The 136,424-nt window shown below is 37.6% G+C and overlaps 18 protein-coding genes and 3 long non-coding RNA genes across 29 annotated transcripts in view; 14 read left to right on the plus strand and 7 right to left on the minus strand.

Annotated features, from left to right (window-relative positions):
* Positions 1-3,581: 3,581 nt before the first annotated feature.
* LOC111798066 lies at positions 3,582-9,654 on the minus strand. Of its 3 annotated transcripts, XR_002815650.1 has the most exons (7): positions 9,542-9,654; positions 9,015-9,288; positions 8,393-8,611; positions 7,643-7,783; positions 7,430-7,523; positions 3,889-3,983; positions 3,582-3,790 (listed from the first exon to the last, which is right to left on the minus strand). It is a non-coding gene; the product is annotated as an uncharacterized LOC111798066 (long non-coding RNA). The 3 variants fall into 3 exon arrangements; XR_002815649.1 differs by having other exon boundaries at positions 3,582-3,983; positions 8,393-8,544; XR_002815648.1 differs by having other exon boundaries at positions 3,582-3,983.
* LOC111798064 (transcription factor WER-like) lies at positions 8,609-9,812 on the plus strand. Its single transcript, XM_023681018.1, has 3 exons — positions 8,609-8,762; positions 8,968-9,097; positions 9,204-9,812. The coding sequence occupies exons 1-3, from the start codon at positions 8,633-8,635 to the stop codon at positions 9,658-9,660; spliced, it is 717 nt and encodes a 238-aa protein (XP_023536786.1). The 5' UTR covers positions 8,609-8,632; the 3' UTR covers positions 9,661-9,812.
* Positions 9,674-12,101, minus strand: LOC111798065. The gene is made up of 3 exons (XM_023681020.1): positions 11,506-12,101; positions 11,330-11,381; positions 9,674-10,132 (listed from the first exon to the last, which is right to left on the minus strand). The coding sequence occupies exons 1-3, from the start codon at positions 11,665-11,667 to the stop codon at positions 10,041-10,043; spliced, it is 306 nt and encodes a 101-aa protein (XP_023536788.1). The 5' UTR covers positions 11,668-12,101; the 3' UTR covers positions 9,674-10,040.
* A 4,630-nt stretch (positions 12,102-16,731) lies between these two features.
* LOC111799215 (probable serine/threonine-protein kinase PIX7) lies at positions 16,732-27,946 on the minus strand. The gene is made up of 6 exons (XM_023682667.1): positions 27,696-27,946; positions 25,780-26,102; positions 24,330-24,465; positions 18,491-18,624; positions 18,203-18,326; positions 16,732-17,478 (listed from the first exon to the last, which is right to left on the minus strand). Exons 1-6 carry the CDS (start codon positions 27,823-27,825, stop codon positions 17,021-17,023), a joined length of 1,305 nt encoding a protein of 434 aa, XP_023538435.1. The 5' UTR covers positions 27,826-27,946; the 3' UTR covers positions 16,732-17,020.
* A 2,955-nt stretch (positions 27,947-30,901) lies between these two features.
* Positions 30,902-34,344, plus strand: LOC111798649. Of its 2 annotated transcripts, XM_023681927.1 has the most exons (6): positions 30,902-31,066; positions 31,168-31,522; positions 31,734-31,890; positions 33,402-33,616; positions 33,709-33,882; positions 33,974-34,344. In XM_023681927.1, the coding sequence occupies exons 2-6, from the start codon at positions 31,307-31,309 to the stop codon at positions 34,058-34,060; spliced, it is 849 nt and encodes a 282-aa protein (XP_023537695.1). In that variant the 5' UTR covers positions 30,902-31,066; positions 31,168-31,306; the 3' UTR covers positions 34,061-34,344. The 2 variants fall into 2 exon arrangements, with proteins under 2 accessions (XP_023537695.1, XP_023537696.1); XM_023681928.1 differs by having other exon boundaries at positions 30,903-31,522; positions 33,405-33,616.
* A 4,227-nt stretch (positions 34,345-38,571) lies between these two features.
* LOC111798902 lies at positions 38,572-39,990 on the plus strand. The gene is made up of 2 exons (XR_002815738.1): positions 38,572-38,843; positions 39,814-39,990. It is a non-coding gene; the product is annotated as an uncharacterized LOC111798902 (long non-coding RNA).
* Positions 39,991-44,903: 4,913 nt separating this feature from the next.
* On the plus strand, positions 44,904-49,115 carry LOC111798892 (zinc finger BED domain-containing protein DAYSLEEPER-like). 2 transcript variants are annotated; one of them, XM_023682240.1, is made up of 2 exons: positions 44,904-45,149; positions 46,839-49,115. In XM_023682240.1, the coding sequence occupies exon 2, from the start codon at positions 46,863-46,865 to the stop codon at positions 48,894-48,896; it is 2,034 nt and encodes a 677-aa protein (XP_023538008.1). In that variant the 5' UTR covers positions 44,904-45,149; positions 46,839-46,862; the 3' UTR covers positions 48,897-49,115. The 2 variants fall into 2 exon arrangements, with proteins under 2 accessions (XP_023538008.1, XP_023538007.1); XM_023682239.1 differs by having other exon boundaries at positions 46,842-49,115.
* A 1,581-nt stretch (positions 49,116-50,696) lies between these two features.
* On the plus strand, positions 50,697-57,935 carry LOC111798044 (nucleotide-sugar uncharacterized transporter 3-like). Its single transcript, XM_023680997.1, has 10 exons — positions 50,697-50,899; positions 54,121-54,197; positions 54,819-54,980; positions 55,064-55,197; positions 55,751-55,881; positions 55,964-56,008; positions 56,094-56,191; positions 56,290-56,397; positions 57,381-57,437; positions 57,535-57,935. The coding sequence occupies exons 1-10, from the start codon at positions 50,773-50,775 to the stop codon at positions 57,607-57,609; spliced, it is 1,014 nt and encodes a 337-aa protein (XP_023536765.1). The 5' UTR covers positions 50,697-50,772; the 3' UTR covers positions 57,610-57,935.
* Positions 57,936-58,838: 903 nt separating this feature from the next.
* On the plus strand, positions 58,839-62,234 carry LOC111798120. 2 transcript variants are annotated; one of them, XM_023681098.1, is made up of 8 exons: positions 58,839-58,991; positions 60,227-60,298; positions 60,409-60,532; positions 60,660-60,773; positions 60,913-61,111; positions 61,214-61,259; positions 61,375-61,450; positions 61,559-62,234. In XM_023681098.1, exons 2-8 carry the CDS (start codon positions 60,242-60,244, stop codon positions 61,840-61,842), a joined length of 900 nt encoding a protein of 299 aa, XP_023536866.1. In that variant the 5' UTR covers positions 58,839-58,991; positions 60,227-60,241; the 3' UTR covers positions 61,843-62,234. The 2 variants fall into 2 exon arrangements, with proteins under 2 accessions (XP_023536866.1, XP_023536865.1); XM_023681097.1 differs by having other exon boundaries at positions 58,839-58,986.
* Positions 62,235-63,766: 1,532 nt separating this feature from the next.
* Positions 63,767-69,505, plus strand: LOC111799315 (monogalactosyldiacylglycerol synthase 2, chloroplastic-like). Its single transcript, XM_023682828.1, has 8 exons — positions 63,767-64,423; positions 65,706-65,878; positions 67,335-67,496; positions 67,568-67,709; positions 67,811-68,035; positions 68,117-68,179; positions 68,894-68,968; positions 69,054-69,505. The coding sequence occupies exons 1-8, from the start codon at positions 64,160-64,162 to the stop codon at positions 69,312-69,314; spliced, it is 1,365 nt and encodes a 454-aa protein (XP_023538596.1). The 5' UTR covers positions 63,767-64,159; the 3' UTR covers positions 69,315-69,505.
* Positions 69,506-70,188: 683 nt separating this feature from the next.
* Positions 70,189-72,328, plus strand: LOC111797974 (actin-related protein 2/3 complex subunit 3). The gene is made up of 5 exons (XM_023680897.1): positions 70,189-70,360; positions 70,597-70,656; positions 70,780-70,888; positions 70,980-71,249; positions 71,945-72,328. Exons 2-5 carry the CDS (start codon positions 70,654-70,656, stop codon positions 72,085-72,087), a joined length of 525 nt encoding a protein of 174 aa, XP_023536665.1. The 5' UTR covers positions 70,189-70,360; positions 70,597-70,653; the 3' UTR covers positions 72,088-72,328.
* Positions 72,329-73,356: 1,028 nt separating this feature from the next.
* LOC111798437 (translocase of chloroplast 90, chloroplastic-like) lies at positions 73,357-79,122 on the plus strand. Its single transcript, XM_023681582.1, has 3 exons — positions 73,357-73,631; positions 75,442-75,582; positions 76,529-79,122. The coding sequence occupies exons 2-3, from the start codon at positions 75,447-75,449 to the stop codon at positions 78,766-78,768; spliced, it is 2,376 nt and encodes a 791-aa protein (XP_023537350.1). The 5' UTR covers positions 73,357-73,631; positions 75,442-75,446; the 3' UTR covers positions 78,769-79,122.
* LOC111798439 (synaptotagmin-5-like) lies at positions 79,119-87,356 on the minus strand. Of its 2 annotated transcripts, none has more exons than XM_023681584.1 (12): positions 86,912-87,356; positions 86,732-86,782; positions 85,330-85,450; positions 85,125-85,249; positions 83,942-84,043; positions 83,799-83,873; positions 83,649-83,728; positions 83,401-83,551; positions 83,089-83,319; positions 80,038-80,334; positions 79,835-79,948; positions 79,119-79,446 (listed from the first exon to the last, which is right to left on the minus strand). In XM_023681584.1, the coding sequence occupies exons 1-12, from the start codon at positions 87,095-87,097 to the stop codon at positions 79,300-79,302; spliced, it is 1,680 nt and encodes a 559-aa protein (XP_023537352.1). In that variant the 5' UTR covers positions 87,098-87,356; the 3' UTR covers positions 79,119-79,299. The 2 variants fall into 2 exon arrangements, with proteins under 2 accessions (XP_023537352.1, XP_023537351.1); XM_023681583.1 differs by having other exon boundaries at positions 86,888-87,356.
* Positions 87,357-89,472: 2,116 nt separating this feature from the next.
* Positions 89,473-94,192, plus strand: LOC111798047 (putative chloride channel-like protein CLC-g). Its single transcript, XM_023681000.1, has 7 exons — positions 89,473-89,810; positions 89,887-90,087; positions 90,826-91,003; positions 91,875-92,137; positions 92,278-92,547; positions 92,631-93,765; positions 93,929-94,192. The coding sequence occupies exons 1-7, from the start codon at positions 89,668-89,670 to the stop codon at positions 94,061-94,063; spliced, it is 2,325 nt and encodes a 774-aa protein (XP_023536768.1). The 5' UTR covers positions 89,473-89,667; the 3' UTR covers positions 94,064-94,192.
* Positions 94,193-95,045: 853 nt separating this feature from the next.
* Positions 95,046-100,047, plus strand: LOC111798049 (arogenate dehydrogenase 1, chloroplastic-like). Its single transcript, XM_023681001.1, has 3 exons — positions 95,046-96,340; positions 97,290-98,274; positions 99,166-100,047. The coding sequence occupies exons 1-2, from the start codon at positions 95,250-95,252 to the stop codon at positions 98,242-98,244; spliced, it is 2,046 nt and encodes a 681-aa protein (XP_023536769.1). The 5' UTR covers positions 95,046-95,249; the 3' UTR covers positions 98,245-98,274; positions 99,166-100,047.
* Positions 100,048-100,527: 480 nt separating this feature from the next.
* Positions 100,528-113,601, plus strand: LOC111798527. Its single transcript, XR_002815713.1, has 4 exons — positions 100,528-101,008; positions 101,141-101,241; positions 113,019-113,056; positions 113,156-113,601. It is a non-coding gene; the product is annotated as an uncharacterized LOC111798527 (long non-coding RNA).
* Positions 103,010-108,723, minus strand: LOC111798526 (heparanase-like protein 3). Of its 2 annotated transcripts, none has more exons than XM_023681743.1 (9): positions 108,077-108,723; positions 107,757-107,793; positions 107,373-107,556; positions 107,141-107,289; positions 104,287-104,517; positions 104,015-104,204; positions 103,802-103,927; positions 103,565-103,664; positions 103,010-103,471 (listed from the first exon to the last, which is right to left on the minus strand). In XM_023681743.1, the coding sequence occupies exons 1-9, from the start codon at positions 108,320-108,322 to the stop codon at positions 103,094-103,096; spliced, it is 1,641 nt and encodes a 546-aa protein (XP_023537511.1). In that variant the 5' UTR covers positions 108,323-108,723; the 3' UTR covers positions 103,010-103,093. The 2 variants fall into 2 exon arrangements, with proteins under 2 accessions (XP_023537511.1, XP_023537510.1); XM_023681742.1 differs by lacking the exons at positions 107,141-107,289; positions 107,373-107,556; positions 107,757-107,793; positions 108,077-108,723 and adding exons at positions 105,206-105,354; positions 105,438-105,621; positions 105,822-105,858; positions 106,142-106,788.
* A 4,711-nt stretch (positions 113,602-118,312) lies between the features above and the next one.
* On the plus strand, positions 118,313-120,827 carry LOC111799230 (triphosphate tunel metalloenzyme 3). 2 transcript variants are annotated; one of them, XM_023682690.1, is made up of 2 exons: positions 118,313-119,188; positions 120,594-120,827. In XM_023682690.1, the coding sequence occupies exon 1, from the start codon at positions 118,592-118,594 to the stop codon at positions 119,186-119,188; it is 597 nt and encodes a 198-aa protein (XP_023538458.1). In that variant the 5' UTR covers positions 118,313-118,591; the 3' UTR covers positions 120,594-120,827. The 2 variants fall into 2 exon arrangements, with proteins under 2 accessions (XP_023538458.1, XP_023538457.1); XM_023682689.1 differs by having other exon boundaries at positions 118,317-119,195.
* Positions 120,828-122,166: 1,339 nt separating this feature from the next.
* On the minus strand, positions 122,167-124,688 carry LOC111798086 (prostatic spermine-binding protein-like). Its single transcript, XM_023681046.1, has 3 exons — positions 124,338-124,688; positions 122,890-122,948; positions 122,167-122,809 (listed from the first exon to the last, which is right to left on the minus strand). Exons 1-3 carry the CDS (start codon positions 124,467-124,469, stop codon positions 122,317-122,319), a joined length of 684 nt encoding a protein of 227 aa, XP_023536814.1. The 5' UTR covers positions 124,470-124,688; the 3' UTR covers positions 122,167-122,316.
* A 1,129-nt stretch (positions 124,689-125,817) lies between these two features.
* On the plus strand, positions 125,818-132,802 carry LOC111798669 (protein S-acyltransferase 24-like). Its single transcript, XM_023681961.1, has 13 exons — positions 125,818-126,338; positions 126,888-127,028; positions 127,564-127,676; positions 128,023-128,102; positions 128,237-128,400; positions 129,783-129,921; positions 130,011-130,110; positions 130,232-130,289; positions 130,498-130,575; positions 130,693-130,791; positions 131,490-131,568; positions 131,659-131,807; positions 131,928-132,802. The coding sequence occupies exons 1-13, from the start codon at positions 126,063-126,065 to the stop codon at positions 132,354-132,356; spliced, it is 1,905 nt and encodes a 634-aa protein (XP_023537729.1). The 5' UTR covers positions 125,818-126,062; the 3' UTR covers positions 132,357-132,802.
* Positions 132,803-133,382: 580 nt separating this feature from the next.
* LOC111798672 (NEDD8 ultimate buster 1) overlaps positions 133,383-136,424 on the minus strand; it is a 5,140-nt gene continuing 2,098 nt past the window's right edge. Inside the window, exons 4-11 of the mRNA XM_023681964.1 lie at positions 136,023-136,058; positions 135,457-135,644; positions 135,282-135,384; positions 134,927-135,108; positions 134,761-134,838; positions 134,193-134,295; positions 134,018-134,111; positions 133,383-133,915 (exon numbers count right to left, since the gene is read on the minus strand). Coding sequence (XP_023537732.1) covers positions 133,551-133,915; positions 134,018-134,111; positions 134,193-134,295; positions 134,761-134,838; positions 134,927-135,108; positions 135,282-135,384; positions 135,457-135,644; positions 136,023-136,058 — 1,149 coding nt within the window. The 3' untranslated portion in view covers positions 133,383-133,550. The remainder of the gene's footprint in view (positions 133,916-134,017; positions 134,112-134,192; positions 134,296-134,760; positions 134,839-134,926; positions 135,109-135,281; positions 135,385-135,456; positions 135,645-136,022; positions 136,059-136,424) is intronic.

Genomic DNA, 136,424 nt, shown 5'->3' on the forward strand with positions numbered 1-136,424 from the left:
ATCAAAGAAAGCTCCAAGACCTTCGTTCCTATTATTAAAAAATTTAAAAAATTAGGAGTATTTTTTTTAGGGCAATTTATTATTTATTTATTTATTTATGATAATAATTTTTTTACACTAAAACCTCATAAAATTTTGGTAGGTGAAATGACACGTAGCACAATAGGTCAAGCGAGTAGAAACTTTCTCTACTCGCGCGAGTACCGTTTATCCTTTTGGCTATTTCAATTACTTTTTTGGCATTAAACAAGCGTGTAAGAATCGGATGCTAAAATAAGGCAACAGGCTTTTTCACCATCTCATCATCTCGCGTATCATACCGTGATACGATGATTTTATCATATCGTCAATATATCGCGAGAAAAACAGCCATGTGTCTATTCCGCATGACACTTATATTTTAAACGGTTCTAATCAGACCATTTCGTATTTATCTAGAATGACGGGAGAGTGTGATTGTCTACATTCGTGTCTATTTTAACACAGTGAGACTTACCTAATCAATTAAAATAATAAATTATTTATCTACTAAATTAATCAAAATAATCTAATATTTTATTCCGTTCAACAATGTCGAGAGTGAAGATTAAATCGTGACGTTTAATTATAGCTTATTTTGAACATTAGATATCGTAGCTAAGCTAATAATGGGTGATCCACATGTGTATTTATTTTATTTTATTTTTTTCTAATAATTAAAAGAAAAAATTGATCTCAATTATTAATAACTTTCGTCCTGGAAGAAATTCAAAATTTTAATTTATTGTTGAATGGTTAAATATTATAAGATTTTCAAATAAAAAAGGTAAAAAAAAATAATAATAAAATAAGAAAAGGGTTTAATTTAAAAAAACTAAAAATTATGAAACCGGTAATTATAAAATTTACTTTTAAAGTTAAAAAAAAAAAAGAAATATAGAAAATAAATAAGATCTAAAAATAAAAAGGATTGAAATTAAAATTTAAAATTTAAAGAAATAAAGAGGAATATAAAAAAAGAAAAAAAAAGCCATTAAATAATACTTTTTTGTTTCCATTTATTAACATTGAATGAATAGTAAAAATGACATTTTTTTTTAATAATTAGATTATTATTATTATTATTATCATTTTTTAATGACTATAAATTTACAAATGAGGTAAAAAAAAAGTGAATCTTTGTCAGAGTGGGTCCCAATAAATATTAATAATTTTTTAATTTAAAAATTTCTTTTAATAATTTGAAAAGAATGATTCTTATTTTAGCCATAAAAAAAATATAAAATTCTAAATAGGCCCCAAATCCAGATTCATAATTAATTACACTTTTTGTTGAATACAACTAATTAATTAAATTATGGTAATTAGTAGATACAATTAATTATTTCCAAATATAATTTTTTTTAAATAAATGATAATTAATAGGTTAAAAAAATTGCTAATAAATTTGCACTTTTATAATTTTTTTTAAAATAAAAATAAAAAAAGGGAGGGACATGGAATGTTTTTAATTTTGCATTATTATTTAAAAAAAAAAAAAAAAAAATCTTTTAAAAGTTTCTAGGATGTTTCCACGTGTCATTATTTGTCTATTCTTTTTTTTTATATAATATATATATTTTTAATAATATATATTTTAATCAATCAAATGTCATAATAATATTAATATATTCAATTTCAAATGTCAACAACTTAATAGTATAATCTATTAGATAAGATTGTCAAAAATAATAAAATAAAATAAAGATAAGAGAAAGAGATAATTTAATAAAATTTTTATTTTTTTAATTTATTTCTTATTTTAGTGTTTAAATCATACTTTAATTTTAAAAATATTTGTGTCATTGTCCAACTTCCAACATATGTTATGTTCATATATATATATATATATATATATATATATATATAATTTTAAAATAAGTTAAATTACAAATTTAGTTTATAAATAAAAAAAATTTAATTCACAAAATTTCAAAATTACAAATTTTGTCTATTAATTTTTTTTAAATTCTCGATTCTATTAAAATTTTTAAATTTTGCAGACTTCTTAAATATTTTTAAAAATTTAAGGACCAAATAGGCATAAATCTCGAAGTTTAGAGATTAAATCTCTAATTTAAACTTTAAAATATATGTTATAATTTATAAAAATCATGCAACCACACGTGTAGTTCTATGAGCATTACGACAGGCTAGTAGTAGTGACTCGAACAACTTTAAATCTTCATTTTTTATTTTCCAACTCTACTCGGGTCTATATGACTAGATAACTTGAACAATTTTGGATCTTCGTTTTCTATTTTTCAACTCTACTTGTGTTCATATGACTAGATAACTCGAACAACTTGGGTTACTGCGATGTCACATTGGTTGGGGAGGAGAACAAAACACCCTTATAAGTGTGTGGAAACCTTCCCCTAACAAACGAGTTTTAAAGCCTCGAGAGGAAGCCCGAAAGGGAAAGTCCAAATAGGACAATATCTGCTAGCAGTGGATCTAAGCCGTTACAAATGGTATCAGAGTCAGACACCGGATTATGTACTAACGAAGAGGCTGTTCCCCAAAGGGGGTAGACACGAGACAGTGTACCTGTAAGGACGCTGGCCCCAAAGAGGGGTGGATTTGACGGGGTCCCACATCGATTAGAGAAAGGAAAGAGTGTTAGCGAGGACGCTGCCAGACACCGGACTATGTGTCAGCGAGGAGGCTGTTTTCCAAAGGGGGTAGACACGAGACGGTGTGTCAGTAAGGACGCTGGCCCCAAAGGGGGGTAGATTTGACAGGGTCCCACGTCGATTAGAGAAAGGAAAGAGTGCCAGCAAAGACGCTAGTCGGGGAAGAGAAAAAGTCAATTTGGTTTGGCTCCATGGTTCACAGTCAAATACCTAGACAAAAAAAATATTCTATAGGAGCGCACGTGTGAGTGGACATGATACATTTAAGGCCAATCAAATGTATTGACCCAATGAAGAGAGCCCCAAGACCCACTCTTGTGATTTTTAATTCTTTTAATTTTATTTCTTTTTAAAGTATAAATTATTTCATAAGAATTACCCATTTAATTTCTTATCATATATGGGATCTTATAAATGGCAACTTTATAAATTATATTTCACATAATCTATTATATCTTCTTCCTTTCAAATATTTTTTATATTATATGCTTTTTCTATTTACTTTAATTTTTTTTTTATAAACAATCCTCAACTGCTACTACTAGATCTCACGTCATTCGTAAATGATGCTGATACCAATATCTATACAATCAGGAACGTATTTCCAAGATGAAATGATAAATTTCATCGTAAACTCCTATAAACATAAAGAACTAAAACGTCCCGTAATTCTGATGCAAAGATTATGGCATTGACATCATAATTACCTTTATGGTCGGAGTTAGGAAGTTGATTAAGACTTTTGATCCTCGCTATATAAACATAGAAAAAAAAATGATTTGCTTAGATAATAAGCAAAGTGGGTGGGGTTTGTGACTTTCATGACATGTTTTGTCCCTTTTCATTTATTTAAAATAATCAACTTACTCTTAATTTAGTGCATAATCCTTGAGGTTAAAAAAGGAAAAAATAAAAATAAAAACAAAGTGATGGAAAAGGACACTTTGAAAAGTCCATCTTGGATTATATCATTCACACATACAAGGTTCTTTCTTTCTTTCTATTCTTTCTACTTATCCCTTTCTCGTTTGATTTTGTGCCATCCATATAAGAAGAAGATAAAGACTATGGAACGAGAGAACCTAGGGTGTTACTTGAGGAGTCGAGGTATTGGATAATGAATTTCTTGTCTTGTCCTGAAATGAGAGGGAAGGTCGACTTGACTTGAGTCGTGTACTGTTTGAAAGAGAGTAAAACGACCTGAAAGTCCAAGAGCTAATCGAGAATCACCTACTTGATTGATAGATATAACTTTTTATAGCTGCTTTATCTGGGTGAAGTCGTGCAAATATGCTCTTCAACTTCGAATAAGGGTTGAGGATGAAGTTTCTATTTGTAGAGAAAGAAAATAGTTAGATCAGTGTACGAATTTTAATGGTAAAGACGTAATTCCATACGGCTAAACTCTTAATTTGATTGACTATTGAAACCAATATTTGATGAGCTATAACATTTCTTCAACGAGTTAGATCACACCAACTATATATATATATTTTATGTATATTCAACTAGACAGACTAATACATCACTCACATATTTACGAATAATCCTGTAACAACCCAAATCCAACGCTAACAAACATTGTCTTCTTTGAGCCTTCCCTTTCAAGCTTTCCCTCAAGATTTTTAAAACGTGTCTACTAGGGAGAGATTTCCATATCATTATAAATAATGATTCCGTTCCTCTTTTCAACCGATGTGAGATCTCACAATTCACCCCCCCTTCGAGACCCAGCGTCCTCGCTAGCACTCGTTCTTCTCTCCAATCGATATAAGATCTCACAATCCACCCTCCCTTCGAGACCCAGCATCCTCGCTGACACTCGTTTTGGTGTACCCAAAGAGGACAGTATCTGCTAGTGGTGGACTTGAACCGTTACAAATGGTACAGAGCCAATCGCAGGACGATGCAAAGTACTAGTCGAAGTAGGGCTAGACCTTTTCCATAGTAGACGCGTTTTAAAACCTTTAGGGCTAGACCTTTTCCATAGTAGACACGTTTTAAAACCTTGAGAAAAAACCTAATGAGAACCGGCTTGAACTGTTACAAATTCAACCAAACTTAAACTACTAGGTAGATATGTCACTATGACAATGTCAGTATGATTATGATGCATAGAGATGGAAGGGTATAGTCAATAATATAGCATAAAGAGAGCAAACTGTGTGTGCCTTTCAAAGAGTTCAAATATTCCCAAGAAAAGAAAAAGAAAAAGAAACAGCAAACAGAAACAAAATGAGGAATCAGAGGGGGGGCTGTTTTGAAGGGTTTGATTTGAGAATGATTGCAATTTTTGGGTTCCAACTTTAACAGAGAGGGAATCTCAGCTTAGAAAAATAAAGATGGGTATGTGATTGTGGAATTAGTGGGAAAAAGTGGAAGGGAATCACAGCCTCTAAGAGGCCCAAATGTGTCAAATCCTTTCATTTCTATGCTTTGGAATTTGTGCTCTTATTGGGTAAAAGCTGCCCTCTGTTTCTTTTTGTTGGTGTTCAGTTCTAGGAACAGTAAAAAAACCTTCATTTTTACCCCACTGGTAATTTTCTATGGACTCTCTTAATGTTTGGGTGTTTTCTAAAAGGTTTCAATGAAGTTCTTAAGTAAATTAACAAAACCTTTCATGTAACATTTTTTTAGTCCAATACTTTAAAAAGTTGTAAGTTTTATCTAAATATATACCTTTTTAATTCATATTCTAATGTTTTGTTATACAAGAATAAAATGGAATGTTTTTTCTTTCTCTTTTTTTTTTTTTTTCTAACTGGAACATACCTAAACAGACAAATGTACATCTTTGACGACTACTACTACGACGAAAAAAAAAAAAAAGCAAAAACAAAAACAAACAGAGGAATGTTGTACAAGTTTTTTAAAATAACATTATTAAGTATAATTTAAAAGTAATAAAAATGATAATATTCAAACATATGGAATAACAAATACAATATTTAGATAATTATATCAATTTAAACTCTTAAATTTTAAAAATATATTAATTTACAACCTGCTATAATTTCATTAATTAAACTCTGAAGACACTGTCAACTTTTTCAACTTAGAACCAACACAAATGCAATTTATTAAAAGATTGTATTAATTATAGAAATTCTTCAATAATTGGTAGTTAAAAAGATTAAAATTTCTTAGCTTACGCTCTACAAATGATCTAGTGATAACAAGGTTATTTATACTAGTTAAGTTACATGTTCTCGATCATCTCGATCAAGAGAGTTTTGTATCTTTGACCAAAAAATCAAAAGTTAAAATACTCCTAACCATGGTTTTAAACCTAAAATAAATAAATAACTAAATATACAAACAAATAAAAAAATAAAAGCAAATGCAACTAAAAAACCTTGGCTCAGATTTTAAGAACGTATTGAAGTTAAAAAAAGAAAGTCATTCTATTTTATCTTTATACTTTCGATTTAGTAATTATACTACGAATATATCAAAAAATAAAAAAAATAAAAAAATAACATTTTAACACAAAAAAAAGGGAAAGCAAAAAAGATAATAATGTTACTGAGCTTAATTTCTAAAATTAGAAAACTAAAAACATAGTTAAACAGAAAAGCCCCAAGAAAACATAGTTATTAAGCTTAATTGTTTTTTTTTGTTTTTTTTTTTGTTTTTTTGTTTTTTTTTTTTTGCAATCTAAATTATGGAATCCATGAAGGAGGTTCCGTCCAAGGCATGATGAAATCCTATCCCAACAAACACTATTTCTTTGATTTAGAGAACTGTTGGGCAGAGGGAGGTACAAAACATAGTGGGAAAGGAAAAGAATGGGTAGCTATCTCATAGCAGAAAAGGAAAAAAATGAGTTATAATTGAGCAATATTTCTGTGGCAGCAGAACACCCAATTCACATTTATAATTGGTTTTCGAACGAACTTTTAATTTTGTGTCTAATAGAGTTTGTGATATATTCGACATTTTTTAAATTAACCAATCGTTTATATATAAATTTGTACGTTTAAGTTTTTATTATGTACAATTTAATTTTATGTCTAATAGATCGGTTGGTTTTAAAGAATATTGATTATGTTAGGAACCTTACCCAACAAGATTGAAAGTTTAGGGTATTAAATGGTTTTTAAAGTCATGTAATAGCCTAAACCCACCACTAGCACATATTGTCTTCTTTTGACTTTCTCTTCAAGGTATTTAAAATGCGTCTACTATGGAAAAGTTTCCACACTCTTATAGAGAATACTTTGTTCCACCTCTCCAATCGATGTGGGATCTCACAGTTTACTCCCCTTCGAGGTCCAGTATCCTTGCTAGCACTCGTTCCCTTCTCCACTCGATGTGGGATCTCATAATCCACCCCTCTTCAGGACCCAACGTCTTTGCTGGCACAACGCCTAATGTCTGGCTCTGATACCATTTGTAACAGCCTAAACCCACCGCTAGCCGATATTGTCCTCTTTGGACTTTCCCTTTTGGGCGTCCCCTCAAGGTTTTTGAAATGCGTCGGCTAGGGAGAGGTTTCCACACCTTTATAAAAAATGCTTCATTCCCATTCCCCTCCCCATCCGACGTGAGATCTCAATTAGAGATTTATACAATAGTTTTTAAAGTTAAAAGGACTCCATTCTGCAGCTCACACCAAATGTTAACGTATAAAATTAAAAGTACCATAAAATGTTGAATATTTGTTTTTTACGAAGAGATGAAGAAACAAGAACAATCACAAAAACCAAACCCGACCCTCTTATGATATGCCTACTCAGTTCAGAAACAAGAGTTTGTAAGGAGTGTGCGTGTACCTGATGGAGAAGCAGGCGGGCAGATGCAAAATGGAAAAATCATAGTGATGAGGGAAGAACAGTATCTGAATGAATATGGAATCTTTACGAGCGCCTGCAAGTAGAAAAATGGATAGAGAAATGGCAGAAAAATGTGAGCAATCATATCAATCTCTTCTGTCTCAGTAACAATGCCAATGAACACTTCAATTATTTTTCTTTTCAAATTTGTACCTCAAAAAGATGACCCAATTGGCTGGTTCCTTCTCTAGCAAAAGCTGCATTGTTTTTCTTTGAGTGGCTCCTCACGAAAGCTTGTTAAATACTTAAGCTTCCAACAGATAGTAGGTAGTACCTTCCTTCACATGACCCTCCCTTCACATGACCCACAATAAAAGTGAAAGGGTCCGAAAGTTTCATTGTCGTCATTGTTATTGTGAGATCCCACATCAGTTGGAGAGTAAAACGAAACATTCTTTATAAGGGTATGGAAACCTCTTGCTAGCACACGCGCTTTTAAAATCTTAAGGGAAAGCCTGAAAGGGAAAGTTCAAAGAGGACAATATCTAATAGCGGTGGACTTGGGCAATCAGAGCCAGACACGGGCGATGTGCCAGCGAAGAGGCTAAGCCCCGAAAGGGGAGTGGACACGAGGCGGTGTGCCAGCAAAGACACTGGGCCCTGAAGGGGGTGGATTGGGGGGAGGGTCCCACATTGATTGGAGAAGGGAATGAGTGGCCCTAAAGGGGGTGGATTATGAGATCCCATGTCGGTTGGGGAGGAGAACGAAACATTCTTTATAAGGGTATGGAAACCTCTCCCAAGCAAACGCGTTTTAAAAAACCTTGAGGGGAAACTAGAAAGAAAAAACCCAAATAAGACTCTATTAGCGGTGGGCTGAACTTCTGTCTTTTTGAAACTATGTAAAATTATTATTTTAGCAACTAGGCTCAATAATAATATACGAAGAAGAGATAGAAATACCTGTCTTGATTGAGAAGCAGGCAGATTTGCTTTTAGCAAACCAGGGCCCTCACGTCAATCCACCAGCTCAAATAACGTAATGATGATGCATGCATGACCCAACAATGCAACATCCTGCGAGTAATATGTGACAGTGCTGGGTGCCCATTTTGCTGTCATATATATAGAAATCTAATCATATGAGTTATCATTACAACCTGTAAGTGTATTGTCACCAACCTGAAAGAGGAAAAAAGAGTGATGGAGGAAAGTAAAGCGACGAAGCAACAGGCAAAGAAAAATTTATGGAAATCAGAAGAAGATTTGATCCTCAGAAACTATGTGGAAACTCATGGTGAAGGGAATTGGGCAACTGTCTCCCAGGAATCAGGTAAAAGAAAAATTACCTCAAAACTATCTATTATCGATCGAGATCAAATACGCACACAGACATTTCTACATCGGCTCTTATTCATCTTTCACATAACTCTAACACAGACAGTGAGACAAAGATGTCCGGTTTNTTTTTTTTTTTTTTTTTTTTTTTTCCATTTATGTGGTGCATGTGTGTATGTGTTCCTAACCTGGTCTCTCAGGTTTGATGCGAGGTGGGAAAAGCTGCAGACTAAGATGGAAGAATTACCTCCGTCCCAATATAAAGCGCGGGGGCATGTCCAAAGAGGAAGAGGATCTAATTATCCGTATGCATAAACTTTTAGGCAACAGGTCGGTTTGTATCGAATTAATCTCCGAAGCTTAATCAATACTTATAGTAAAAAGAGTAAACTGACTGAATGTTTGGATATTTTGATGGTTAAACTTCTTCGATCAGATGGTCACTGATTGCTGGTCGGCTTCCTGGTCGAACTGATAATGAGGTTAAGAACTACTGGAATACCCATTTGAACAAGAATGGCCTGCAAGATAAAAGAAAAGTTAATGAATCAAGCAGCTGCAAGAAAAAGGATGAGGACGACGGGAATAATAAGAAGCAGAAGAAAGTTATCAACCAGACTAGCTATCCTCAACCGCAAATGTGCAGTGACAATTGGGCAAAGCAGGCACATGATATACAGAGAAGGAACCAGGAAGAGAACAGAGAAGTTACAGATCTTTGGAATATGGATGACATAACAAGTTCTCATTACAATATAAACTGTCCAATGGTACCTGCAAATAACGCGACTTTTAACTTCGACGATGAGCCTTACTTTAACCACCTTGATCCCTTCTTCCTGATTGAAGCATTTGGATGCAGTAGTGTTGATGCATCACTAGAGAACATGTGACTTGTAATTCTTTAGGTTTTGAGAAACCCCATGTTCAGGTAGGCTTTTATTGTCAAAATCCTTATTCTTTTTCACCCAGTAAGATGGCAAATTGTGCCATTGGACTACCAGTGCTTGTTAATCAAGAAGAAATGGAATGAATATCACTACAAGACTTCATCTTGTTGAACGCAATATGTCCCATCATCCAGTGGTAATGAGGATGGGGTACCAGGAGGGATGTTAGCAGCAACATTCTCCCCTGCACACGCACAATAAAGCTTCTGCATCCCTGATGGCAGCGTCAAGGTCAATGTGACCATTCAACTCATTGATAAACTTCAAGAGCGTGTCGAAGTCCATCTGCTCCTCCATTATTTTGTTATGGTAGCGCTTCAAGATCACAACACAAATGTATAGATGCAGGTGCTCAGACAGATAATGAGTCCACAACACCTCCCATAGATGCATAACCTTTCCGTATTCGAATTCTCTGTACGTGAATGAAGAAATCAGCCAAGTAATTAATAGAAAGAACACGTGAGAAACTAATTCACTATAAAAAATGTGCTTTGGCATAAAACGACATACATGACGATTAAAATGATAATAAACATCAGCATATAGGAGAACTCAAAAGAAATTTCAGATGTTTAAAATTGGCCTACCATACAAAGCGGTGGCACAAAGTGGGGGTGGCTTGGCCCTTCTATAGGAGGGAAGCCAGCTTAATTACAAGTAGAGAGCTACCCCTAATTATCAATTGTAAATGTTAATTCTCAAATAACTAACAACATAGTAATCCCACGGCAAATAAGTAACCTAAGTTGTGTATACAAAAGGATATAGTTGCAGCATGCATTCTTCAATAGCCCGCAGGAGCCCATCAGGAGCATGATATTCAGTTAAATTTGATACATTGAATGTCTTTGAGATGCAATGTTCATTGGTAGTTTAATCAAGTAAGAATTAGGCCTCAACCATTTCCATTCTATGAATTGCCTATAGAATGTTTCCAACCGATGGATACATTCAAGTACTTTTAACTAAGGTCTAGAGATCAATCTCTTATTACAAGTGTCATTCTGCTCTTCGGGCAAATATTGTCAAATTCCTCAAATGAAGATATAGAGAATAGGGAAGAAGTTTTTGTCCCAAAATGTAGCCAAACTTGGTTTCCCAAGTACTAGTGGGACAATCTTCTAACTACACTATTCTGTTAGGGATCACGGATCTCCAGAATGGTATGATATTGTCCACTTTGAGCATAAGCTCTCATGGCTTTGCTTGGGCTTCCCCAAAAGGCCTCACTCCAATGAAGATAGTATTCTTTGATTATAAATCCATGATCATTCCTTAAACTAGCCGATGTGGGACTTTCATCCAACATATTCAATCACAACTATTACCTTGCCCTATAGCCATGTAAATGATAACTATAATCTTGGCTATTATGAGTTTCTTCGATGTCAAATTTCCTAGGGCATCTGACTAGTATACCTACACATCCATCTCAAGAACATCACATATAATTTGTTGTTTTCCAGATGGTGATAATTTGTTGCTGGAGTATGGCGACGGATAGACCTCACTTCAGTGATTGACACTGCTCTAATGGCGTATAGATTTCTATCTACATTTAAGAAATGCACAGACAAGAAATTCATAGAAAGAAGAGAATGGAAACTACCTCTCTCCGATAATTTCGCATTTGAGTTTTGTCCTTCGTAAGGAATCCATGTCTACAATCAAAAACAACAACACCGATTTCGCGTCAACACAAGAAACATCTCCAGTGATGCATGAATCTCAAAATACAGATTTCTCATTCCAAATAAACAAGAAATCCTGATTAATGGTGCTTACAATGAACAGAGACGATTCTCGCTTGATCAACCTCAATCTTCCACGAATCCTTTCAGACGCAAACTGCGTAGGCTGAATCGTTACATTTTCTTTCGAATAAACAATCTCAGCACCTTCCGGTTGCCTCGATGAGCTTCCTCGACCGCTATCGGTGCGCATCATGCCTGCAGAACTCTAAACAAAATGAAAAACAGAAATAAGATGATTTGGAAGATTTTCTAGTATAATGAGTACTTCATCTTCGGTTGCGCATGGTTTCTCCGCCCTTTCCCGCGCACACTATCTCACTCTCTCCTACACAACCCTCGCAGTTACAATGTGATTAACATCTCAAAATCGTTGAAATGAACAAAAAAAATTATAGTTCTACAATTTTTGAACATCTGTTCCCACTCATACTTTTCTTATTTCAATCCCAAGATGATACTTAGTGGCCCAATGAACTTCGTATCGTGATCACGTTCGGCCGTTGATGGATCGAATCTTCTTGTTCTTACATCATCGCCATTAGTTCTTCTATTTTCAATCAACTTTCTCGTTGGATTCGATGGTTCAATTCTTCACTTCGAAGATAGTAATGGAGAGGACAATTTTGGTCAAACATTCTCATTTGATTAGGAAATGGGAAGAACAAAACATGTTTGCCATGAGTGGAGCATGCGCATGCTCTCTCATAATAACTATTATGACATTGATTTTCGACCGAGTTGAACTAAATAAAAGTAAATTATACACGAAAGTAAGACGGTTCTTAATCTAAAACGAATCGAAACGAGAGCAAAAAAGAAAAAAGTTATCAGGATTGAAGTTTCGAGTTAATTATCTCTTTAAATTGGAGCTGAACGTTGATTAAACAGACAAGGTTTAGGGTACGAGAGAATGTATAATAGCTCAAACTCACCGTTAATAGATATTGTCAGCTTTGATCCATTACGCATCATTGTCAACCTCACGGTTTAAAAATGTGTCTGTTAGGGAGAGGTTTCCACATCTTTATAAGAAATGCTTCGTCCCCTTCCCCAGCGAACGTGAGATCTCACATTTCACCCCTGGAGGGCAGTGTCCTTGCTATCTGACTCTGATTCCATTTAACATATGTTACGTATCGCCACAAGACTCACGATTTTAAAACGCGTCTGTTAGGGAGAGGTTTCCACGTGCTTGTAAGAAATGCTCTATTCCCCTCTCCAACCAATGTGGGATCTCACATTTCACCTCCCGGGGGCAGTGTCCTTGTAGATGGACTCTGATTCCAATTAACATCTGTTACGTATCGCCACAAGACTCATGATTTTAAAACGCGTCTATTAGGGAGAGGTTTCTACGTGCTTGTAAGAAGTGCTCTATTCCTCTCTCCAGCCAATGTGAGATCTCACATTTCACCCCCCGAGGGGCAATGTCCTTGGAGACTGGCTCTGATTCCATTTAACATCAGTTACGTATCGCCACAAGACTCACGATTTTAAAACGCGTCTGTAAGGGAGAGATTTCCACGTGCTTGTAAGAAATGCTCTATTCCCCTCTCCAATTGACGTGGGATCTCACATTTCACCCCTGGGAGGCAGTGTCCTTGTTGACTGGCTCTAATTCCATTTAACATCTGTTACGTATTGCCACAAGACTCACGATTTTAAAACACGTCTGTTCGAGAGAGGTTTCCACGTGTTTGTAAGAAATGTTCTATTCCCTTCTCCAACCAATGTGGGATCTCACATTTCACCCCCTGGGAGGCAGTGTCCTTAGTGACGGGATCTGATTCCATTTAACATATGTACGTATCACCACAAGACTCACGATTTTAAAACGCGTCTGCTAGGGAGAGGTTTTCACATCTTTATAAGAAATGTTTCGTTCCCCTCTCCAGCAAACGTGAGATCTCATATTTCACCCCCTTGGGGTAGTGTCCTTGCTTGCCCGGCTCTAATTCCATTTAACATCTGTTACGTATCGCCACAAGACTCATGATTTTAAAATGCGTCTGTTAGGGAGAGGTGTTCACGTGCTTGTAAGAAATGCTTTATTCCCCTCTCCAACCGATGTGGGATCTCACCGAATGTGTCTCGATCGTGGCATGCAAAAGTTATCGACTCAAATCATGAAAAGGGTATTTTTGTAATTTCGATAAAAAAGAAAAGAAATAAAAGGTACATGGAATGATAGGGCAAACCCTAGGACAATGTCTCCTTAGTGCATGGCCAAAGGTTGGCCTTGTCTTTATAGCATGGGCCTTCATCTCCATACCCTTTCATTTCTTTTTTCTTTCTTTACCATGAAGTTGTCTTCTTCAAGGGCAACATTTCAATCTTTTTACAAGGCTACAATATAGGGGACAACCCAAAACACGATAAACCAGACTTGGTCGGTTCGGTCAACTTTCGTCACCATAACGTTTCAAAATATTGATCAGAACTCAGTTTTTCGAGCTAGGGTTTCACATTGTCCGGTCATTAATTCAATACTATATGGTTTTTCCTTCTTAATTTCTGCTCTAGTACTATTTCTCGTATATATTGAATGAGTCTAACACGAGAAATTAGGTTTAAATTTCTAATGATTCTAGCTTGAGTTCTCGACTGATTCAGCTTAAGTCTGATATACTTGGACCCTTTTCAACCATTTTCAACACTTCGTGTGATATCCCACATTGGTTGGGGAGGAGAACGAAACACCCTTTATAAGGGTGTGAAAACCTTTCTCTAGTAGACGCGTTTTAAAGCCTTGAGGGGAAGCCCGAAAGGGAAAGTCCAAAGAAGACAATATCTACTAGTGGTGGGCTTGGGCTTGGGCTTGGGCGGTAACACTTCGTGAGACATTTTTATACTATTGGAAGCATTTAAGGTTAGTATGACTACTTTTTAGCTAATTTAAATTATTTAGAACAAGAATCAAGCCGTGAGGAGTCTTCTAGACGTTTTAGTTTCATTTTGATATCAAATTTGATCAAATTTTCATCGACGTTACTAATAAGAATCAAAAGTGACGATGATTTGTTTAAAGAATATAATTGAAGAGCATGGGTCAATTAAATAACTCTATTTAGTATATAGTTTAGTGGAAAATAAAAACTTTGCAAAAATTTCAAAAGTGTGACAAAATTAAAACCATACTTTATATGATTATTTTTATACCTAATTATTGGATATAATATAAAGTTAAATTTGTGACCCATTTCATTTATATTTGTCGGTAAATTTGAAGGAAAAAATGTTCCAAAGAGATAAGCTCTTTAAATCATTGCAATAAAAACACATTAAATGATGGGCTCTAAGCTCTTTTTCTTTTTCTTTTAATTATGAATTTAAATATATGTCAGAAAAATTTTCAAAATTTTTATTAGGTTAGTTTTAACGATAACAATCGGTTCTGTTCAAAATAAAGTTTGATTAAGGCACACGATCGATGATTGAATAAATTATTCCAAACCCAGAAATTTAAACAGAATTCTAACTTTAGAGTCGTTTAAAAAAACGTACATAATGAGTTTCGTTTGAACTAAAAAACCCTATTGAGTAAGGATCGGGGATGAATAAATTGAAGAATAATATTCCTAAATGTTGTGCAAAATTAAGTTTGATTAATGCACGAGATCGAAGATTGAATAAATCTTCCAAACTCAGAAATTTGAACAAAAATCTAACTTTTGAGTCGTTTTATTAAAAACCGTGAATAATCGGGGTCGTACTAAATATATGTTTATATAAGTGTAAGAAATTGAACTAAAAAACCCTATTGAGTAAGGGTCGGGAACGACAACACCTCGATGCGCTGTACCATCGTCATCTGTAACCCTAATTTAACCAAAACATAAAACCGAAAATATCGAAATTATATATATATATATATATATATATATATATATATATATATATATATATATATATATATATATATATATATATATATATAAAAAGTGCATAAATGAGGGAATGAAAAGAGATGGTGGGAAGGCAAAGGGGTCCCAAAGCCTGCAAGCTTGAGAACCAAAAAGAAACTCTACTTTGTGTGTTTTGAAACATGGAGGGATCCTCATTTCCACTCTCTTTTTGGGTACTTATAAATGGAGAAATTTAGCAACGGAATTAAGAACGAGAGTGATTAAGAGCGATGTTGGTTCAGTTTGATTTGAAGACCGAGCGAGCGGTATTTTGTAAGGAAATTAAGAAGGAAGTTAAAGATTTATAGAGAGTAATTACGAGCGATGTTGGTGCAGTTCAATCTGAAGTCCGAGTTTTGTTTTATTTGAAAATTCTGCCTCGGATTGAGCCGCGCCAATATCACTTCGTTCTTTCGGTTTGAGTCTTTTCTTTGTTTTGGTTTGTAGGGTTTTTATCGTTTGATCTTTTTTCAATCGTGCGTGCATGTTTCAATATACGTAAGGTTGCATCATTTTTAAGTTAAAATGTTCTACCTCTCCCCCTAACTAAACTCTCATGTTCAAAGACAAAACGATAATTTATGATGATTTAACAATTTAGTTATCTTAATAGTAAAGACGGACATTTAATTTACATTCATGAAAGTTTAGAGGTAAAAAATGATTTTTAATTAATTTTGGTTCTCTATGTTGCGTGGCCGATCTTGACGTTAATATTTTTGCAAAGAGAAGCGTGGCTTTCAGGTTATGATCTCTGACATTGATATTTTTGCAGAGAGAAGCGTGGCTTTCGGGTTGTGACACAAGGCACTTGGGGAGAGTAAAATCATTTGAAGGGTTGAAACCCTTGCCCGATAATGATAGAAAAATAAAAATTTTATTTTAACCAAGCATAGATAGAGATATCCATGTCGGGTTGGAATCGGGGACAATAATGGAAAATGTAGTCTCGTCTCCAGTCCCGTTTAGCTAGGAGAGAAACCTCTTTTCACTCCCTCCTTCATTCTCTATTTAAATAAGGATTTTTCACTCGATAAATAAACGAACATCTTATTAGAAAAGATTTATATAAAATATACAACTCGACCCAAATAATTGAATTCTCCAAATTCTAGTAAGAGCTATATCAAAATTCAACTTTATTTTTCTTATATCTATCAATATCAGTTAACGGTCAACTCGAGCTCACCTTGCCTATTCTCACTAAACAATCGTGTACTTGTGACATTTGATTGTTTTAGTACCGTAAAGGATATTAAATTCGAAGTAAATGATACCATGACTTGAACGTATTCTCTCTAAGTAAAGTTGTTTGAACGAACGTTAAATACGAAAAGTAACGACGCAATGGATAATATCAGAAATTGCAGATGCTAGCCAGCAATATAAACGTACACAACAATCACAAACACAATGGCCAATAATTCCAAACTCAGAGCAACTGACATTCTTGAGGTACCACAAGGCTGCAAATGAAGATCTTAAGATTGCATCTATGACAGCACAGAACAACAAAAAAGAGAGCCATACATAGAAATTCAAATGTTCCAAATTCATGGTCAGAAGAAGAAGAAGCTTTTCGTGTACCTTTCCTCTTCCGTCCGTTGCTCTCTCTGGCTCTGAGGAGTTACAGCCTACCGTTCATCGACGACGATGAACGATTCCGACGTTCATAGGAGAGGTTCTAATGTTTCTTGACTGAGTGTATGTTAGCTGGTGCAGTCCATCTGATTTCTTCTTTCGTCGACCTTGCTGAGACAAGCGCGAATGATAGGCTAAGATGGCGAGGTCGTTAAGGTCCTGTAACGGAATGAGAAACTTGACAACTTCATCCATGGTGGGACGAGATTTTGGATCCCTACTGATGCAGTGAGAAGCTAGTTTAGAGATTTTCTGAACCCCCTGGATGGAGTAGTTGAGCTCCAAGCGAGGGTCCACTATGTGGTAAAGCTTCCTTTTGTCTTCTAAATATGGCCTAGCCCATGACACTAGATTCTGCTCACCACTGGGACGTTTCTTGTCCATCGACCTCCTCCCAGTTAAAATCTCGAGTAGGACGACGCCAAAGCTATAGACATCACTCTTTGACGTCAAATGTCCTAAAAATGGTCAGGAGCCAAAGAAATACAGATTGTTAAATACCAATCCTTCCCGTATAAGTTCAATTATGTGCAGAATCAAAACACTCAAAAGTATAATGTAGGTGTAACGACCTAGATCCACTGCTAGCAGATATTATCTTCTTTGGGCTTTCCCTTTCGGGCTTTCCCTCCAGGCTTTAAAACGCATCTACTAGGGGAATGTTTCCACACCCTTATAAAGGGTGGTTTGTTCTCCTCCCCAACCAATGTGGAACATCACAATCCACCCCCCTTTAGGGTCCAGCGTCCTTACTGGCACATCGTCTCGTGTCTACCCCAATATGGGACATCACAATAGGAGTATGTTTATATTGTTTTCATGAGTTTGCATGCACCTCGACTATTCTAATGAGACAGTCGTCTCACTCTACTATATTTGGTTGTCAAGTTAACTCATAAAATGTTAAATCCGAGGTAGGTAGGTACATACCTTAACCCATTTGATAACCATTTGGTTTCTGAAAATGGTGTTATTTTGCTCATCTTTTTCGCAAAAACATTTTAATTCTTAGCCAAATTTCAAAAACAAAAACAATTTTTTTTAGTTTTCAAAGTTTGGCTTCGTTTTTAAAAACATTTACAAACTAGATAACAAAACGAAGAAAAGTCATAGGTGTAGCCAAAAACGAAAAATCAAATGGTTATTAAACATGGCATTTAATTTTTAATTAGATTTCCTCACCAGTCATTAGATATTCTGGTGCAGCATAGCCATATGTTCCAACTACTCTAGTGGAAACGTGTGTTTTGTCTCCCTGAGGCCCAGCCTTTGCCAAGCCAAAATCCGAAAGCTTTGCATTGTACTCCTACAAGAGTTCATCATAAGATGTATTAAGCAACTAATCGAAAAAATTTAACTTGAAACGGTTAAAATTACTTTTATCGTGTTCAAAATCACTTCCAAACATGTATTTAATCATTCAAAATAATATTACAAAATTGCTTCGAAACATGCCAATAAATCACATACCGTATCAAGCAATATGTTTGATGTCTTGAAATCTCTATATATAACAGGTTCTGGACCATTGTGGAGGAAGGCCAAGCCTTTGGCCGCAGCAAGTGCAATTTTAATCCTGTTTGACCATGGAAGAGGTATAGTCCCTTCAAAAAAACATTTGAACACTATCAGAAATTTCGCTATGAACAAACATAGTATCACGACATTCTACACGATCCAATCATGCAACTATGTAAATAATCTCTGCACATATTTAACTATAAGTGTTTATTACTATTCAAAATGTAGTAATAGTACCATAAACCATCCCTTCTTTATGGGCAAAGGCTATGTTTTAGAGCTCTTTTCGCATAGCTATAAGCACTTTGACTCAAAGCCATTGTGCCTGAAAGTGATTTATAAGTACTTTTCGAAAAAGTCAAAGGCACTCATAAGCGTATTTTGAGAAGAGATCTAGAGGTCGTTTTAAACACCTTTAGAGCATAGAACTAAATATCAAAGATATTTATCGGTAAGCATTTATTTTAGTGAAGTGCTTGTATTTTTCCTAAAATCACTTATATTGAAGGGCCTGTGAAACATAAAACGAGTATGAAATTTTGCTAACTAACAACTAAAAGCAGCAACAAATGCAGAACCACAAAATTACTCGCCTCTTTATGTAAAATACATAATTACCCACAATTACTCCCTCGTGTCAAATATCTTAGTTTCTCGTGGCTAGTGTTTTTTAAAGCTGAAAGCGCACACAAGTGTTGAGGCCTGCGCCTCAAGTGTGTTTCATCAACGGAGCCTCGACTTTTAAATCAAGGTACAGGGTTGTGCCTGGCACAGCTCTGGTTGTAACAGCCCAAGCCCACCACTAGCAAATATTGTCCTCTTTGGGCTTTCCCTTTCGGGCTTTCTCTTTCCGGCATCCCCTCAAGGTTTTTAAAATACGTCTGCTAGGGAGAGGTTTCCACACCCTTATAAAGAGTGTTTCGTTCTCCTCCCCAACCGATGTGGGATCTCACAATCCACCCCCCTTCGTGGCCCAGCGTCCTCGCTGGCACTCATTGCTTTCTCCAATCGATGTGGGACCCCCACCAAATCCACCCTCTTTCGGGGCCCAGCGTCCTTGCTGGCACATCACCTCATGTCCACCCCTCTTCAGGGCTCAACCTCCTTGCTAGCACATCGCCTGGTGTCTGGCTCTTATACTATTTATAAGAGTCCAATCCCACCGCTAGCAGATATTGTCCTCTTTAGGCATTCCCCTTTCGAGCTTCCCCTCAAAGTTTTTAAAACGCATCTGCTCCTTATAAAGGGTGTTTTGTTCTCCTCCCTGACCGACGTGGGATCTCATACCGGTGATGGATTCCCATCCTACTCTAATCACGATAACAGAAGAAAAACTAAAAAAACAAAATAAGGATGACAAAGTTGAAATGGTAGCTAAATTCCACAATCTTCTCACAAAAGCAATAAATTTGGTAAGATTGTGATTGCTCTCCTACAAAACGAAAAAGCCGCTAAAGAAGAATGAACAGGAGAAAAGATGAAATGAAGATAAAAGTTTTTTGCAATTTCTCAAAAAAAGTAATTTAGTAAAATATTGTTATTGTTCCAATAGAAAGGTGCAGACAACATCTTCATATGTCATAATTATAAGCTTAAAAGTAGAATGGCTGGCCTGTAAAAAGCAGTGATGCTAGAGGACAAAAGAAAGAAAAAAGGCTAAGCAAGAGGATCCCACTTACTTCTGAAAAGATGGTTTTCAAGACTACCACGCGTCATGAACTCATATACAAGAAGCCTTTGATCATCTTCAATACAGTATCCAATAAGCTTAACAAGATTGGGATGGTGAAGCTGTCCAAGGAAGCTAACCTCAGCCTGCAATGCATTAAGGGAGATTTCAGCTATTAAATACCAATCCATCTACATATTCATTACTAACACTAACAAATCCTCAACTAATCAAACTTTCCCATTTTTATCTTCAAACTATCTCTAATCCCTGCCATCAAATCCTCCTCTCTTTTTTTTCCTTTCTTTTTATTTACGAGTGTCCAAGCAAACTTACATGTACCACGACTGTTCTTACCGAACAACCACCTTGTTAGGAATCACGAACCTCCACAATGGTATGATATTGTCCATTTTGAGCATAAGCTTTCATGGCTTTGCCCAAAAGGCCTCATACTAATGGAGATGCATTCCTTACTTATAAACCTTGCCATCAAATCCTCTTCTCTTTTTTTCCTTTTTTTTTTTTTTTTTCTCAGTATCCAAGTCAACTTGCATGCACCACGACTGTTCTTACCACAACCACCTTGTTAGGAATCACAGACCTCCACAATGGTATGATATTGTTCACTTTGAGCATAAGCTCTCATAGCTTTGCTTTTGGTTTCCCCANACAATCCACCCCCCTTCGTGGCCCAGCGTCCTCGCTGGCACTCATTGNAATGGAGATGTATTCCTTACTTATAAACTCATGATCATCTCCTCCCAACAATCCTCAACACACCTGACCGTACTATATTTGATTGCCAAGGTAACTCATAGGATGCTAAATCATAGACGGAAAGCCATCATGACTCAAACTCATTCCATTTAAGCAGTTTATTATTTAAATGGCCCTCATTGATTAAAGGGTCAACCTATGGTGGCTCCTTTCTTAATCTTTTCAATGCAATATTTCCTAGTAATCAAATGTGATTAAAGTAGTAAGAACTAAAGTTAAATCATACAAAATGCCTTTAATGCTAAAGTTTATTTTAATTAGATCACAATNTTTCTCCAATCGATGTGGGACCCCCACCAAATCCACCCTCTTTCGGGGCCCAGCGTCCTTGCTGGCACATCACCTCATGTCCACCCCTCTTCAGGGCTCAACCTCCTTGCTAGCACATCGCCTGGTGTCTGGCTCTTATACTATTTATAAGAGTCCAATCCCACCGCTAGCAGATATTGTCCTCTTTAGGCATTCCCCTTTCGAGCTTCCCCTCAAAGTTTTTAAAACGCATCTGCTCCTTATAAAGGGTGTTTTGTTCTCCTCCCTGACCGACGTGGGATCTCATACCGGTGATGGATTCCCATCCTACTCTAATCACGATAACAGAAGAAAAACTAAAAAAACAAAATAAGGATGACAAAGTTGAAATGGTAGCTAAATTCCACAATCTTCTCACAAAAGCAATAAATTTGGTAAGATTGTGATTGCTCTCCTACAAAACGAAAAAGCCGCTAAAGAAGAATGAACAGGAGAAAAGATGAAATGAAGATAAAAGTTTTTTGCAATTTCTCAAAAAAAGTAATTTAGTAAAATATTGTTATTGTTCCAATAGAAAGGTGCAGACAACATCTTCATATGTCATAATTATAAGCTTAAAAGTAGAATGGCTGGCCTGTAAAAAGCAGTGATGCTAGAGGACAAAAGAAAGAAAAAAGGCTAAGCAAGAGGATCCCACTTACTTCTGAAAAGATGGTTTTCAAGACTACCACGCGTCATGAACTCATATACAAGAAGCCTTTGATCATCTTCAATACAGTATCCAATAAGCTTAACAAGATTGGGATGGTGAAGCTGTCCAAGGAAGCTAACCTCAGCCTGCAATGCATTAAGGGAGATTTCAGCTATTAAATACCAATCCATCTACATATTCATTACTAACACTAACAAATCCTCAACTAATCAAACTTTCCCATTTTTATCTTCAAACTATCTCTAATCCCTGCCATCAAATCCTCCTCTCTTTTTTTTCCTTTCTTTTTATTTACGAGTGTCCAAGCAAACTTACATGTACCACGACTGTTCTTACCGAACAACCACCTTGTTAGGAATCACGAACCTCCACAATGGTATGATATTGTCCATTTTGAGCATAAGCTTTCATGGCTTTGCCCAAAAGGCCTCATACTAATGGAGATGCATTCCTTACTTATAAACCTTGCCATCAAATCCTCTTCTCTTTTTTTCCTTTTTTTTTTTTTTTTTCTCAGTATCCAAGTCAACTTGCATGCACCACGACTGTTCTTACCACAACCACCTTGTTAGGAATCACAGACCTCCACAATGGTATGATATTGTTCACTTTGAGCATAAGCTCTCATAGCTTTGCTTTTGGTTTCCCCAACAGGCCTCATACCAATGGAGATGTATTCCTTACTTATAAACTCATGATCATCTCCTCCCAACAATCCTCAACACACCTGACCGTACTATATTTGATTGCCAAGGTAACTCATAGGATGCTAAATCATAGACGGAAAGCCATCATGACTCAAACTCATTCCATTTAAGCAGTTTATTATTTAAATGGCCCTCATTGATTAAAGGGTCAACCTATGGTGGCTCCTTTCTTAATCTTTTCAATGCAATATTTCCTAGTAATCAAATGTGATTAAAGTAGTAAGAACTAAAGTTAAATCATACAAAATGCCTTTAATGCTAAAGTTTATTTTAATTAGATCACAATCATCTCTTTATTTCCTCATCATTTCAAAAGCTTGATTTTAATACTTAGCTTTTAAGCCGTCTAAAACAAACCCATCGTTGGTTCTCCATTCAAATAAAAGTGAGGCTAAGGATTTGAGAGAGTAAAGAAAAGAGAACCGTCGGTGGCAAATATTTTATCTACTCTCTCTCACAATCAACCGACAATAAATATGGCTATGGCTTAAAAAGCAAGAAGAATGATCACAATTAATTCTAAAGTGTCATCAAAAGGAAAAGATGATAATGGCACTGTGAACGAATGTCGACATTATGAGAGAAATCTTAAAACGATAAGGTATGATAAAAATCCATATAGTTCAGAGCATTCTATATGATTTAACCTAAAATCAAAATTTCTAATGTAATCGAAAGAAGATTTAGAGAAAAATAACATCAAAATTCATAGAGAAAAGTTGAAATTCGAACCTCCCATTCTCTGTGGCCTTGAAGACCATCCGGCTTCAAGCTTTTCACAGCGACAGTGATTCCTGATCCAGGTTTGGCCGGCGCTGTGCCATTCTCTTCGATCCATCCTTTGAAGACGAATCCAAACCCTCCTTCTCCAAGTATGCTATCCGGCCGGAAATTTCCGGTCGCCGATCTTAGTTCCTGAAATGAAAATTTCAGTAACTGCCGCTTGTTTTTGTCCGCGGAGGACGGCGGCGGCGGAGCATTGTCGAACGATAGCCGAGCTTCGGCCGGAGGGCAGAAATCTCGGTTGCTAGCGTTTAGGTACCGCGTCTCGGTAGCTGCAACCGCCAAGAATAAGTAATTAAAATGTTATTTTGAATTTTTTTTAATATTTAAAATAACAAATTAATTATTGAAAAATAAAATAGTAAAATTATTCCATAAATCATAAATTTATTATATTTTTAATTTTTTATTAATAAACTTTAAAATAATTTCTTGAAATAATTTTTATTCGTTAATGAAACCATTCGATTGTAATACTTTACCTTATATCTTGGTTGATTAGCCAACCCGAGCTGACCCACTATTAAGAGACTGAGATTGACTCTAACAGCTTAAGCTTACCGCAAACTGATAATGTCTTGTTACGTATCACCACGTAAGGTTGTAAATAGAAAACGTGAATTAAGAGACTGAGACTGACTCTAACAGCTTGAGCCTACCGCAAACTGATATTGTTTNGAGAAAAGATGAAATGAAGATAAAAGTTTTTTGCAATTTCTCAAAAAAAGTAATTTAGTAAAATATTGTTATTGTTCCAATAGAAAGGTGCAGACAACATCTTCATATGTCATAATTATAAGCTTAAAAGTAGAATGGCTGGCCTGTAAAAAGCAGTGATGCTAGAGGACAAAAGAAAGAAAAAAGGCTAAGCAAGAGGATCCCACTTACTTCTGAAAAGATGGTTTTCAAGACTACCACGCGTCATGAACTCATATACAAGAAGCCTTTGATCATCTTCAATACAGTATCCAATAAGCTTAACAAGATTGGGATGGTGAAGCTGTCCAAGGAAGCTAACCTCAGCCTGCAATGCATTAAGGGAGATTTCAGCTATTAAATACCAATCCATCTACATATTCATTACTAACACTAACAAATCCTCAACTAATCAAACTTTCCCATTTTTATCTTCAAACTATCTCTAATCCCTGCCATCAAATCCTCCTCTCTTTTTTTTCCTTTCTTTTTATTTACGAGTGTCCAAGCAAACTTACATGTACCACGACTGTTCTTACCGAACAACCACCTTGTTAGGAATCACGAACCTCCACAATGGTATGATATTGTCCATTTTGAGCATAAGCTTTCATGGCTTTGCCCAAAAGGCCTCATACTAATGGAGATGCATTCCTTACTTATAAACCTTGCCATCAAATCCTCTTCTCTTTTTTTCCTTTTTTTTTTTTTTTTTCTCAGTATCCAAGTCAACTTGCATGCACCACGACTGTTCTTACCACAACCACCTTGTTAGGAATCACAGACCTCCACAATGGTATGATATTGTTCACTTTGAGCATAAGCTCTCATAGCTTTGCTTTTGGTTTCCCCAACAGGCCTCATACCAATGGAGATGTATTCCTTACTTATAAACTCATGATCATCTCCTCCCAACAATCCTCAACACACCTGACCGTACTATATTTGATTGCCAAGGTAACTCATAGGATGCTAAATCATAGACGGAAAGCCATCATGACTCAAACTCATTCCATTTAAGCAGTTTATTATTTAAATGGCCCTCATTGATTAAAGGGTCAACCTATGGTGGCTCCTTTCTTAATCTTTTCAATGCAATATTTCCTAGTAATCAAATGTGATTAAAGTAGTAAGAACTAAAGTTAAATCATACAAAATGCCTTTAATGCTAAAGTTTATTTTAATTAGATCACAATCATCTCTTTATTTCCTCATCATTTCAAAAGCTTGATTTTAATACTTAGCTTTTAAGCCGTCTAAAACAAACCCATCGTTGGTTCTCCATTCAAATAAAAGTGAGGCTAAGGATTTGAGAGAGTAAAGAAAAGAGAACCGTCGGTGGCAAATATTTTATCTACTCTCTCTCACAATCAACCGACAATAAATATGGCTATGGCTTAAAAAGCAAGAAGAATGATCACAATTAATTCTAAAGTGTCATCAAAAGGAAAAGATGATAATGGCACTGTGAACGAATGTCGACATTATGAGAGAAATCTTAAAACGATAAGGTATGATAAAAATCCATATAGTTCAGAGCATTCTATATGATTTAACCTAAAATCAAAATTTCTAATGTAATCGAAAGAAGATTTAGAGAAAAATAACATCAAAATTCATAGAGAAAAGTTGAAATTCGAACCTCCCATTCTCTGTGGCCTTGAAGACCATCCGGCTTCAAGCTTTTCACAGCGACAGTGATTCCTGATCCAGGTTTGGCCGGCGCTGTGCCATTCTCTTCGATCCATCCTTTGAAGACGAATCCAAACCCTCCTTCTCCAAGTATGCTATCCGGCCGGAAATTTCCGGTCGCCGATCTTAGTTCCTGAAATGAAAATTTCAGTAACTGCCGCTTGTTTTTGTCCGCGGAGGACGGCGGCGGCGGAGCATTGTCGAACGATAGCCGAGCTTCGGCCGGAGGGCAGAAATCTCGGTTGCTAGCGTTTAGGTACCGCGTCTCGGTAGCTGCAACCGCCAAGAATAAGTAATTAAAATGTTATTTTGAATTTTTTTTAATATTTAAAATAACAAATTAATTATTGAAAAATAAAATAGTAAAATTATTCCATAAATCATAAATTTATTATATTTTTAATTTTTTATTAATAAACTTTAAAATAATTTCTTGAAATAATTTTTATTCGTTAATGAAACCATTCGATTGTAATACTTTACCTTATATCTTGGTTGATTAGCCAACCCGAGCTGACCCACTATTAAGAGACTGAGATTGACTCTAACAGCTTAAGCTTACCGCAAACTGATAATGTCTTGTTACGTATCACCACGTAAGGTTGTAAATAGAAAACGTGAATTAAGAGACTGAGACTGACTCTAACAGCTTGAGCCTACCGCAAACTGATATTGTTTTATTACGTATCACCGTTAAGCTCACGTAAGGTTGTAAATGGAAAACGTGAGACTAACGGTAATACAGCAACGGACTATATTACGTATCACCGTTAAGCTCACGTAAGGTTGTAAATGGAAAACGTGAGACTAACGGTAATACAGCAACGGACTAAAACAGACAATATCTAGTAGCAGTGAATTTAGTTACTACAGTAACAATTTAAATATTGCCCAAAATATTGTTCACTTTGAGCATAAGCTCTCGTAGGTTTGCTTTGGATTTCCCCAAAATGTCTGATTATAAACTCATGAACATTCCCTAAATTAGCCGATGTGGGACTTTCATCATCCAACACCTCCCCTCGAACAAAATACGCCTCCCCTTAATCGAGGTTCGACTCCTTTAGAGTCTTAGTCATTTTTTACTATGCCTTCGAGGAGAGTTGACTCATTTTCTTCTGGAGTCATTTATTCGACATTTGAGGATTTATCAATCTATTGGCACGACTAAGTTTATGACATGACTTCTGATACCATGTTAAATGAACATGACTCTCTACACTGGTATGATATTGTCTACTTTGAGCATAAGTTCTCATGGTTTTGCTTTGTGCTCCCCAAAGGCCTCATACAATACAGATAATATTCTTTGATAATAAACATAGGAACTAAATTAGCATATGTGTCACTTTCATCCATAGACAAATTCAACCAATCAAACACTCGAGGAAAAAACACAAAATTTAACATTAAAAAATAAATAAATAAACACTTAAATTCAGTCAAAACGACGACGTAAGAGCAAGAACACAGCTTCAAAGAGTTTCAGAATGTTGCAGTCATTTTCTCTCACTAAAACAGAGAGAAAAAAAAAAACCAAAAACAGAGAGAGAGAGAGAGAGGTAAAAAAAATCATTAAGTTCCAAAGTTTTGCAGCTTTTACTCAGAAATTCCCAGAAACAGTAAGAACAAAATTTACTGTTCTTTCACTGTTCTTCACTGTTCTTCACCAGATTTTAACAGAATTTACAGAGAAAAAAACCGTACTCTGTTTTCTGTCACCATAACAGAGCATCAAAAAAAGCTTTAAAAAAAAAATAAAAAAATCCCAAATTCAAAAACCCATTTTTGATCATGATTTAATAACCAAACCCAGATGATTAAAATAAAAAAAAATAAAAAAAAAATAGAATTTTCAGAGAGTACCTGAATCGTAAAGCAGAGTAACACGAGGAATGGAGTTGGGGGAGTGTTTGGAAGAGGGGGAAGATTTGGAGGCGTCCGAAACGGTGCGTTTAAGGACAGCCCAGCAGCCACACTTCTCGTGTTCCTCCATTGATGATGAAGTAGATATTTATGAGGTTTTTTGTTGCAGAGCTTTCATGGAGGGAGGCTATGGCGGAAGAGGAGAGAGAAAGTGAGAGGGGAATGAAAAGAAGAGAGAGAAATTTTGATGATTTTTTTTTTTTTTTTTTACCCTGTTTTTTGTTGTTGGTGATTGCAGGCATCATCATCACCATCACAATCATACAGTTCTTTGTACAAAAATAACTTTTTTGGCCACCATCTCTTTTGGGAGATGGATGGGAACTCCACTCTTTCTCTCTCTTCTTTCAACTAGTGTGAGAAAGAACCTCGAGGGGTCGTAGAAGAGAAAGAACCATCCGAGCATCATTCTTGACATGGTATCAAAGCTTCTCAAATCACAGGGCTCAACTCTGGACAGGCAGTGGAAACTATCTAGCTGGAGTATGGTAGGGGCAGAGGAAATTTCCGGTGGAACGGTGAAATGCGTAGAGATCGGAAAGAATACCAACGACGAAACAACTCTGCTCGGCCAACACTGATACTGAGAGACGAAAGGTAAAATGTTTCCTCGAGAATTAGACACATAGTTTATTACATTCAATCTAATATATTATACACGAAATTATAAAAAAATAGCAAATATTTACCTAAAATTTATTATTGGGTTAAAAATTTACTAAAATATTTGATCCCAAATTAAATTAGTGATGATCTAAAACGAGAAAGTCAAACATTGGATTGTGTGTTAGTAGTACGTCCAACCTCACATTGGTTAGAAAGGGGAATAAAACATTCTTAAAAAGTGTGTCGTGTCTAGTAAACATGTTTTATAACGGTGACAGCAGACAATATTTACTAGTAGTGGACATGTTTGAAAAACAACATTTTACTTGTCATCCAATATTTTAAATATATTTTTAATGGTATTTTTAAAATATATTATAAAAAGTCAGAGTTGATATTATAATTTTCTAAATAATATAAGATATTTTTCTAAATGATAGGAATGTCTTTTATTATTAATTCATCTAAGGTGGATAGAGCGTATATATATATATATATATATAACCATTCAAACTTTACAAATTTAGGTAATAGTATCTTGATAAAAGAGCTGACGAAGGGGATGAGCCAAATAGGGAGTCTACTGGACGAGGTTCAACTAGCGAAGACTCTTGAAACAGTTGGAGTTATGAGTCCCCAAGTGAGCGTATTATGGAGAACCGTCAAGCACATCCGGCACAGATCATGGGGATCTCGTTGTTGCATAGCTCAGGTCGAAGTAACGCCCCATCAGATGTTCAACAAGCAGTTTCACGATCGAGCATGAGTGCCCGAAAGTTGTCATTGTATATTCCCGCGGGTCGGAAGACAACAGGGGAAAGAGAAGGACATTGAGTAGTGAATTCCCCATACATCTCGAGGCGTCTATCAAAAAGATACTCTGAAGGCTTCGGGATCGAGGTGTATATATATATATATACTAATAATCGAGATTTCTTCATTTAAGGTATCACTCATACTCAACGACGTTTAGAGTTGCAACCTCGAGCTTTGAGAAATGAACCTTCGTTTGTAGAAAAGAATATCTTCATGTGTTTCCAAATGGATTCGATACACTCGAGCCTAATCATAGTTAGGTCACTGATAACGATAAAAGGGCTAGCAACCAACTCGAAAAAATAGATTGAATTAAGTCGATGAACTCCGTTCGAGTTTCTAACCCTACATGAATAATTCAGGTAGCGTAGCATCGAATATAGCTAATAATCGAGCGGAATTCTTCTCTTTACTCGATGAAAAAGCCCTAAATAATGGACCATTGCTACAACATCATCATAGTTGAGAGCATGTAAATTCTAGTAAGGGGCTATTGGTGGATGGGACAATTGCCCTAAAAGAATGCATTTTGATTGATGTATAGTTGCTTGTTGACTATGCCATCCACCACCTTAATTCCAGAGGAATAACCGATTGAGTGGGCTATCCACACTTCCCGAACCAATTAAAAAATATATTTTTGTTAATAGAATCGATCCTAAAATAATTTGATACTGTGAATTTTAGAGTAAAAGATCACGATCGTCAGGATCATCAGGATCATCACGATACCCTGAAATAATTTAAAACAATCATCACAATCATCACAATCACCTTAAAATAATTCAACAGAGCCGGACTTTCCTCAAAACTTACATTTCTGTCATCACGATATGTTCTTAGGGTATCGTAGTTTGACGTGCATATCCCAATAGGTAACGGAGGCGTGCAAAGGTTTCCTCGAGCCAAACGGAGATTGACCCTCGAGTGCAAAGGCAGAAGGGAGTTTGACTGCAAGACCCACCTGTCGAGTAGGGACGAAAGTCGGCCTTAGTGATCCGACGGTGCCGAGTAAAAGGGTCGTCGCTCAACGGATAAAAGTTAGTCTAGGGATAACAGGCTAATCTTCCCCAAGAGATAACATACAGAAATAACATTTGTAAATGTACTAGGAGCGTTCGTGAGTCAGCTTAATTGTTTGGGTCGTGAATTCTCTTAGCCCAAACAACTCTTATTAAATAATGAACTCAACTCAACCCAACCTGGTTGGGTCGGATTGGGTTGTTCAGGTCATTTATTCAAAATTTTGTTTTTAATAAAAATTAACGTTATATTTATTTATTTTCAAATATTTAATCAAAATTTATTAATTATCCTCCAAATAATTAAAAATAATTTTGGAAAGTTGTTGGAGAATAAATAATAATTAAATAGTCATGAAATTAAATAAATAAATAAATAATAAATAAATAAATAAATATATATATTTTATAAATAACAACTCAAATTTGGGTTGGGCCTAAATCATTGTGGGCCCATTCCTTTAAGGCCCAAATCAAAAGGCATAGACCATTTAATAATATTAAAAAATGACCTAATTAAAAAAGTAATAGAATTTACTTATAATTAATTAAATCAATTTATATTTATTTCGTGACAGAGAATAACTAGCGTTTCAGATCCGTAAGGTAATAGCCATTACCAACAGCGTTTAACCAATAAAGGGACAACACGTGTCAACCACGGGGAATTTTTCAAAACCTTCTTCTTTGTTCTTCATACGACGTGTCGTCTTTATGATTGTTCGTTCTTTCAATCTCATCTTTGAGAATATGCAGACGACGATCGCACTCTTCGTAGCCATGAACGAAGATGAGCCGAAGTCTCAGAGCTTCAGATGCTAAGAATTTCTCTGTTTCCTGATTTTCCTTCCATCTGAAATCCCTAGGGTTTGAGTTTCTTGTAATTTTGTTTATAGTTGATGAAATCGGGAGGAGTTTGACCTATTTCGATCATTTTCTCTGCGTCTAACCTAATTTGTTTGTGGTAGATATTTTTGGTTGACTTGGAATTGTTGAAGATGTTTTGGTTTCGATCCGGTGGATTTGCTGCATGAATTGGACGACGGAAGGTTTGAGTGCGGATCGAGCGCTTAGAGAGTAGAGGAAGCTGAGCAGCGGCGCTGAAACATGTCTGCCATAGTGTGCGGGAAGAGATCCTTATTTGAAGACCTACCTACACCTCCCGTCTCTAAGAGAATTCGTTGTTCGTCTTCTTCGCCTGTGAGGTTTTCGCCTCCGAGGTCATCGAATCAGTCTGCTTTTCCGTTTCCTCCGACGTCGTCTTCGCAATCGGCTCATTTAGTCGATTATCTTAGCGCAATTTTTCCTGATATGGATAAGCAGGTCGGTTTGGATATGCACCTCTTTTTTTCTAATGAAAAATTATATTTCGAAATGTTTTAAGCATTCACGAACATTACGTTATCAATCATTGAAATATGAACCACTGGTGTTGTTGTTGCCTCTTGAGGACATTTCTGATGAAAAAACTTTTGCATTTTGAATTCAAGGATTGCTTGAATACGTACTGATTGCTTTGAAATTGATATTCTAGCTTCTAGAGAGAGCACTTGAAGAATGTGGTGATGATCTAGACTTGGCCATCAGAAGTTTGAACCAGCTTCATTTAGGATATAATGACAGAAATTTGGGAAGCTCTTCAAACACCTCCGATGTTGCTTTGGAAGCAAATATTCAACCTCAATCCCAAGGTTTGTATTTAATATCTATTGAACTTAATAATCATTATATTCTCGATGCTTTGAAATTTCTTTATGGGGAATATTTTCAATTGGAAGTCTGTAATTGCATGAGAGAAGATTTGAAGATGAACATTTTGAAATTCTTGACATAGTTGGAAGTGTTATACTTTCTTGATAAGCCGGTTGTTCATATGGACTATGTATTACTCATACGAAAGGGATCATAGGGATTCATTGTGTTAAATCATAACACAATAGGGATTCATTGTGTTAAATCATAACACAATAGGGATTCATAGGGATTCATTGTGTTAGATCATAACACAATAGAGATTCACTGTGTTAAATCATAACTCATACGAAAGGAATCATAGGGATTCGTTGTGTTAAATCATAACACAATAGGGATTCATAGGGATTCATTGTGTTAGATCATAACACAATAGGGATTCATTGTGTTAAATCATAACTCATACGAAAGGAATCATAGGGATTCATTATGTTAGATCATAACACAATAGGGATTCATTGTGCTAAATCATAGCACAATAGGGATTCATAGGGATTCATTGTGTTAAATCATAACACAATAGGGATTCATAGGGATTCATTGTGTTAGATCATAACACAATAGGGATTCATTGTGTTAAATCATAACTCATACGAAAGGAATCATAGGGATTCGTTGTGTTAAATCATAACACAATAGGGATTCATTGTGTTAAATCATAACTCATACGAAAGGAATCATAGGGATTCATTGTGTTAAATCATAACACAATAGGCTACTTAGGAGCCAGCTTTTATATCAAATTTATTTGCACAGGCCATACATAAATTGTACAAATTGAAGCTTTTCAATTCTATGCTCCATTAAGTTCAAACTTATTGAAACTGTGAACTATCTTTAAATTGTGCATTTTGTTTCTGTTTTATATTTCTCAGTACTTCTGACGTCAGTTTTATACTTCTTAATCAACTTGATCTGGATTACGAGTACTCGTTGGAACCAAATTGATGAATTACTAGTAGTGAATGGCCGTGCAAAATGAGTGATCTTGTACTTTATCATCTGAATATCCATGACACTAGGCAAGTGATGCATCAGAGAGTGCCTTAGATCGACCTTGGAGATGGCATGCAAGGCTTTCTCAATGCTGTACATTCCTTTGTTGATCTTTTAATTCCTTATTTAACGAGTAGAGAAGGTTTCTTTTTTGTGAGATACTGGCATATTCACTACATTTACGACATACTCGTTAGCTTAACCGTTTTCTTGGCTGCATATTATGTACACAACGAGACACCTTCGATATAGTCTGCTGATATTTTCTGCTCCTCAAATTGCAATCTCCAATACATTCTACATATTATTAATAACAACAGTTCGAATTGTTTCCTTTACAAGAAAAAGTGGCAACACTTTGAATTGTACTTATAACTTTCATCTTTTGACTTCGGTGCTCTTAGATCCAGTTGTTAGTAGCATCATATGTCTTATCTTTTTGTGTAAAATGAAGCAGAAACGCAAGGAGAAGCTGCAATTGCTGAGGAGGCAACAGCTTCTGAGAATCTTCCCACAAATGGGGCAGAATGGGTGGAACTCTTCGTGAGAGAAATGACAAGTGCCTCGAATATGGACGATGCACGAAGTCGTGCTTCAAGAGTTCTCGAGGTTCTGGAAAAATCCATCTGTGCCCGTGCAAATGCAGAGGCAGCAAATAATTTTCAGCAGGTTTCGAAACGTTTACAATTTCTACTAGTTTATTCGTGCCACAATTTTTTGAGGCTGTTACCCTGATTCTTATTTCATTCGTCCAATTTTAGGAAAACAAGATGCTTAGGGAACAAGTGGAAGCACTTATTCAGGAGAACACAATTCTCAAACGAGCTGTCTCGATTCAGCACGAACGTCAGAAAGAATACGAAGGCAGGAACCAGGAGTTACAACATCTTAAGGAATTAGTCGCTCAATATCAGGAACAGTTGAAAACCCTGGAGGTTGGTTCCATAAATGCTCATAGATCTTGCTTCACGACACATACTTCTTATAGTCTGATATCTCTTGCACCTTTTTATGGATTATTACTAGGTGAACAACTATGCACTTACAATGCATCTCAAGCAAGCTCAACAAAGCAGCTCCATTCCAGGGCGTTTCCACCCTGACGTTTTCTAATTAGGAACCGCCACATCGTAACTCCGGTAAACTCGACACTCCGATGACTTCTGCCCTATCGAAAACAGTAAGACGTTCATCCCGAAGGTTCCTCTTTATGTTATCTATAACGTATAAAAGGGTCTAGGCATCTACTTTTCCATCCATCAGCACAGGGATTCATTCCTTTTCTTTCTTTTTGTTATGAATTGATTCTCATGGATATTTATTTGTGTTTTCATTACCTGATTATAATTCGAAGCTGATCTGAATACAGAGAATGGAAATTTCTACTACTTTTTACATATTCTTGTCTAAATAATTTCTACTTTTCGGATGCCCAACCAACCATAGTCCCACTGATGAGTGATTTTCATAAAGCATTTGATTGATCTTTATACCATGCTTCATCAATGGGTTTTTTTGCCTCTTTAACTGTATACAGTGCAAACTTGGGATTCATGTTTGTAAAAGAAATTCTCTTCTGGAAAAAAGCTTTGCAGCGCAGCACCGTGAACTCGGCGAGCGCGGTATGGCTCGACTTTCTGTTTGCTTTAAAATTGCCAGATAAATAACTTAAATATTTAGGTTGGAAGTATAGTTTTGGCCATTGTATTTCGTGAATTATTCCTACTTCAGAGCTTAAAATTTAGGCTAGAAATACTCTTTTGATAGATAAGAATCTTATCGAAGTGTTTTTTTTTTTTTTTTTTTTTTTTTTTTTTTTTNTTTTTTTTTTTTTTTTTTTTTTTTTTTTTTTTTTTTTTTTTTTTTTTTTTTTTTTTTTTTTTGAAGAATGGGGAAGAAAGGGAGAAAGAAAAAAAAAATTCTTTAGGCTAAATATAAAAATTATCTTTTAATTTTGTTTTCAAAAGGTATATATATATATATATATTAATTTAGGTTCACAATTACACACCTTCAAGAAAATTATATGCACAAATAGTAAAAATTTCATTCGAGCATATTTTAATAAAAAATATTCATATTATTGTTTGCTAGATTAACGGTTCGATATTTGTGTTGAGTTAAGTGATCGTGACGTGAGAAGGTTAAGGTTAATGATATTGAAATAATAGGGTAGTGTAAACTAATATAGTACATCTAAAATTAAATATATTGATTTATTCCTTATTATTATGCATCGGTGACCTTATATTTTATTTTAAGTTGACTTACGTCATCATTTGTTAGTCTAATCAATTTGTCACATCAATGTTAGTTGATGACAGTAAAGTCGGCTTTATATTATACTAAAAAAAGTATTAAAATTGATAAATTAAAACATTTTAGTGACAAATTGCACTAAATAATCACTATTTACAACTTTCACTAACCACTTTTGTTTTAAAAAAAATAAAAATGATGATAAATAAATAAATAAAATAAAATAAAACTTCAATGGAATTAAAAAGGAGCCCAAATATGTGTGGCCAGAGAATGAGAATGTTGTGAAAATGGGCCCATAAATTGGGGTATGAAGGTGTGGCCCATGGACTTGGATTATTAAATATTAAATTCCATCCACAGCCAAAAATAAATAAATATTAAAAAAGAAAATAAGTAAAATATATTTTTGTATTTTAAATTTAAATTTCAATTAAGGCTTTAAGACTGACTCCATTGGCTAGATCGACCAACTTGACCACGGGATCGACCAATTTAAACGAGGTAAATTTCAAAGGGTCAGCCAACTTGAACATGGGACAACCAATTCGGCAATGAAATCGACCCCAAGAGGTCGACTATCTTGACCTACTCGAACATGACCAACTTGTCCATGAGGTCGACCAACTTGGACCAACTTAGACATGAGGTAAATTTCAAACGGTCAGACAACTTGAATATGGGACAACCAACTCAACAATGAAATCGACCCCAAGAGGTCGACTACCTTGACCTACTCGAACATGAGGTCGATCCCAAAGGGTCAGCCAACTCGACCATAAACCCTAGCCAGCTCACGAACATGACATCGACCCCATTAAAGTATAGGAAATAGAAAATAAAATCTCAATCGAATAAATAAATAAATAAATAAATAAAACAAGAATAAAACGTTACTCCCAAAAACAATTCCATGAAGAAAATCCAAATGGCCGTCCACGTCAAATGATTATTATATTTGAGGTGGGCCCCACCGATAAGAATATAATCCAAAATTTTATATAAATTCAATATTTTTCCAAAATTACCGGAATTTATTTAAAATTTAATTTCTCAAATCAAATTATTATTATTATTTAAAAAAAAAAAAAAACAAAAAACAAAAAAACTATCTTAAATAATTAATATTATGTCATTTAATTAATAATTAACATGTGGATTAGTAGGGAGCCGACAGAGATTAGCCGCCTCCAATTTAAAAGAAGGTGGGACCCATTGAGCAATAGGGAAAGATAAAGAGGGTACAATTCCATGTTATTGTACCTTATTTTTTCCCACATGGGCCAAAACATCATCAATTAAACAATTAAATCATGTTTCCACAAATATTGATTCTAACTAGTACGAGCACAGTTCATTGGTTAAGATGATGCTAGTACGAGCACAGTTCACAGTTCATTGGTTAAGTCGGAGCACAGTTCACAGTTCACAGTTCATTGGTTAGTACGAGCACAACACAGTTCATTGGTTAAGTCGGAGCACAGTTCACAGTTCATTGGTTAAGTCGGAGCACAGTTTACAGTTCACTGGTTAGTACGAGCACAACACAGTTCATTGGTTAAGTCGGAGTACAGTTCACAGTTCATTGGTTAAGTCGGAGCACAGTTTACAGTTCACTGGTTAGTACGAGCACAACACAGTTCATTGGTTAAGTCGGAGCACAGTTCACAGTTCATTGGTTAAGTCGGAGCACAGTTTACAGTTCACTGGTTAGTACGAGCACAACACAGTTCATTGGTTAAGTCGGAGTACAGTTCACAGTTCATTGGTTAAGTCGGAGCACAGTTTACAGTTCACTGGTTAGTACGAGCACAACACAGTTCATTGGTTAAGTCGGAGCACAGTTCACAGTTCATTGGTTAGTACGAGCACAACACAGTTCATTGGTTAAGTCGGAGCACAGTTCACAGTTCATTGGTTAGTACAAGCACAACACAATTCATTTGTATGTCTTTCCAGAGGTCTTGATGTTGTTCACGTGGTTGACTCTGCAAGTTAAAACGACTATAACCCAAACGTAGGTTTCATAAATTCAAACTTTTCAGTTACAAGTCGGGTCATCCATTCTCGAGGTAGCTGAATTTCCTCTTAAAGAGTTCACTCGATCAACCAATTAGCATAGATCTAACAATCACGATACTCGAAACCACATGTCTTGTTTATTTATTGCTTGTACCTTTATAGCTTTACATAGACAAAGTGCTTTAAAGTTGGACCCAACTATTAAGTGGGCTGTTATCAAATAAGAAACTGTTTTACAATTATTCTTCGCTTCGTCTCGATCTATATCTATTTTGTAGTAAACGAAATTAGGTTATCGATAGCTCTATAATAATTCACGAGAGATATCAAAACGATCACGAAATCGAGTGGATCATATTTCGTGTTGTTTTGCATTCAAATTTAAAAGGATTTGGATCCATGATAGCTAAAAGGAATATTTTTCATACACAAAAATGACATTAAAATAAAAGATGAGATTTGAGGATCACATGTTCCCATGTGGGCAAAAAGATGAGATTTTTCTTTTTCTTTCTTATTTTCTTTTATTTTTAATACTTTGAAAGCGTTATCTATTATGTGAGTTCCCGTATCCGTTGGAAAGAATAATGAAACATTACTTATAAGGGTGTGGAATTCTCTTCCAAATAGATGTATTTCAAAAATCGTGAGATTGACGACGATACGTAACATGCCAAAACATACAATATTTGCTAGCGGTGGGCTTGAGCTATTACAAATGGTATCAGAGCTAGATACCAAACGGTATACCAACGAGGACGCTGAGCCCCCAAGGGGGTAGAGATTCCACATCAGCTGGAGAGGAGAACAAAGCATTCCTTATAAGAGTGTGAAAACCTCCACCTAAGAGTGGAAACCTCCCCCTAACAGACGCATTTCAAAAACTGTGAATCCAATGACGATACGTAACAGGGCAAAGCGGACAATATCTTCTAGCTGTAGGCTTTGGCTATTACAAATGGTATAGAGCCAGACACAAAGCGGTGTGCTAGCAAGAACATTGAGCTCCCAAATATGGTGTATTGTGAGATCCCACATCAGTCAGAGAGGACGACCATACGTATAAAAACAAAGAGACAACAAACTTCATTAGCGTGAAGTTTACAAATTTAACCAAAAGTATACCCACAACAGTTTATACTCAAAATAGACAATATCATACCATCATTAAGATATACAGATAGTTTAGTATATAGTTTAACCAGTTAACCATTCTCGAGCTACGAAACTGAATACCTCAAAGACGTATTAAACGACATCGTAAAGGAACACGAACCGAACTCGTATTACATTTAAAATCTCTTACACACCTCCTCCTCCTCCTCCTCTCTATAAAGTGGTCCTTATGGGATAGAGTTTCTATGGCTTTTTTTTACCCATTCTTTCATCATCATCATCTTCATCCTCTCTCTCTCTCTTTGTAGAGAGAGAAGAGGAGAGAGAAGAGGAGAGAGAGAGAGAAGTGGAAGTGTTGTAAGTTCAGGTCGAAGCCATGCTTTTCCACAGCTTTCTTGAACTTTCTTCTCTCAATCATTTGCATGCAAATCTCTCTTAGAAAGTTGAAGAAAGCTGTGGGAGAAGATGGCATTTTTAGGCCTTTTCATACCCTTTCTTGGTAAGTTTGATAGCCATTTGGTTTTGTTTTGGGTTATGGGGATGGATTTGTATGTGTTCATCAATGAATCGAGATACCCATTTGCTAAAAGTGATGGAAAATTCAAGAATCTCGTCGAATTCATGAATTCATCTAGTTTTGTGGGCTGATTCGATTGGTTTTGATAACAATACAGGTCGATTTAGTTCAGTTTTCTAGTTAAATTTCTTTTTCTTGTTTGATTTTAGGGCTAAAATCAAACTGACCCGATCCGTTTTTTTATGGGTATGAGTCGATTTGATTGGTTTTGTGAGATCTCACGTCGGTTTGAGGAGGGAACGAAGTATTCTTATAAGGGTGTAGATTCGTTTTAAAACCCATTAGCCAAAATGTGATAGAAAATTGGAAAACCTTATCAAACTCATGAATTCTTCTTGTTTTGTGAGCCGATTCGATTGGTTTCGATAACAATTCAGGTCGATCTAGTTCAATTTTCTAGACAAATTTTCTTTCCTCGTTTAATTTTAAGCCTAAAATCAAACCGAGTTGATCCATTTTTTGATGGGTATGAGTCGATTTTAAGAGATCTAGAAGGGAACAAAGCATCATTTTTAGAAGGGTATGAAAATCCTCGTTTTAAAACCCATTAGCCAAAAGTGATAGGAAATTCAAAACTCTTATCAAACTCATGAATTCTTCTCGTTTTGTGAGCCGATTCGATTGATCTTGATAACAATACAGGTCGATCTAGTTCAGTTTTCTAGACAATTTTCCTTTCCTCCTTTAATTTTAAGCCTAAAATCAAACCGACCCGATCCATTCCTTATAGGTGGGAGTCAATTTGATTGGTTGTGTGAGATCTCATTGGAGAAGTAAACAAAACATTTTTTAGAAGGGTGTAGAAACCTCTCCGTAATAGACTCGTTATAGGTTTGGTCGCAATGAACCTAAACAGACAATATCTACTAACAATGGGCTTGAACTGTTGTAGGTTTGGTCGATCAAGAGCGGACCAAGGTGTCTTTAAAATTTGAATGGCGAGGTTGTTCTCTTCCCTTCATTACATTACCCTATTGGTTGGTATTTGTTTGGATGCAGATTTCCATGTCCTACATTTCTGTGAAAAAGGTTAAAATTTGACCCAATTTTTACATCATTTTTTTAACCACTCTCTATCTTACTGACTTCATCTCTCTCTTGTTCAAATCAAAGCCTTAAATGCTAAAAATTAAAAAAAAAAAAAAATAATAATAATAAAAAATTGTCACTGTCTCTGAAATTGCATTTATGACCTGTTTTAAATAATTCCAAGCTTTGTATATTGCACAGAGAATGTAAAATTTAAAGGCTGCAGCATTTATTTATTAACTTTTTCTTAATTTAATTTAATTTATTGAAACTAAAAGTTAAAATTATTTCAAAAATATTCTTTAATAATTCAATTCAATTTAATATTTGATTTGAATTTAATATATATATATATATATATATACATATATATTATATATAAAATAATTTTTCTATCACCGTAAAAATCATACTGAAGTATCAAATTGAGTATAGTTAAGCAGTAAAATATATATTCTCGGTCAATGTAGCAGTAAAAATCATATTTTAGTGTCAAATTGAGTATAGTTAAGCAGTAAAATACATATGTTCTCACGTCAACGTAGCAGTAAAAATCTTATTGAAGTGTCAAATTGAGTATAATTAAGCGATAAAATATATATATATTCTCCGTCAGCGTAGCAGTAAAAGTCATACTGAAATGTCAAATGGAGTATAGTTAAGCGGTAAAGTATATATATTCTCTGTCAATGCAGTAGTAAAAATCATACTGAAGTGTCAAATTGAGTATAATTAAGCGGTAAAATACATATATTCTTCGTCAACGTAACAGTAAAAATCATACTGAAGTGTCAAATTGAATATAGTTAAGCGGTAAAATACATATATTCTCTATATAGTAAAAATCATACTGAGGTGTCAAATTGAGTATAATTAAGCGATAAAGTACATTATTCTCCATCAACGTAGTAGTAAAAATTATACTGAGGTGACAAATTGAGTATAGTTAAGCGGTAAAATACATATATTCTCCAACGCCAACGTAGTAGTAAAACTCATACTGAACTGTCAAATGGAGTATAATTAAGCAATAAAATATATATTTCTCCGTCGATGTAGTAGTAAAAAATCATACTGAAGTGTCAAATTGAGTATAATTAGGCGGTAAAATACATATATTTTCCATCAAGTAAAAATCAAATTGAATTGTCAAATTGAGTATAATTAAGCAATAAAATACATATATTTTCCATCAATGTAGCAGTAAAAATCATATTGAAGTGTCAAATTGAGTATAATTAAGCGGTAAAATACATATATTCTCTGTCAAGTAAAAATCATGCTAAAGTGTTAAATTGAGTATAATTAAGCGGTAAAATACATATTTTCTCGGTCTAAGTAAAAATCACAAATGAATTGTCAAATTGAGTATAATTAAGCGGTAAAATACATATATTCTTCGTCAACGTAGCAGTAAAAATCATACTAAGGTGTCAAAAAGACATATATTCTCCACATAGTAGTAAAAATCATACTTAAGTGGTAAAATACATATATTCTCTGTCAATATAGCAGTAAAAATCAAATTGAAGTGTTAAATGGAGTATAGTTAAGCGGTAAAATACATATATTCTTTGTCAATGTAATAGTAAAAATCAAATTGAAGTGTTAAATTGAGTATAGTTAAACCATAAAATACATATATTCTTTGTCAATGTAGCAGTAAAAATCATACTGAAGTGTTAAATTGAGTATAATTAAGCGGTAAAATACATATATTCTTTGTCAATGTAATTAAGCGGTAAAATACATATATTCTTTGTCAATGTGGTAAAAATCATACTGAAGTGTTAAATTGAGTGTAGTTAAGAGGTAAATTACATGTATTCTCGACCAAGAGACCAAAGATTCAAATTCTCTTATTGCAAGCATTATTGAACTATGTATGTATGGAATAATTTTCTCCGTCAACCTAGCAGTAAAAATCATATTGAAGTGTCAAATTGAGTATAGCTAAGTGGTAATTTATATATACTCTCGACTAAGAGGTCAATAATTTGAATTCTCTCGACCCAAAATTATACATAAGTGTCAAATTGAGTGTAGCTAAACAGTAATTTGCACGCACTCTCGATCCAGAGGTTTCGAGTATAAATACGTGTATATAATTTTTACCCTCGATTAGGGTTTCGAGTACAAAAATTAAATTTTTATTCTTTTTAATAATGGAAGTGGTAGGTAGAGAGACAATTTTGGAAAATAACTTTTCAAATAATTGTGTATAATTCCTAAGATGATTGAGCAATGTATGTGGGGCGAAGCGAAAGATTAAGCATGCATTCATTTTTCATCTACAAAATTGGATGGGCTTTGTTCAACTATTATGTTATGTGTTACAAGCTGATTTTATTGAGTGAATACCATTTTGAGCTTCAGAAGTGAATATTTGCAGAAATCTCGATTAAATCAGTACCATTAACTTCTTTACTCGGGAGACTATAAATACCCACAAATGATTATGTAAAAGGCAGATTGTGAATCAATCAAATTGAGATATCAAACCATTAGAAATTCGAGCATCATTTTTGTCATTTCTAATTTTGATGCAATTTTTGTGATAGATTGCATTTGAGTTATTCAATCCAGTTTGGATTCGATTGTGAAGTGACTCAATTTAGAACAATGTTCCAAATCTTGGTTCTATATATTTTATCTGAGTTAATCTAATTCTAGCCTTATCTTGATCTGCATTTTGTACGAAGAGGTGTTAATTTCTTTGATGCAAGGGTTCTTGTTTCAACAAAAGCTTGGATCCTAGCCTTATCTTGATCTGCATTTCGTACAGAGAGGTGTTAATTTCTTTGATTCAAGGGTTTTTGTTTCAACAAAAAGCTTGGATCGTTGGGCTAAGGATTAGAGTTGTCTCATCACACGATTTCACTGAGAACTATGAATCATTTTTTTGAATTAGCTCACCCTGTTCGTCATAAATGATTTGCTTGCGCTGTTAATGACTTAGCTCAATTTTTTTATTGCTAAATGTCACCGACGTAAATGCTAAACTATTGACCTTACTTGTTTGGATATAAAATTTTCAACGAGATCTTTCAATATCGAATATGCTTGAAATTTAAACATTTTCACTGATTAAGACGTTATATATTTGTCTGAAAAATGGTTTGATTTCTCACTTACTAGCCAATTCGAACCCAATTCAAAAGATAAAACACTTATAACAACTTCAAAACCTCGACGGTTCGATCTTGACTTACGTAATCGTTAAACGAAATGAAAGGAGACAAAATGGTATAGTAAGTTCATACCCATACGACATATGATTCGGTCCGTCAACAATCAGTCCTAACATTCAAGAACAATTCAATAGATAAGACGTTTATTATCATTTCAAAATTAGTCCATGGTTCGGTTTACCATTCACAAGCCAATTTAAACTTAATTCAGCTTATAAAAACAGTTATAGTAACCTCAAAACGTCGACGGATTGATCCGACTCCAAAAGAAGAATGAAAGAGACAAATTGGTGGAAGTTAAAAACTTTAAATCACCCATCCTTCTCTAGTACCTTTTACCCATGTGTTGAGCTGCAACAATTGCATAGTCAAGTCGCTATTAGTACTTGTAATGCCCTATGTGTCTTCATTCATCTTATGAGAAAGTTCGGAAATTTGTTGGCAAACTCTCGTTGGAAAACCCGATTCAAATTTCTAAGCTTTTGACCGAAAAAATATACCTAAACCCGTTAAATTTTGTTTGAGCTAGCGGGTATGCTCTTAATGTCATAAATAAGCATATATTTTCTCATTTGAAAGTAGAAAACAAAAAGACCCGACATGACTATACTATCCACTCGTCACTTTTAAGACGGAAGACTATTATTCCCACAAACCAACACGGGTTCTTTTAGTTTGTTTGTCTTCGCTTAAGAGGTCACTCAACACATCATTGTTATACGCTAAACACGTTTAGCTTTGAAGTTTCTAGAATTTGGCGATTGAAAACGAACGCGCACTAGCTTGTTGGTATATCATCAGGATCACTTCCATTTGAATGTGTTATCCGTTCATTCATGTACAGATATCACAATGGTTATGTATTTTAACCCGACTAAAAATAACATTTTCTTAATAAATTTGGACGGTTTGGATCAGTCCAATTAAATATAAGGGAACCCATGAACCAACCCAACTCGTTAAAATGACATTCATTTAAATCTAACCTAACTCAATCAAAATCTCAAACTGGCTCTGTTTTGGGCTTCCCTCGTCCCAATGGAGATAGTATTGATCAGGTTCCCTAAATTAGTGGTCGTGGGACTTTCATCATCCCACACCTCCCCTGAATCGAGACTCGACTTCTTTTCTTTTGGAGTCCTTTGTTCGACATTTGAGAATTTACCAATCTATCTGGGCTTCCCTCGTCCCAATGGAGATAGTATTGATCAGGTTGCCTAAATTAGTGGTCGTGGGACTTTCATCATCCCACACCTCCCCTTAATCGAGACTCGGCTTCTTTTCTTTTGGAGTCCTTTGTTCGACATTTGAGAATTTACCAATCTATCTATTGGCATGACTAAGTTTAGGGCATGACTCTATACCATGTTAGATGAACACGACTCTCCATAATAGTATGATATTGTCCACTTTGAGCATAAGCTCTCGTGTCTTTGCTTTGGGCTTCCCAAAAAGGCTTCATACAATGGAGATATTATTATTTGATTATAAACCCATGATCATTCCCTAAATTAGTCGATGTGAGACTTTCATCATCCAACACTTACAATGTCGAGAAGTGAGTTATGGATATTGTTTCTACGTTTTTTTATTACTTGATATTTTCCAATTATTTTAATTATTATATTAGGTAAGTTTTTTATTAGCCAATTTTTTTCCCACTTAAAATAAAAATAAAAATAAATAATGGATTAAATTGAAAAAGAAATTAAAACATATATTTAGCAAAATAATAATAATAATGGTAATATTAATAATTAAAAAAGACAATATTGGACCCAAAAGAAAGAGTCCAATGCGCTTCTGAATTTCGATTTCCAATTCCTTATCCCTTCTCCCTCTCGGTCCACTTCGCTCAAAGCCCAATTTCTCTCTCTCTCTCTCTCTCCCCTTCTCTCTCCTGTAAAACCCTAGATCTGAATCCATCGCCGGCTCTGCTGCTCCGTCGCCGGCCTTCCGACGCTCATTCAACACCTCCTCGTCTTCCTTCTCTCCCTCGGAATTTCGGGTAAGTTTGCTTCTCTCTTTCTCGCTTCATTTCTCGGAAGTTTCGTTCGTGAGGTTCAGGATGAATCGTGCGGTGTTTTCCTTGTTTTCTTCGCCTTCCGTTATGTAGGTGGAACTGTAATTTATATTGTTGATGCTGTTTCTCCTTTGTGTTTGTGAACATTGGGTGGTTTGGCATTGATTTTGGGTTTTGCTTGTTGTTTCGTTACGGATTCATTCGTTTGAATTCTGGAAGGCTCGGCCGATTGTATGTTTGGGAGTGATTTTATCGTTTTCTTTTTCCTTTCGATTCTATGGATTTTCCTTTGATCTGGGCTGTTTGTTGGAAATTCTGTGAAGCCCAAAGCTTGATCGAACCAAACCCTAGATCATAATTTGAATTGCCCTTTAGCCCGTGGAAGAAACTCTTAGAACCCACAAGAATAAAAATAACAGATTATCCTTTTTGACTTGGTTGAACACATCTGGGCTCCAGGTGGGCTGGTGGTGGAGTTTCGAGTGGCGCTTGATTTGAAATTATAAAAAAGAAAAAAATGGTTCTCGTTCTTATCAGCTATATATAAAGTGGCCCCGTTAGGCCTTTTTTCTTGCGAAAACTGACATGCCATCTTCAATGGGCCCCGGATCTACTTGTACGGCCCATGTAAAAATAAATCAAAGTTTCTTACAAATTGGAAAATATCCATTTTCTTCTTCTTTGAACTGAAAAAATGGCTGATTTCATTATATTAATACGAAGCCTGCCTTTGCGTCAGTATCATCGTTGTCTTTTGGCTCCTAAATTTAGTGGAGGCAATGTTTATGGATATCATTTTCTTAGTGCAACCGTGCAGACCTTTCATAATGGGGTTTATCTATTTCGTCTTAGTTTTCTTATAGAAAATTTAAAATGAGGAAATTTTGGAAAAAGGAGACGTATCCAAAGTCCAAAACAACCTTGATGAATCTATGTAGTCTGTTTTAATCTGATGCTGATTTATAAGCTTATGCTACATGCCGTACAAGTTCTTTATTTGGCTTAGACATCAACTAGAGAAATTTGTTTGAGTTTGTTTTATAGGAAACTGTTTCTTTCTAGTTCCTTTGCTCGAAATCTGTGAGACGATGTTTTGTTTTGTTATGCGTGTTGGCTTTCTAGTTGATATCGATCATTGTTGTACTTGTACGTAGCTTCATTATGCTGGTAGATGTATGATTTTTTTTTTTTCTTTAGGTGTGATATGAATCTCTGTGGAAAAGCATGAGTTCATATACATTATAATGTAATTAAGTGAAAATTTTCTTGAAAATAATTCAAGTTGAGTTCTAACTTCTTTCTGTGTATTATGTGCAAGAAAGCCTACTTTGGTTTCAATTTCTTTTCATTTATAAATCATAACCTATGGCATGTTGTTCATACATGTAAAGTTATATAACGTTTCTTTCATGTAATTTTAAGTGACCATAGGGCCAATACTTGACTGTTAACCGGGTACTTTGTAACATCTTGCAATTGACTATAAGGTCAGGCTATGTAATAACTTGTTTGTGTAATCTTGAGACTTAAAAGCTTTCATCCTTTGTTACCTCTGCTTTCCTGGCTGTTTGTTCATCCCCCGGTATTAATTCTTTCCTGTGATCTACAATTTAACTTTATACGCTGAACTGGCATATCCTTTACTATGTCTAAAGCTAGATGGTTACTCTGTAGCAGGAATTCTGTCTCCCAGTTCTAATGGATACGCCTCATGAAATGATGTTAACTCCCTATGTGGAAAAGACACCAAACTCTGATGAATATGGTGCACTGACCTCCACAGAAACGCAGCCTAGCAAAAGGAGGAAAAAGAAGTCCATTGTCTGGGAGCACTTCACCATCGAAACTGTAAGTGCTGGATGTAGAAGGGCATATTGTAAGCAATGCAAGCAGAGTTTTGCTTATAGTACAGGCTCAAAAGTAGCCGGTACCAGCCACCTTAAGCGGCATATTGCCAAGGGAATATGTGCTGCACTTCTACGCAATCAGGACAAAAGTCATTTAACACCATCTACCCCTGCTTCCAAAGGAAGTGATCCACCAAAACGACGTTATAGAAGCCCCAACTCATCAGTCATCATGTTCGATCAGGATCGTTGTTGCCATGAATTCACTCGGATGGTAATAATGCATGATTACCAACCCCACATGGTTGAAAATGCTGGATTTGTATCTTTTGTACAGAATATTCAACCACGATTTAATGTGATGGATTTCGACCATTTCCAAGGGGATTGTATTGGAACCTACCTATCAGAAAAGCAAAATGTCATCAAAGTCATTGAGAGTATTCCAGGACGTGTTTGTCTTTCACTGGACATGTGGACATCGAGTAAAACCGTTGGTTATGCTGTAATAACAGGTCATTTTGTCGATAGCGATTGGAAGTTGCACAGGCGGATTCTCAGTGTGGTTATGGAACCCTATCCTGATTCTGATACAGCCCTTTGTCATGCAGTTTCAGAATGCCTTTCTGATTGGAATTTGGAAGGTAAGCTGTTCTCTATCACCTTTAATCACCCTGTCACTGAGTCTGCACTTGGAAATTTGAGGCCCTTGCTTGCTATCAAAAACTCCCTGATCCTGAATGGCCAATTTTTGGTTAGTAATTGCATAGCACGTACATTAAGCAGTATCGCAAGAGACGTGTTAGCTGCTGGAGCAGATATCGTTAAGAAAATCCGTGATTGCGTAAAGTATGTCAAGTTGTCCGAGTCGAATGAGGCAAAGTTTCTTGAACTCAAAGAACAGCTCCAGGTCCCAACCGAGAGAAGCCTATGTCTGGACGACCTAACGCAATGGAACACAACGTATCTAATGCTGATTGCTGCATTCGAGTTGAAAGAAGTGTTTTCGTGCTTGGATAGTTCCGATCCTGATTACACCGAAGTGCCCACAAGGGACGATTGGAGGCAAGTTGAGACTCTTTGCACATGTTTGAAAGTTCTCTTTGATGCTGCAAATATTCTCAGCGTCATAAACAACCCATCCGTGATTACCTTTTTTCACGAAGTATGGAGGATTCACTTGGAGCTAGCCCGTGCACTCACTAGCGAAGATCCATTCACTTGCAGCCTCTCTCAAATGATGCAAGAAAAGATCGACAAATATTGGAAGGACTGTGGCCTGATTTTGGCTGCTGCTGTAGTTATGGATCCAAGGTTCAAGATGAAACTCGTCGAGTTTAGTTTCAATAAACTTTATGGCGAAGAAGCTCCTGCTTATATTAAGATCGTCGATGATGGGATCCGTGAACTCTTCCAGGAGTACATCACACTTCCTTTACCTCTAACGCCGACGTACGCCGACGAAGGAAATGGAGGAAGCTACATGAAGTCAGAAGGACCCCAGACTGGAAGTCTCCTGTCAGACAACGGACTCACAGATTTTGATGTCTACATTATGGAGACTTCAAGCCAACAAATGAAATCCGAACTCGATCAGTATCTCGCTGAATCTCTGCTGCCCCGTGTGCAGGACTTCGACTTATTAGGCTGGTGGAAGCAAAACAAGATGAAGTATCCAACTCTTTCATCAATGGCTCGAGATATTTTATCAATACCAGTCTGTACTCTTCCTCCTGATTCCATATTCGATATGGAGATTCAGGAGATGGATCCATATCGGAGTTCGATGCGACCAGCTACGGTCGAAGCAATTATATGTACACGGGACTGGATCCAATGTGGATTTACAGAAGTTTCTAATGCACTTGTAAAATTGGAATATTAGAGGCTAGTCCTTTCTTAGTGTCCTCGATGTATTTTTTTTAGGCTATGGAATCATATATATCCTTTAGAAGAATCTCTTAATCGCCATTAACATAGCTTCTGTACTCTAGTTTCCTCTACAGGTTGAAGAGAGAGATTGGAATCAGATCTTAGCTGCTATCTGATGCAGAATGGGTAAATTTCTTCTGCTCAATCGAATATTCTCTTGATATTCTTTCCATCACCTGTTCATTGCTGTATCAATATCTTAATAAATAGTGATCCTATCAAGGTCATGGAAAGGACTTTCATGTTATTTATGTCGTAAACTAATTTTAAACGCCCATAAATTCTTTGGAGTTCGTATCCATAAAAATGATTCTGTGTGTAGACTTCTTTAACGAGATTTAGACGGTAGACTTCTTTAATGAGATTTAGGCTCTTTGTTTGAAAATTATACGTGCATTCAAATAATTGCATGAGACTGTCCTTTGGCCCATAGGTCTTGACAGAAGATTAGAATTCTAGCTCTTAAGATTAGATTTTAGCTCTTCTAGAGTGGTATCTCACTGATGGCTCGGGCCCTCTGGAAGGGTGCCTTTTTCGCCCTCCACCTAAGCTGCGCAGGAAAGGCCCAAAGCCAAATACTCGGGACAGTGAAGCTTCATAGGGTCTTTTTGTCTAAGTGCTCACTTCATAGTGTCTTTAATCTCAGGAAACAGTGACTCTTAGCCCAAAGTCAATCCTAGGGACAGTGAAGCTTCATAGGGTCTTTCTGTCCAGGTGCTCACTTCATAGGATCTTTAATCTCAGGGAACAGTGACTCTTAGGGAACAGTGAAGCTTCATAGGATCTTTTTGTCCAGGTGCAGGGAACAGTGAAGCTTCATAGGGTCTTTTTGTCCAGGTGCAGGGAACAGTGAAGCTTCATAGGATCTTTCTGTCCAGGGAACAGTGAAGCTTCATAGGGTCTTTCTGTTCCGGTGCAGGGAACAGTGAAGCTTCAGAGGGTTTTTCTGTTCAGGTGTAGGTAGTCTGCATCTTCACAGACGACATGTCTATTTTGCCTTCTTCGCCTTCCACTTAAGCTGCGCAGGAAAGACCCAAACCAATCCCAGGGACTAGTGAAGCTTCATAAGGTCTTTCTGTCAAGGTGCAGGTAGTCCGCATCTTCACAGACATATCTATTTCACCGAGCCTCTCTCTGAGACCGTATTCAGATCGTCACGCCTTTCATGTGGGTCGAACATTCAAATAATTTGCACGCATGAATCGTCTTTAAAAGCCAGCTTAAAAGCTTGTTTTAGGAAAATTTGAAAAAAAAATAATTAAATTATGTGTTTTTATAATATATTTATAGACAATAAAAACGATTATTAATTAATTTATTAATATGTTTATTGTTAAACATTTTTTTTATAATTACTATTACAATATCATATAATTTATAATAAGAGTTTATAATTTAAAATATCATATTTATTAAGGTGTTTATCTTCTCAAAATAATTTAAATTAACAAAAATTTTAATATTTAAATNAAAAAAAAAAAAAAAAAAAAAAAAAAAAAAAAAAAAAAAAAAAAACAATTTTAAAAAATAAGAGTACGAAAAGCATATTCAGCTAATTTAATAAATTGGAAAATATAAAATAAACCAAAATAAATATAAATTTAAAATTGTTAAAAAAACGAACCACAGCTCCACAGCCCCACGAATGCCCGAGCCAAATTGGGACAAGTTATGGTGGGGCCCACGCCTACAAACCTCGCCACGTGTACCCTACTGGTGCATTTTCTGACTCCGCCAGTTTTTTCTTATTCTCTCCTCTGTTTAACGCTTTAAAGACGCTATTTCAGTGAGATGCAAGGAAGAACGTGAGAGCTTCAAGGCTTGAAGCTATGGCGTCCGGTAGAACTGAGATAGGTCTCCCAGTGCTGCAGAAGGATGGAGGAGATCATGGGAGAAAAGGATCCGCCATGACTAAACGAGGAGCTTATGCAGCCATTTCTTACATGGCTTCCGCTGGTTCGTTTTTCACTTTTCTTCTCTCGATCATGTAGTTCTTCGTTGTTTTTCGTTGATTTCTGGATTTTCTTACTTTTTCTGTCGAAATTTATCTTTGCTTATGCGTTTATTATATACTGTGTGTTCTTTTGCATGAAGAATGGAAATCCGCTTGAGATTTTTGTTCTGTTGTTGTACTACTGCCACTGCTACTTGTTTGTTTCTTTTTCTCTTTTGGATGCTTCCAAATTCCTTTGGAGGAAGAAATGAAGAACAGAAAGAAAGAAATCGGCGTCTGTTTTAACCTTGTGTAGTTCGGTTTCTTAGATTGTTTGTTTGATTTTTGAAGAATATTATTGAACAAATCTTTGCTTCAGTTCATGAGAGTAATAATACAGAGTTTTGTTATTTTACCATTCTCACTGGTAAAGTTGTGAATCATGAATGATTATGTTGGGAATTGGGAAGAGGATGACTTTCAATGGGATGTACTTACCGCTAGAATGACGTTCTCCCTCTTATCACACTATGTTTTTGTCTTTTTGAATACGGGTGGACCCCATGTATTTTTTAAAAGGATGCAAGCGAGTAGTACGGAGGGATATTGTGAGATCTCACATCGGTTGGAGAGGAGAACGAAACATTTTTTATACGGGTGTGGAAACCTCTCCGTAACATACGCGTTTTAAAATTTTTGAGAGGAAGCCTAATAAGGAAAGCCCAAAAGAGGACAATATTTATTAGCGGTGGGCTTAGACGGTTACAAATGGTATCAGAGTCAGACACTGGGTTGTGAGATCCCACATTGGTTGGAGAGGGGAACGAAGCATTCTTTATATGGGTGTGGAAACATCTCCCTAACAGACGCGTTTTAAAAACCTTGAGGGGAAGCCTGAAAGAGGAAGCCTAATAAGGAAAGCCCAAAAGATTACAATATTTATTAGCAGTGGGCTTAGACTGTTATNAAGTTTCCAGAAAAAGGCAAGTTCCTTTCCTCTCTTTTTTACACGTCATGATTAAATTAGCTAGAAATTATTATTGTGCATAAGTTTATAACATATGCTTAGATTTTTCATGTGGGTAGTTGTTATATGTTACTAATGATTATAGGTATGATTACACGACCGTAATTTAGTTCTTAGAACGTTTAAGAATTATGAAATATTGTATTTGGAATCGTGGAGAATATCGAAAGTGTAATAGCCCAAGCCCATCGCTAGTAGATATTGTTCTCTTTGAGATTTCCCTTTTGGGCTTCCCCTCAAGGTTTTTAAAACNGTTTTAAAAACCTTGAGGGGAAGCTTGAAAGGGAAAGCCTAAAGAGCACAATATCTGCTAGCGGTGGGCTTAGACTGTTACAAATGGTATCTGAGCTAGACACTGGGCGGTGTGCTAGTGAGGACGTTGGGCCTCGAAGGGGTGGATTGTGGGATCCCACATCGGTTGGAGTAGGGAACGAAGCATTCTTTATATGAGTGTGGAAACCTCTCTCTAACAGACGTGTTTTAAAAACTTTGACGGGAAGCCCGAGGGAAAGCCCAAAGAGGACAATATCTGCTAGTAGTGGGATTGAACCGTTATAAATACAAAAGATGTTGAGAAGATACGAGGATTTGAAACTACAACCTCAAGAGAAATAATACACGTCAGTTACCGCTAAGTTATACTCAGTGACGTGAACGTGTCATTTTGACAATATAAATGGAAGGAGTATCCACACTCGAGTAGTAGTACTTGAAATTTTTCGGGGTTATGAGACTTATGGTGGGGGAGAAAGGGCAAATTATTTAAGATTATCTTCATTTAGTTTGACGACTTTTAGTGGTGAAAGACTTTTAAAGTGCCTACAAAAGCCTAGGGAATAAAGTTGTGTATAATGTACTTCTAGGCTCACTATGTGCATATGATGGGACGATAGAAGAAAGTGAGTGAGCAAGTGGTGGGTCTTTAGAGAAGAAAAGAGGGAGAGAGTGCATGGTGGGTCTTGGAAGATGAAAGGAATGTTTAGTGGAATACGAATGAGATAGAATCTCTAATGTTAGTGAAATGACAAGCTTGAATAATGGTGGAGGGTGCCTACTCCACGCTTAAAAAGGTTCAAAGTTTCCAGAAAAAGGCAAGTTCCTTTCCTCTCTTTTTTACACGTCATGATTAAATTAGCTAGAAATTATTATTGTGCATAAGTTTATAACATATGCTTAGATTTTTCATGTGGGTAGTTGTTATATGTTACTAATGATTATAGGTATGATTACACGACCGTAATTTAGTTCTTAGAACGTTTAAGAATTATGAAATATTGTATTTGGAATCGTGGAGAATATCGAAAGTGTAATAGCCCAAGCCCATCGCTAGTAGATATTGTTCTCTTTGAGATTTCCCTTTTGGGCTTCCCCTCAAGGTTTTTAAAACATAGGGAGAGGTTTTCACACCCTTATAAAGAATGTTTTGTTCCGCTCTCCAGTCGATGTGGGATCTCACAATTCACACCCCTTCGGGGCCCAATGTCCTCGCTGACATTCGTTCCCCTCTCCAATTGATGTGGGATCTCACAATCCACTCCCCTTCGGGACCCAACGAGCTGACACTCGTTCCCCTCATCAGATGTGGGATCTCACAATCCACCTCTCTTCGGGACCTAGTGAGCTGGCACACGTTCCCCTCTCCAATCAATGTGGGATCTCACAAAAACGATGTTTCCAAGGATTGACTTAATAGAATTATTGTTTTTGAAAATCGTTTTTGAGTACAAGCTAGCCAAATGCAAATTCAGCTCACTCATTTGATATTGTTGGATATTGAGCAACCCCCTTAATCTTCCAAGTCTTCCTGTCATTCCCTGTTTATATCCAAGTGAAGTCTAAATTAGCTAATGGATTGATGGTTTAAGTGATCTTATTCTTTCTAGTAATTACAATTAGCTAATGGTTGATTAATGCACTTTTCAAGGGATAAGAATTGTGTTTGGGCACTGTTCTTAGAGTTGGATGTTGCGGTGTTGGAGTAACAATACCTATATGTTAAGTATAGATAAGATAATCATTGCTTGGCTTCTTTCAATGGACTAATAATTATTATCACTATGTTCTTGAGTAATTATTTTTTACTTTACTTTTTAGAGATTAATAGTTTCAACACTGGTTTTAGTGCATATTGAAATTTCTGGCTGCTTCAATTATTGACTTGATAAACTTGTTTGTATTTAGTTTTACTATGATATTGTGTTGTCGTCCCTTCTGCAGTTCTGTTGCTAATGTTCAACAAAGCAGCTCTTTCTTCTTACAACTTTCCATGTGCCAATGTCATCACTCTTTTCCAGGTAAACGATTTGTTGAATTGTCTCGATATTTGCTTTACGACGGTAGTCTGTTTATTATCTTTTATATATGTTATGAGACCAACAAAGAAAAGAAATGGCATGATAATTTGTATATACCAATGGAGGAATGAATAAAAAATGTGGAAAACGAGGCCCGGGATGTAGTGTAACATGGTAGCGCATTTGTCTTGGGTACAAAATGTCTCGCTCGTCTCTTGATGGTTCGTACCGATGAACCAATCAATGAGATAATGATGGATACCTACTTTAGGACTACTCTCTCGTCTCGGATTCCTTTGAAGAAAGGAGTACTATGGTACTTCGTGACTTGGTAGTGAGGATATCAACGTTAGACAAGCAAAATCGATTCTCACAATAACTTCCACAACTTCTCATCATTCACACCCGCTTTATCTCGTTCTAAGTTAAGCTAGCGATTAAAATGACCATTTAACTAATAAAGAGTTTAGTGTGGGTTCAAGACATGGTGGCCCTTAACTAGGATTTAATATCGTATAAGTTACCTTGGCAACCAAATGTAGTAAGGTTAGGTGGTTGTCCAATGAAATTAGACGAGTTGTGCTTAAGCTGGCCTAGACACTCACAATTTGTTCTTTTCAGATTATGTGTTCGTGCACGCTTCTTTACGTATTGCATCGCCGGAGGATTATCTCTTTTACAGTGGTTGAATCTCAAAGCATCGGTGCTGGAAAGTCGATCCTTGTACCTTATAAGACTTTGGTTCAAACACTTCCCCTCTCCATATCATATTTGCTTTACATGGTATGTATCTTATGGTATAATATATTTCATTTTGTTTATTGAAACCTTTGTAAAATCTGCTAACAAGATTTTCCCTGATAAAGCTTGTGACTATGGAATCTGTTCGTGGGATCAACGTTCCCATGTATACAACATTGAGGAGGACTACCGTCGCATTTACGATGGTTGCCGAGTACTTGTTGACCAGGCAGCGTCATTCGCTTTTTGTTGTTGGCAGGTAGGCAAGCATGTTGTATAGATTTGCCCTTCTAATTGTATTCGACTCTTTTAACAATTTTTTCCTTTCATCATTGATATCGTGCTCTATAGTGACAAATTGTAACAGCCCAAGCTCACATCGATTGGAGAGGGGAACGAGCGTTAGCGAGAACACTTGGCCCAAAAGGGGGTGGATTGTGAGATCCCACATCAGTTAGAGAGGGAAATGAAACATTCTTGATAAGGGTGTGGAAACCTCTTCCTAGTAGACGCGTTTTAAAACCGTGAGGCCGATGGCGATACGTAACGGACAATATCTGCTAGCGGTTGGGCTGTTATAAAAATTTTGACATATAAGGGTCTTACCATGATGCCTGTTTCTATCACTCTATAAGCGGAAAATAAAATGGTTCCTTCCCTTCTTTTAAATATTTTAGATGTTTTAGTTAGAATCTTTAATAAACAAGACAGTGGCATGGCTGTGAACTCAATCTTTTCTCATTCATTAGTTTTGTATATGCATATTTGCAATGCTAATTCATTCCTACTTGATAATTCCAAGGATTCATCAGTGTGGGGATGATTATACTTGGTGCAGTAGTGGCTGGAGCCAGGGATTTGTCATTTGACGCCTACTCCTATGCTGTGGTCTGCATTGCAAATATATGTACCGCTATATATCTTGCTTCTATTGCTCGTATCGGTAATAACAGTTCTGCTTTGTGCTCGCTTATCTAACGTTGACGTCGTGGCACGTTTTGTATGACCCTTTTAAGTACTTCCAGGGAAATCCAGTGGTCTAAATACCTTTGGCCTTATGTGGTGCAATGGTTAGAGGACTTCCTCTCAATGTTTTGAAGCTTTTGGATTCAACTTATCTGAACTGACCATAAAATGGTTTTCTTATATTTGTAGGAGTAGTATGTGGACCTCTTTTGCTATTCTGGATATCAATCAGGGGAGACATTGAAACGACGTTAAATTTTCGGTACCTGTCGTCCTTTGGCTTCCAGGTATCTGTTCCTATTGTGTTGCTGAATTAGTCATGCTTTAATCCAGGCTCAGTTTAAATCGACAGTTCTTAGTTTCTTGCCTTTATTCGTACTTGCAGACTGTGATGCTTCTCTCTTGTATAATGGCTTTCTTGATCAACTACTTTGTATTTCTGAACACCACTCTCAATTCAGCATTGACACAAACAGTCTGCGGTAATTTGAAGGTGAGTAGTGCTTAGTTCCTCCTACATTGGCTTATGCTATATAGAACATGAAATCTTCCTCAGACATGGTCTCTTCAAGGGCATGGCACGAGTTTTGGAGGATTCCGTTCTCACAGGAGGAAATGGTTCCTTTCCACGTGAGAGATCATGACCTCCATAAGTAGGTGACTGTCATTGTGAGATCTCACATCGATTGGAGAGAGGAACGGAACATTCCTTGTAAGAGTGTGGAAATCTCTCCCCAACAGACGTGTTTTAAAATCTTGAGAGGAAGCCCAAAAGGGAAAACCCAAAGATGACAATATCTACTAGCAGTGAGCTTGGGCTGTTACAAATAGTATCAGAGATAGACACTGAGTGGTGTGCCAACGAGGACGCTGGGCCCCCAAGGAAGGTGGATTGTGAGATCCCACATTGGTTGGAGAGGGGACCGAAACATTCCTTATAAGGGTGTGGAAACCTCTCCCTAACAGACGTGCTTAGGGGAAGCCCAGAAGAGGACAATATCTGTTAGCGGTGGTCTTGGACTGTTACAAATGATATTAGAGGCAGACATTGAGCGGTGTGCCAGTGAGGATGTTGGGCCCTCAAAGGGGGTGGATTGTGAGATCCCACATCGGTTAGAGAGGGGAACGAAACATTCCATATAAGGGTGTGTAAACCTCTCCCTAACAGACGCTTTTTAAAACCTTGAGGGGAAGCCCATAAGGGAAGCCCAGAGAGGACAATATCTACTAGTGGTGGGTTTGGGCTGTTACATCCATAGTTTGACTTTTCATTCCCCTTAAACTCTTTCTTATTCACGAGGCCCTTATTTGACCACTGGACCAAACCACGATGGTTAAGAATTATCGATATGGGAGTACTAGTTCGAAAACTCTAGCTTGGTCCAAACTATTTGTCTAGATGATATTGTAGCCTTTACTATGTGAAGACATCTAGACCAATGTTTGTTTTCCTGACTTTTGAATGCTCTACAATAGGACGTTTTCAGCATCGGGCTCGGCTGGTTTCTGTTCGGTGGCCTTCCCTTCGATTTCGTAAGCATAATCCGCCCTCTTTACCTTGAAGCTTCGATACAATTTCGTTTTGTTTTACCTTGTTAACTTGTTAGGCTTTCTTTTGGTGTTTTTTTAGTTTAATGTTCTTGGGCAGTCGCTTGGCTTTCTGGGATCTTGCTTATATGCCTATTGCAAGCTTCATGGGAAATAGGATCAAGATGGGGCTGTCCTCCATAGTAAGTTAATATTGTGCTGACTATTGCTTAACTTGTCAGCTGCCAAATTTTGATGAAATCTCTTCATGTTCTTATGAAAAGAGAGAACAAAAGGGGAAAAAATGCTGTTGAATCACATTTTTGTGCATGAAAACATCATATTTCTTATCTATCTAAGTTTCGAGTGAGTCTCTCTCTCCCTCGTGCTTTCACGAGCACACACTAAGGACCTGTTTGGAATAACTTTAGTGTAAAACGTTTCGTGGAACACTTCGAAAATCATTCCACATAATTATTCGAGTCAAGTTGTGAGCTTCTTTAAGATGTTGATTGTGAATAATTATTAAGTTGTGAGCTTCTTTAAGATGTTGATTGTGAATAATTATTCTTAGGTTTAAAAACTGTTATAGTTTCGGTACTTTCGGCTTTGATTTGTTTTGTGCTTTCAGAACTTCCATTTGAGTCCCTACACTTTTAATCTTAGTTCATTTTAGTCCTCGAAACTTTCATTCGAACCGTCTATTTTAAAATTATGATCTAAAGAAATGAGATAAAATGAAAATGAAGACCAAAATGATCGTTTTTAAAAGTGCCGGCTAACATGAACCAAAGTTGCAAGTACATCGAAAAACTTGGAATAATGAAAAATGACAAAGTTTTTTAATTGATTCGATAAAAATACAAAATTTTTAGAAATTTTAATAATAGCATTGAAATAAAAAAAATATATTAAAAAAAATACTTTTAGCACTTTTTTTTTTTTTAAATTTTCAATAATATTCTTAAAATAATAATAAAAAAAGTCTGTAAATACTTTTGAATTTTTAATTTTTTTATTAATACTCTAAAATTGTTGAAAAAAATTTTAAAATATTTTTATGATTATTATCATTTTTTTTAATATTCATAAATTTTCAAAAGTAACGTTAGTAATTTGATTTTTAACTATTTTGACGACTTTATATGTATGAGTTGAATTTCCATGTATTTTTTTATTTTTTTAAAAAAGTTTTAAAATATTAATAAAATTTTTAAAAATTAAATGTATTTTTTAAAGATCAAAAGATCATTTTTGAACAAATTATTAATAATGATCATCAAAACTTTTCAACTAAATTAATAAAATTATTTTTAAATTTTCAAAATAAATAAATAAATAAATACATACATATATATATATATATATATATATATTTGAGAGATATATAACAAAAACGGAGTGCAAATGGCGCGGAGAACTTTGCTTTCCGAATCTCACCCACCGGCCTCCACCGCTTCTCTCTCTGGAAACCACTCTCTGTTTCTCTTCAGGCATCAGGCGGTGACGGACAGTTCACAGTAGACCTGCGATTGTCTCGCCGCCTTTTCGTTCGGTATTGTATCACTTCTTTTACCTTTCTTTTAATTTCAATGTCTTTGTCTTGTGGTATATTTATTGTTGGGAAAATAGCTGAATGTTCCAGTAATTTGTTTTTGTATTTTGAAATGGGAGAATCCGACGCTGTTCATTGCCCATCGAACGTTCTGCCATTGCATTTTTCATCTGTATTTGCAAATAAGCAAAAGGGTTTAGAGGGAAAAGTTTTGAACTATGGATACCCATCTGACGAAGATTTGAAAATTATTGAAAATCAAAAGTTGTGAAATTAGTGAAATCAGAAGAGTTCGATACTTATTTGTGAAATTAGTTTATGTGTGCTCGGAGCTGACCTGAACAATCACCGATGGTGTAATTTGCAAACTAGTCATTGTTGAGGATGGTTGGGAGGGAATCCACATCGGCTAATTAGGGGGATAATCATGGGTTTATAATTATGAGTAAGGAAAACATCTCTTCTATTGGTATGAGGCCTTTTAGAGAAACCAAGAGCAAAACCATGAGAGCTTATGCTCAAAGTGGACAATATCATACCATTGTGGAGGTTCGTGGTTCTTAACATGGTATTAGAGCCATGCCTTTAACTTAGTCATGTCAATAAAATCTTCAAATGTTGAACAAAGAAGTTGTAAGCCTCGAATGTGTAGTAAAAAAATGACTCAAGAGTCGAACAAATGGTGTATTTTGTTTGAGGGCTTTAGAGAAAGGAGTCAAGCTTTGATTAAGCGGAGGCTGTTTGAGGGCTCCATGGGCTTCAGGGGAGACTCTATGATGTACTTTGTTCAAGGGGACGATTGTTGAGAGTTGTTGGGAGGGAGTCTTGGCTAATTAAGGGGATGATCATGGGTTTATAAGTAAGGAATACATCTCCATTAGTATGAGGCCTTTTAAGGAAACCAAAAGCAAAGCCATGAGAGCTTATGCTCAAAGTGGACAATATCATACCATTGTAGAGGTTCGTGGTTCCTAACTGTCATCCCACTTATATCTGGCTTATCCCCATGACACTTATACTTTGTTCACATGGTAGAAAGGATTGTTTCGTGTCAATGTTAATGTTATTTGAAAAATTCTGTTCTTATTTATTATTTTTCCTGAGAACTCATTCCTTGAAATGTGAAGAAAGTCGGAATTTATATTTTTCTGATGACATAGTTTGCCTATGGAAGGATTTTCCATTGCTGTACCCATTTTTTTTCTACTATGCATTCATGTAATGCTTTTTTCTCACTCAGATAATTGTGGATGCAATGGATCTTTCTCCATTCAGGCTTGATATCGATGAGCTGATCAATGAATATGCTGAGGTAGCTCTTAAGTACTTTGAAGTTATGTAGATTTCCTGTTTGTGCTAACTTGCATATTGAAAAGATGTTAGTTTTTTAAATGTATAACCCCTGAGAAGTTTGGTTTACAGGGCGGGTTTACATCTTTTGCGGATATGAAGAAAGTATGGATTGGAAGGAAATTCACTTACATATTTGAGGCTGCTCCTTTGAACTTGGCGTTCTTTATGCAATCAATGTATGCCCAAACAATCGGTAGGCTCTGGCGTAATAAGTTCGGTCATCTATACATTAATTTGTTGGCCATTGACGATTTCTTCTAAATTATGATGAACAAAGCTCTTTACTTCAAAGATTATGGTACTAATACTTCGTTTTGCAGGTCACATGGTCAGTACCGCTTCTTTATCACACAGACTAGGTGGCCTTTATTGCCTTTACAGCCTTTATGAGACACAACCCTTTAAACCCTCTTACAAAATCTACCTGTCTATTGGTATGATTTCTCAAAGTTCTTTGATAATTATCTATAGATATATGTAAGTTTTTCCTAGCTCTTTGTTTGGGTGGACGTCTCTTGATTTCATGTTTACCTTTTCTTCTTTGGTTATTTTACGACGCTTCCACGTTTATAGGAGAGTTAAAGAAACTGAAGGAACTTATTGTCGAGGCAAAAGAAAAGAACGTAAAAGTGGCGTCTGCTGTGGTGAAAAGAATGTTAGAAAAGAACATGTTCCTCTTTGGATCTGTAGACATGAATGAGAGCTCTGCCTTGGAAACAGTGAATCAACTAACAGAATTACAAAATGCCCGCATTCAAGTTGCCTATGATAAGTACGTTCGAGACACAGACGATTATCCTTTTTGTTCTAGATTTATACTGTTCATGCCATGATATCTTTACAGCAACCTTGATTTTTACTTTTGGATGTCTAGGCTGTTTGCTGATACCCCAATAGAAGATCATATCCATATGAACTTGGTAAGTGAAAAATACCAAAACTTACCCGATTCGCCTTGTTTCTGATCCATTATACTCCAATACCTGTTTAACTAGCATTATGAACTCTTCCATGTTATTATCAACTATTTATCAGGGGATGGAAGCTGGTTTGAATATATTGAAAAAGATGTCATCAGATTATTCAGAGGCAAAGAAAGTTGCATTATATGGTAACTTCTTTCATCCCAATCATATTTGATCTCTCTATTCTCTCATGATTTTTGTTTCTTACTAAACTTTATGCCCATGTTTCTCTATGTTCGTCTTGGTACCAAAAGAAGCGAGCGAGATCGTGGATGTCCAGGACATAAAGCACATATCAGAGGATGAGGGATTGATTGGAGATACAGTTGAAAAGATTGCGGAGGACTGGAACGTTCAACGAGGAGCCTTTTACGAACAAGTTGGACATGACCAACAGCTTGCTCTAGTCGAGGCACACGAAGAGCAAGAACATCACGCCGATGAAAATTTTGATATGGAACTTGAAAGAATGCTCACTGATGTTCAACAAGGTACAGAGTCCTCTCTAATTCTAACTCTGAAAGATGGGGGTTCTTGAATTGCCATATCATTCCATTGCCTGATCTTCTATAAACAGCTTTATGACGTTTAACTAGCTGAAAGAGAGATCCTTAAACCTGATTCATACCCAAAATCCAACCCCATGTAGTGTAAATAGCAACGTTCTAAACCCTTTATGTTCAATATGATCAATAGCTTTCCTTAGAAAATGTTGTCACTTGCTCGGGCAAGCTTTCCTTATTGATGGCTCCTATAACATCTTCGGGACGAGGGTTGAAAAGGTCTCATGTTTATTATTAGAGATGTTCATTCTACTTGTGGAAACCTACCTCGAACAAGGTAGGAAATCTCTGTTTAAGTAGAAAATGTGGAGAATGAGATGAAAGGTTTCTCTCGACAATTAGAGTTGAAAATGTTTCATGTTTATTATTAGAGATGTTCATTTTACCTATGGATACCTGCCTCGAATGAGGTAGGAAATCACTGGTTAAATGCAAAATGTGAAAGGATGTGATGCTAGATAAGTAGGACGGAGATTATATTTCTTGACCTTGCTTCGACCTCATCCAAATCTCGAGGCAGGAAATCTCTATAGAATGTGATGAAAAGTTTCTCGTGACAATTAGGGTTGAAAAGTTTCATGTTTTTATTACTAGAGATGCTCATTTTACCTGCCTCGAAAGAGGTATGAATTCTCTATTTGAGTGGAAAATGTGGAGGATGTGATGAAAGGTTTCTCTCCTAGCTAAGTCGGGTTGGGAACAGAGATTATATTCCCTGACCCTACCTCACTACGCCCTACCTTACTTTATATATATTATATTATATTTTCACTTTCGAAATATCATTAGATTTATTTAATATCTATACATCAAACCACCTCATAGGTTAAATAATTAGGAGACACAATTGAATAAAATGAGCTATCATGTTGGTCTCACAATGCCACTTGCTCATAACATCATTTTCTTTATTAACCTCACATAAAGTTTTATTGGGACCCATATTGTATCAATCATTTGTAAATTTTGCTAATGTACCCTCGTATTTTTGTTATATTTTCTTTTGACCCCTTTGGGTCCCCACCGATACTATTACAATTAGTTTACACGATATCAATTATTGGCAACTTTTGCTGTTATGTCCTTGTATTTTTATTATATTTCTTGTTGATCCTTCTCATATTTAATATATATTTTTATAATTATTTTAATAATATAAAAAGGAATATTCTTAAAAATCACTATTAAATCTTGACAAATGCATTAAAAAATACTTCGTGTTAACCAATAAATTATCAATTTTTTAATAATAATTAGCCCCCATGTTCTTATTTTTTAATAATAAAAAAGGTTGGATTTATTAAAATTATCAATTTTTTCAAATTTTTGAATTATACTTTCATTCATTTATTAATATAATCGATGCACATTAACTCGACGTTCTTATTTCTTTTTCATTAATTTGGTTAACCATATAAAATTTAACGAAAAATTAAAAAAAAAACCATGTTAAAAAAATAAATAAAAGTTGTATCCAAAATTATGTAGTGGTATATTTTGTAATTCTTAAAAAATTTAGGGTATATTTCAAAAGTTTATAGTATTTTTTTAAATAAATTATTGCCTGCCTCATAAAAAAATTAAGTATTTTTTTTTTTAGTTTAAGAATGTTATTGAAATTTTTAAAAGTTCAATCATATTTGATACCATACATACTCATCATCTTGACACGTTCATGTCAAGCATTAAGAAATTCATGCTTTATTTATATTTTTCGTTCGTTTTGGAGTTTGGTCGAAGATTAGGGAGATTATCTTTTGATTTCACTAACCGAACATATAACTCGTGCTTGCATGCTAACTTGCTTCGGCTCGACGAGCCTCTAATACTAGGCCAAGGTTGTGTGTGTGTATATATATATAACAACTAAAAAGAATATCCAAAACCCAAGGAGGAGGATGCCAAATGCGGTGTGATAAAAATGGCGCCGGATTCAAGTTACCGTTCATGAAGCAGAAGAAGATTCGGATCTTCCTCAACGAACATTCTCATTCTTAAAGCAAAATAGGAATCTCATGTGCATATTTCAACGGCGCCATTCTCTGCCAACTCACACAACTTCATTTCCTTCTCAACACCCACTAATCAAAATTCCCTCTCAACCGATCCCTCTTTTTCTCTCTAATTTCCCTCGATTTACAGCGTTTAATTTCAGGGTCTTGCGCGCAATACCCTCTCCTCCATCATTCTCTTCCCCTTTTCCCGCCTTCTCCGCCATTCACAGCGGCCGGAGTTAAGTGGGTCTCGTTTTGATTTCTCTGATACTGTTTATTTTTTGGTGGATTGTTGGTTATGTCTGTCGCTACGCCCAGGTCTGTTACAGAGAAGGTGTTTCAGAGGGTGGGAGGGCATTATCAAAGTAGTACTCATAGGATCTGTGGGAATGAGTTTAAAGAGGAGGATTATGATGACGATGGGACTTTGGAAATGGTTCAGATTGGAGCCGAGAGGACCAAGAATGTTCTTATTTTGATGAGTGATACAGGCGGTGGCCATAGAGCCTCTGCGGAGGCCATTCGAGATGCGTTTCGGATTGAATTTGGCGATGAGTATCAGGTGAGTTCTACGATTTTTCTTTTCTGGGTTTTGAGTTTTTTTTTTCTTATTTACATGTTGATTCATGTTCTTTTGTTACTTAAATGATTTTCTCTTCTGGGTTTTGAGATTTTTGCTACTTACATTTTGTTTCATGTTCTTTTGTGATCTTCGTCTCTGTTTAATCGTGCGATTTGTTGGTTATTTGCTGAAATTCTTGTGGATTTTTCTTGTTTATCAAGTTACTTGAATGATTTTCTCTTCTGGGTTTTGAGTTTCTTTTTTCATGATTTACGTTTTGCTTCATGCGTTGAGGATTGTTCGAGGACTCTAGAGAAGGAGTCGAGACTCGATGAAGGGGAAGCTGTTCGAGGGCTCCATAGGTCCTCTATAGGGTACTTTGTTCGAGGGGAGGGTAGTTGAGGATTGTTGGGAGGGAGTCCTACATTGGCTAATTTAGGGAATGATCATGGGTTTATAAGTAAGGAATACATCTCCATTGGTATGAGGCCTCTTGGGGAAGTTCAAAGCAAAGCCACGAGAGCTTATTCTCAAAGTGGACAATATCATACCATTATGGAGGTCGTGATTCTTAACATGGTATCAGAGCCATGTCCTTAGCCATGTCAATAGAATCCTCAAATGTCGAACAAAGAAGTTGGGACCCTCAAATATATAGTCAAAAGTGACTCAAGCGTCGAACAAAGGGTGTACTATGTTCGAGGACTCCAGAGAAGGAGTCGAGCCTCAATTAAGGGGAGGCTCTATGAGGCACTTTGTTCGAGGGGAGGATTGTTAGAAGGGAGTCGTCCCACGTTGGCTAATTAAGTAGCTGGTCATGTGTTTATAAGTAAGGAATATGTTCTCATTGCTATGAGGCCTTTTCGCAAAACCATGAGAGTTTTTTTCAGCCTCGTTTCCTAACATCATGTTTGTTTGTTCTTGTGGAGAGTCGTGATTCCTAACATCATGTTCGTTCAGCCTCGTTTAACCATCGTTTAATCATGAGATTTGTTGATTATTTGCTGAAAATCTTGCTGAAAACGATCAGATTCGGCTTGTAATTTACCTCTCTGTTTCTCTTTTAGCCTCTCCTTTACGTGGAAGTCTTGTAAACGTGCCATTTTTATGCTTGTTCTTAGAGATCTTTGTGTATGCGTAAAGATCTTGCAATCTTAGGCTTCTATCTGTCAAAATTTGTTGTGTGAATCTTCTTGTAAGCGATTTCTTGCTTAACATTGTGTACAAGCCATCTATATTGTAAGAGAAGAATGCTAGCTCAAATCTCTTGTCCATTTTCCAGATATTCGTAAAGGATGTTTGGAAAGAGTATACGGGTTGGCCTTTGAATGACATGGAGAGATCTTACAAGTTCATGGTAAAGCATGTTCAGCTATGGAAGGTTGCATTTCATAGTACCTCTCCTCGGTGGATTCATTCAGTCTATCTTGCTGCCATTGCCGCTTACTATGCAAAGTATATATAACAATCTTTTCAATATGTTCTTAGCTCAATACTCTCTGTTGTTAGTTATTATCATATGTGAATGTCCAAGGGAGCCCTGGGTTGCCTCAGGATTGCATTTGTTTTCGGGGAACTAAAAGCAAAGTCATGAGAGATTATGCTCAAAGTGGACGATATCATACCATTGCGAAGAGTCGTGGATTCTAATAAGATATTAGAGTCATGCTCTTAACTTAGCCATGTCAATAGAAACCTTAAGTGTCGATTAAAGAAGTTGTGAGCCTCGAAGGTGTAGTCAAAAGTGATTGAAGTGTCGAACAAAGAGTACTTTGTTTGAGGACTCCAGAGAAAGGAGTCGAGCCTCGATTGAGGGGAGGTTGTTCGAGGGCTCCATGGGCCTCAGGGGAGGCTCTATGGTGTACCTTGTTCCAGGGGAGGATTGTTGAGGATATTGAAAGGAATAGTCTCACATTGGCTAATTAAGAGGATGATCATGAGTTTGTTAGTAAGGAATACATCTCCATTGGTACGAGGCCTTTTGGGGAAACCAAAAGCAAAGCCATGAGAGCTTATGCTCAAAGTGGATAGTATCATACCATTGTGGAGAGTCGTGGTTTCTAATATGGTATTAGAGTCATGCCCTTGACCTAGTCATGTCAATAGAAACTTCAAGTGTTGACTAAAGAAGTTGTGAGCCTCGAAGGTTTAGTCAAAAGTGACTGAAGTGTCGAACAAAGAGTGTACTTTGTTTGAGGGCTCCAGAGAAAGGAGTCGAGCCTCGATTAAGGGGAGGTTGCTCGAGGGCTTCATAGGCCTCAAGGGAGGCTCTATGTTGAACTTTGTTCGTGGGGAGAATTGTTGAGGATTATTGAGAAAAGTAGTCCCACATTGGTTAAGGAATGCATTTCCATTGGTACGAGGCTTTTTGGGAAACAAAAAAGCAAAGCCATAAGAGCTTATGCTCAAAGTGACATTATCATACCATTATTGAGAGTCGTGGTTTCTAATATGGTATCAGAGTCATGCCTTTAACTTAGTCATATTATTGAATCCTCAAGTGTCAAACAAAAAAGTTGTGAGCCTCGAAGGTGTAGTCAAAAGTGACTCAAGTGTCGAACAAAAGGTGTACTTTGTTCTAGGACTCCAGAGAAAGACTCGAGCCTCGTTTAAGGGGAGGTTGTTCGAGGACTCCATAGGTCTCAGGAGAGGCTTTATGGTGTACTTTGTTCGTGGAGAGAATTGTTGAGGATTATTGAAAGAAGTAGTTCAACATTGGCTAAGTAAGAAATACACCTCCATTGGTATGAAACCTTTTGGGGAAAACCAAAAGCAAAGTCACGAGAGCTTATGCTCAAAGTAGACGATATCATACAATTGTAGAGAGTCGTGGTTTCTAATAAAGGATAAAAAGAAATACCCAAACGTTCTTACATCGTTCGTTGTTTTTCGTTGTTTTTCTTGTTTGAAGGGAGGTGGAGGCTGGTCTAATGGAGTACAAGCCAGATATTATCATCAGTGTTCATCCACTAATGCAACACATTCCTTTATGGGTTCTAAAATGGCAAGGCCTTCAAAAAAAAGTGGTGTTTGTCACAGTCATAACAGACTTAAACACCTGCCATCCAACATGGTCAGTTTACTTATTCTCTGCTGATCTTTTAGCTTCTATCTTATCTAACATTACAAACACTATAAATCCAGGTTTCATCCCGGCGTAAACCGATGCTACTGCCCATCAGAGGCAGTAGCCAAGAGAGCCTTGCTCGACGACATCGAAGAGTCTCGAGTACGTGTCTACGGCCTACCTATCAGGCCATCCTTCGCTCGAGCAGTACTCCAGAAGGTAGATCTTTACATTTTAGTACATCACAACCATGTAATTATGTTTGAAGGAGGTCTGATTGTGTTCGTGGCGGTTTTCGATGCGATTTCTCGCCCACATAGGATGAACTAAGGGAAGAACTTGAAATGGATCCAGAGTTACCAGCAGTGCTGCTAATGGGAGGAGGTGAAGGGATGGGTCCTGTAAAGAAAACAGCAAAAGCTCTTGCAGAGTCCCTTTATGATAAGGACAACGAGAAGGCTATTGGGCAAATTGTTATTATTTGTGGAAGAAACCAAACTTTGGCCTCTTCTCTTGAAGCCTTTGAATGGAAGATCCCTGTTAAGGTCAGTTGTAGCCATTCTTGTAGGGCTTTAAAGATTTGCTTATTGGCATTCATTTCAGCTTCTTTTCTTCCTGTTTTGCAGGTGAGAGGCTTTGAAAAACAGATGGAGAAATGGATGGGTGCTTGTGACTGTATTATAACAAAAGTATGTCTTTGCTGCATTTCTTGATATTCCCTCATAAATCTTTTGTTTAGGATAAAATGCCAAATACGATAACATGATTCAGGATTTTACTATCGTTGGATACTGTTTACTGATATTAGGCGGTGCAGTTAGATACTGGTTAGTGCTATCATGTAGTGCAGTTAGATACTGGTTAGTGATATCAAGGAGTGCAGTTAGATACTGTCTAGTGATATCAAGCAGTGTACTTAGATACTATTTAGTGATATCAGGCGGTGCAGTTAGATACTGTCTAGTGATATCTGGCGGTGCAGTTAGATACTGTCTAGTGATATCTGGCGGTGCAGTTAGATAATGTCTAGTGATATCAGGCGGTGAAGTTAGATACTGTCTAGTGATATCTGGCGGTGAAGTTAGGTACTGTCTAGTGATATCTGGCGGTGAAGTTAGGTACTGTCTAGTGATATCTGGCGGTGTAGTTAGATACTGTCTAGTGATATCTGGCGGTGTAGTTAGATATTGTCTAGTGATACCAGGCAGTGAAGTTAGATATTGTTTAGTGATATTAAGTGTTGCAGTTAGATATTGTTTAGTGATATCAGGCGGTGCAGTTAGATATTGTTTAGTGATATCAGGCCGTATGAAGATGTCTATAAACAAAACTTGATATTGAACCATAGTGATGGATGAACCATTGAAATACTTGATCATGTTAAACTAAACTTTTGTTCACAGGCCGGTCCCGGTACAATTGCAGAAGCTTTGATTCGAGGGCTTCCGATCATTCTAAACGATTATATTCCCGGACAAGTAAGTGCCGAAACTCGACATTTGCATCGAGCTTTAGACTAGAGTTTTCATAACGAACTCATTAAAAAAAACCTTGTCCCCATAGGAAAAAGGGAATGTTCCATATGTGGTTGACAATGGAGCTGGAGTGTTCACTAGAAGTCCTAAAGAAACAGCCGCCATTGTTGCACAATGGTTCAGCACAAAAACAGAAGAACTTCACACAATGTCACAAAATGCTCTCAAACTAGCACAACCTGAGGCCGTTTTCGACATTGTCAGGGACATTCACGAGCTCGCTTGCCAACGAGGTCCAATGGCAAACATCCCGTACATGTTAACCTCGTCGTTTACAGACCTAATTTAAATGGTTTCGTCGTCAACGTATCCACCATTGTCAAAGTTTATTATCCTAGAATTGCCATGTACAGTTAGCCTCCTTATATATATTGTGCCAATTTGTTTAATGGACGCTACAATGATTTCCAACTTGTAAAAGAAAAAAATGAAAGAAAGTTTATTTAGGGCAATGTGAAAGTTGTTCATGTTTCCAATGTTCTTGGATAGTCTATGAGAAATTTTGATGCCTTAAGTTCGTGACGTGTTTGGAGTAGTACTGAGCTGAAACTAGAATTGGTCGTGTAACGCTCACGATATTTATTGTGCTTAGCTGCTTTAATCATAGTGTTCGGGGCTGCACATGGGGTGTTTCCCCTTTCAATAGGTGACATGTACAAAAACAATTATGCTTAGGCTTATAGCATGTTGGTCAGTTTTGACAGTGTTCGGGGCTACACATGGGGTCTTTCCCCTTTCAACAGGCGACTTGTACGACTAAAAACAGTTATGCTTGGATTTAGAGCATGTCGGTCTGTTTTGTTTTGAGTTGAAGGTAAGAATTCTTTCTTCAATAAATGTTCGGACCTCGAGTCTTTCCTCGAGAGAAAGATTTAGGGTTATTTCTTAAATTATTTTCGATAATTTTTATAAATAATTCACGAGTGGAAATAGTTTTTAAAAATTAATTTACTAAAATATAAATAATTAGAAGTTAAAAAATAACAATAATTGAAAATTATTATATTTTTTCCAAAGAAAAAAAAAAGTTTCTAATTTGCAAACCGGCCCTTTTTCTATCTATGTTTGCTTGAGGAGTCTATTTTTATATTTTTCAGAAAACGCCCCTACTTTTCTTATTTTTTACGAAACGTCCCCTAAATTTTAACATTATTTCCTTTTCACCCCTCCTTCTCGCAAATATTGACAGAGTAGAATGGAAAGAAGAAGACGGTGACGGAAATACCAGAGACGAAAACCTTTTCTCCGATCCCCCACCGTTAGGTTCAGCGCTGCCTCTGAAATTCCCGGCGGCCATTCCGTCTCCGATCCGCTCATTGGAACATAAACTCTCCGGTAAGTCTCATCGGATCCTAATTAGTCGATTTACAGTTGCAAAGTGAGAGCCGATCGAATTGCGATTTCGAATTCTATTGGAAATTCTGTCCTCTGGCTTTGAATGAATCAGAATTCGTTTGATTTGATTGATATTTATAGTTCATTGCTAAATTACCTGTTGGAACTCGAATTGTTCTTTAGACGTTAAAGAGATCGATCCGCTTACTTTACTTCTTTTCCTGCGATCTTCGCAGTTGGGAAGAACTCGGAGTTCGGATTGAAGGTTAAGACGTTGAATATTGAGATAAATTATGGTGAGGTTTCAATTGTTAAAAGCTTTAACTCACGATGTAGTTGTAGCATGGGAAGTGTTAAGATTGAGAAGGCCATTAGGAGGAAACTTGTTTGTATTTTTGATCCCATTGATTTCATGTTAGGTTCACCACTCTAGCTTTGTAGATGAGGAAGGAATAAGCAAGGCTTGTGGATGCCCTTTACTTCCTTTGAAAAGTCATATAAAGGGTCCTGCTCCAGTTTCAGATCAAGGTTTACACGAACTCAATGGATTATTTTGTTTGTTTCATCTCGTCTTCCTATATGTTTCGTACTGAAATTCATCTTGGTTGGAAATTCACAGATAAGACTGATATTGTTGATGAAGCAATTACATTCTTTCGTGCCAATGTTTTCTTTAGAAATTTTGACATCAAGAGTCCTGCTGATAAGCTTCTCATCTATTTGACATTCTACATCAATGTGGCTTTGAAGAGGCTTGAAGGTTGCAGAACTTTGGCTGTGGGAACTAAGGCAATAATTAACTTGGGGTTGGAGAATGTTCCCGTGCCTGGAGAGTTGGGCTTTCCCTTTCCTGGACTCTTCCCTATCCCTCAATCTAATGAGGAAGCAGGTGAAGCTCGATTTTAGTTTTTGCTTAACTGCTCGATATCTGTAATGCTTTTATTTGTCAACTAGAAATGCTTACATATGAAGAATCTTCACTTCCCAATGGTCGCCACTAGCTCTGATTGATTGATTGTGAGATCCCACGTTGGTTGGAGAGGGGAACGAAACATTCCTTATAAGGGTGTGGAAACCTCTCCCTAGTAGACGCGTTTTAAAATCTTATGGGGAAGCCTGGAAGGGAAATTCCAAAGAAGACAATATCTGCTAGCAGTGGGCTTAGGCTGTTACAAATGGTATTAGAGCCAGATATCGGGCAGTGTGTTAGCGAGGAAGATGGGCCTCCAAGGGGGTGGATTGTGAGATCCAGTATTGGTTAGAGAGGAGAATGAAACATTCCTTATAATAGTGTAGAAGTCTCTCCCTAATAGATGTGTTTTAAAACCTTGAGGGGAAGCCCGTAAAGGAAAGTCCAAAGAGGACAATATCTGGACAATATCTGGTAGCGATGAGTTTAGGTTGTTACATTGATGCATTCAGATTAGGCACTTTGCTCCTTTTTCTGCATTTAGACGTTTTTCCAATTCTGTTGATGGAGATATTATGAGTTAATTTTGTGTGAAAAAAAGCCAGTAAACTCCTGTTCCTTGTCTTAAGATCAGCAATTTCATAAGCTTCAAATATGGCTACCTTTATATGCAGATCTATTCAGGAATTATTTGAGGCAAATAAGAGAAGAAACAAGTGGGAGACTCTTGAGTGTTGCGTATAGAGCCAATGGGACTCCAAATAAATGGTGGCTAGCATTTGCAAAGAGGAAGTTTATGAACATCATCATTCCTTGACCAATTTGCTTCCAAGATTATTGATGTGAACGTTAATGCACCGCATGGACTTCTATGATCATGTGGTTTCTTCTGCCCCTTCAGGAGTTTGTTTGTAATGTACTGAATCTGAATGTTATATTAGTTTATGCCAATGCATGTCAGTATAGATTCTGTCATTTCATACGTTTTGTACATTAATTACACCACTCCATCTTGTTTAGAAGGAAAAGCTCATTTCCATGGTTCTCATTGAATTCAATACCCTGTTTCTTACTCAATTCTTTGCTGGTGATTTGTTCGATTTCATCTAAGCCCTTAGCTGTCAGATCACAGGCACAGAGTCCAACTGTAATAACCTAGGCCCACCGTTAGTAGATATTGTATGAAACATTCTTTATAAGGGTGTGAGAACCTGTCCCTAGCGGATGCTCGAGAGAAAGCTCAAAAGAGAAAACCTAAAGAAGACAGTATCTACTAGCGGTGAGCTTGTGTTGTTACATCAACCATCATTAGGTCGATGGTTGTGTTTAAGCCATCTGTTTCTGATATGTAATAGTTTTGTTCTTTAGAACTCATACACAATAGAACAACTTATCGAGCCGATGTTGTTCAAGTAAGACCGTATTTAAAAGCTTTGTTAATATTATAGTTTATCTCTACGAGTATTCTCAGCAAGAAATGTAATTTTTGTCAAATCAACACAGGAATGTTTTTTGGTTTGATCTTACGCCCTAACTTATCCTCTATGGACGAACCTTATGGAGGAACCCTTGTATTTTCAAAACATTAGATTCTCACACTACTCAAACAGACATTCTCGCTTCCAGGTCCACCACTGCTCACACAAGTGCTTTCCTCTTAGACCACCATTGCTCACACAAGTGCTTTCCTCTTAGACGTAACGCTCTCGTCACTTAATTAAACCTCACTCTTAAAGTTCAACCAAACCTACTTTCCAACTTTTAAAATATTTATATATTTCAAGTTTACTAAATTTCTCATTTCATATTTAGAAAATCTTAATAANTTTTTTTTTTTTTTTTTTTTTTTTTTTGTCACAAGTGAGAAATGGATGCAATTATGGCATTGACCTCTCTCCTTCCTCCACGCGTCCATTCCTTACCCTTTCGCAAATCTATCAGATACAGCCAGAATCATTTCAGTAACATGCACTCTTACCCTCTAGTCCGTTAGATCCATAAACTATCTAAATTATCATGGTCCTTACCGTAGCTAATTATTTACCACGTTGTTCTCTCTTGTGCTTCGGGTTTCATTTCAGTTTCCAAAGTGTATTTCTGTCTTATCCCTTTTCTCCCGCCTTAGCCATCGATTTTTTTTTGCTTGTCATCGTTCTCACCGTACAACTCAATCGCCATCGGATGTATTCGGCCGGAGATTTGATGGTAGGTTTCCGGTGGGGAGTTCTGTAATTGGGATGAGACTGTAATCTTGGTACAATTTTCGCCTTGGTTCTTGGAGAAGTGGAGCTGATGCTATCTCTTCGTCGAGGATTTGTTTGATTGAGTTCGGGTTGACTTCTGGGAGGTTTGTTATTTGAGGTGAGAATTTATCTCTTCCTTTAACCACGTAGCTGAATTTTTGTTCTCGTTTTCGTTTCCATGCGTTCAATGGAGAATTTTTCTGGGTGGTTTGAATTTAATCTAGTGGAAGTGGATTTAGGTTGCTTTTTAGGTGATGGTTTATGGTGTTGTATGAGCTTGGAAGCGCCAATAGAGGGTGGAGAAAGATTATCGAATGAGGATTTGTAGTGATGGTTTTAGAATTGCATGCATATGGGAAAATGCCGAGTTGTCTCCGCTGAGTTTTTCTTGGTGTCGTCTTGCCTAATGATGTCTTGGATTAGTATGTTGGATTTTGCTTGATAGATCACAAGATTTTTAGGATTGAAGTTGAGGATGTATGTGAGGGGAAAATGTTTGTCTATTGGAGGGAAGCGAATATGATATGTATTCGGTCGGATTGACTATGGATTCGAGCCATAGCACACGGTTTCATAAAACCGTACGATTTTCCCGATCTAAATAAAGCAGGTTTTACATGAAGAAGATTTGGCTCAGCATGTTCTATTCGATACGGGTAGGAAAAGAACCCAACTCGGTATTATTAAAAAAATAGAGAAATCTCTTTGGACTGGATTTTCTTTAGTGTGTTTAGTAGATCTTGTGAACTCTGTCGTTCATTTCGTAGTAGTCGTAGAATATTTTGTTTTGATGATTTCTATGGGAAATTGGAAGCTATGAAAGATGGTGGATGTAGTTTTGAACTTGATCGAAGAAAATATTTATGAAGTTCCGGGCCTTTGCGAAGGACTTGATATTAATTCAAGGTGAATAGACTTTTGAAGTGGGTTGAAGGAAACCTATAGGTTCCACCACTGTGAAGAACAAATAGGAATTAAGGGGAGGTAGTTGGAGGAGTTAATGGGAACTTTTGTTACTGGGGATGAGGTGGGACAATAATCTTTATGTGTCCAATATTTGGTGTAGAGGACTTTTGTTGGGACTACATGGTAGTCATTACTGGGGAAACGTTCGAAGTGGTATATAGTCCACGGAACTATAGCTATGATTATTTTTTCATCTTCTGATTACATGGTCTCTTGTTTTCTGGTAGATGAAGGGGAAATGTTGCAAAATTTCTGGGAGGTATTGAATTTGAGAACCCTGGTAGACATCCTTACAGGTTGAATTAGTTGCCCTTCGTTGATTAAATAAAAAGATACTCGAGTGCCACCCCAAACAAAAAAAAAAACAAAAAAAACANGGGGGGGGGGAGCTAAATAGCTACAATTTGAGACCAAGATTCTAATCTCTTCCAATAACGTATCAACCAGCTCTCCTTGATTTCGTTTCTTCCACTGTGTTTTAGCAAAGAATAGTAGCATCATTGCTAGGAGAAGGAGATACCACAAGAAAGTTGCTCTGTATTGTGTTGTCAGTGGTGTTGTGAATGATCTTGCCAGTGACTCAGCAGTCAATTTTCTATAGAACTACTCTCACAATAAGAGCATTCAGTAATAACAATAAAAGGATCAAGTAATTTCTGAGAACATGCTTGAAGTACAAGAATTGAATCATTATCAAGTTTGGCCTAGGTAAACATCCTTTCAACTTCCAATTCATTCTCAATGTTGTATGACAATGGTGTCTTGCCCTCGTCTGACATCCTTACCATGTGAACCAAGCCATTTTAAGTAAATGGATTCATAATATTTTTCTTCCCATTTGGTGTACTTAGGGGGCATGATCAGTTGATAAATCACATGAACCATGGGTTTTTCAGCTACTGTTACTGTAGCCAATTTGGAAGTTCAAGCATTTTTGTTCGTAACTTTTTTATATTTCGCAGGCAGAATGAAGGGGGTTAGAGACTGGTTATTTTCTCAATTAGTATCCAAGTCAGTGGTTTCATCTAGACCATTACTGGGGAGTGACAGTTTCTTTGGTGAGGAAAATGTAGAACTCATGGATGAAGACCAAGATGATGGAGGTACGTGTCTGAATTGATGAATGTTTGTTTTTGTTTTAGATTCAAAATTTTCTGCCTCTGCTGATGGCATGGATTTTAAGAAAATTTATAGCTTGTTTGGATTACTTATCTTCCCTCTTGATGAAGAAATTCAAGAATATTTGGTCTTATGCTATTAAGCCTATCCTTTGGGAATGTGGATTTAGGTTAATTGTTGGTCTCTTCATGCCTTCCTTACCCCTAATTTTGTAACTCATTGTTGCTTGTGTTTTTGCTAATTTGGATTCGTTTCTATAGCCCCCTTGGCTTGTTGGGTGGATTGCTGATTCCCACCCCCACCTGTTTTGTATTCTTTGTTGATTATGAATTCATTTTGTTCTTAAAAAAGTAAAGTATACTATCTCCTTGAGAAATTATTTATTTCTTTTTCAATACTTTTCATGTGATTTTTTTCTTCCTGCCTGATTTGATCATTATTTGTATTTCATTAACTCGTTAGTTAATTAACTCTTTATGTTCTTCATCTGTAAAGATTCAAGAAACATATATATCTTCTGGTATCTCTTATTCTTGTACCCCAGGCCTCATTGGAGTCTGAATTATTGGTGGTGTATTGGCTTCATTGCTATTATTTGTGGCTAGATGTAGGCAGCTACCGAGCATTTTGAACTTTTTTTAATGTCCAAGTTCATGTCTTTCTTTCAAAACCTTAATGTTCTTCTATGTCAACCAATTTGTTCCGATGACTAGTCACAGGTTAGAAATATAATGTTGATGGGGCTATTTGGTCGCTGATTGGAGAAAATGGTTTTACAGAAGACTTCTTCTTTACTTTTAAAGCTGCTTAGTATCTCTTGCTTGAGCTATAATCTACTGTACAAGAATGTAAACTTGTTTTATGAACCTTTTCTGTCTTTTTTCTTTTTCGAACCTCTCAAATTATATAACAGAATATTATCTTCTGTAGTTGTACAAGCAACCAATATTGTAACACCCAGTGCCCCTCATACATCAGACTCTGGTGAGAATTTGGAGAACCAAGATGATTTGTTACTGGAACAGGTTCCTAGTGGAAATTCACCCCAATCTCAACATAGCTCTAACAGGGGAAAGATGGATGTCTTGACAAAGCTTGAGGACCTCCAAGTTCAGTTCTTTCGACTTCTACAGAGAATCGGCCAGACACAAAACAATTTGTTAGTGGAAAAGGTTCTGTACCGAATACATTTAGCCACTTTGATACAAGTAGGGGAATCAGATCTCATAAGAGTAAACCTTGGAAGGGGTAAAGCCAGCGCTAAAGCAGCTGAACAAGAAGCAACTGGGATACCAGAATCAAACTTCACATTTAGAATACTTGTACTGGGAAAAACCGGAGTTGGTAAGAGTGCTACAATAAACTCCCTCTTCGATCAAGCAAAAACTGACACTGATGCATTTCAACCAGCAACTGGTCGTATTCAGGAGATTGTGGGAACAATCAATGGGATTAAAGTATCCATCATTGATACCCCTGGTTTTTCACAATGTTCCTCAGGAAATATGAAGAGAAATAAGAAAATTATGTTTTCTGTGAAGAGATATATAAGAAAATCACCACCAGATATTGTTTTGTACTTTGAGCGCCTTGACGTCATAAATAAGAATCATGCTGATTACCTTCTGATGAAGCAAATAAGTGAGGTCTTTGGTTCTGCAATTTGGTTCAACACCATCCTGGTCTTGACTCATTGTTCCTCTGCTCTTCCGGAAGGACCTGATGGATATCCTGTCTCCTTTGAATCATATGTGGCCCATTCCTCAGAGATTTTGCAGCAAAATATTCACCAGGCATTGTCTGACCCTAGACTTGAAAATCCCGTCCTTTTGGTTGAAAACCATCCTCACTGTAAGAAAAATATTATGGGGGAAAAAGTCCTTCCAAATGGACAGGTCTGGAGATCACATTTCTTGTTGTTGTGCATTTGCACCAAAGTTTTGGGCAGCATTAATGCCCTTTTGAAATTTCAAAATTGCATTGAGCTAGGGCCATTGGCTAATACCCGGCTGCCTTCACTTCCCCACTTACTCTCATCTATTTTACGGCACCGAGGTATGTCAAGTCCATCAGGTGTGGGCTATGACATTGAAGCTATTCTACTCGGTGACAATGAAGAAGATGAGTATGATGATCTACCTTCTATTCGCATTCTAACGAAATCCCAATTTGAGAAATTGTCGAACTCACAGAAAAAGGAATACTTAGATGAGCTGGATTACAGGGAGACTCTATATTTAAAGAAACAGTTAAGAGAAGAGTATCGAAGGAGGAAGGAGGTCAAACTTTTAAATGATAGAGATTTGGTAGACAATGATAATAATGGTGATTTGCAGGCAATGCCGGAAGCAGAGGCTGTTCTTCTCCCAGATATGGCCGTTCCACCCAGTTTTGACTCAGATTGTTTTGTTCACAGATATCGTTGCGTTGCAGTAGACAATCAGTGGATTGTGAGACCTGTTCTTGACCCACAAGGATGGGATCATGACGTTGGCTTTGATGGGATAAATTTGGAAACAGCCATGGAGATGAACAAAAATGTTTTTACCTCAGTCACTGGACAGGTGAGCAAGGATAAACAGGTATTCAACATTCAATCTGAGTGTGCTGCTTCTTACATAGATTCACGGGGATCATCTTACACTTTAGGTCTAGATGTTCAATCTGCTGGTACAGATAGGATGTACACTGTTCATAGCAATGCTAAGCTGGGTAGCATTAAGCACAACGTTCCTGGAATTGGAGTTTCTTTGACATCTATCAAGAGAAATTGCTATTATGGGGCCAAGCTTGAAGATTCCATATCTGTAGGCAAGAGAGTAAAGTTTGTAGTCAGTGGTGGTCGTATTGAAGGAGCGGGACAAATGGTGTACGGTGGGAGCATAGAAGCTACTTTAAGGGGTAGAGACTACCCTGTCAGGAATGACCATCTCAGTCTAACAATGACAGTCCTCTCTTTCGATAAGGAAACGATGCTGAGTGGGAACGTAGAGTCTGAGTTTCGGCTTAGCCGAAGCATGAGAGTGTCAGTTAATGCCAACTTAAATACACGTAAAATGGGTCAGATCTGCATAAAAGCTAGTAGTTGTGAGCATTTGCAGATTGCTTTGATTTCAGCTTATACAGTCTTGAGAGCCCTTCTGCGTAGAAAGGAAATCGAAACATTGTAGTTTCCGATGATCTATGCCATTCTGAACTCAAAGCTGAGACTTGTCTGCAATTTTGAACTGAAATCGGTTGTTTTAAGTTCCAAGAGAATTAATATGAGATGTTTTAAAAGGCTACACATGATGAATTTTCCTTCTGTCTGTACATCGCTTTTCCAGAGAAGTACATTGCTAATTGCAAGCAGACAGGTTTTATTGTCGATATTGGCCAAGAGGTTTGAATACTTGGGGAAGAGTTGAGTTGATAATTGTACAGCGATAGATAAGGTTAGTTTTTATTCTTGAACTTCCTGAATAATCTACAATTTTTGTATTTATTGAACTCAGTTCCTATTAGCTATATTGAAACTTGAATCTGAATCTTATTTTATTTTTTAGGCTCAATGACATATAGGGTGAGAATTTCTATTTTTGACCTCAAAAATATAATGTATATTTCTTATACAAGACGTGAGACTCATTGTTCAACTGATCTGCTCTGAGAAGTAGGTATTGTACATCCTCAACTTACTGGTTTACAGTTCTGGGAATTGCTTAGGAATCACGGTAGATAGGCTGTGGCATCCATTTGAGGTGTAAATTTAACCGCCCTGACTTAGCTCCATCGAGTTCAAACGATTCCTTGTATTCCCCTTCTAATATTACTCTTGTAAGTGTCAAAATGCATCTGCCCATATAATCCTAATTGATCCAAGAAATCAATGTTAGTGAAGGGGAAGTTGCAACAAGTTCTAGTTGTATAATCTTTAGTGATTGTTGCAACGGTTAGACTGAGATCACTACAACATGAAGTAGAGGTGCTAAAACAAGTTAAAAGATTAAGACATGCTAAATATAATGGTCTTGGCCCACCGCTAGCAGATATTCTCCTCTTTAGGCTTTCCCTCAAGGTTTTTAAAACGCGTCTGCCAGGGAAAGGTTTCCACACCCTTATAAAAGGTGTTTCGTTCTCCTCTCCAACCAATGTGGGATCTAACGCTAAAAGATTGTATATGTTCTGTGAAGCCAGTCACAACTATATTTTAGCTCGAAATGAGACAAAAAAGATGGACATAAAACGGTGCCTCACCTTTCCAAAAGTGTCGTGATCCCAAACTTCAGCTATAAGCATGTCATGTAGTCCATCTTCAACAACGAAGTCAAAAGTCTGATTCCATATGGGATTTAAGCTCTCATTCACAACCTGAAATATGAAACTAAAGATCACAGAGGGAGGAGGAAAGGGCAAACAGGGATCGTTTTAGATCACAATTTCGGGTATCAGAGTTTTACCCTTGTTTTGTTCTTCATTTCTGATTTTTTCATGGTGAATACAACATATGGGTCAGACTTTCCTACAAGATCTGTTGCAGGCAAGTCTTCTGCAGATATCACAGTCACGGAAAGTACTCCTCTAATAATAACCCCTTTCCTCTTCGGCGTGACAGCTTGTCCGTTTTCGGTAGCTTCCGTTCCATTTGCCCGACTCTTGAGTACACTCTCTAAGGAAGTCATTGGAAAATCAGAGGCAAATGGATTTGTAAAGCCACTTTCCATACCGAAAGGACAGTATAGAAGCTCCAAGTGCACCTAATGAACACATTTAACAGAAAGACAAAAAATGCACTATCATATATAGGAAGTCTCTTCTTAGCAGAATCATGGGATTGCTTTAGATCACTACGAACTACTCAGGAATGTATCCGGGAAGACAATATGTCGAAAATCTTAATGAGGTATGAACATCAAGAATGTTGAACGTGGATAGTACGAGAAAGATTTAGTATAACGAGGATGAGCATGGACTCGCTTAAAAAGAAAAGACAATAGACACTGTTCTACATATTGTAACGGCCTAAGCCCACCACTTGCAGATATTGTTCTCTTTGGACTTTCATTTTCAGGCTTTCCCTCAAGGTTTTTAAAACACGTCTGATAGGGAGAGGTTTCCATGCCCTTATAAAGTATGTTTCGTTCTCCTCCCCAATCGATGTGGGATCTCACAATCCACCCCCCTTCGGGACCTAGCGTCCTCACTGGCATTAGTTCCCTTCTCCAATCGATGTGGGACTCTCCAATCCACCCTCCTTTGGGGCCTAGCATCCTTGCTGGCACACCACCTCGTGTCCACCCCACTTCAGAACTCAGACTCCTCGCTTGCACATCGCCCGGTGTCTGGCTCTGATACCATTTGTAATGGCCCTAGCCTACCGTTAGCAGATATTGTTTCTTTGGGCTTTTCCTTTCGGGCTTCCCGTCAAGGTTTTTAAAACATGTCTGCTAGAGAGAAGTTTCCACACCCTTATAAAGAATGTTTCATTCTCCTCCCCAACCGATGTGGGATCTCACACATATAAATGATATTGACACCGATAAGCAAAATGTTCATTAAAGGTGTTGTTACCTGCCCCCTGTTTTTATTATCTCTATGAACTTCCAGATCTTTAACCAGTTTCAACCACACATCCTTCACTTTACCCGGTTGAAGCTTGCTTAATCGTATCTGAGCACATCCTATAAGCTCAGAAGCCTGAAGTCCTTCATCGTCATAAACCTTCACGACCAAATGTTGTGTCGATTCATCTTCAACAACAAACTCAAAGTGCTCATTCCAAACTGGATTCAAATCATTGTTCTACAAAAGAAACCATCGAAATTCATAGTATATCCAAAAGGCGAAAGAGAGAACGAAGTTAAGAGAAGTAAGATAACTCACAATTATTTTGCTGGTCTTCATTCGGTCACGTAGAGGCCGAATGTATAACACGGCATATGGATCCGACTTTCCAATCAGATCCTTATTTGTCAACTCTTTTGCCTGCACAAGTTTCACCTCTAATATCCCAACAGGCTTCAATTCCAGGTCACTGAAACAATTAAAGTTGACCATCAAGCTCATAAGTGTAGTGAGCAAAGGCCACAAGACAACCTTGTGGCTAGCTCGTTCAGTTCCCATTCTCATACCTGTAATCTCCAGGCAAGATAGGGATAACTTTTCTAACAGGCCATGTAATAGAATCTTCTACAGCATCTCGAATTGTTCCCTGTGTTCATATATAAGCTCTATAGTTATAACAGTGATTCAGTGAATATAATGACAATTAATGATCACACCTCTAGTGCACTGTAAAGCCCAGGTATTGCTGAGATGTCCCCTCCAATAACTTTGAGTGTAAAGTCCAGCTTTTTCTGTTAAGATATTAGGTTTTGTCAATAAGGAAGTTTCCCTTGAGTATGAGTGGGAGTTTATGGGATACCTTTTGCCGTAAAGAAAAACAAACTGCACCAAAGCATGGGAATTCGTCAACCATAGGCTTGAATATCAACCTGAAAACGCCTGTGAATCCAATGTTTTTTACCTGAACAATGTAGTGCACGATGCAGATCAATGAGCTTTTGTAACCGTCTAAGCCTAAGCCTACCGCTAGCTGATATTGTCCTCTTTGAGCTTTCCTTTTCGAGATTCCGCTCAAGGTTTTTAAAAGGTGTCTGCTAGGGAGAGGTTTCCACACCCTTATAAAGAATGCTTCATTCCCCTCTCCAACTGATGTAGGATCTCACAATCCATCCCCCTTCGAGGCCCAGCATTCTCGCTGGCACTCGTTCCCTTCTACAATCAATGTGGGACTTCCCAATCCACCCCCTTCGAGGCCCAGTGTCCTTGCTGGCACATCGCCTAGTGTTTGGCTCTGATACCATTTGTAATAGACCAAGCCCACCGCTAGTAGATACTGTCCTTTTTGGGCTTTTCCTTTCGAGTTTCCCTCAAGGTTTTTAAAACGCATCTGCTAGAGAGAGGTTTCCACATCCTTATAAATAATGTTTTGTTCCACTCTTCAACCGATGTGNCCCTCAAGGTTTTTAAAACACGTCTGATAGGGAGAGGTTTCCATGCCCTTATAAAGTATGTTTCGTTCTCCTCCCCAATCGATGTGGGATCTCACAATCCACCCCCCTTCGGGACCTAGCGTCCTCACTGGCATTAGTTCCCTTCTCCAATCGATGTGGGACTCTCCAATCCACCCTCCTTTGGGGCCTAGCATCCTTGCTGGCACACCACCTCGTGTCCACCCCACTTCAGAACTCAGACTCCTCGCTTGCACATCGCCCGGTGTCTGGCTCTGATACCATTTGTAATGGCCCTAGCCTACCGTTAGCAGATATTGTTTCTTTGGGCTTTTCCTTTCGGGCTTCCCGTCAAGGTTTTTAAAACATGTCTGCTAGAGAGAAGTTTCCACACCCTTATAAAGAATGTTTCATTCTCCTCCCCAACCGATGTGGGATCTCACACATATAAATGATATTGACACCGATAAGCAAAATGTTCATTAAAGGTGTTGTTACCTGCCCCCTGTTTTTATTATCTCTATGAACTTCCAGATCTTTAACCAGTTTCAACCACACATCCTTCACTTTACCCGGTTGAAGCTTGCTTAATCGTATCTGAGCACATCCTATAAGCTCAGAAGCCTGAAGTCCTTCATCGTCATAAACCTTCACGACCAAATGTTGTGTCGATTCATCTTCAACAACAAACTCAAAGTGCTCATTCCAAACTGGATTCAAATCATTGTTCTACAAAAGAAACCATCGAAATTCATAGTATATCCAAAAGGCGAAAGAGAGAACGAAGTTAAGAGAAGTAAGATAACTCACAATTATTTTGCTGGTCTTCATTCGGTCACGTAGAGGCCGAATGTATAACACGGCATATGGATCCGACTTTCCAATCAGATCCTTATTTGTCAACTCTTTTGCCTGCACAAGTTTCACCTCTAATATCCCAACAGGCTTCAATTCCAGGTCACTGAAACAATTAAAGTTGACCATCAAGCTCATAAGTGTAGTGAGCAAAGGCCACAAGACAACCTTGTGGCTAGCTCGTTCAGTTCCCATTCTCATACCTGTAATCTCCAGGCAAGATAGGGATAACTTTTCTAACAGGCCATGTAATAGAATCTTCTACAGCATCTCGAATTGTTCCCTGTGTTCATATATAAGCTCTATAGTTATAACAGTGATTCAGTGAATATAATGACAATTAATGATCACACCTCTAGTGCACTGTAAAGCCCAGGTATTGCTGAGATGTCCCCTCCAATAACTTTGAGTGTAAAGTCCAGCTTTTTCTGTTAAGATATTAGGTTTTGTCAATAAGGAAGTTTCCCTTGAGTATGAGTGGGAGTTTATGGGATACCTTTTGCCGTAAAGAAAAACAAACTGCACCAAAGCATGGGAATTCGTCAACCATAGGCTTGAATATCAACCTGAAAACGCCTGTGAATCCAATGTTTTTTACCTGAACAATGTAGTGCACGATGCAGATCAATGAGCTTTTGTAACCGTCTAAGCCTAAGCCTACCGCTAGCTGATATTGTCCTCTTTGAGCTTTCCTTTTCGAGATTCCGCTCAAGGTTTTTAAAAGGTGTCTGCTAGGGAGAGGTTTCCACACCCTTATAAAGAATGCTTCATTCCCCTCTCCAACTGATGTAGGATCTCACAATCCATCCCCCTTCGAGGCCCAGCATTCTCGCTGGCACTCGTTCCCTTCTACAATCAATGTGGGACTTCCCAATCCACCCCCTTCGAGGCCCAGTGTCCTTGCTGGCACATCGCCTAGTGTTTGGCTCTGATACCATTTGTAATAGACCAAGCCCACCGCTAGTAGATACTGTCCTTTTTGGGCTTTTCCTTTCGAGTTTCCCTCAAGGTTTTTAAAACGCATCTGCTAGAGAGAGGTTTCCACATCCTTATAAATAATGTTTTGTTCCACTCTTCAACCGATGTGGGATCTCACAATCCATCCCCCTTCGAGGCCTAGCATTCTCCTGGCACTCGTTCCCTTCTTCAATCAATGTGGGACCTCCCAATCCACCCCCCTTCGAGGCCAGCATCCTTGCTAGCACATCGTCTGGTGTTTGGCTCTAATACCATTTGTAACAGACAAAGCCCACCGTGAGTAGATACTGTCCTCTTTGGGCTTTTCCTTTCGAGTTTTCCCTCAAGATTTTAAGACACGTTCGCTAAAGAGAGGTTTTCACACTTTTATAAAGAATGTTTTGTTTCTCTCTCCAACCGATGTGGGATCTCACAGCTTTCCTATCACAATCTTGCATATGTGAAAGTACTTTGAAATACGAACTTTAAAGATCATCTAATTCTTGAACCGTTAATTTTTTCAGAAGAGTTCATCCATTGCTTAGTCAACCACAAAGAAGCTCTCAAGTTCAACTTATTACCTAAGTTATATATACAGAAACAAGATCTGGTATGATTAACTATGACATACTTTCCCGAATGGACCTAACCAAATTTTTTGCAAAGGGTGAGAGAACGAGTCACTTCGACGATAATGGAAGTTGAAGTCTATCAGTTCATACCTGCACGGGTAGTGCAACGCCTAGTCTAGTCTTTATATCGAGTATTATACTTTGATTGCCATCCCACTGCATTTCCAACTCCATAGTGATACCATCAGTTCCCCCATCTTCAATTATAGAAATTCCTGTCAAGTAGAATAGGACAGTTAGAACTTCAGATAATGTTTACAGACTACAAACTCATCAATCTCCATCTTGAACAAACCTGTGAATTGAGGAGCCACAGTGCCAAGAGTGAACCTGGAAAACTTGAGTGATGACAGTATGATAGGTCTGTATTGTTCAAGAACAGGCTCTACTGAAGATCTTATCAGATCAGAAGCTGCCTGTCACACGAAATCAACCAAACAAGTAAGAGATAACTGTATCAGCCCAAGCCGACCACTAGTAGATATTATCTGCTTTGGCCCATTATGTATAACCGTCCGCCTCACAGTTTTAAAATGTGTCTATTAGGGAGAGGTTTCTACACTCTTATAAAAAATGCTTTGTTCCCCTCTCCAAGCAATATAGGATTTCAGAATCCACCCTCTTTGGAAGGCAACGTCCTCGCTGCCACACCACTCGGTGTCTGACTCTCCTACCTTTGTAACAGTCCAAGCTCACTGCTAGTAGATATTATTTGGATTGGCCCGTTACGTATCGCTGTCAGCCTCACGGTTTTAAAATGCATCTACTAGGAAGAGGTTTCTACATTCTTATAAAAAATGCTATGTTCTCCTCTCCAACCGATGTGAGATCTCACAATCTCGCTGGCTCACCACCCAGTGTCTAGCTCTGATACCATTTGTAATCGTCCAAGCCCACCACTAATAGATATTGTCCGTTTTGACCCGTTACGTATTGCCATCAGCCTCACGATTTTAAAATGCGTCTATTAGGAGGTTTCTACACTTTTATAAAGAATGTTTTGTTCCCTTCTCCAACCGATGTAGGATCTTGCAATCTCACAAGCACACTGTCCAGTGTCTGGCTCTGATACCATTGGTAACAGTCCAAGCCCATTGCCTAAGCCCACTACTAGTATATATTGTCTACATTGGCCCGTTACGTATTGTCGTCAGCCTCACGGTTTCAAAATGCGTCTATTAGGAATATGTCTCTACACTCTTATAAAGACCCCCTCCAACCGATGTGAGATCTTAGAATCTCGCAGGCACACCGCTCAGTGTCTGGCTCTGATACCATTTGTAACTGTCCAAACCCATCGCCCAAACCCACTGTTAGTAGATATTGCCGTCAGCCTCATGGTTTTAAAAAAACGCGTATACTAGGGAGATGTTTCTACACCCTTATAAAGAATGTTTTGTTCCCCTCTCCAACCTATGTGGGATCTCACAATCTCACTAGCACACCGCCCGGTGTCTAACTCTGATACTATTTGTAACAGTTCAAACCCACCACTAATAGATATTGTCTGTTTTGGTCTGTTACATATCGCCATCGACCTCACGATTTTAAAATGTGTCTACCAGGGAGAGGTTTCCACACCCTTATAAAGAATGCTTCGTCTCCTCTCCGACCGACGTGGGATCTCACGTCAACACACCAAGAACAGACAATTAGAGACAAATATAAGTAAAACCCGACAAAAACAAACAATCTACCTCATTAACATATGGCCAAATCTTGGTAAGATGCTGATTGAGCCAAGTCAGCTGCAAAAATGGGGAAACAGAACCAATGTTAATCCACCATGAACATGAAAACTAAATAACTTCATACACAAGTGAAACACAAGGAAAAGTGTGAAGAAAACTCAAGTTTTGGGTCTGGGAAAAGACGACCCAAGAGGGATAATACTGAGGAGGCAAGATCTTTCTCGAATCATCCACTGTCATTCTAGCAAAAGCAGCGATTGTAGCAGCAAGATCAGCCCGTCGCTTCGACCGGACATTCTCGGACTTCACAAAGCTGACGATGAGACCTAACCCGACAAACACACCGAGCACAAGACCTAGCACAAACGCCATTAGAGCTACTTTTTGCGAGCTTCAGTGGATTTAGGAACAAAAACCCATAAAAGAACACATTGAATACAGATGGAAAGAGAGAATTGAAGAGGTGGGAAGAACAGTGTGAGTGGATGTTTGCGCTGTAATTGACGTGTCGTCGATGAACTCGAGCTGAAAATGGACGGATGAGTTGCTAATCAGTGTACTTTTTTGTGAATGTCGTTATTCCGGATGAGTTGCCGACACGACAACGTCGGGCTTGGATCTTTCTGTCTCAAATGGTTGGCCTTTATTAATAAGAACACAACAAATATCAATGAATTTTAAAAGGGTATGAAAGAAATGAAATAAAAAGTGCTTACTTTTTGAGATAGTGACCTGAAGAGAAATAAATTATGATATATGACTATGTGCCCATCATAGAATTGTGGATGAATGTGTAGTGTAGGAGGTAAGAGTTTAGCGAGTGATATTCATTTAACCCGGTTGCACTCGTGGGACTCGCCTCTAAATGAGTAGAGGTTATATTTTCCATCTCCATCCCCACCCAATTCTTCGACCCACCCCGTCTTCTGCCCGCTTCAAATAGACTTCTTAAGTTTCATATATTTGTCTTCTAAGTTTCAATTGGTTTAATGTCTTGCTTTCATTCGTTTGATTTGTGTAATAAAAAATGTTTTTGACATTTGGATTACCTTTCTTTGGTGCTAATTTGACTCATATATTGTGATATCGTGCATTGGTTGGGAGGAGAACGAAACACCTTTTATAAGGGTGTGGAAACCTTCCCCTAGCATACGCGTTTTAAAGCTTTGAGGGGAAGCCCGAAAAGGAAAGCCCAAAGAGGACAATATATGTTAGCGGTGGAATTGAGCCATTACAAATGGTATCAGAGCCAGACATCGAACAATGTGCCCGTGTGGAGGTTGTGTCCCCAAAGGGGGGTAGACACGAGGCACACTGGGCCCCGAAGGGAATGGATTTGGTGGGGTCCCACCTCAATTGGAGAAAGGACGTTGGGCCCTGAAGCGGGTGGATTGTGATATCCCACATTGGTTGGGAGGAGAACGAAACACCATTTATAAGGGTGTGGAAACATTTTCCCTAGTAGACACGTTTTAAAGCCTGAAAGGGAAAACCCAAACAGGACAGTATCTGTTAGCGGTGGACGTAGGTCGTTACAAATGGTATCTGAGCCAGACACCAGACTATGTGTCAGCGAGGAAGCTGTTTCCCGAATGAGGGTTAAGACACAAGGCGGTGTGCTAGTAAGGACACTGGGTCCTGAAGGGGGGTGGATTGTGATATCCCACATTGGTTGGGGAGTAGAACGAAACACCTTTTATAAGGGTGCGGAAACCTTCCCCTAGCAGACGCGTTTTAAAGTCTTGAGGGGAAGCCCGAAAAGGAAAGCTCAAAAAACACAATATCTGCTAGCAGTGGACCTGGGCTATTACATATATAAACTTCTCGAGTTACTAATATTGACATGAAATAGGATAAAAAAGGATTTCATCAATCTCGTTATGAAAGAGACGCTAAGGTAGGATTGACTACTTTGAATGGAGAGTAGGCATTAAATACATAGGCCTATGTTAGGGATATACAATGTAGTAGGACACTCTAGGAAAGTTGGTCACAATCAACATAATGCAATACCCACCATCTTGAGTTTGGTACTCAATCTAAAATTCAAATCATTTCATTTATTTACAAATATTCTAATCATCCCTTTTTTTTTTTCCAAACAAAATTCATATGTTCAAATATATTATAATTCGATTTTTTTTAAAATAATTATAAATAATTAAACCAATCAAAATTTTGTTGATACAAGAAAATATATATTATATTCATGGAAGGATAAATTTTAATTAAAAAAAAGATAGAATTTTGGAAAAGTTTAATTTAAAAGTCGGTATCTATTCGATGTCTACATAAATAAATAATTTCTTTTATCGGGTTGGTAGATAGTTATTTTTCAAATGTACTTTTGTATTGAATCTATTCTCGCACAGTGTCAAATAATATATTTATGATTAATATCTTATTTAATAAAGTGATCATACCGCGTATGAACTAGTTTGAGTGATTATGTAAAACTCATCCAATAATACATTTTGCTCGATCACTCCTATTTGAAATTATAGTCTAAATCGACAATTTATATTGTAATTACCACTATTTTTATTCGTTATCTAAGAATGTGTTGATAACCCTGATTAATAAACAAGCTTAAACGATGTTAAGTATGTATTAAGTTATATGCATGATTATTCAATTAAATTAATGGGTAAAAATTTATAACTTCCAAATTGAAGAATATTGAAAGAAGTTCCAAATTTGTAATGAACAAAACTTGGGATTTTTGGAAGATCCAAATTTATTTTTGTCTTTCTCTTATTGAAAACTTAGTAAATGGTCAGTTTTCATTCTTTCTTCTTGGAAATGAAAGACGAGAGAGGCGACTAAAGAGTGCTTGGGCCAAATTAATCCAATAAAATCGATACGGTAAGGCTTCATCCAGTCAACCAATTGGATACCCATTTCGTTTAAAATCACAATTCTGTGTCAGAGGAAGGTTGTCGATGGATGCCGCCAACCCCAGCAATGGCGATGAGGAATCCATTATCACTCCCTTGCTTGCTCCTCAGAGATTGCTTGTCAATTCTTCCTCACAGGTCGCCCTTGTTGGCGCTAATATCTGCCCCATTGAAAGCCTTGATTACGAGTGAGTTCAGTTCTTTGTTCGTCTGGGGTTTTGATTTTCGGTTCTGTTTTGATTCATTGTGTCTCGTGTTTTACAGGATTTTTGATAATGATTTCTTCATGCAAGATTGGAGGAGTCGTGAGGATTTTCAGATATTTCAATACTTGGTTATTAAATGGTTGTCTTGTTTCTTGATCGGTCTGATTATGGGTCTTGTTGGGTTCTTCAACAATCTGGCGGTGGAGAATATTGCAGGGAAGAAGTTTGTTGTTACTTCGAATATGATGCTTGAGGGCAGGTACTGATTTCGTTCATGTTCTTCTGTGCTTCTGTTGATTGAAATCTTTGCAATCTGTTCTGTTTGTTTTGGTGGAAATGGGTTAGTAGAAATGTGATTGATGTACTGATTTCATTGAGTTCGGAAAGAAAAACTATGAGATCTCACCTTGGTTGGAGAGGGGAACGAAGCGTTCCTTATAAGGGTATGGATACCTCTCCCTAGTAGATGCGTTTTAAAATCATGAGGCTGCGATATGTAACGGCCTAAAGAGAACAATATCTGCTAGCGGTGGGTTTAGGTTGTTACAAATGGTATTAGAGCTAGACACTGAGTGGTGTGCCAGCGAGGACACTGGGTCGTCAAGGGGGGTGGATTGTGAGATCTTACATCGGTTGGAGAGGGGATCGAAGCAATCCTTATAAGGGTGTGGAAACCTCTCCCTAGTAGATGTGTTTTAAAATCATGAGGCTGCGATATGTAACGGCCTAAAGAGGACAATATCTGCTAGCGGTGGGTTTGGGTTGTTACAAATGGTATTAGAGCTTGGCCCCTAAAGAGGGTGGATTGTGAGATCCCACACTGGTGAGAGAGGAAATCTCTCCCTAGCATACGCGTTTTAAAAATGTGAAGCTGACAGCGATACGTAACTGGCCAAAGCGTACAATGTCTGCTAGCGGTGGGCTTGAGTTTGGGTTGTTACAAAAACTCGTAACCATTTTCCAAGATATATTGATGGAAGTCTGAAAGTTCTTTCAGGTATTGGATGGCTTTTCTTGTTTTCTCTGTTTCAAATCTACTTCTCACCCTATTCGCATCTGTCATTACGGCATTGATCTGCCCCCTAGCAGCCGGCTCAGGTATACCAGAAGTAAAGGCTTATCTGAATGGTGTGGACGCCCCAGGAATATTATCGCCCAGGACATTGTTAGTGAAGGTAAAACAGTTCTTTGAACGTTTATCGTTGTGTTTCAGATATCTATAACCTCGGTTTCTTACTGTCATCGTAGAAACATAGATAGGGTCGACGACGGAACGAACAACCTGTTCTTTTTAGATCGGATTATGCTTTGAGGTGTAGCGCCTGGTTAAGACAAACCGAGTGTTCCTTCTGTTATTGTACATTTTAGTTATAGAGTTGCTCCTTTGTTTGAAGCGTGTAGTAACGTCCGATGCCCCTTTTCATTTCCATCAAGTAAGATTACACGTTTGGTTGATATGAATTCTTGATTTTGTTGCCGTTTTAGAATACATCGTTATTTAGTAACGTCTGAAGTTACTCTTAGCGCCCCTTTAACAAAGAGTCGAGTAATTTAGGATGGTTTCTCTTTTGCAAAATTTTTTGGAATAGAGTCGAGTAATAGGTAGTTACATGTCTGGGTTTAGAGCATTTTGTTGTGACTGGTTGGAGAAGGGAACGAAGCATTCTTTGTAAGAATGTGGAAACCTCTTCCTAGCAGACACATTTTAAAAACCTTGAGGGGAAGCTTGAAAGGAAAAAGCTAAAGAGAAGAATATCTGCTAGTGGTGGGTTTGGACTGTTACAGTTGGTATCAGAGCTAGACATTAGCCAGTGAGGACGCTGGGCCTCCCAAGGGGGTGGATTGTGAGATCCCATATCGATTGGAGAAGGGAACGAAGCATTACTTGTAAGGGTGTTGAAACTTCTCTCTAGCAGACATGTTTTAAAACTGTGAGGTTGACGGCGATACGAACGGGCCAAAACAAACAATATCTGCTAGCGGTGGGTTTGAGTTGTTATGTCCTTCCTCTTGAAGCCAGAGTCCATGAATATGGTTTGATTGCAGATTATTGGCAGCATTGCTATCGTGTCGTCATCTATGGTCGTTGGAAAAGCTGGGCCTATGGTTCATACCGGGGCATGTGTTGCATCCTTGGTAGGTCAGGGGTGTTTCAAAGTATTTGGTTTAACTTGGAGATGGCTATACCATCTCAAGAAGGATCGAGATAGGCGGGATCTTGTAACATGTGGTGCTGCTGCTGGAATCGCTGCTGCTTTTCGTGCTCCCGTTGGGGGCGTGTTGTTTGCTTTTGAAGAGATGGCATCATGGTATGTTTAATAACTCGGTATGTAGTCAGTTTTCGCGTCATTATCTGATTCGAACTGCGTTCGTTCGGAATCTTAGGAGCTGTGAATGCTGTGTTAGCATATTTGAACGAACGACCTTCTCACGTTGACTATCGTCACAGGTGGAGAAGCGCCCTTCTGTGGCGAGCATTTTTCACGACGGCTATCGTTGCTGTCGTATTACGCTCACTGATCGATGTTTGTTTGAATGGATTATGTGGATTGTTTGGTAAAGGGGGACTCATAATATTTGATACCTACTCAGACTTCCCCTCATATCACCTCAAAGATCTACCTCCTGTGCTTGCCCTTGCTTTCATTGGAGGCATTCTTGGAAGCTTTTATAATTTTCTTTTAACCAAAGTTCTTCGTGTTTACAATCTCATACATGAGTGAGTTCTTTCTTTATTGTTCGTAAATGCCACGAAGCTTTTCGAGTTTCGATTCTCATTGTGCTCCGTTTGTTTCTCTCCAGGAAAGGCATTGTTTACAAAGTTTTACTGGCTTGCTCTGTCTCGATTTTCACGTCATGTCTTCTTTTCGGATTACCGTGGTTCGCATCGTGCCAACCTTGCCCGTCAAGTGCTCGAGAAATCTGTCCTACGATAGGTCGATCGGGTAACTTCAAGAAGTTTCAGTGTTCTTCTGGTCACTACAATGATCTTGCAAGTCTTATATTTAACACCAATGATGACGCCATAAAGAACCTCTTTAGCAAAGGCACAGACTCTGAGTTTCAATTCTCATCAATGCTCACATTTTTCGTTACATGTTTTTCGTTGAGCGTTCTTAGTTACGGTACGGTTGCTCCGGTTGGCTTGTTTGTTCCTGTTATTGTGACAGGAGCTTCTTATGGTCGTTTTGTTGGAATGGTTGTCGGTCCATACACGAACCTTAGCCATGGCTTCTTTGCCATATTGGGTGCTGCTTCGTTTCTCGGGGGGTCGATGAGGACGACCGTTTCTTTATGTGTTATTATGCTCGAATTGACCAATAATTTGTTGCTGCTGCCTTTAGTAATGTTGGTTCTCCTTATTTCCAAGACTGTGGCTGATGCTTTCAACTGTAATATTTACAACCAGATCATGAAAGCCAAGGGGTTCCCTTACCTAGAAGGCCATGTTGAGCCATACATGAGGCAGCTGACTGTTGCCAGTGTGTTAACAAGTCCACTTCAATTATTCCGTGGCATCGAGAAGGTTCGTAACGTAGTAAACGTTCTCAAATGGACGAGCCATCACGGATTTCCCATCATCGATGAGCCTCCTTTCTCGGAATTCCCTGTTTTATATGGTCTAATTCTCAGAGCTCATCTCATCGTGTTGTTAAAGAAGAAAGCTTTCTTGTCGGTTCCAACACTAGGATTAGAAAGACAGGATGCCTTAAAGCTATTATCAGCTGATGATTTTGCAGTGATGGGTTCGGGCGATGTCGATCGGATTGAAGATATTCAGTTGACTGATGAAGAGATGGAGATGTTCATCGATCTACATCCATTCGCTAATACCTCGCCTTGTACTGTCTTGGAAACGATGTCATTAGCAAAGGCTTTCGCAATTTTTCGAGAAACTGGTTTAAGACACATGCTGGTGATGCCTAAGGTCCCCGGGGTGAGTGACTTTCATGTATCTTGAGTCTCGTAATTTCTTTGCACCTAAGGAACAACACGAAGTAGAATTGGATGTCGTCGACACGAGTTTCATAAGTTTTTATTCACTGTTCTTAAAGTTTTGAGGTTTAGAACGTTTGGCTAACGTGTTTGCCTTATTGCAGAGATCGCCCGTGGTCGGTATATTGACTCGGCACGACTTTATGCCGGATTACATTCTGAGTTTGCATCCATTGCTAGAGAAGAGCAGATGGAAAAGGTTAAGAATCAAATTTCATCTGAAGAAAAAATTCTTCTAGTGGATCACCAAACATATAGAAAGGGCAAGTGATCAACAATCACTACACAGGAACTGTTAGAACATCACATTATAAAAACTTTAGTAAAAATTGTTTACCTTCTAATTGAGAAAGCGTTTTTCTTATGAACTCCAAAAGTTTCAATCGGGGCAGCTATCGTGCAACACTTTCTAACCTAGCGAATAGGTGGCGTACGAAAAATGGTTTGTATAGATGATTTTGACGTAGTCTTAATCTTCGATTCATGTTTTGAGAGAAAATATTTTTGTAAAACGTGATCGAGAAAGCATTGTAAATGTCAATTGCATCGAAAATATGTAGACAAGAGAGTTTACAATAGTGGGTCGAAGAGGTTTTATGACTACTTGGTTTCCTTATAGTACATTTTGAGGTATTTCATGTCGGTCATAAGCCCTAAACAAGCATGATGGTGATACCACACACTTCGTTGTTTTCTTATAGTACATTTTGAGGCATTTTATGTTGACTAGAAGCCCTAAACAATTATGATCGTGACACCACACAATTCGTACTTAGCCTCCCTATAGTACATTTTGAGACATTTCATGTCGGCTATAAGCTATAAACAAGCATGATACCACACACTTCGTACTTGATCTCCCTATTACACTTTGAGGCATTTTATGTCAGCTACAAGTCCTAAACAAGCATGATCGTGACACCACACTTCGTACTTGACCTCTCTAATAGTACATTTTGAGACATTTTATGTCAATCGCAAGTCCTAAACAAGCATGATCGTGAAATCCTAAAGTCGCTACCATCTTCGAGAGTTAGAATTTGAGACGGTTTTACCATCCCTAAAGTCGCTACCATCTTCGAGAGTTAGAATTTGAGACGGTTTTACCATCTTTGAGAGTTAGAATTTGAGACGGTTCTACCATCTTCGAGAGTTAGAATTTGAGACGGTTCTTAGTGGAGCCTATAGAGTTAGAATTTGATAAATGTAACTTTTTAGCCAATTTTGAAAATGGACAGGAAACTTGAGAAACAACGTGAGCCATTAAAGAAATGCCAAAAAGAAGAAAACGAGCCACACAAGGAACCTGAATCTTCGGGACGGCACGCATTCTTGAGATCCTGTAAATCCCGTTCGTGGCCCTGCACTTTTCATTCCTCTTAATCCACTCCGTTACGGCGGCGGACCGGAGCAATTTCGCCACCTATGCTGTTGCCGTCTTCTCTCCGCCACCTCTCTCCGGCCGTACCTTCTTTACCTTCGTTCTCTCACCACCGTCTCTATAATCCCAAGCCCCTTCCGATTCTCCCCTGTTTTCAGTTCTTTCCCAAACCCCTTCTTCGAATTCGCGCCATTGATGCTGCGCAACCTTACGACTACGAATCCAGAATGGCATCCCGTTTTCACAACTCCGACAAGCTCAAAATCGCCATCGTTGGGTTTGGTAACTTCGGTCAATTTCTCGCTAAAACAATCGTCCGCCAAGGCCATACCGTCTTGTCTCATTCCCGAGTTGACCACTCTGATGCGGCTCGTAAGCTCGGGGTTTCGTTTTTTTCCGACCCGGATGACCTTGCTGAAGAACACCCGGAGGTGATTTTGCTCTGTACGTCGGTAATTTCAACTGAGAGTGTTCTCCGATCGTTGCCATTGCAGAGATTGAAGAGGAATACCTTGGTAGTAGATGTGCTTTCGGTGAAGGAGTTCCCGAAAAGCTTAATGCTGGAGTTATTGCCTCCGGATTTTGACGTAATTTGTTCTCACCCAATGTTTGGCCCTGAAAGCGGTGCGAAAGGGTGGAATGAGCTGTTCTTCGTTTACGAGAAGGTTCGAATTGGGTCGGATGAATCTAGGGTTTCACGCTGTGAGAAATTCTTGAGTATTTTTGAGAGAGAGGGTTGCAGAATGGTGGAAATGAGCTGTGTGGATCATGATAGATATGCAGCTGAATCGCAATTCATTACTCATACGGTCGGGAGAGTTTTGAATATGTTGATGTTGGAATCTACACCGATTAATACTAAAGGGTATGAAACTTTGTTGGATTTGGTGAAGAACACTGCTGCAGATAGTTTCGATTTGTATTATGGTTTGTTTATGTATAATAAGAACGCGATGGAGATGATCGAGAGATTGGATTTGGCTTTTGGAGCTTTGAAACAACAGCTTTTTGGGCGATTGCATGATATGGTGAGGAAGCAATTGTTTGAAAATGGTGAAAATTTGCAAACCTTGCCTGAAAATTCTCCTCAAAATGGGGCTTCTCTTGCACTGACAACTTATCTGGAAGCTACCAGGCAAGGTCCCATAGCCTTTCCTTTCAATGATGCTTAGATTATGCTTTTGTTCTTTGGTTTAAACATCTCAATGGTGTTGTATGTTGTGTTTTATTTGCTGTGATGTGATTGTTGGGAGGGAGTTCGATCATGAGTTTATAAGTAAGGAATACATCTTCATTGGTATGAGGTCTTTTGGAGAAGCCCAAAGCAAAGCCATGAGAGCTTATGCTCAAAGTGGACAATATCATACCATTGTGGAGATCTGTGATTCCTAACATAGTATCAAAGTCATGCCCTTAACTTAGCCATGTCAATAGAATCCTCAAGTGTCGAACAAAGAACTTGCTAGCCTCGAAGGTGTAGTTAGATGTGACTCATGTGTCGAACAAAGGGTGTACTTTGTTTAAGGGCTCCAGAGAAAAGAGTGGAGCCTCGATTAAGCGGAGGCTGTTCGAGGGCTAAATAGATCTCAGGGGGAGGGTCTATGGTGTACTTTGTTCGAGGGGAGGATTGTTAAAAATTGTTGGGAGGGAGTCCCACATTGGCTAATTCTCGATCATGGGTTTGTAAGTAAGGAATACATCTTCATTGGTACGAGGCATTTTGGGGAAGTCCAAAGCAAAGTCATGAGAGCTTGTGCTCAAAGTGGACAATATCATAATACCATTGTGAAGATCCGTGATTCCTAACACAATATTCACATTAAACTTTTGGGTCATCTTCTTTTTGTGTTTGGATCAATGGTGGGTTGGTTTGGTAGGGAGAGTTAGAAATCATTTTCTTACAAAGATGTTGAAGACGCTAATCGTTTCGATCCTCGTTAATTTTCTGAATATTATGTGATGTTTATATCCTGATTGGTTTGAATTGTGATTTGTTCATAAAGGGTTAGGCATAGAGAAAATTTTGTGCTGTTCCTTCTAAGTGAAGCTTCAGAAGAATAAACCCTCTCTCTATATTTCTTCAGGTTTCAGGACCTTTCTTCAACTTATGACATCAAAGCCACAAAACTTGAGGAAAATTCAAAGCTCAAGATTGCTGTTGTTGGATTTGGTAACTTCGGTCAATTTCTTGCCAAGACGATAGTAAAACAGGGTCACACTGTGTTAGCCTACTCGAGGTCGGACTACTCAGACGTAGCAGAAGAGATGGGCATCTCTTACTTTTCTGATATGGATGATCTATGTGAAGAACACCCAGAAGTAGTTCTTCTATGCACTTCCATTCTTTCAACAGAGAAAGTTCTCAGATCATTACCTTTTCGGAGATTGAAACGAAACACTTTGTTTGTTGACGTACTTTCCGTGAAAGAATTTCCAAGAAATTTGTTTCTTCAAATTTTACCCCCAGACTTCGACATCCTCTGCACACATCCTATGTTCGGGCCAGAGAGTGGTAAGAACGGGTGGAACGATCTTTCCTTTGTTTACGATAAGGTTCGAGTAGGAAATGAGGAATCGAGAGCGTTCCGTTGCAACTGCTTTCTTGATATATTTTCGAGTGAAGGGTGTCGAATGGTGGAAATGTCTTGCTACGATCACGATCGGCATGCAGCAGGCTCACAGTTCATTACCCATACAATGGGGAGAGTTTTAGAAAAGTTGAGTTTGAGCTCTACACCAATTAACACCAAAGGTTATAATACCTTGTTGGACTTGGTGTCAAACACTTCTGGAGATAGCTTTGATCTTTACTATGGTCTGTTTATGTACAATGCAAATTCCATGGAGCAACTCGAGCGGTTGGACTTGGCTTTCGAAGCATTGAAGAAGCAACTCTTTGGTCGTTTGCACGACGTTCTTCGGAAGCAACTTTTTGAGAATACAGATGGCATCATAGATGCACAGGAAGAATTAAAGATAATGCCATATCAGATCGGCACTGCTGCTCTAAGCTTCTCTGATTCTCGTGATCTTCGTTAAGAATCGACCTTCGCTTTCACTTCTTACTTTGTAAGTAATGCTTAAATTTACTTCATTATTTAGTCAGAGAGCTGCATTGATTATCTGTGCTTGTTTTCATTGTTCTTAAAGTTTTCACTTAGAGAACTCTCAATAGAAACTATTTTATGTTTTCAAAATTTCGCTCGGTTTTTTTTTAAAATAGGTAGAAGTAGTGTTCATAAGCGGGCGGGTTAGTGGGTGAACATCATCTATCTGGATAAAATACCGTCCTTCTCTTGCTATTTGACTATCTTTAATTGTAACGACCCAGATCCACCACTAGCAGATATTTTCCTCTTTGGATTTTCCCTTTTGAACCGGCAGTTATTGTCCTCTTTGGGCTTTCCCTCAAGGCTTTAAAACGTGTATGCTAGGGGAAGGTTTCCACACCCTTATAAATGGTGGTTTGTTCTCCTCTCCAACCAATGTGGGACATTACAATCCACCTCCCTTCGGGGCCCAGCGTCCTCGCTGGCACTCTTTCCTCCCTCCAATCAATGTGGGACCGCCCCCAAATCCACCCCCTTTGGGGCCAGCGTCCTTCCTGGCACACCGCCTCGTGTCTACCCTCCTTCAGGGAACAGCGAGAAAGCTGGCACATCGTCCGGTGTCTGGCTCTGATACCATTTGTAACGACCCAGTTCCACCGCTAGCAGATATTGTTCTCTTTGGGCTTTAAAACGCATCTATTAGGGGAAGGTTTCCACACCCTTATAAATGGTGGTTTGTTCCCCTCTCCAACCAACGTGGGACATCACATTAATTGAATTAATTGAATGCAATGCCATCTTAGAAATGCAGTATGCTTAATTCTCTCTGATATTAGCTTTATATCATGCACTCATTTTCCACAACCATAGAAAATCTAGTTATGTCTGTTGTATTTGGGTGTTTTTTCAGGAGTTCGGTGTATCGTTCAGCCGCTACATTTCTTCGCTTGTTTTAGGTTTGCTGGTGATGTACATTTGTTTTAGCCAAGGTCGTCTAGACGCCGACCGAATCAGCCATGTCGACAGCACGGTTGGTTGTAAGCAAACTCTTCCTAAATTCGATGACTGATATGAACTGATATAAAACTGCTGCAGGGAGAATGGTGAGTAATTTAGGTGCAATCTAGGTAAGGAGCTTTTATTAACACTAGGAGATGGAACAGGATGAGTTAGAAGTCATAGTAGGAATTCATTCTGGATTAGACATGGAGGTAAGAATATCTTCTGGATTTGAGTTGGAAGAACTTGGGTTCTTTCTTCTTTATGGTTATCAAGACGATAGAAATCCTCTGTTTTGTGTATGCGGATCGAGGAGAAAGGGGGCACATACAATTCTTGCATGGAGGAATCTAGTTGAACCAGATCAAGGGTCCTAACCGAGTTCGACTTACCTTCTTTTGCTAGTTCCCGTCTCTTGTAATGCAGTCAACCAACATTCGAGGAGAAAGGGAATTCTCGCATGGAAGAACCTAGTTGAACCTGGTCAAGGGTCCTGACCGAGTCTGATTAACCTTCTTTGGTTGTCTCCTGCCTCTTGTAACACGGTCAACTTACAATTGGTTAAACAAATTATTGTAGAGTTTTTCAGGGATGTATTGAGTTCAAGTCATTCGACCCTGTCCTAGTTCTCAATCATTTTGTGGGTAGGTATCACTTGAATGTGGGGTATTCAATAGTTGTATCAAATAAACTTGATCGGTTAACGTCTATTGTCCTGCTATTGACTTCTACAGGTCTTATCTATGCTTCACTTCTAATCAAAGCCATCAAGTTGCAAAATTTCTCCTCCGCATCAATGATACGATACATTTTCCGTTCATGTATTTTTACTAAATTTAATATTAATTCCTATCCTTAATTTGAGTCGACCGTCCTTGAGTAAGATAGTCAACTCAAACTTGGATTACGTGGTTAGACAAATGACCCATCACGGACCTCGTCCTGTTTTTTAAATTTTTTTAAAAAAATGTGGTTAGACAATTTTATGTAGTGTTTTGGTAATTATTTTTGAAAAAGTAGATGTTATATGCTAGCAAGTAATAAGACAATATTAACATGGTTAGTATATAATCCAGGTAAATAAGAGTCTAATTGCCAACAAAATTGATCGAAAGCAATTTTAATGAGTTTCATATGTTCAACCATCTTCGATAAGCATCCATGATCGAATGGTTAAAGCGTCGATTGGCGAATATTGGCGAATTATGAATGTATGTTCTTGGCTTGATGGATTGTGGCTACTAGCAACATGAGCATAATTGGGACAAATGGCAGACTTATGTGGCCCGGTCAGCTCCCTCCCACCACCAACCATCGCCGCTCCTTCAACCCACGTCTTTCCTTCTCGCTCTTCCCGCTAAAACAATAGACCCCATAATAACATCACTCCACCCCAAAACTCGAAACCTCAATGGCGGAATTCTCAATTCGACCCCATAATAACCCCTTTCTCCGTCATTCGCTTGATTTCTCATTCCCATCTCCTTCGATTAAGCATCTGATTTCACTGTGGCACCAAGGAGAAAGAAAATGTCAAGGTCAACGAAGAGATTTCCCCTGTTCTTTTCGGGCTCCGTGTCGATGAATCGGGGCGAATTGGGTCTATTAAGAGATCTGAAAACGATTCGAGCTATGGAAATGGAGTGGATGAAGTGGGGTTTGATTCGAATTGGCCGCCGTGGAAGAATGTTCCTGATGGATATAAATTGATTGGAACCCTGACGCTTGCCTTCATTATTTGCAACATGTATAAGGTTTGTTCCTCTGTTTTTTTTTGTGAGTTCTGGATTTGATCGAATGAAATGTTGATCGGTTTTGACTTTCGTTATGATTTGTTCTGTTTTGAGATGTTTTTGTGTGTATTTTTGGGCTTCTTTTGTTGTTAGATCATTGGTTGCTAGATTTCCAATGTCGCGCCTGCTTGGGTGGAATTCTTTGCTTTGTCCCAGTTGCCTGGTCGGTGGCTTGCCAAGATCTTTGGAGGGAGGTCAGTATTTAACTATCATTGTTAGCTGGTTTATTGTTTCTTTAGTGAACCCATTGTTTTCTGGTGTTTTACTTGATCATTGAATTCATTGGCTGAATATTAAGAACTATCACCCATTTTGCAGCAGGGCTTCTTCATAGGTTTCCTATAAATAGATTTTGTGATAGAAACTTTGAAGCGTTTGTTCGAGATTACTTGTTTCCTTAACTTTTTTATAATGATTTTATTCTTTGTTTTTCACTTTTTAAAATTTGGCTATGGTTTCATCGTGGTTCATAGCAGCTGTTGATAATTTATCCTCTTTCTTACAACTAGAAACCATTCAAATTTAGGATTCTATCCTCCCACCCCGGGCTTGAATCTCGAAGGTCTTGGTAGGATTCTTGCTGCAGCGGATCTCTCCTGACTTTGGGAAAGCTGGTGGCCAGGAGGGAAAGAGTTTGAGCTCAATGCTCCTGAACCCTGAACCATCTTTTTTGGTCGTTGTTCTGGTCGAGCACTCTCTTTTCTTTGTCATCGAGCAGCGGCATTCTCCCAAAAAAGTAGGCGTTTAATCTAATGATTGCTATCTATAGAACTTCTCTAACGAGGAAAAGGAACATCTCTCTCGATTAGGAACTCTTAGTGGAGCTGATGGCGAGATCGAAGCTTCATTCTACAAGCATTCCTCTATTTGAATGAATTTTTTGAGTGACGAGCATTGCATCGCAGTTGGCCGATGACACTCCAACAGTTTCTTTTCAAGAAACATTCTATTCATAATTTGTGTGATTCTCTTCTGTTGTCCTCCATGTAGGTAAGAAAGATTTCCCCAACAATTGCCTTTGTGACCCCTGCAGTTTGCACGACTTTGTTCTCTGTTGATTTAGGATTGCCTCCCTCTAAGGTGTAGGAATTTTGACCAGTGGCTTGGCCCTCTCTAGTTTTGTGTTATCTGGTGACAGTCTCACGTCGACACGTTCAGTTTTCGGATTCTTTTTCGAAGTATTTGGATTGAAATTCCCATTTTCCATAAGGTACCAAGAGAATTTACTGTAATCATCAAGATACTGTCCTTCTCGTAAGTAAGCTCTATAATATCTCAATTCGTATTAACCTTAGTAGTTCATGAGGTCAATCTTAGTACGTCTCACCTTCAAAATTATCTTCAGGGCATTACGAACACCATCGAAGCAATACTCGGGATTGTATGAGTTGCATTCACTGCCTTTCTTCTTGATTCAACTCATGGAGTTTTAAGTTGGCAACCTTTTTGTTCTATACCACGTTTTATATTCCTTTCGTATTCGTGGGCTTCTTAAGCACATCATCAAAATTTCCCCTTTGTAATGTGTAGATCTCATTGACTGCATCTCCTCCTGCCAAAAACATCACAATAGAAAAAGTGGTTTGGCTTCGGTTTCGATGAGAATGAAAATAATTCAGCAACCCCAAAAATCCCGTCAAACGAAAGATGGAATTCCATAAAAGAATTTGAACTAGCCCAAGACCCGAATATTCGGAGGTCTTCGCTCTTTCTTCTGACCGACAGTCTTTTCTTCTCCAGAGAGTCTTGACCACCTTCTTGATACAATAGTGGAAACTAGGGATTCGTAAGAATGGCGAAAGAAGCGCTTTCACTGAAAATTACTCTTTGTCAAGACCGAAATAATCTTGCAAAAGGTGGATTATTCCCCGCCCCAAAACTGACTTGTTTGTATCTTCTGCTTACCATGCTACCAACAGAATGATTTTCCATTAGTAAATGTATTTGTTCACCTAGAAAAAGTTAACCAAATATGACAATTGTTTTCTCTTATTAGAAAATCACCAATCTGGAACTGATTTTCAGTTCCATACATCGCCTTCTATTCTATCTGCAAGCAGGGAGAACAATATTTGGCATGTGAATGAATACAATTGAAAAGGGAGCCACCATTATTGGTTCAGATGAATTTACATACTGAGGTTCCAATGAAGGTATGTTCCCTGATGAATTTACAGACAAAATCTTTCCATTTAGCAGCATAGTTTGACTATGCAGGTTCCCATCCTTAGCTGTTAGATGATATTCCTCTCTGAATGCTTCGCCTTCAATACCGTGAGGTCGAGGTATTCGAATGACCTTCGGTTTATGGTTATAGGATCTATGTTTATGGTGCAACCGTCTCGTTCTCGTTCTGTTGTATGAAATTGCAGCATGAACTGTGGTATTACTGTCTAGGTTGAGCAGTAATAACGTGAATCCTTTCTGTAAGATTGAAAAGTTGAATCAGAGTCGAGAAACTCGTGTCATTTACTCGTTTTCTTGTTTTTGCATTTGGTTATATGGATTTCTACTTACAGACTGCTTAGAACAATGTGCATACGCTCGTATTTTCTTCGTCCCGTTAAAGCTTGTGGACAGAACATTTCTTCCCATCAAGCGATGCCATAGGAGTGCACTGAAATGAAGAAAGGAAACGAAACAGGCAAAGCTAATCGTTAGGATAATTGTCTAATAGCAACCGGGAAGAAATGAAGCGTTTAAGGTCGGAATATCGATTATGGTTGAAGCAACTTTCAGTAGAGAAATACTCACCTGTAATAGTCTGGATTTGGTTCGAAAGTGGTCGTGTTCAGTAAACCATAGTTTCCACCGATCAAGGTTTGCCTGCAGTATGTTTTCGTATCGAAGGCGGCCGACATACCCAGCTGGTCCAAATACCTGAAAAAGTACACACATCAAAGAGATATTTAGAATGAGAAGGTCTTGAAAAAACCAAACATGGATGTTTTCCAGAATCTAGATTACCAGAAACTAAAGACAAATGCATTTGTGACCAGATTATGGCCACTGTTGTAAGCCCCTCCAGCTTCCCCAACCCATGCTTTAGCTGAAGTAGGCGAGTTTCTTAGGATCTCATGGAGCTTGTAGAATGTATCGGCCATACCGTCAAGATAGGATGGGTCGAGAATCCTTTCGACGAGATGCTCATCGACTCCTGTTGACAAGAAATAGGTTCGGTGTGAACGCACTTCGGACATGAAACTTCATAAAACTCTTATTTGGCTAATGGATGATACCTGGTCCTAGATTGTATATATGGTGTGTGACAACATCTAGTGATTGAGTTGTTTTGTCAATGAATTCCTTGAACCAATTTTCATCAAAGAATCCTCCGGGAGATATGATTAACGGCTTATATTCAATATCCTTGTAGATACTTTGGACCATGTTCTGAAGAGCAATTGTATCAGACGCATACTGCTCTGCGGTAACTCTTGTTCCAACTCCATTCCCACTCAATTCATTCCCTGAGGATAAGGAAATGGATAATCAATCATAAATTAGAACATATGAATCCTTGAGTTATATGAGATGAACTAACAAGAATCCAAGAATCCAATTCTCTATTTCTGTTTACGTGAGATCCCACAATCCCACATTGGTCGGAGAGGAAAACGAAACACCCTTTATAAGGGTGTGGAAACTTTCCCCTAACAAACGTGTTTTAAAAACCTTATGGGGAAGCCCGAAAGGGAAAGCCCAAAGAGGACAATATCTGCTAGCATTGGGCTTGGGTCGTTACAAATGGCAGCAGAGCCAGACACCGGGCAATTTGCCAACGAGGAGGCTATCCCCTGAAGGGGGGTAATAGACATGAGGTGGTGTGCCAATAAGGACGTTGGGCCTCGAAAGGGGGTGGATCTGGTGGGTCCCGATTGGAGAAAGGAACGACTGTCAACGAGGACGTTTGGCCCTGAATGGGGGTGGATTGTGAGATCCCACAACCCCACATTGGTTGGGGAGGAGAACGAAACACCTTTTATAAGGATGTAGAAACCTTCCCTTAGCGTCGTTTTAAAAACCTTGAGGGGAAGCCCGAAAGGAAAAGCCCAAAGAGGACAATATCTGCTAGCGGTAGGCTTGGGTCGTTACAGTTTAGTACAACCATAATAGGATATGATATCGAGCATCAAGAAAACAAGTAGCAGTTCTTACCAAGCTCCCAACCATGAATTGTGTAGTTCTTTTTGACAGTATAGCGTATGAACGATTCAGCATTCGTGTGATCCCAAGCTCCTACAGCAGACCCATCGGACGCAATCTGTCGTCCATTGAGAGCGTTTAATCCAAAGATAACCTTCACTCTGGATCGACTCAAATAACTTCAGCATTCAACTTTTGTGAAATCCAACATTATAAGAGCAAAATAGGATGAAACTTTCATTACCCTCCTTTCTTGAAGAACTCATTCAGTTCATCCCATCTTTTAGTTGGTAAGCAACCTTGACTGTAACCAAATAATTCTGAGGTGTTTCTTGATAAATAAACACATGACTGCTGGTGATCTTCAGTTTCATATATGATCTTATCTTGCAAAGTACCACCCAATCTAAGCTTGAGGGGTTTAAATTCTGCACCATTCATGAAAAGCTATTAGTTCTAGTTCGAGAAGACTTGACCCGTGTTCGAATCGAACTTGTGAAACCTACCTTTTATATTAGAATGTTAAATATTAACTTTTCGAACTCGTAAACGTACGAATCGACATAGATTATATAAACATAGATCTTTGTAGTCCATCTAGACTTATTAGGCATAAAAAAATCCAAACCTTTGACTGCATTTAATAGAACGTTGTTGCCCAGATCCTGCAATTGAAAGACAAACAACAGGAACTTAAATATTTTAAGTACAGCTCTAGATAGATCATAGGAAGACATTAAATAGTCAAGACCTTATAAGAATGATACACGAAATGCAAGAACATCAAAGAACTTTCACTTTTCATAAGCAATAAATACACAAATAATGAACACCCAGATGCCAAAACTTGAAAGTACCACCACAAAAAAGACATCAGCCTTTCATAAGAACAGACGTAGATCGATATGAATGAGCTTGAGAATCATTAGAAGTGTTTGAAAAGGATACCAGATTGAGCAGAGAAGCTCGTCCCCAGCTGCAGGTTCCATAATCGCATTTCTCAGGAGGCCACCAATCAAGCGTAGCACAAACGAAATCTTCATCGATACCTCCAATGGCGGATTTCCCATCAATCAAAACCCTCCCTCGCACAAACCCATCTTCTTCCAAACCCAAACCCTTGGAGTTCACAGAGCCACAAACCAAGAAACAGACCCAAAAACAAAACCCCACGAGCCAAACACGAAAACCCATCCCCAAAAGCTGGCTGAAATGGCGGATGAAGCTCAAAGGACAGAGGAGAATCCCATTAATAAAGGGAAGAAGAGGGAGTGTGAGGAAAGGAAGAAACGAATATAGAGTGAAGAGAACTTATAGAGACTTGGAAACTAAGAAATGAAGAAGAAATTAATGGAGCATTTAACGACATGGATGGCAGATCTGCATTAAAGAAATGGCAGAAATGAAACCCATCTGTGATTTTCTTTTGCTTTTGTGCCTCTTCTAGGGAAGGTAATGCTCTGTTCTTTTTTGTTCTTGTTTGATGGAGAGATTATGAAGAATGCTTAGAAAATGGGGGAATTTGGTAGTGATTTTGACAAGCTTTTGGTTTCTTTTTGGCTTTGAACTCACTCTATGTGCTTTTATGAGCTCTGCCATTTCAACTAATTTCTCTTCTTTCACTGTTCTTGTTTCCATCTTTCTAAATTTTGAACTAATTCCAATGTTAGCTTTATCTTTAATGGATGAATTTAATTCATTTTTTATGCATAGTTACTATTTCTGTATTTAGTTCGAAAATGAACGTTTTCAAATGGGTCTTTCACGGTTTTGAAATTTTGAGTTGGTTCGGTATGTCCCAAGACACTTAAGACAAGTACGTCAAACTAAGTAGAGATCCTCGNAAGAGGACAATATCTGCTAGCGGTAGGCTTGGGTCGTTACAGTTTAGTACAACCATAATAGGATATGATATCGAGCATCAAGAAAACAAGTAGCAGTTCTTACCAAGCTCCCAACCATGAATTGTGTAGTTCTTTTTGACAGTATAGCGTATGAACGATTCAGCATTCGTGTGATCCCAAGCTCCTACAGCAGACCCATCGGACGCAATCTGTCGTCCATTGAGAGCGTTTAATCCAAAGATAACCTTCACTCTGGATCGACTCAAATAACTTCAGCATTCAACTTTTGTGAAATCCAACATTATAAGAGCAAAATAGGATGAAACTTTCATTACCCTCCTTTCTTGAAGAACTCATTCAGTTCATCCCATCTTTTAGTTGGTAAGCAACCTTGACTGTAACCAAATAATTCTGAGGTGTTTCTTGATAAATAAACACATGACTGCTGGTGATCTTCAGTTTCATATATGATCTTATCTTGCAAAGTACCACCCAATCTAAGCTTGAGGGGTTTAAATTCTGCACCATTCATGAAAAGCTATTAGTTCTAGTTCGAGAAGACTTGACCCGTGTTCGAATCGAACTTGTGAAACCTACCTTTTATATTAGAATGTTAAATATTAACTTTTCGAACTCGTAAACGTACGAATCGACATAGATTATATAAACATAGATCTTTGTAGTCCATCTAGACTTATTAGGCATAAAAAAATCCAAACCTTTGACTGCATTTAATAGAACGTTGTTGCCCAGATCCTGCAATTGAAAGACAAACAACAGGAACTTAAATATTTTAAGTACAGCTCTAGATAGATCATAGGAAGACATTAAATAGTCAAGACCTTATAAGAATGATACACGAAATGCAAGAACATCAAAGAACTTTCACTTTTCATAAGCAATAAATACACAAATAATGAACACCCAGATGCCAAAACTTGAAAGTACCACCACAAAAAAGACATCAGCCTTTCATAAGAACAGACGTAGATCGATATGAATGAGCTTGAGAATCATTAGAAGTGTTTGAAAAGGATACCAGATTGAGCAGAGAAGCTCGTCCCCAGCTGCAGGTTCCATAATCGCATTTCTCAGGAGGCCACCAATCAAGCGTAGCACAAACGAAATCTTCATCGATACCTCCAATGGCGGATTTCCCATCAATCAAAACCCTCCCTCGCACAAACCCATCTTCTTCCAAACCCAAACCCTTGGAGTTCACAGAGCCACAAACCAAGAAACAGACCCAAAAACAAAACCCCACGAGCCAAACACGAAAACCCATCCCCAAAAGCTGGCTGAAATGGCGGATGAAGCTCAAAGGACAGAGGAGAATCCCATTAATAAAGGGAAGAAGAGGGAGTGTGAGGAAAGGAAGAAACGAATATAGAGTGAAGAGAACTTATAGAGACTTGGAAACTAAGAAATGAAGAAGAAATTAATGGAGCATTTAACGACATGGATGGCAGATCTGCATTAAAGAAATGGCAGAAATGAAACCCATCTGTGATTTTCTTTTGCTTTTGTGCCTCTTCTAGGGAAGGTAATGCTCTGTTCTTTTTTGTTCTTGTTTGATGGAGAGATTATGAAGAATGCTTAGAAAATGGGGGAATTTGGTAGTGATTTTGACAAGCTTTTGGTTTCTTTTTGGCTTTGAACTCACTCTATGTGCTTTTATGAGCTCTGCCATTTCAACTAATTTCTCTTCTTTCACTGTTCTTGTTTCCATCTTTCTAAATTTTGAACTAATTCCAATGTTAGCTTTATCTTTAATGGATGAATTTAATTCATTTTTTATGCATAGTTACTATTTCTGTATTTAGTTCGAAAATGAACGTTTTCAAATGGGTCTTTCACGGTTTTGAAATTTTGAGTTGGTTCGGTATGTCCCAAGACACTTAAGACAAGTACGTCAAACTAAGTAGAGATCCTCGTCCTTAAGATAATGAAACTTACCGTCCACTGAAGCTTTGTACCTAACCAAATTCTCTTTCCATCACTCTCCATTCCCTAATTCTATCGAAAAAACAAGGCATCTTATCCAGTTGGAGAGCAGAAAATGTACTTTTTACTTAAATTCTTAGGCTCGAGAGAAAGATATTTTATGCAATTGGATTAGGGTTTTTTGGGTTAGATTGTGACCTTAGAGGAGATATGTTGAGCCATGCACCTCCACCCAAAAAGAAAAAGTTGATCACAGGTCATATTAGAGTGCATAAAATAAAATTTAAAAGAAGAAAATTTGGATAATAATTGAATAAAGTAACCAAACATGTGATCTTTGTATAAATCATGACCAAACAGATCAAGTTGGACAGCTACCCAGATTTTTTTTATTAAAAAGTTTGTTCTTTTTGCCCTTTTTTTAATTATTATTATTGTTTCTTTAATCGAATAATCGAGTTTCAAGAGCTTAGAACATTAAAATATTGTACTAAGAAATCCACTGGGGACACCCTTTTGATCCTAAAATATTAGTTTACGGAGAAGTAAAATTATTTTTTTTAATTCATTACCCTAAACCCTAAACTGTAAACCCTAAACTCGAGATTAAATAGTTTATTGAGGATTATAGGCACATTCAATCTAGGATTTTATTGTAATGTTTTTATAGAAAGAAGAGTTAGAAAAATTCAAAATATAATTTCTCAATCTTCCACTCGACCAATTATTTTGATGATATGGTCAAAAGAGAGGGTGGGTGACCTAACTCGGGTCAAACTTTGGGGAGTTATTTAGGTATCTATGTTTCTCCGACCTAATTTTATCCACTTAAATTTTTTAGAATTCTTTAAAGCTACTCCATTCTTAGACCGTGCTCCAAAAGTCGGGGATAATTATTCTTCAATAACACTTACAATGGTACATCAGCTTAGTAACGTAGCCCTCGACCAAGCTGGGTATATGACTTAGTAGCCTACTCTCTCAACCAAAGAGTAGCTTATTTGGTCGACTGATTAGAGGTTCAAATCTCTCCTCCTATGTGGTTGAACTAAAAAAACACGGTCATCATACATTGCAGTGTATGGTTTGTAACTAAAAGTTGATGTCTTAAGAACATTTAACCCTTTATACGATAAGGACATAGGAGTCAGTATCTAAAATATCTGTGATGTCCCACATTGGTTAGGGAGGAGTACGAAACATCTNAAACCCAAACCCTTGGAGTTCACAGAGCCACAAACCAAGAAACAGACCCAAAAACAAAACCCCACGAGCCAAACACGAAAACCCATCCCCAAAAGCTGGCTGAAATGGCGGATGAAGCTCAAAGGACAGAGGAGAATCCCATTAATAAAGGGAAGAAGAGGGAGTGTGAGGANCCTTCCCCTAGCAGACGCGTTTTAAAGCCTTGAGGGAAAACCCGAAAGGAAAAACCCAAATAGGACAACATCTGCTAGCGGTGGATCTAGGTCATTACAATATCAAATCTCGAGAACAATTTTAACAAAATTATAGCCTTGTTTGGAACAATTTTTATGTGTTATAATGTTCTTAAAGAGTTAANGAAAGGAAGAAACGAATATAGAGTGAAGAGAACTTATAGAGACTTGGAAACTAAGAAATGAAGAAGAAATTAATGGAGCATTTAACGACATGGATGGCAGATCTGCATTAAAGAAATGGCAGAAATGAAACCCATCTGTGATTTTCTTTTGCTTTTGTGCCTCTTCTAGGGAAGGTAATGCTCTGTTCTTTTTTGTTCTTGTTTGATGGAGAGATTATGAAGAATGCTTAGAAAATGGGGGAATTTGGTAGTGATTTTGACAAGCTTTTGGTTTCTTTTTGGCTTTGAACTCACTCTATGTGCTTTTATGAGCTCTGCCATTTCAACTAATTTCTCTTCTTTCACTGTTCTTGTTTCCATCTTTCTAAATTTTGAACTAATTCCAATGTTAGCTTTATCTTTAATGGATGAATTTAATTCATTTTTTATGCATAGTTACTATTTCTGTATTTAGTTCGAAAATGAACGTTTTCAAATGGGTCTTTCACGGTTTTGAAATTTTGAGTTGGTTCGGTATGTCCCAAGACACTTAAGACAAGTACGTCAAACTAAGTAGAGATCCTCGTCCTTAAGATAATGAAACTTACCGTCCACTGAAGCTTTGTACCTAACCAAATTCTCTTTCCATCACTCTCCATTCCCTAATTCTATCGAAAAAACAAGGCATCTTATCCAGTTGGAGAGCAGAAAATGTACTTTTTACTTAAATTCTTAGGCTCGAGAGAAAGATATTTTATGCAATTGGATTAGGGTTTTTTGGGTTAGATTGTGACCTTAGAGGAGATATGTTGAGCCATGCACCTCCACCCAAAAAGAAAAAGTTGATCACAGGTCATATTAGAGTGCATAAAATAAAATTTAAAAGAAGAAAATTTGGATAATAATTGAATAAAGTAACCAAACATGTGATCTTTGTATAAATCATGACCAAACAGATCAAGTTGGACAGCTACCCAGATTTTTTTTATTAAAAAGTTTGTTCTTTTTGCCCTTTTTTTAATTATTATTATTGTTTCTTTAATCGAATAATCGAGTTTCAAGAGCTTAGAACATTAAAATATTGTACTAAGAAATCCACTGGGGACACCCTTTTGATCCTAAAATATTAGTTTACGGAGAAGTAAAATTATTTTTTTTAATTCATTACCCTAAACCCTAAACTGTAAACCCTAAACTCGAGATTAAATAGTTTATTGAGGATTATAGGCACATTCAATCTAGGATTTTATTGTAATGTTTTTATAGAAAGAAGAGTTAGAAAAATTCAAAATATAATTTCTCAATCTTCCACTCGACCAATTATTTTGATGATATGGTCAAAAGAGAGGGTGGGTGACCTAACTCGGGTCAAACTTTGGGGAGTTATTTAGGTATCTATGTTTCTCCGACCTAATTTTATCCACTTAAATTTTTTAGAATTCTTTAAAGCTACTCCATTCTTAGACCGTGCTCCAAAAGTCGGGGATAATTATTCTTCAATAACACTTACAATGGTACATCAGCTTAGTAACGTAGCCCTCGACCAAGCTGGGTATATGACTTAGTAGCCTACTCTCTCAACCAAAGAGTAGCTTATTTGGTCGACTGATTAGAGGTTCAAATCTCTCCTCCTATGTGGTTGAACTAAAAAAACACGGTCATCATACATTGCAGTGTATGGTTTGTAACTAAAAGTTGATGTCTTAAGAACATTTAACCCTTTATACGATAAGGACATAGGAGTCAGTATCTAAAATATCTGTGATGTCCCACATTGGTTAGGGAGGAGTACGAAACATCTTTTATAAGGGTGTGAAAACCTTCCCCTAGCAGACGCGTTTTAAAGCCTTGAGGGAAAACCCGAAAGGAAAAACCCAAATAGGACAACATCTGCTAGCGGTGGATCTAGGTCATTACAATATCAAATCTCGAGAACAATTTTAACAAAATTATAGCCTTGTTTGGAACAATTTTTATGTGTTATAATGTTCTTAAAGAGTTAATGTAACGACTCAGATCCACCGCTAGCAGATATTGTCCTCTTTGGGCTTTTCCTTTCGGACTTCCCCTCAAGGCTTTAAAACGCGTCTGTTAGGGGAAGGTTTCCACACCCTTATAAATGGTGATTTGTTCTCCTCCCCAACCAATGTGGGACATCACAGTTAAAAAGTTATTTTAAACCTGGTTTACAAAAATCGACAACATTACATTATTATGTTCGTGAGATCACATTTTAATGTATCTTTTACTTAATAGCCCGATACGTTATTCAATAAATGTTTAGTATGTATGTACTATATCATTTATTATGCAATAGATCTGAGATGGCATTTATGATTAAGGAATGGGAAACATATCATATCTTATTTTCTTCATTTATGTCCGCTTTTCATATTTTCTACCTTTTGAGATATTTATTTATTTTTATCTTAGATTTCGATGCTTATTCAATTTAAAACAATTAAGATCATTAAAAGAAAATTTCGTGTTTCAGTTGGTTGCAGGTTACAGTACCGAGAGCCTTCAGTAAAGGTAGACATGTATATTTCGATAGTAGCTAATAGAGTATGAACAATTACACGAAAGATGTTCAACATCGATTCTTACTTATCTTTCTATCCTCGATAAAAGGAATTATTTTCTTCGGTGAAAGAAGAAGGATGGACAGTTGCTACGGGGAAGCTTAACTCACGGTCAGGCACGGGATGATCTGTAGGTGGTCTATTATTACATGCCGGCTTTGTCTCCTAATTCCTTGTCTTATAAAAAATGATTAGGAAATTAAAATAAAAAAATTTAATATTTTAAGTTTAGAGATTAAAATATAAATTGATAATTTACATAATATTTTGTATCTTACACGTTGCTTGTAAGATCATTTTCATAAAATTAAAAAAAATAAAAAATCGAGGATTTTTCTAAAATTAGAATTTTTTTAATTATATAAATACAAAAATTGTTATAATATTAGTTGGAAAAATGATTTCACGTGTCCCCACCTCAAACTCAACCAAATAATAATAATAATAAAAAAGAACTTGTCAGTCGATCATTAATGGCTCCTGCGATTTTTGTTCCAGTATTTTTTATTNACCATGGGTTCCAATGTACGAGATCTTGTAGCACTTACCAATGAGGCCCTATCGATTAGTATTATGCAGAAGAAATCAATTATAGACACTAATATAATTAGATCTGCTCTTCATAGACAAACTTGGGATTTGCGATCCCAGGTAAGATCGGTTCAGGATCATGGGATCCTTTTCTATCAGATAGGAAGGGCTGTTGCACAAAATGTACTTCTAAGTAATTGCTCCATAGATCCTATATCTATCTATATGAAGAAGAAATCATGTAACAAAGGGGGTTCTTATTTGTACAAATGGTACTTCGAACTTGGAACGAGCATGAAGAAATTAACGATACTTCTTTATCTTTTGAGTTGTTCTGCCGGATCGGTCGTTCAAGACCTTTGGTCTCTATCCGGACCCGATGAAAAAAATGGGATCACTTCTTATGGACTCGTTGAGAATGATTCTGATCTAGTTCATGGCCTATTAGAAGTAGAAGGCGCTCTGTTGGGATTGGGATCCTCACGGACAGAAAAAGATTGCAGTCGATTTGATAATGATCGAGTGACATTGCTTCTTCGGCCCGAACCCAGGAATCCCTTAGATATGATACAAAATGGATCTTGTTCTATCGTTGATCAGAGATTTCTCTATGAACAATACGAATCGGAGTTTGAAGAAGGGGAAGGAGAAGGAGTCCTCGACCCGCAACAGATAGAGGAGGATTTATTCAATCACATAGTTTGGGCTCCTAGAATATGGCGCCCTTGGGGCTTTCTATTTGATTGTATCGAAAGGCCCAATGAATTGGGATTTCCCTATTGGGCTAGGTCATTTCGGGGCAAGCGGATCATTTCTGATGAAGAGAATGATTCGGAGTTCTTGCAGAGTGGAACCGTGCAGTACCAGACACGAGATAGATCTTCCAACGAACAAGACTTTTTTCGAATAAGCCAATTCATTTGGGATCCTGCAGATCCACTCTTTTTCCTATTCAAAGATCAGCCTTTTGTCTCTGTGTTTTCGCATCGAGAATTCTTTGCAGACGAAGAGATGTCAAAGGGGCTGCTTACTTCCCAAACAGATCTTCCTATATGTATATATAAACGCTGGTTTATCAAGAATATGCAAGAAAAGCAAAAGCACTTCGGATTGTTGATTCATCACCAGAGATGGCTTAGAACCAATAGTTCATTATCTAATGGATTTTTCCGTTCTAATACTCCATCCGAGAGTTATCAGTATTTATCAAATCTGTTCCTATCTAACGGAACGCTATTGGATCAAATGACAAAGACATTGTTGAGAAAAAGATGGCTTTTCCCGGATGAAATGTTTGTTGCTATCTGTTACAATAACGAATCATTGGTTTAACTGAATAACTAAATAAAATAGATAGACCCTTCTCTTCGTCTTAGGTCGACGGATCTTCTCCATTGAAAGATCCCCTATATGGATAATACACATTCCAGTTCAACGAGCCTAATTCTAATTGTTTTGTTCCGAAGCAAACCACGGGGCGGTTTGTCCTATTCAGATATTCACGATCAAGAAACATTGGATTCTCTTTCGGGTAGGCTCTAAAAGGAGAAGAAAGGCTAGAATGCCAACCGGCGTCCGTTATGCAATACAGTCACCAAACTTGTAGGACAAAATGAGAATGTAAGTAACTTGAAATCAATAGTCACCAAATTATGGAATTCGTGTGAGATTCGCTGTCCCGTTCTGTAATGAGTCGATCGATTCAATGAGATGTTGGGACAGGAAGAACTTGAGAGTAACAAAACAAGTGCATTTGAACTTCCTCGAGTCAAGGAGCCAAAAAGGAAAATACCCAGAAGAAATTAGAAAGCAGGAGTTGATTAGACAATAAATTCTAATGAAGTGAAAATCAACTTCCAGCAAGAACCACCAAGTGCAAAGGATAGCTATAGCTTGATGAACAAAAAGCATTTGAAATGAACAAGATTAGATATCAATCAAGCAAGCTCAGAGACAAAATTGACCGATCTCCACAGCAGCAAAGGCATTTCTGTAGCCAACCCATCAACATGGAACAAAAAGCACTAGAAATGAATAAGATCGTCAGCCTCACAGTTTTAAAACGCGTCTACTAGGGAGAGGTTTCCACACCCTTATAAGGAATGCTTCATTCCCCTCTCCGACCGATGTGGGATCTCACAATCCACCCCCTAGGGGGCCCAGCATCCACACTAGCACACCGTCTGATGTCTAGCTCTGATACCATTTGTAACATCTCAAGCCCACCGCTAGCAAATATTGCCCGCTTTGACCTGTTATGTATTGCTATCAGCCTCACGGTTTTAAAACATATATACTAGAGAGAGGTTTCCACACCCTTATAAGTAATGCTTCGTTCCCATTTACAACCGATGTGGGATCTCACATAGCAAGTATAATTTAACTATATAATGGCAATATCCTAACAAAGATGTCTTGTTCTTGGCCAAAATGTCACCAAAACGTGAGAAAAAAACATGCCCTCCATCCACATTTATCACTAATACAAACACTTAGCTTCAAAACAGGTCAATGTTCATCATTTTCAGCTAAAATTTCACGTATGTAGCAGCACCCAATAAAGAACAATGACAGAGAAACCGTGTTGTTAGTAATGGAAACACCATAACCGGAGAAGAAAACAAACGAGTTAGAGTAAAACCAGAAGTAACAAAGCGAAAGCTCTTGACCTACAAACACCAATAAAGTAAAGAACAGCACAAGAAAATCCAAAGGGCAGAGAAACTTAAGCTCCTAGAAGTAAGAACAATGACCAAAATCAGTAGAATCCATAAAAAAAAACTAAAACCCCATCAATGAGTAATGTGAAAATGAGGGTTTACCGCCGCCAGAAGGCAAGCTAGGGAGTTCGCAGTGGTGAAAACAGTCTCCACCGCGATTGCTTCCAAAACAGAGCGAACCCACATGGTTCTGTCGACGAAGCCCACGCCGCCCAACTCCATTGCCGCAAAAATAAGCTCAAAAGTGAAGAGAAAGAGGCACTAGCACGAAAGAGAGAGAGAGAAGGAAGCTCGCAGAGAGAGTGAAAGAGAGATGGGCCTGGCAGTGATTCAGAGAGAGAGAGAAGGCGAGTGGGTTTTCTGAGATTTGGGAGAAGAGTTGGGTTCAAGTCCAGTTGGGGTAAACCCTAGGCTTTGGTCCGATTAGGGCTCTTCATTTTGTCTGCTAGTGAAATCATATATATATATATATATATATATCTATCTGTGTGTATATATATGTATGTGTGTGTATATATATATATGTATTTGTGTGTATATATATATATGTATGTGTATGTGTGTGTATATACATATATGTGTGTATATATATGTGTGTGTGTATATGTGTGTGTGTACACACACACATATATATATATATAATTCACAAAATTTGAAAAGTTTTTTATTTTTTATTTTAAGTAGAAACTCGAGGTCAAAACCGAACTTCGGTTAGTTAACTAGTTGAGTTATACTTGGGTTAAATGTTTTGACGGTTTAATTTATATTTAGAATGGAAGTCATTTTTACCCTTGTAATTATTTAATTTTTGCAATTTTAAATTTATAATAACTATTGAGCGTGGAGTTATTGAATAGGTTGAGAGATATAGTGTAACGACTCGACTTATCATATAAGTAGCGGTTAGGGTCGTTACAAAAAATAATGTGATTTATTTGGAAGGGAATGAAAATCATGCAAAACGATCATTTATTAGAAATCAAGTGCGACGAACGTGGATAGAACACGTGATCTTCAAATCTTCGGTCTAACCCTAGGAGACGCGTTTTAAAGCCTTGAGGGAAAGCCCAAAGAGGACAATATCTGCTAGCGGTGGGTCTGGGTCGTTACAAATGGTATCAGAGCCAGACATCGGACGATGTGCCAGCCTTCTCGCTGTTCCTCGAAGAGGGGTAGACATGAGGCGGTGTGCCAGTAAAGACGCTGGGCCCAAAGGGGGTGGATTTGGGGGCGGTCCCACATCGATTGGAGGAAGGAAAGAATGCTAGCGAGGACGTTGACCCCCAAGAATGGTGGATTGTGATGTCCCACATTGGTTGGAGAGGAGAACAAATCACACCATTTATAAGAGTGTGAAAACCTTCTCCTAGGAGATGCGTTTTAAAGCTTTGAGGGAAAGCTCAAAGAAGACAATATCTACTAGCGGTGGGCCTGGGTCGTTACATATAGTCTACCCGACCCAAATCCAAAATAAGTCCAAACAGTTGAGAGGTTGGTCGTGGAAAGATAAGTACTTTAGGTAAAGTCGCGTTCAATGAGGGCTAACCCCACAGGACTCGACCAAGACCAAGAGTTTGACTCGTGGGCGTCGATTAGAAATTAAAAACGATAAAAAATGAGTTTCTTTTTTTATTATAAACTTGTTTCACAATTTTTTTTAATTTTTTTTAATCTATGGACTTAACAATCTTTAATTTTTTAAAATTTTTTCAGTCATAAAATTTAATTTTTTTGAACTTTTAAATATAAAATAAAAGATTTTCAAGACTATTAATTATTTTAAAAATGAGGGATTTATTAGATAAATGTAAAAATAATAATAATAATAATAATAAATAAAGAAAATAATTTAAGATTTTCTTAAAAAAAAAAAAAGGTTAATTTAACCTAAAATTAGTTTGAAATTAAAAATTAAATTAATGAAATTGTGAAGTGAAATTTCTATTAAAGAGCATCATCGTCTTCCCTAATCTTCCTGAGATTTCTGTGGTTCCTCTGCGAACTGAGCTCTAGCGAAATGCTGAGAAGACAACCCAGCAAGATCGAGGTCAAAATCGAAGACAAGGAAGAACTCGAACAAGCTCGTAAGCGCGCCGCCGCCGCCGCAGCAGCTGCCGCGTCCACTACCACCGACACAACCTCCTCCGCCGCCGCCTCCCTCCTGCACAACCTCAATCGCAACAAAGATCCGACTTCCAAAGCTCAACGCCTTGGTATCTCTTGAAATAATCGAAATGGAGGTGGAAGTGAAGCTTCGTCTTCCGGATTCCGTTTCTCATCGTCAGGTTTCAACTCTTCTCTCGCCGTTTCATGTTAAAACACATCGCCAAGAGAATTTCTTCTTCGACGGCTCGTCTGGTGAGCTCTCGGCTCGCCGAGCGGTTCTCCGTATCCGATTCTACGATGGCGATTCGCGTTGTGTGATCTCTTTGAAAGCCAGAGCGGTTTTGGTCGACGGCGTAAGTCGAGTTGAAGAGGACGAGGAGGAATTGGAGCCATCTGTTGGGCGGGCCTGTGTGGAGAATCCGCAGAGATTGAAAGAAGTGGAGTCTAGAATTATGGGAAGGGTTAAAGATGAATTCGGGCCTTCTGGATTTGTAGGGTTGGGAGGGTTTGGAAATGTGAGAGGCGTGTTTGAATGGAATGGATTGAAATTGGAACTGGACGAGTCTAGCTTTGAGTTTGGGACTTTGTATGAGATTGAGTGCGAAAGCACTGATCCAGATGCAGCGAAGAAGATGATTGAGGACCTATTGAAGGAGAATCAAATTGCGTATGGGTATTCTGAAGCTTCTAAGTTCTCTATTTTTCGATCTGGGAAGCTGCCATAGGTAAATTGTAAGTAAATTTTCTGGTTTTTCTGTGAAGCGTACCTTTCTCTTCTCTTGATTTTGAGTTTCAGCATTAGATTGTTCTGTACTTGTTCAAGTAAATGGCATTTGATGATAGAAACATAATCAGATTTTGCAGGGAAGAGAAAAACTCAAGCAATTTGTTTGAATTAGCAACAGGGGTGCTTGCATTTCTTTGAATTGAATAAGAGGTGTAGTATATTGTAATTGTTAACTATCAATCATCCCTTTAAACTTTTGTCATACAAACTTGTTTGAAGATAATGGAAGAATTGATAACATGAAATCGTAGATCAAATATTTGCAATCCAAATAGCAAAAAATATAGTTCATAGTTATTAAAATGTTCTTCACATGATACATTTTGAGATCATGTTTTCCATAATTCAGGTTCTGTATGATAAGATGGCGATTACTCGGTTATCTCGAACGTGTAATTCTTTGTTCGATATGTTATCCATTTTCTTTCGAATATCTTACTGCTTCTTAGGCTACATCTCTATATTTACTCCTTTGATCTTTACTGTCTTTTTTTTTTTTTTTTTTTTCTGGTTTTAGTGATTCAAGAATGACAGATTCTCATCTCTTTTTCTTATTATGAGGGATGGAGGCTTCTTCTGATCCATAAATTTTCTGCTATTTAACAAATTTATGCATTTGCTAACATTTTTGGACTGCAGTTAGTTGCATATGTTAGATAAACACGACTCGTATATGTTAGATAAACACGACTCTTCACAATGGTATGATATTGTCCACTTTGAGCATAAGCTCTCATGACTTTGCTTTGGGCTCCCCCAAGAGGCCTGATTATAAACTCATGAACATTCCCTACATTCCCTAAATTAGCCGATGTGGGACTTTCATCATCCAACAACTCTTCTCGAACAATGTACGCCTCTCCTTAATTGAGACTCGACTCCTTTGGAGTCTTAGTCATTTTTTACTATGCCTTCGAGGAGAGTTGACTCCTTTTCTTTTGGAGTCCTTTGTTCGACATTTGAGGATTCACCAATCTATTGGCACGACTAAGTTTAAGAGCATGACTCTGATACCATGTTAGATGAACACGACTCTCCACAATGGTATGATATTGTCCACTTTGAGCATAAGTTCTCATGGCTTTGCTTTGGGCTTCCTTAAAAGGCCTCGTACCAATGGAGAGAGTATTCTTTGATTATAAACTCATGAACATTCCCTAAATTAGCGGATGTGCGACTTTCATCATCCAACAGTATACACATTTTGGGATGTTTCTGGTTGATGAGATTTTGCTGTTCTCAATTATGATTTCTTTACAAGTTCTGATGATTTCTTGTTCTCAAGGATCTCAAACTTGTCAATGGCTTCTCTAACCTTTCCTATCTTGTTTTCATTTGTTTAGAATATGGTTCGTGTGGCTTCGGTCGGCTGAGGGCTAAGAGATCTTGTCGATGAAGCGAAATGGAGACTGGGAACCAAGAAGACGCCATTGTGTTCTTCATCAAGTATCTTAAAATACATTCCGCTTTTACATTATACATGAGTATTGCACATTGAGAAACATAATTTGCTGACATTTGATATGATAATCTTTGAATGAAGCTTGTCTGCTTTGTTGCATTGCTTGTGGTTGAAATGGATTGATTTAGTTGAATAAGATGGTTCTCTTTGACAGGGGATAGAATAAAAACTAGATTTGTCTCTACTTGGGGTCAATCCAGTCTATCTAAATTTCTCAATGTTAGGGTTTACGTTCTTTAGAATTCAGCCTATTGTGAGATCCCATATCGGTTGGAGAGGGGAATGAAATATTTCTCACAAGAATATAGAAACTTCTTCCTAGTAGATGATTTTTAAAACCATGAGGCTAATGGTGATACGTAATGGCCAAAGTAAACAATATCTGCTAGCAGTGGGCTTAGGCTGTTACAAATGGTATTAGAGTCAAACACCGGGTGGTGTGCCAGCGAGGACGCTGGCCCCAAGGAGGGTGGATTGTGAGATCCCGGGGAACGAAAGGGGAATGAAATATTTCTCATAAGGATATAGAAACTTTTCTTCCTAGTGGACGAGATTTAAAAACCGTGAGGCTAATGGCGATACGTAATAGCCAAAGTGAATAATATCTGCTAGCGGTGGGCTTAGACTGTTACAAATGGTATTAGAGCCAGACACTGGGCGGTGTGCCAGCGAGGACGTTGGCCCCCAAGGAGGGTGGATTGTGAGATCCTACATTAGTTGGAGAGGGGAACGAAAGGGGAATGAAATATTTCTCATAAGGATTTAGAAACTTCTTCCTAGTGGATGAGTTTTAAAACCGTGAGGTTAATGGCGATACGTAATGGTCAAAGTGAACAATATCTGCTAGCGGTGGGCTTAGGCTTAGGCTGTTACAAATGGTATTAGAGCCAGACACTGGGTGGTGTGCCAGTGAGGACGTTGGCCCCAAGGAGGGTGGATTGTGAGATCCTAAATCAGTTGGAGAGAGGAACGAAAGGAGAATGAAATATTTCTCATAAGGATATAGAAACTTCTCCCTAGTGGACGAGTTTTTAAACCGTGAGGCTAATGGCGATACGTAATGGCCAAAGTGAACAATATTTGCTAGCGGTGAGCTTAGACTGTTACAAATGGTATTAGAGCCAAACACCGGGCGGTGTGCCAGTGAGGACGCTGGCCCCAAGGAGGGTGGATTGTGAGATCCCACATCGGTTGGAGAGGGGGAACGAAACATTCCTATTAAGGGTGTGGAGACCTCTCACTAGTGAACACGTTTTAAAACCGTGAGAGTGAGGCCGACGATGATATGCAATGGGCCAAAACGGATAATATTGGCTAGTGGTAGGCTTGGGCAGAAACTAACTTCTACAAAAACCAGTTTTTTCTTTAATGATTAAGCATGCGATAGAAAATTCTATGAATCTATATTTGGTAGCTATTGAGGTTATTTATTTAGTGAATAATTAGATGGATGATATGGTAAAGTACGTACTGTCATAGCAAAATAAATTGTGATATATAGTGTGGATCCACAGCATAAATATAGGAAGTTCATTAAGAACAAGGGTCAACAATCTTCCTACTCCTAATTGCGATGGCTGACTGGCTAAATTCCCCTCACTCACTCACTTTCTTCTCTTAGCTGGTGGTTCAAGTGTTTCCTCGTCTTCGTCTTCATCCTCTTCGTCGGTGTCGTCATCATCCTCATCTCCGTCGTCTTCGTCTTCGTCTTCATCCTCTCCACCATCTTCAATTCTTCCATTACCACTTACTTCTGGGTCATCCTCCTGATCACTCTCGTCACCTTCTTCTGCTGAGAAATCTTCGTCATCGTCGTCGTCATCTTCATCTTCCTCATTCACATCGTCGTCATCTTCTTCTTCTCCTCCGTCACCTTCCTCATTACCTCCAGCCCTTCCGTTGCCAGTTGCTACAGGGTCATCCTCCAGATCGCCGTCATCCCCTTCTTCGGCCGAGTAATCTTCACCACCTTCCCCACCATCCTGGTTATTCGCATCATCATCAACATCATCTCCATCTTTATCATCCTCTGTTTCACTGCCATCGATATTTTCCTCGTCGGGATTACTCTTAGCGTGAAGTTCTTCGAATGGAAATCTAAGAAAGTAGTATAAATCAGTTATCTCGGAACCAAGAATAGAAAGTAAGCAATATAAATGAAATGGAACTTTCATTACTTTTCCCCAATTGCAGCTATTCCTGGTTGAGCATTGACATCATTTAACAGATCTCCTACCTGGAAGGTGAATTGAGAGTCAAAGTGTTCATCAACAAAATTACAAGCCTGCAGGTATCAGATATAGTAACAAATTCCAAGTATGGTTCATCAAATAGTACGATCATTATACAGTGTTCTAAGACAAAATTTAAGAAAGATGAGTTAGGATGTGATGTCCCACGTTGGTTGGGGAGAAAAACAATCCATCATTTACAAGGGCGTGGAAACCTTCTCCTAGTCGACGCGTTTTGAAGCCTTGAGGGGAAGCCCAAAAAGGACAATATCTGCTAGCGGTGGATTTGGGCCGTTACAAATGGTATTAGAGCTAGACACCGGACGATGTGCCAGCCTTCTCGCTATTCCCCGAAGGGGGTAGACACGAGGCGGTGTGCCAGTAAGGACGTTGGCCCCAAAGGGGGTGGATTTGAGAGCGGTCCCACATCGATTGGAGGAAGGAAAGAGTGTCAGCGAGGACGCTGGGTCCCGAAGGGGGGTGGATTGTGATGTCCCACGTTGGGGAGGAGAACAAACCACCATTCATAAGGGTGTGAAAACTTTCCCCTAGCAGACGCGTTTTAAAGCCTTGAGGGGAAGCCCGAAAGGGAAAGCCCAAAGAGGACAATATTTGCTAGCGGAAGCTTTGAGGGGAAGCTCGAAAGGAAAAGCCCAAAGAGGACAATATCTGCTAGCAGTAGATCTGGGCCGTTCCATGGGAAGAAAAGATCTTAAGGATTCTGTAGATTAATTCCATTGATTGCAAGAACAAAAAAAGGAAACTGCCCACAAGCAATCAGAAAGGATAAGCTGTGTTCATCAGCCACTAAATTCTATAATGAAGCTTCAACAAGCACCACCAAGCCTCAAGGATAGCTAAAGAGATAGAATAAGTTGAATAAAGTACACACAAATTTCAAAAGAACCATATGAAACAGTAGCCATTCCACAGTAAGGGCAAATTCTGTCTCGTTTCTAACTACCATCTCCAAATCAGGCGGGATTTGCCGAATTCAAACAAAGTCTCCACAGAATCTAAAGATTTTCACAAGGAATTTCGGATACGATCTAAATAAGGAATGGTCAAAGCCTGAGGAAGAAAGCTTAATCGCTGTCACAGTTCGAAAACCAGTTCTAACACACAAGAGACTAGAACGAATAACTTCTCTCCACACACAGACTAGTCAATGCTCAAATTTTCCAGCTAAAACTTCCCGCCTGTAGCAATTATAACTCACGAATGAACAAATAACTTCAAACAACGAAGGAAAAAGCTTGTAAGCTGCGAACATAGCGAAGAAATGGAGAGAGCCATAGAATTCAAGCTCCAACGAGCAAAAATCAGAACCAGAAACCAGTAGAATCCACAACAAGCGAAACGCATCAAAGAAAAAGCCAAAACAAAACACTCACCGTGGTGAGAATCCAAGCGAGAGAGTTCACAGCAGTCAAAACAGACTCCACCGTCAGAGCTTCCAAAACAGAGCGAAGCCACAGAGACCTATCATCCACGCAGCAGCCAACGCCCTCCAACTCCATAGCCATGGAAAACAAGCTCAAAAATGACGATCGAACACGCAGAAGAACAAGGTGGAAACGAAGAGAGAAGAAGAGAACTTGCAGAACGAGAGGAGGACCTTGAAGGAAATGAACGAGGAGAAGAAAGCCGTTGGGTTTAGTGGTCCGGTTAGAGTAAACCCTAGGGTTTGGTCCGATTAGGGCTTTTTTCCGTTCGCATCTGAAAATAAAAATAAAAATAAAAATAAAATAAATAAATTGTTTTCCTCATTTTTTTAGGGTTTCTTTTTAATTCAAATTTTCGGGTCGGATCTTTTGTGCCGGTTATCGGTTATGACCCGATACCCGACCATAATAATAAATTAATAAATTAATAAATTAATAAATTAAACATATAATAAATAATATCTAATTAATTAAAATAATTAACATTCCAATTTAATCCCTTATAAGATAATTAAAGTACATTAATCTGACCTTTTACCAACTGATAGTGACTATTTTTATTTATAAAAAATGGGAAAATGGTTATTAAAAATGTTAATTATTATTTATAATATAATTTAAGATAAATATAAAATTACAATTATAGATCAACATATTTATATTATTTATGCATTTTTTTTAAAGACTGTGAAGATAAACAATTACAATTTAATTTAATTTAATTTAATTTTCCTACAAATATCTAATTTATTTCATACAAAATTAGGGTTTTTTTTCTTTTTCTTTTTTTTTTTCTTTTTTTTTTTTAGTTTTTGATTTTTTTTCCGCCCCTCTCCAAAATATCTAGGGTCGAGCTAGAAATCTCGACGAATAGAGAGGATAATACGAGATATAATTATAGAATTTAATAATATTATTGTAACCCGTTTTTTCTTTGCTACAATAAATATAATTTTTTTTTCATTTTTTATTTAGAAAAGGTTAGATATCATATAATAAAAACCGTTAATTTTTTTTTTTTTTTTTTTATAAATTCATTAAATAATCTTAAGCTCAAGATAAATATATAAATTTGAAAGGTTGAGAAATTAAAATATGGTTTTTTTAAAAAAAAAATAATTGTTTTTTTAAAATCAAATTAATATTTTAAAACTTAAAAAAAGATTTTTGAAATTTTATTTTTATTTTTAATAATATAGCTAAGATAAAAATTGATAATTAAAAAAAGTTGGAAAAAGAAACNAAACTAAAAGAGGGAGTACAAAAAATAATAATAAAGAGAGCAGGACAGAAATAAGAGAGAAAATAAATACTATACTAAAATATAAATTTAATTAATTTGTTTAAAAAATAATTAACTAACCATTAACTAATAATTAAAAAAAGGAATGATATTAAATTATTATTGTTTTTTCTGATAAAACTATGCGGTTCATAGACGGCTTGGATTTTCTCTCTCTTTCTCTCTCCTCCCTTACAGCCACCGTCCACGCAGTCAACACTCACGGACGGCGACGACCAGTTTCCTCCCCTATGGCGTTCCCGGAAAAACCCTAAATCCCCAATCTCTTCAATTTCCATTTTTCTATCTTCAATTCGTTCGAATCCCCCCGATCTTGCAAACCCTAGACCCACCGGATTCATTATTAACACGCAGTTCGTAATTTTAAAATCATGTCTTCGGAAATTGAGGTCGTCGACGAGGTTCAATCGCGGGATCACGAGCCCTCGCAACCTGCTTCTGCTTCTGCTTCCACTGCCAATGGAGAAGGTGAAGAGAGCCTGAGGAATGACGTTTACACGGCTGCAGCTTATGGCGATATGGAGAAGCTTCAGAGATTGGTCGAGCGCGAGGGTTGCTCCGTTTCTGAGCCCGATGGCCTTGGCTACTATGCTCTTCAGTGGGCTGCTCTTAATAATCGCACTGCTGCTGCTCGTTATATCATTGAGGTTTGTCTTTCCATTCTGCGTTTTTGTGCCTGTGGGTCGTATGGAAAAATTGATTTCCTTCCTTCCTGCATTCAGACCACAGATCCCTTTTTTGTTTGAATGGATTTTGCTTTTACTTTATCTGCCTTTGGGTTTGAACAATTGTGTTTTTATTAATTATCCGATTGGCTTTGGGGAAGCTTGCTTTGGGTAATCCAGGATTAGCATGCTCTCTCAACTGCCTTTCTCTTGTTTAAGTGAATTAATGAATGGTAGTTTCTAGAAGGAATGTCTGGGAAACATTGATTTTCAGTTGTTGAGAAAGCAAGCCAAAGAAATGAAAGAAAGGAAGGCTTTTAGCTTTGATTTTCTATCTGGTTGATGGTTGATGTGAACTTGAGTTTGCTCTAATTTGAATCTCCCCTCCAAAGTGAAAATATTTGGATGGGTGTGGCAATTGCTAGAGGTTTTAAATGATGTCTGTACCTACAGAACGGAAGCACAAGATGTAAACTTTGTCTTTTCATTTGTATTAGTTGTTTAGTACATTTGGTATTGGATCATTTCCAGCATGGAGGCGATGTAAATGCAGCAGATCATACTGGGCAAACAGCCTTACATTGGACTGCTGTTCGTGGAGCCATCCAGGTTGCTGAGGTTTTACTCCAAGAGGGGGCTATGGTCAATGCTGCTGATATGTATGGTTATCAGGTCATATTTATTTCCTCTCCAGCAACTAACTGATCGTTACTTTCTTTAATGTTCGTGTTCATGGATTTATATGGCCTAAGGTAGGAAGAAACATTATAATATTTTTGTGTAGCATAAAGAGTTAGTGTGGTCCCTTGTTCTTTTGGATTGGAGTCCAGCATTGGTATTCTTTTGTTCGGATTTGTATTTTATATGCCCTTGTATTGTTTCATTTTCTCAATGAGAGCTTGGTTTCTTACAAAAAGAAAGAAATGATGATCAAGACATTCATGGACAGAAATTTATGTTTTTTCTTGATTTCCTGCTAAATTGTGTGAGAAATAAATAAATCTGACACTAATTTCTATTCAGAAACTTATTCCCGAACCATTAACTAGGTAATGCCAATCTTCTGTCTTGAATCGTAGCTTTCTAGCTATTGTTTGAGGCATTCTTTAACTATTAAAAAATTGTTCAATATTGAATGGATAGTCAGTACATCAAGTAAAAGTCGCCTTCTAGCATACTGATGGTAACTATATGGATGTGATTGCAGACAACCCATGTTGCAGCTCAATATGGTCAGACGGCTTTTCTCTATCATGTTGTTTCAAAATGGAATGCGGACCCTGATGTTCCTGACAATGATGGGAGGAGCCCGTTACATTGGTAGTAGTTTTTTTACAATGCTTCCCATTGAGAATGTTGTAGAGTTCTATTGTCTATATTTATGCACATATGGTACTTGTAAATGTGGGTTTTTGGGTGGTATTGTGCAATTAACATGTTATCTTACTTACTATTTCGATTTATTCTTCTCATCCTATTTGTTTTTGTGGCTATAATATAATTGGTAATCCCCATTTTGATATGGTCCTTGAATTCTTACGCCATTTTATGCACAACTATTTCCTAACCATGAATGAGTGTTGTGCTAAAGATGTCTTTTAGTATATTTTCTGACAAATTCTTTTAGAATTATATTTTTCTCATTGATTTCTTCATGTTTTCTTAGGGCTGCGTACAAAGGTTTTGCTGATTGCATCCGACTTCTCTTGTTTTTGGATGCGTATCGAGGACGCCAAGATAAGGAAGGTAATGTTTGGAGCGGTTAAAAAGCTTCACTCGAGAAAAAAAGCATGCCTTCTAGTTTAAATATAATGTGAAAACTTTTTTTTTTTAAGAAGAACAATAGTTTTAGAGCTCAGGTTCCTTCTTTATTATTTCAGGTTGCACTCCTCTCCATTGGGCAGCTATTAGGGGCAATTTGGAGGCATGTACAGTTTTAGTGCAAGCTGGGAAGAAGGAGGATTTGGTGGTGACCGATAATACTGGCCTTACGCCAGCACAACTTGCTTCCGACAAGAATCACAGACAAGTTGCATTTTTTCTTGTATGTTGAAACCAAATCAGTTTCTTTACTCTTGAATTATTTTTCTTGTTTCCAAATTATTTTTCTTATTTTTTATTATTTAGTTGATAATATTTCTATAACTCTCTGATTATGTTGGGGGTGTGCATGTAAATGATAGTGAGTTTAAAGGCCATTCTTCTATTTCTTTTCATTCTTCCTATTATATCTGCCACCTCATTTCTTCTTTAAGTCAATTTTTTAAAAAGATATTTCTCTAGTTTGCACTTGTTATTTTACTGAAGTTGACTTCGTATTATATCCAAAACTGTTGAATGTTACAAACTACCATGTGAAGTTTTTATTGAACCAGCTGTGTGCTTCTGTTTTTTTTTTTTTTTCTCCGTTTCTTTTAGTAATGTAGATTTTATGTTATAGTTTGGGTATAAGACTCTAGGAAAATGGCATAACTTCGACATGAAGAAATTTTTGTTTTGTTTTTTCATTCTGAAAAAAAGTTTTTTTTTTTTCTTCTAAAGGTTGGGGATTAAGAGGAGGGGTACTTCATTTGCTTGTGCTGTTATGGCAACTCTTTGGGGTTTGAAGCAAAAGAAAGTGAAAGTATTTAGAAGATATGTTTGATGCGTAGTTTTATCTTGGCTTCCCTTTTGGTTTTATGACAAAATAGTTGAAAGATCATTGTGTTTGAGTGTTTCAAGGTTGATTTTAAAAAAGCATATGATCATGTGGACTGAAATTCTTTAGATAAGGTTTTTGTAGTTAAATGGAGATCTTGGATGTGAAACTGTACTAGATATGGAAACCTTTCCATCTTTGTCAATGCCGTAGAGGGAACATTTTTGCTTCTCTCGGTGCTTAGGCAAGGGGACCTCTCTCACCTTTCCTTTTTGTTTTAGTGGTGGATGTTTTAAGCAGGCTTGTGTGGTTGGTGTGGAAAAGGGGTGGCTGAGGGGTTTAAGGTGGGTAGGGAGTTAGTTTAGCTATCACATCTTCATGAGTTTTTCTGTTCTGGTAAGGAAATCTCCTTTGTGAATCTAAACGAAAAAACAGTGTCGGGCCTTAAGATTAATAGGGGTTAAAGTTCTGTAATTATGATATTGGTTTGATCTTGTTCAAATGGAGTTTGTATTAGAAGCTAGTTCTAGGACTCCTTTTTTGTTGAGATTGTTTCTTGTATGTTCGTGTTTTCTTTCTTTTCTTCTCAATGAAATCTCAGTTTTTTATTGAACAAAAAAATCGGTTTCAGTGATATTTTTCTTATTTCATTGGTCTATATTTATATATTTTAATCTCTTCTATTACTGTAGGATTTCTCGTCTTCCTTTTCTGGTGACCATTTTCTTTGTTGAAACTTTGTTTCTTATATACAAAGAAACTAAATTTTTTCTGCTTTGAATTTTCAGGGAAATGCTAGAAAGCTGCTTGACAAACGTTGTGATGGAAATACCCGCCTTGGCAAATTTTCAAAACTCGGACTTGCTCCTGTACTTTGGTGTTTGATCTTTCTGTTGCTGGTGACATATATTCATTCCGTCGTTTTGGGTATTTCCATAAGCTTCACGTGAAAGTTAAGAACACTTCTCTTTGTCTCTTTAATAATTAATCTAATTTGTTTTGCATTTTTAAAACAGCATCAAATCTCCCAAAGTTAACGGCTGGCTTAGGTCTTCTTGCATGGATGGGTGTTCTTCTAGCAACTACAGGTCTGCTCATGTTTTATAGATGTAGCAGGTATGGAAATTTCCCTGAAGACGGTTCATTCTTTTGGTTGTTGAATATTTATAGATCGTAACAACGAAGTTTGATTTATTTGCTAATAACAGCTTGTTCTTTATGTTTAATTAATCTTCAGCAAAGATCCAGGTTTCATTAGATTGAACATGCATGACTCCCAGAGTATGAAAGATGATGTGAGTTACTTATTTTCCTCTAAGTCTCTGTCCTTTAATGAGAGTAACAATTTTCCATACTTCTTTCCTCGTCTTCCAGCATTTGTTTCTGTAAAATTTTAAAAGTTTCTATTTTATTGTTACAATTGAGCAGTCTTCTTTCTTTACTGTAATCTGTATGGCAAGGGTGAAAGCTTAAGTTTTTTATGTTCACATATCTTTCCATTAGGAACCTTTGTTGAAGATTGAGGTCAACAACCCCGCTTTGCTGGCTGGGAATTGGTCTCAGCTCTGTGCTACTTGCAAGGTGCGTTCTGCTTCTGAATTTTGAAGATCGTGTTTTCATTTCTTTTTTACTTGTCTAATTTATTTTTGGTATAGATCATTTTGTTACATTTTTAACTTGATTTGGTATCATGCCTAGATTGTCAGGCCTCTTCGTGCTAAGCACTGTGCAACTTGTAATCGATGCGTTGAACAATTTGATCACCACTGCCCTTGGGTATCCAATTGTATCGGCAAGGTACGATATCATTTGTGATGGACATTTTTGTGTTAGTTCCTTGATTTTAGAAGTGAAAAAACCTACCATTATTCTAAAAAAATAGTGAAAAACAGAATCCAACTATGAACTAGCCAAAGGAGTTGCAAACAACCCTCCAAGTGACTTAATACTTATCTAGGACAGATGTAAATGGCTAAACTGGGGCCTTTGCAATGGAAGCTATAAACTATAATATTAACAATTATCATTTTTTTTTCATCTCTTCATTATCAAGTTTACTAGGGTGGTGGCTCACGTTAGACTGCAGTTATTTATTTTTAGAATTCAGAAATTAGATTTTCTTTAATATAGCAAATAATTAATAACTGGAGGGTGAGCGCTTCCGTAGTTTCCTTTCCTTTTTATTCACGATCCCTTTTTTTTCGATAATGTTGTTTACCAGGCTATATCTTGGTGTAAAATGCCTGATATATCTCCCTTATTGTAAATTGAGAAGGTCTTTTTGTAAACATCATGGATATTACATTCCTTTTTTAAATTTCAACCATCAATGAAATTATCTCTTATATAAAAAAAGTTGTTTCGGTTTCTAGGCAAACATTGCCAAGTGGTACTCTTATTTGTATTAAAGGCTGCTGTGTGCGTTTGGTTTGTACATGTGCTTTGATAGATTCATACAATCTGAGATTAATTAGGCTACTCAATATTTGACACAGAAAAACAAATGGGATTTCTTTATATTTCTCGTTCTGGAGGTTTCAGCAATGTTGATCACAGGAGCAGTTACTATTACAAGTATGTTTAAATGACTTCAAACATTGAATTATATCTGTAATTTGTATGGTGTAGTCCCATGTACACTCTTTGACAATAAATCATTTTCAGGAGTTGTGACCGATCCGTCCTCTCCATCGTCTTTTGGAGCATGGATTAACCATGCTGCCAATCATCATGTTGGTGCTATATCATTTCTCATGGTTGATTTCTTCCTCTTCTTTGGTGTGGTAGTCTTAACAATCGTTCAAGCATCTCAGGTATTTTCTATTTTACGACTCGTTGAAACTTTAAATTTGGCGTGTTCGTTATGTGCTTTGCTTGGGTTTTCAATTCCATCTCGGTACGTAATAATGGAAAGTTTTCTTTGATGTATCCAGATATCTCGCAATATTACTACAAACGAAATGGCAAATGCTATGCGGTATAGTTATCTGCGTGGCCCGGGAGGTCGGTTTAGGAATCCTTATGATCATGGGATCAAGAAGAACTGTACAGATTTTCTGATTAATGGATACAATGAAGACGTGGAGTATAGTGAAGTACCGTCACATTCAGAAGAGATGGAAGCAATGTCTGCACCGATGACTTCAACCTTGCAAAATGGGGATGCTTGTTCTCACCACACCAATGGAAGCAACCACGTAGCAATAAATGTGAATTCTAAGAATACAACTAGCCATCACGGCCATTCTCATTCTTCAAATTGTAATCACACTAACCATGGAAAAGCTAAAAACAACAGTGTCCCATTGGGCTTAGGTCTTGGCCTCGGGCGTTTATCGACTCGCTCAGTAGCAGCATCATGATGGTTATTATTGTTTTAAGCGATTCCGGAGTTAGCGCTTTGTATCATGTTAATATATTAAACATTAGATTCAAATGTCCAATTATGGTTCGCACACTCCTTCACGAGATCACTTAAAACTTTATGTCGAGTACTTGATTTCGGATATGCTGTTCTTTATACAGGGTCTGGCACACATGGTGTGTAGAAAATGGAAGGCATCTGGAACTTATCTGCACGGAACTAGCTGCTTGTATATGAAGTGAACATAATCTTGGTGAGGCTTCTATTCTGGTTTCAAGCTGTATTGTAGATGCTCTTCCGTAGGCATGAACTTATTGTTTTGTTTGATAGAGCTTTCACTGCCATATGAGAATATCTTGGTCTATTGTTTTCTTTTTTAGATATGCTCTTGTAATAATTCTTTTTGTGTATAGTATAAAAGTTGGTCCGGTCAATTGTTCAAAACTTGGTCGCATGATCGCATGTATATGATGAAATGAATTCACGTGGATGTATATGATGAAATGATGATGAAATGAATTCACGTGGATGTATATGATGAAATGATGATGAAATGAATTTACGTGGATGTATATGATAAAATGATGATGAAATGAATTTACGTGGATATATATGATGAAGTGATGTGAAATTCACAAGAATAAGTATAAGTATACACTATCATCACAAATAGCAAGTAATAAGTAAAGTATCGACTCCACAGATAACCTATCTTTTTAATTACTGTTGAAAATTATTGATTCTACAGTAAGTAAAGCTATCTTTTTAATTACTGTTGAAAATTATTGATTCTACGGTAAGTATACACTATCTATCGATTCTACAGTAAGTATACACTATCTATAGCAAATAGCAGCAAGTAATAAGTAAAGTATCGACTCCACAGATATCCTATCTTTTTAAATGCTGTTGAAAATTATCGACTCTACATATAACCTATCTAGCTTTTTAGGTAACATTCAAATGGATAATTTTAAACTAATTAAACGAAATTAACGAGAACAATGAAAATGATCTCTACTGGTTATTTACTTGAAGCAAATTGATGTGCATTACTAAATCTTGTTCATGTTCTTCTCTGCCAACATCTCTTTCAAGGTTAGTTTTGTTTGTCTCTAAATAGCTCTGCTCTACCATATCCAGAATTTAACATAGCATTATTTACATTAACATAAGCCCTGTCAAGTGTTTCTTAAGCTTTCTCAGAATTCATCAGTGAATCCAATAGAGCCAAGTACTCTGTGATGGCTTCTCCTTCTTTTGTTACATCCATGTCGTAATCCGATACAGCACTAGCCCCGTCGAGTTCTCTGGCAAGTTCGCTTTCCATCTCAGAGTCTCGGTTTTCTTCGACAGTGGAAGGGCCTTCCCCATTATCAAAGTTGTCTAACATGTCTTGGATTTCTTCAATGTTTGAAATGGAGGAGCTCGCATCCTCGGAACCCGAGACTGTAGGGACCGAGTCGGGTTGCCCATCAACCGTAGATTTAGTATCGGGCAGTGATAATAAATTAACTGCTTGCTCTAAGGAGCCACCAGCCTGGAAAGCTGCAATGGCTGCACAAAGTAACAATTTGAGAACATTACTGATTGAATTGAAATCTCTCAATAATATAAGATCAACAAGTTTGGGTTCATTAATAAAAATAACATAGGTACCTCTTGTTCTATCAAACCCCATGAGAACGAGCTTATCGACTGCAGCATCGGTTGTTTGACGCTGTCGTTTCCTTTTCCTCGACTCTACAGCATTCTGGAATTCGTGAAACGAGTTAAACCTCGTTAAAGTTCAAACAAAAAGATCAACTCACAGTAAGGATGCAATCCAAGACACCTGAATGACCGAGTTAGTTTCTGGATTTATCAAATCATCCAATGCTTTTTGTATGTCATTCTCATTTCTTCTCAGCGCTTCAGCAGCCAAGTTTTTTTCATACCTGAAAAACCAAGCCAGTTTTAACGTGAATGATAACGACGAGGATGCTTGAACTGACTGCTGGCGTATATAATTGCATCTCGATCGATAAAAGTTCTCACGAACCACAATGTCATGGTTTGCTAAAGAATTTAATCAAAGAAGCTCTCACCAATATCAAACCTAAAATGAGATATCTTGTAAAGATGAAAACATACCCCTATTTGTTGTGGAATAAGAATCCAATGGCATAATTCAACATGAATCCATGATGCTCTAAGCTTAAACTATCCTGCCTACCTTCCAACTTTTCCTAGTAAACTACATAGCGAATCACTTCGTGGAACGGGTAACAAACAGTGAAGATAGAACCTAAGAAACTATGTCGACCGACCGATCTGTACTACACCAAAACAAAAGAACCTAAAAAACTATGCTTTTTTCTGCCATTTTGGAACAAGAGAACAACGTCGGTTAGTCTACTTACCCTATAGATGCTAGTTCTTTCAATCTCTGAAGATCAACTGCTTTCTTGGAGGGTGTCATTCCATACCGTTTTTGCTCCCTGAAAATTTTAATCACGTTATCAATACTAAAGATCGATTATAACCTTCCGGACGAAAATAGAAGCTAGTTTTGCTAAGAATACGTGCTTGATTTCCTTCTGGCGTTCGATATCCTCTTCCCGTTTTTTCTCTCTCTTTGTTCTTTCCTCAAAAAGGAAATCAACAGCCTTGCATACATCTTGATGGCACATCCGCAGTGCTCTCTTTGCTTCTCCTTCCTTAAAGCCCATGTCCATAACATGGGATAATGCTTCATCTGGCACTTGTAGCTGAAATTTAAAGAGGTTGTAAAAAGTTGCATAGAAATACAAGAGGCCGTCTTCAAATAAAACCAAATTGCTTGACATATATGAGGCCTGATACCTCACAGCAAACACACCCTTCAGTGCTATAAAAATACGATCGGCTCGATACAACCAATTCAGTAATGTGATAAACTAACCTGAGAATATTTCATTTGTGCTGAGTTGATCGCTTCCCGGGCCTTATCGAACATACAACTGTGGTATGCAGCCACCCCTTCCAGGAGCTCCAGTCTCAAATGTCTGACATTATAAGAAAACTTGATTAGTGAATCTGGAAACCTATCCCTCAGACTATTTGGCTGACTGACTTACAAGGCAAGCTCGGGATGACAACCAGCTTGAAGGAGTCGAACTCGGGAAGAGTCCTTCCCATGAGCTCGTTCAATTCCTTCTCTAGCCTTTGCAAGGCGTAATCCTGCATCCGAGAGCCACTTGATGTCTTTTAGCATGAAATAGCACCACACCATGTCTATTTGAAGAATTGAGACATTGTCAACAAACTGACAGAAAAAGGGTCAAACTCAGTCAGGAAGCTAAAACCCTGATGGAAACACCACCTTCGTATACAGAAGAAAAGGCAAATCATTAAAATCTATATATTTCACGTAGTCTCAACCCAAGATCTCAAATCGTCACCATCATAAACAGCACCGAAACCAGCCTCGAAATAACTAATAACATTTAAAACATCTAATACCAAATTAAGTTATAAATGAATAGTCGAGGATAAGTTTGTCAGAGTGGCATCTGTTGTTGGACAAGTAACTTAGCTTCTTCTTTCACAAGTTCAAATAACTTAAGCAATGAGCCCGGGAGGGGGGAATCGATCAGGAAAAAGAAAAAAAAAAAAACTTAAGGATAAAGAATGACTCGTTCACCTCAATGACTTTTGGATTGCAAAGAGAGAACGCCTCCTACGAAAGATCGAAATCCACATTGATTAGTATTCTCTCATAACAATAAAAATTACTGATGTCAAAATCTAGTGCAACCTTAGGGAAACGAACCATAAACCGTGTTTGAGCATCTAGAATTTAAAGATAAAGAAAACAACAGAAGAATTGATATAGAGAAGCAATGTAAGATAAATGATTAAATTCATCCAAAAGTAGGAAATGGCCTTGAAAGACCAGTCGTAGGCATTAGAATTTGGAATCATTGCACACTCCAAGAAGAGCATTTCAAAATTAGTTATCACCAATAGAGAAATGAATAGATGTATCGAATCTAGCAGATAAATCATATTGGATTTGTAACAGGTCAAGCCCACCGCTAACAAA

This window comes from Cucurbita pepo, chromosome LG07, assembly GCF_002806865.2.
Source record: "Cucurbita pepo subsp. pepo cultivar mu-cu-16 chromosome LG07, ASM280686v2, whole genome shotgun sequence".
Taxonomy (NCBI): Eukaryota; Viridiplantae; Streptophyta; class Magnoliopsida; order Cucurbitales; family Cucurbitaceae; genus Cucurbita; species Cucurbita pepo.

What these genes read in the sequence shown, in the direction of transcription:
- LOC111798064 (XM_023681018.1), top strand. Translation starts at nt 8,633, where the DNA reads ATGGAGGAAAGTAAAGCGACGAAGCAACAGGCAAAGAAAAATTTATGG. An exon ending in AACTGTCTCCCAGGAATCAG is followed by an intron (nt 8,763 to 8,967) that starts GTAAAAGAAAAA and finishes CTGGTCTCTCAG; the next exon opens with GTTTGATGCGAGGTGGGAAA. An exon ending in CATAAACTTTTAGGCAACAG is followed by an intron (nt 9,098 to 9,203) that starts GTCGGTTTGTAT and finishes TTCTTCGATCAG; the next exon opens with ATGGTCACTGATTGCTGGTC.
- LOC111798065 (XM_023681020.1), bottom strand. Translation starts at nt 11,667, where the DNA reads ATGATGCGCACCGATAGCGGTCGAGGAAGCTCATCGAGGCAACCGGAA. An exon ending in GAGAATCGTCTCTGTTCATT is followed by an intron (nt 11,382 to 11,505) that starts GTAAGCACCATT and finishes TTTTGATTGTAG; the next exon opens with ACATGGATTCCTTACGAAGG. An exon ending in TGCGAAATTATCGGAGAGAG is followed by an intron (nt 10,133 to 11,329) that starts GTAGTTTCCATT and finishes ATTCACGTACAG; the next exon opens with AGAATTCGAATACGGAAAGG.
- LOC111799215 (XM_023682667.1), bottom strand. Translation starts at nt 27,825, where the DNA reads ATGGAGGAACACGAGAAGTGTGGCTGCTGGGCTGTCCTTAAACGCACC. An exon ending in AAGGCCACAGAGAATGGGAG is followed by an intron (nt 24,466 to 25,779) that starts GTTCGAATTTCA and finishes AATGCATTGCAG; the next exon opens with GCTGAGGTTAGCTTCCTTGG. An exon ending in TGAAAACCATCTTTTCAGAA is followed by an intron (nt 18,625 to 24,329) that starts GTAAGTGGGATC and finishes GTTTTTTTGAAG; the next exon opens with GGACTATACCTCTTCCATGG.
- LOC111798649 (XM_023681927.1), top strand. Translation starts at nt 31,307, where the DNA reads ATGTCTGCCATAGTGTGCGGGAAGAGATCCTTATTTGAAGACCTACCT. An exon ending in TTCCTGATATGGATAAGCAG is followed by an intron (nt 31,523 to 31,733) that starts GTCGGTTTGGAT and finishes TTGATATTCTAG; the next exon opens with CTTCTAGAGAGAGCACTTGA. An exon ending in CAGCAAATAATTTTCAGCAG is followed by an intron (nt 33,617 to 33,708) that starts GTTTCGAAACGT and finishes GTCCAATTTTAG; the next exon opens with GAAAACAAGATGCTTAGGGA.
- LOC111798892 (XM_023682240.1), top strand. Translation starts at nt 46,863, where the DNA reads ATGGATACGCCTCATGAAATGATGTTAACTCCCTATGTGGAAAAGACA.
- LOC111798044 (XM_023680997.1), top strand. Translation starts at nt 50,773, where the DNA reads ATGGCGTCCGGTAGAACTGAGATAGGTCTCCCAGTGCTGCAGAAGGAT. An exon ending in TGCTTCTATTGCTCGTATCG is followed by an intron (nt 55,882 to 55,963) that starts GTAATAACAGTT and finishes AAGTACTTCCAG; the next exon opens with GGAAATCCAGTGGTCTAAAT. An exon ending in GTGGCCTTCCCTTCGATTTC is followed by an intron (nt 57,438 to 57,534) that starts GTAAGCATAATC and finishes GTGTTTTTTTAG; the next exon opens with TTTAATGTTCTTGGGCAGTC.
- LOC111798120 (XM_023681098.1), top strand. Translation starts at nt 60,242, where the DNA reads ATGGATCTTTCTCCATTCAGGCTTGATATCGATGAGCTGATCAATGAA. An exon ending in TGATCAATGAATATGCTGAG is followed by an intron (nt 60,299 to 60,408) that starts GTAGCTCTTAAG and finishes TTTGGTTTACAG; the next exon opens with GGCGGGTTTACATCTTTTGC. An exon ending in AAAGAAAGTTGCATTATATG is followed by an intron (nt 61,451 to 61,558) that starts GTAACTTCTTTC and finishes TGGTACCAAAAG; the next exon opens with AAGCGAGCGAGATCGTGGAT.
- LOC111799315 (XM_023682828.1), top strand. Translation starts at nt 64,160, where the DNA reads ATGTCTGTCGCTACGCCCAGGTCTGTTACAGAGAAGGTGTTTCAGAGG. An exon ending in ATTGCCGCTTACTATGCAAA is followed by an intron (nt 65,879 to 67,334) that starts GTATATATAACA and finishes TCTTGTTTGAAG; the next exon opens with GGAGGTGGAGGCTGGTCTAA. An exon ending in GTGACTGTATTATAACAAAA is followed by an intron (nt 68,180 to 68,893) that starts GTATGTCTTTGC and finishes TTTTGTTCACAG; the next exon opens with GCCGGTCCCGGTACAATTGC.
- LOC111797974 (XM_023680897.1), top strand. An exon ending in TGCTCCAGTTTCAGATCAAG is followed by an intron (nt 70,889 to 70,979) that starts GTTTACACGAAC and finishes GGAAATTCACAG; the next exon opens with ATAAGACTGATATTGTTGAT. An exon ending in TCAATCTAATGAGGAAGCAG is followed by an intron (nt 71,250 to 71,944) that starts GTGAAGCTCGAT and finishes CTTTATATGCAG; the next exon opens with ATCTATTCAGGAATTATTTG.
- LOC111798437 (XM_023681582.1), top strand. Translation starts at nt 75,447, where the DNA reads ATGAAGGGGGTTAGAGACTGGTTATTTTCTCAATTAGTATCCAAGTCA. An exon ending in TGAAGACCAAGATGATGGAG is followed by an intron (nt 75,583 to 76,528) that starts GTACGTGTCTGA and finishes TATCTTCTGTAG; the next exon opens with TTGTACAAGCAACCAATATT.
- LOC111798439 (XM_023681583.1), bottom strand. Translation starts at nt 87,097, where the DNA reads ATGGCGTTTGTGCTAGGTCTTGTGCTCGGTGTGTTTGTCGGGTTAGGT. An exon ending in TCTTTTCCCAGACCCAAAAC is followed by an intron (nt 86,783 to 86,887) that starts TTGAGTTTTCTT and finishes CCATTTTTGCAG; the next exon opens with CTGACTTGGCTCAATCAGCA. An exon ending in AAATGAAGAACAAAACAAGG is followed by an intron (nt 79,949 to 80,037) that starts GTAAAACTCTGA and finishes TTCATATTTCAG; the next exon opens with GTTGTGAATGAGAGCTTAAA.
- LOC111798047 (XM_023681000.1), top strand. Translation starts at nt 89,668, where the DNA reads ATGGATGCCGCCAACCCCAGCAATGGCGATGAGGAATCCATTATCACT. An exon ending in ATTGAAAGCCTTGATTACGA is followed by an intron (nt 89,811 to 89,886) that starts GTGAGTTCAGTT and finishes CGTGTTTTACAG; the next exon opens with GATTTTTGATAATGATTTCT. An exon ending in GTTTACAATCTCATACATGA is followed by an intron (nt 92,548 to 92,630) that starts GTGAGTTCTTTC and finishes GTTTCTCTCCAG; the next exon opens with GAAAGGCATTGTTTACAAAG.
- LOC111798049 (XM_023681001.1), top strand. Translation starts at nt 95,250, where the DNA reads ATGCTGTTGCCGTCTTCTCTCCGCCACCTCTCTCCGGCCGTACCTTCT. An exon ending in ACTTATCTGGAAGCTACCAG is followed by an intron (nt 96,341 to 97,289) that starts GCAAGGTCCCAT and finishes ATATTTCTTCAG; the next exon opens with GTTTCAGGACCTTTCTTCAA.
- LOC111798526 (XM_023681743.1), bottom strand. Translation starts at nt 108,322, where the DNA reads ATGGGTTTTCGTGTTTGGCTCGTGGGGTTTTGTTTTTGGGTCTGTTTC. An exon ending in TCTATTAAATGCAGTCAAAG is followed by an intron (nt 107,557 to 107,756) that starts GTTTGGATTTTT and finishes TGAATGGTGCAG; the next exon opens with AATTTAAACCCCTCAAGCTT. An exon ending in GAGTTCTTCAAGAAAGGAGG is followed by an intron (nt 107,290 to 107,372) that starts GTAATGAAAGTT and finishes GAGTCGATCCAG; the next exon opens with AGTGAAGGTTATCTTTGGAT.
- LOC111799230 (XM_023682690.1), top strand. Translation starts at nt 118,592, where the DNA reads ATGGAGGTGGAAGTGAAGCTTCGTCTTCCGGATTCCGTTTCTCATCGT.
- LOC111798086 (XM_023681046.1), bottom strand. Translation starts at nt 124,469, where the DNA reads ATGGCTATGGAGTTGGAGGGCGTTGGCTGCTGCGTGGATGATAGGTCT. An exon ending in TCGCTTGGATTCTCACCACG is followed by an intron (nt 122,949 to 124,337) that starts GTGAGTGTTTTG and finishes TTCACCTTCCAG; the next exon opens with GTAGGAGATCTGTTAAATGA. An exon ending in ATAGCTGCAATTGGGGAAAA is followed by an intron (nt 122,810 to 122,889) that starts GTAATGAAAGTT and finishes CTACTTTCTTAG; the next exon opens with ATTTCCATTCGAAGAACTTC.
- LOC111798669 (XM_023681961.1), top strand. Translation starts at nt 126,063, where the DNA reads ATGTCTTCGGAAATTGAGGTCGTCGACGAGGTTCAATCGCGGGATCAC. An exon ending in GGGAGGAGCCCGTTACATTG is followed by an intron (nt 127,677 to 128,022) that starts GTAGTAGTTTTT and finishes ATGTTTTCTTAG; the next exon opens with GGCTGCGTACAAAGGTTTTG. An exon ending in TATCCAATTGTATCGGCAAG is followed by an intron (nt 130,792 to 131,489) that starts GTACGATATCAT and finishes TATTTGACACAG; the next exon opens with AAAAACAAATGGGATTTCTT.